The sequence below is a fragment of the Euprymna scolopes genome, chromosome 25 (genome assembly GCF_053919585.1).
Source record: "Euprymna scolopes isolate OS-2025 chromosome 25, ASM5391958v1, whole genome shotgun sequence".
NCBI classification, from domain to species: Eukaryota; Metazoa; Mollusca; class Cephalopoda; order Sepiida; family Sepiolidae; genus Euprymna; species Euprymna scolopes.
The window spans coordinates 92,031,706-92,175,133 of record NC_136506.1 but is presented as its reverse complement, the minus strand read 5'-3'; the positions used below and the strand labels follow the sequence as shown (position 1 = coordinate 92,175,133).

At 35.3% G+C, this 143,428-nt stretch overlaps 1 protein-coding gene across 2 annotated transcripts; it reads left to right on the top strand.

Annotated features, from left to right (window-relative positions):
• The first annotated feature begins 22,184 nt into the window (after positions 1–22,184).
• LOC145247507 (uncharacterized protein YbdG-like) lies at positions 22,185–100,037 on the top strand. Of its 2 annotated transcripts, XM_080109321.1 has the most exons (14): positions 22,607–22,843; positions 44,913–44,999; positions 53,195–53,339; positions 58,264–58,332; positions 63,209–63,285; positions 67,211–67,261; positions 71,738–71,811; positions 75,367–75,486; positions 80,941–81,021; positions 85,542–85,680; positions 87,610–87,692; positions 88,578–88,674; positions 93,044–93,380; positions 99,832–100,037. In XM_080109321.1, exons 1-13 carry the CDS (start codon positions 22,742–22,744, stop codon positions 93,206–93,208), a joined length of 1,290 nt encoding a protein of 429 aa, XP_079965447.1. In that variant the 5' UTR covers positions 22,607–22,741; the 3' UTR covers positions 93,209–93,380; positions 99,832–100,037. The 2 variants fall into 2 exon arrangements, with proteins under 2 accessions (XP_079965448.1, XP_079965447.1); XM_080109322.1 differs by lacking the exon at positions 44,913–44,999 and having other exon boundaries at positions 22,185–22,843; positions 99,832–99,976.
• The last annotated feature ends 43,391 nt before the right edge of the window (positions 100,038–143,428 follow it).

Below are 143,428 nucleotides of genomic sequence, written 5' to 3'. Positions count from 1 at the left end.
TAAATATAGCCCGTCTTCCGCGCAGCAGCCTTGCAATTGCCTCAATATAAGGACAAATATATATTGCACTGCCCTTCCCTCATCCCAAAGTAAGAAATAATGCTTGGGAGGATGTTATGTCAATAGAGCAGATACTTCACTGTACTCTCCACCACCCACTGGATGGAACGTCAAAAGATCGCACAATGATATAATTAATAGATAAGGAAAGAAAAAAAAAAAGCTATAATAATTCCTAACACTATTTAATATCCATCACAGCTCGTATTCTGGAAATTGTGATAAATACTATGCACAGTTTTATATGTTAACTAACATGCTTTTCAAGATTGCTTCACAAAACAAAACAAATTAGTTCAGTCTACGACATATTTTATTGGTTTGAAAATATAGGTTCTTTTTCGAAATTCGAAAAATTATTTTTGCTTTAATTTAATTGTTTTTATTGTGCAACAATTTATATCAGTTTGAAATATGTTAAACTTAAAAAAAAAAACAACAGTTTTAATGATTGTTTTAGTAATAATGTAAGAAATTCTGCAGAAATAAGCAAGCTTTTTATTGGACGGTTCCTCCGCCCACGGATTTATTCTAACCAATCAAATTGCATGTTATAACTAACTGCCGAGAATGTTCTGGGTGCCAATATTCCCTTTTTCAGACCAGAATCCAAAAAGACGCAGAGTTGGACACACGTGGATTTCTCACTCGAATTGAGGCAGCAAAAAATACATTGTTGCTTTGAAACGTTTTAATGCCCTAAACGTGGAGTGAAACATTATCATTGCAATTACCAATACCCTTAAGTAGGACAAATTATATTTGCACGCTTGTGCTACAATTTGATGTCTGTCAAGATGTAATTAAGGCCTACGGTTTGACTTAATTGTCCGCCATTGGACTGACTCGAATGACACCTCGTGGATGCCCAGCTAGCAGTATCCCTCTTGAAAGTCACCTCAACACTCCAACCTGTGCATTCTTCGTCAGCAGGAATTCTACCCAGCCTTTATCGAAGACGAACTATTATTCCCTTCGGGGATGTTACCCACCCACAGTGGCAGATAGCTGAAAATGACACATCTTTTGCAACTTGGACCATTTTTACTTTAATAAAATTTACGTTGAAGTCTTAAGGTGAGCTTGTTGTAATTTCTGTTTGGTTTTCTTCCATTCTGCCCAGGGCAAAAACCTTGTAAGAGAAATCTCACAATAAACAAAAACAAAAAACAAGTCCACTGGTGTCGGCCTGCTGCTATCGGAATAGGAGCACGTGAGCGAGAAAAGTGAAAGTAAAAACTAGGGACACATCTGCTACAGGATATATATATATATATATATATATATATATATATATATATATATATATATATATATATATATATATATATATATATATATATACTAGTAGGGAGACCCGGCTTTGAATTATGAGTACTCCATTATTTTTATTGTCATCGGAATAGTGAAATTGCCCATATTTCAATCAAATCGATTGGTTGCCTGCTCTAGTTGGGGACCCATCATGGTGCACAGGGAGGAAGCTTCACAGTGACTTAGTTTACATTGCAATGCAGAGCTACTACTGTTGATTTTATAAAATTATTTTTATATATAATGGCTTGAATTAAAGTTTAAACTGCAAAAGTCAAGTATCATGGTTCAATTGTGTTCTAAACAGAAACATTCATTTCGAATGCACCCTTGTCATATCAAAGAATCGACTGTTGATTTTATATGACTGCTCCTACTGCTTGTGCGGTTGCTGTTGTTGAGCATCATTTATTTGAAATGAATCAGATGATTATTTTTGTCATTCATTTCTTAATTCTATCTAGAAAGGCACCTATTACTTATGGGAAGGACTACATGAAGGTTGCCAACATCTATAGGTGAAAGTATTTCTGTAGAACAAACTGGATTCGAACTTAGCACACCTAAGTCATCAGTCCATGTCGTTAACCACTAGGCGACAGTCATTTCCCTGAATTTGCTGTTGTTAGGTTTTATGACATGCCAATATAAAAGTTTTGACATATGTTGCATATTTTATGCCACAATCTTGATTATCGTAGGTTGAATAGAAGACATGGCCACTGCTTGCTGCCGTCACTTGGAAACTTTAAATTGCGAAATTCGGATATATGAAACGAAATATATTTTAATAGTTTAAAAAATATTATTATTATTATTATTATTATTATTATTATTATTATTATTATTATTTTATTATAATAATAATAATAATAATAATAATAATAATAATAATAATAATAATAATGATAATAAATAAATAAATAAATAAATAAAATAAAATAAAATAAATGAATAAAACCGACTTTTTTTTGTGTGTCTTCTCATTTTCAGACAATTTTTTACCGAAATCTTTTTAAAGGGATTCATTCATTTAATTTTTTTTTTTTTTTCTAGAAAGCGATTCTTTCATTTAAATATTTTTAATATTAAGTTATTTTTAATACAGTTCATTTATTTCATGTATTATGAAATACGAAAATGAGCAGACACGAATCTCATGATGAACCCATTCAATAAAAAACATGGAGTCACAACTTTCTTTTCTTTTGCTATGTTTTCTTTGTTTTATTAAAATTCTCATTAAATGCAAAAGATTTCGGTAAAATAAAAATAAAAAAATGTCTGAAAAAGAGAAGACGCAAAAAAAAAAAAAAATCAGGTTTATTTATTACCAAGATTGCCATTTATGGTATTACTGAAAAGCACAAATAAATCCTGTTATATTTTCATAAGATTTTCAATTCCTTTTTTATTGATTTTTCAGATTTTTAAACATAGACACATATAACATGTAAATTGATGAACAAAATTTGCTTCTAACTAGTCAATTTTCTTTTGTTATTTTTGTGCCATGTTATTGGCAATATAATAGCGTATTTTGATACAATTTAATCTTTAAAAATTACTTAACCTAACCCAAATAAGAAACCTTTTTTAAATAATCACCTAAAATTAAAAATCAGCAGGAGGGGGGGGGGCTAACTCATATATTAGATTAAAGAAAAGAATTGCCATTTACCTTATGTGCAAACAAATAAAAATTAAAAACTAAAATGATTTCACTGTATCCCGGGCAACGTCGAGTAGGTACAGTTTGGATGTAATACTTTTAGTTTTTTTTTTTTTTTTTTTTTTTTTTTGTGCCATATGAATAACAATCCCCTCCTCCAAAATTATCTGAGTTGAAATGATTCTAATTTTTACCCCCCAAAGATAATATGTCATATCCATAAAGTTAACTGTCACTATCAATATGCATGCATATTATATTGGAAATTGTCAATTCAGATCGGAAATAGAATATCACCAACAAAGAGAAAGAGAGACAGGCAGGCAAACAGACAGACTGATAGGCTATCGCTCTCTGTTTTTCTTTTTCTCTTTATCTGTCAATAAGTCTACCTTTCCTTGTTTTTTCTCTTTCACTATTTTCTTTTTTTTTTTTTTTTCTACAGATTTTTATTCCCTTTTTGATTATGCATTCTGTATTTATTTATTTTTTTTTTTTACCATTTTAATTTTTGTAAGTTTGTGTGAGATCTGGAACTAGTAGGACAACGCGGAGTTGCCCGGGTGCAGTGTCAGTGATGACAAAATACTGCTCCCTCCCGCTCTCTCTCTCTCTCTCTCTCTCTCTCTTTCTCTCTCTCTCTCTAACTGGTTCAATACAACAATAGAAAGAAATAATTCAAGTCGGCAATAGGATATCACCAACAGAGAGAGAGAGAGAGAGAGAGAGAGAGAGAGACAGACAGACAGACAGACAGACAGACAGACAGACAGACAGACAGACAGACAGAAGGAGAGAGGGAGAGAGGGAGAAGGAGATGGGAAGATTTTTTGTCATAAATGCATCCGGGAAATATTGGATAATTCTGCTAGTTTAAGATATAACACACACACACAAAAAAAAAAGAAATATAAAAATAAAAATGGTACAATAAATTTAAAGGACGGATAGAAGGGATAGACAATAAAAGGAATGAAAATATGTAACAAAAATGAAAAGAAAGAAAAGAAAGAAATAAGTAAAGGTAGACAATTGACGGAAAAAGGAGAAAGAAAAGGAGGAGAGAGATAACCTGTATTATCTCTCTCTTTCTCTCTCTCTCTCTCTCTCTCTCTCTCTCTCTGTTAATCGGTTTAATACAACAGCAGAAAGAAAGAAAAAAGAAAGTAAGAAAAAGAAAGTTGATTGACTGACCTAGTTTCAGTGTTGTTTTTTAATCAAATGTAAGAAAATTTTTAAACACCTCCACCATTTTGAATTTTCTATTTGTTTAAAAAAAAACAACAAAAAGAAAACATTATTTTTATTGGATAATCACCTGTGTTGTGTTAAACAGAGTTGAGAGGGAAACGATAGCGAAATACCAAAGTCATATGTACGACATGAAAAGAAACTGGAATCTTAGGAAGATCTCCATTATTCCAGTAATTATAAGAGTAATTATAAGAGCAACCAGACTCATGAAAAAGAATTTCAAACACTACCTGGCAAATACACCTGGTGAAGTGATTAGAATTTTAAGAAGATCTCTCGGTTAGAATATATGAGAGCAGGTGAATGTCTCCGTCCTCAGCTAGATCAAAATGATAAGAAAATTGAAAAAAAAACAAAAAAACAATAAACTGATTCTGTTTTTTTTTTTTTTTTTTACATGGAGGTCACCACTTATCAAGGCCCGGAAGCCCCTCGGGGATAAGGGTTATTGCGTGTACAGTAATCAATGGGATAATATCGTAGTAATTGTTAGTAATGGAGATTTGATAAAGTGTCTTACTTAAGAGGCCGGTTTATCAGGAATTTGTTTATGTTGGACTTGAAGACATCCAGGTTGTAGTCAGGTGGGAAACAGGCAAACGGAAGAGAGTTCCACAGGCGTCTTTGTTCAATCTTTGTTCATGGAATCTACGTTTGTTCATGGAATCTACGATTAAAGAGTGGGGAAAATTATTGACAGTGGTTTCAACTAGACGGGTGTTTATCATGAAAGATTGCCGAGGAGGGACCAGAGATTGGAGCTCAACGAGCACTTGCTATGGAAATAACGTTCTTAAATAATGTTCTTATCTTAATCTGAAAAAAATACATAAAAGGAACTTTGTCTGTGTGTGTGAGTTCGTTCCCTATGGGTTCAAAAACGGCTGGACCGATTTTTATGAAACTAGAGGGTGGGGTTGAGAGGAGCTTTGCCCAGTCCTATAATACGCTTAAATATGATATTTTAATTTGCCCAGATTTCGTATATATTATTATAGAATCGTGATTTCAAAAGTTAAAAAAAAAGTCTTTGGGTGCCATCAGCTAGAATCGAAACCAAAAGCAAAACTGTAGCATTCAAATCTGTTGACGTTACCACTGTACCAACATAACATGCATATGAACTGATTAAAAATAAACTAAGATGAATGCACAAAATGTATAACGATGTTTTTCAATTTTGACTCCTTAAAAACTATTTTAACTGCCTAAGACCCATAAAAAATCCAATCATTTGAGGCCTCTAGCGTCGCTCTGTGACTTTTAGTTTCGGGGGAGATGGAGTTTGAAAATATGGAGACAGACAGACATAGTGAGTTTTATAAATTAGATTTCACATGAAGGTACTTTATGCGCCTGGCAGTGTTCTTAGATAGGTTTTCTATCGGAATGTCTTCAATAAGTATCAGTAATTGATAATTGAAATAATCTGATGTAAGAAGGAATAGGCGATTTTAACCTTATATTGATTAACATCACAAGTGTATTTGAGAAGCTTGATCACGGCACAAGCAGAAGGGCCCAACATATAAAATCAACAGTAGGTTCTTTAATATCACAGGAGTGCATTTGAAATGAATGTTTCAGTTTAAAACACAATTGCATCATGATAGTTGATTTTTTCATTTTAAACTTAAATTAAAGCCATTAGATATAAAAATTCATTTTATAAAATCAACAGTAGATTCTCTACAGTGCAATGTAGACTTCAATGTATTGTGGACTAAGTCGCTGCAAGATGCACTACGATGGATCCCCAACTAGAGGGTCCTGGATATGACCTTGAACTATATCCAGTGGTGAGGCCTCAGCTTGCGGGCTTTGGGGAGTGTGGAGCCACCCTTTAATTGCCATTGCTCCAAGGTTCACTCTGACGCGGAGTGGTAGTACCTGTTAGGGTTCCAACTATGGGTTAAATAGAAACTGACGTGAAAACAACAAATATATTCTATTAAAAAAATTTTCTTCAAAATCTTTGGATTCGGCATTAAATAACCTGAAAAGGGTTGATATGCCGTAAAACAAAAACAACCAACTAACACAACTAGAGCAGGCAATCAATTAATATGATTAAAAAATTAGCAATTTCACCGATTTTGATGACAATAAAAATATGAGAGATTAGAGACAAGATATAAAGGGGGCAGCTTAAATGGGGAGTTGTGCAGCAAGATGTTTGTTTACATTGCATTTCGATTTTAACATTTTAATACAGCTGGGGAAACAATGAGCATGAATTTAATTCCAAACACAAGCAACTTGAAGGTTATTATTGGAGTACAAAATGTTCTGGCATCAAGGTACCTCTACAGTGAACAGATAGGGTTTTGTTGTTAGTTGAGTTAGTTGTGGATATCTTTTGCTGAGGAGCTATGAGTGGAGGAAGTTCATCAAAGCATGGAAGCACAGGGATGTGACAGAGGCAGGAGCTTGGCAGACAGTGTCCAAGAAAGAGAAGCTAATGGTTGATGCATCAGCCCAGATGTTGCAACAATACATGGGTGACTGATGGCTTTATCGAGATACTAGCAGGGTGACCTGACGTTGCCCGGGATTTAATAAGGATCAATGAATGTTCCACACTTCCCATACTTTAGTCGAGGAACCAACACGGTGCACCGGGACAAAACTTCACGTCTCCCAGCAGTGACTTAGTCCACAATATATTGTAGTCTACATTGCACTGTAGAGAACCTACTGTTGATTTTATAAAATTATTTTTATATATAATGGCTTGAGTTAAAGTTTAAAATGCAAAAGTCAAGTATCATGGTTCAAATGTGCTCTAAACAGAAACATTCGTTTCAAACGCACCTCTGTCTTATCAAAGAATCCTACTGTCGATTTTATACACTGGGCCCTTTTGCTTGTATGATGATAAAACTTCTCAAATGCACTTGCGATGTTAGGCTATATAAGGGTGTTAACTTTTGTCAAAATCGGACTGTTCCTTCTTTAATAAAATTTTTTCAATTATCGATTTTCAATACTTGTCGGAGGCATTCTGAGAGAAAACCTATCTAAAAACACTTCCAGACGTAGAAAGCACATTTGTGTGAAATTTAAAAAAAAAAATCAACCCAGCCATTTCAGAGTCTATAGGGAACTCACATACACACTTACACACAAAATACCTTTTATATATAAGTAGAGATAAGATATTGGCAGGTGTGAGAAATTTTCTAGTCCAGTAGAGGAAGCTTACCTTCTTTGCAGTAGGCTTGGCAACATCTTTGATGTTCTTATTTCAACTGATGTTGCCTGAGAATGTTAGGAGAATATAAGTACAGTAAATTCATAATATAATGAGCAGGGGTACATCCGGGTTCTTCCTCACAAGCATCTGATTGGCTGGTTAAGCCATAAATACCAACTGGTAGAACAGCTTGGGAGAGACCTCAAAAGATGCACTGAAAGACCCATGCTTAAGAATATTACCAAATCTGACCACAAACACCCATTCAGTAAGACAACTGACTAGATTATTACGCAAATACTGCTCATGCTGCAAAGGTCGACGTCGAGCTCAACAAGGCCTGCAGAAAACGTAGATTTGTTGCGGGGGCCGGCCGTCCGGAGACAATCGACCCAGCAACTAACAAAATAAACACAGGCAAAAGGTGAACAGCATGCTAGGCAAAGAAGAATGACAAAACTCGGGAGGTTTAGTTAAAAACGACGATTCGCCTTTTATTTAAGCAAACGAAAGGGTGGCAAAAATGCGAATTTTCTCACTGGGCGACGTTGGTCCGGGATCCGTTGCTGGTGTACTCTGACAGGGGGATGCTTGTTGGTTCGCCGTAGGCTGGAACGCTGAGATGACGTCGGAGAAGTCGGCGTGATAACTGGTGCGGGTGATTGGTCGACCTGGGTCCGACTGGGATAGTACTGGTGCGTTAGCCTCGGGTTTAAGAGAGGAATGGACGGCGAATTGGCAACACTGAGGGTTCAGTGTTCATCAGGTACGGACAGGCGCTCAGATCGGACGGTCACTGAGTAAGGTGTCAGTGTATGAGAGGTACGGACGGCGAATTGGCAACACTGAGGGTTCAGTGTTCATCAGGTACGGACAGGCGCTCAGATCGGACGGTCACTGAGTAAGGTGTCAGTGTATGAGAGGTACGGACGGCGAATTGGCAACACTGAGGGTTCAGTGTTCATCAGGTACGGACAGAGTCGTGGTGATGAGGTGGACTTCTACGGCGTGGAGACCGTAGCCACGGTAGTGGTGGTGGACTTCTACGGTGTGGAGACCGGAGCCACGGTAGTGGTGGTGGACTTCTACGGTGTGGAGACCGGAGCCACGGTAGTGGTGGTGGACTTCTACGGTGTGGAGACCGGAGCCACGGTAGTGGTGGTGGACTTCTACGGTGTGGAGACCGGAGCCACGGTAGTGGTGGTGGACTGGACTGCTACAGTGTAAGGACTGGAGTCACAGTAGTTGCGCGAGCGTCGAACGGTAGGGGAACCATGAGCAAGTGCGGAGCTTTGCATGGGAACCAAGCTGGCGAACGGTGGAAATATCGCCGAAATGTTCAGGAGGCTGCCAGTCACCGGGGACGGGCAGGCAGCTGTTTCTATTTCTAAACAACAGTTAATATTAATTCTCGGATATGTTCTTAACAAACAGTCGATGCTGGAGGAGTTCGTTGTGTGTATTTCACGAAGTTTCTCCAGGAAATTAAAGTTAGTTGTTTTTGTTATGTTGTAGAAAAGATGTCTTTTTTAAATTTCTTTCCTACAACGGGGCGCTGGAGTCACGTGACGGCCGCCGACATTACTGCTACTGCTGATTTCGGCGGAGGCTATTAAAGGCTGGTCGTTTGTTGTGCTGTCGTTGTTGTTGTTGTTGTTGTTAGCGGCCTCGCCGCGACAAGGCCCTCTCCCTGGATAATTGATCATACTCAATTACAAATATGATGTTTTTTTTTTTTTTTTTTTTTTTTTTTGATGGTCATGCCCTCTCTCTGGATACTTGGGTATAATCCGCTAATGGTAGATGTACGTCTTATATCTACTTGGAAAGGTAACCTTTCTTCCACGCCTGGTGTGTTTGGTGGGGGGGCTGGACGCTTCTGGCGTTTGGTCTGTCTCTTGGCGAGCTGGCTGTGATTGTGTTGTTGTTGGGGCTGATTCGGCGTCTGGGTGAGTTAAGACAGGTTCTGCCCCTTGCGATGTCTTTTCCAGGAAAGCTGGTTTAACTCTGTCGATCGAAATGGTGTCGTTCCGATTTCCTCGGTTGATGGTCAAATGTTTTTCAGTACGCTGCAGGACTTTAAATGGACCTTGGTACGTTGGTGTTAGTGGTCTCTTTACTGCGTCGTTTCGTACGAAGACATATTCGCAATCCTGCAGCTGGTGAGGGATGTGGACGGTTGGTGATGATGGTTGCCTGGGTGGTGAGTACTGGAGTTGGGACATTTTATGGCGTAGCTCTTGAGTGAAGGGACTTGCCGAAGTAGGTTTGGGCGTGGTATCCTCGAAGTATTGGCCAGGTAGAGAGAGTGTCGTGCCGAAGACTACTTCTGCTGGGGAACTACCTAGGTCCTCTTTCAGTGAGTTTCGAATTGACAAGAGGATAAGAGGTAGCTCGTCCACCCAGTTGTTGGTGGGGTGTCTTGTGGTCATAGAAGCTTTCAGGGTCCGATGAAATCTTTCCACGAGGCCGTTGGCGCAAGGGTGATAGGCTGTGGTCTTGATGTGCTTGACGCCAAGTAGTTGGGTAAACTCCTGGAAGAGTAGGGACTGAAACTGTGCACCGCGGTCTGTGGTGATGATGCCGGGCACACGAAATACTGCAATCCACTCCTGCAGGACGGCCTTTGCTACCGTGTTAGCCGAGGTGTCTCTGATGGGAACTGCCACTGGCCACCTGGAGAAACGGTCCACAACAGTGAGGAGGTGCTGGTAATTCTGGCACATTGGAAGGGGCCCGACTATGTCGATATGAATGTGACTGAAACGAGCATCGGGATTGCTGAATGTGCCTGGTGGGGATCTTGTGTGTCTGTGTACCTTGCATTTTTGGCACTCAAGACACGTTGACACCCAGTTCCGGATGTCCGAGTTCATATTTGGCCAAACAAAACGGTCGGTGATAAGTTTTCCTGTGGCCCGTTTGCTGGGGTGTGACATCCCGTGGAGATGGTTGAAGATCTGCCTTCGGAGTGCTGGAGGTATGTAAGGTCTGGGATGGCTCAGTTTGGTGTCACAGTAAATGGTTCTGCTACTGAAGGGAGCCGGGAATTCCTTTAACTGCAGGGATGTGTTTGCCAACACATCTGGGAGGGTTGTATCGGAGTCCTGTGCCTCTGCTATCCGGTCCTGGCTGAGCGGGCTGTCTTCCAAGGCGTTGATGTTGGACCTGGACAAGGCATCAGCAACAGTGTTGTTTTCGCCTTTGACATATTGAATGTCGGAGGTAAACTGGGAGATGTAGTCCAGGTGCCTGATCTCACGGGCAGAATATTTGTCCGAGTTGTTGGACAGAGAGGTTGTCAGAGGTTTATGGTCTGTTAAAACAGTAAAACTGCGGCCCTCGAGTAGGTGGCGAAAGTGCTTGATAGCGAGGTAGATTGCTAGCAGCTCTTTGGAGAAAGTGCTATATCTCGACTGAGCTGGTGAAAGTTTAGCGGAGAAGAAGGCTATAGGTTTGCGTTGGTCTTCACTCTCCTGTTCCACGACAGCTCCTACTCCAGTATCTGAGGCGTCTGTAGTGAGATAGATGTGCGTCCGGGTGTCCTCGTTCAGGTGTGCCAACTTTGTGAAGTTTGCTAAAGCGGCTTTTGCTGCGTGAAAGGCTTTTACTTGTTCCCCTTCCAGAGTGATGGATTTGTTTTTTCTCTGGAGGACGTTTGTCAGGGGTGTGAGGAGATCTGAGCATTTGGGGATGAAACGTCGGTAAAAGTTTACCATGCCCAAGAAACGTCATAATTGTTTTATGGATGTTGGCATGGGAAAATCCCGTATCGCTTCTATTTTCGCCGGAAGTGGAGTGATCCCATGAGCATCGGTGTGGTGTCCTAGGAAGTTTATATGCTGTGCTCCGAATTCGCACTTGTCTGAGTTGATTCGGAGTCCATAGTGTTTCAGACGGCGAAACACTTCTTCCAGGTGTTTTGCATGGGTCTCCACATCTCTGCTGGCCACCAAGATGTCGTCTATGTAGGCGTAGACGTATGGCAGGCCACGCAGAACCTCGTCCATGAGTCTTTGAAAAGTCTGGGCTGCATTACGTAGTCCAAAGGGCATTTTTAAGAATTCAAACAGCCCGAAAGGGGTTGTAACGGCTGTCTTCTGTATGTCTTCTGGAGCAACTGGTACCTGGTAGTATGCCTTGGTCAGGTCGATCTTCGAAAAGATACGAGCCCCCTGTAGGCCTGATGCGAAATCGTGGATGTGTGGAACTGGATACCGGTCGGGCACTGTGGATGCGTTTAGTTTTCGGTAGTCCACGCAGACTCTGAACTCCCCATCAGGCTTGGGTACCAAATGTAGTGGCGATGTGTATGGACTGTCTGAGGGACGGATGGTGTTGTCCGCCAACATCTCTTCAAAAACCTTTTTGGCATATGCCAGCTTGTGTGGGGGGAGTCGTCGTGGCCGTGCGAATGCGGGTTGTCCAGTGGTCTTTATGTGGTGCTGGGTTTGATGTTCTCCTGTGTCGGTAGGCTTGATAGGTTGAGTAATGTCCTGGTACCGGCGCAGGATTTCCGCGTAGCGTGGGTCGTGTTGAGTTGTTACGCTAATCCCGGTTGTGTTGCAACTTGATGGGGTCCCTATAACCTTGAGCGATGTGGTGTTGTCGGATAGGGTCCTTGTCTTCATGTGGACGGTCAAGTTGTAGTGTGCCAGGAAATCAGCACCGAGCAAGGGGGTTTTGACATTTGCCACCGTGAATGACCACTTGAAGTCACGCCTAAGCTTAATATTCAGAGTTAGTTCTCGGTTCCCGTAGGTTTCTATAATGGAACCGTTTGCTGCCCGAAGTTGAAATGGGGCGGGTCTTAGGTTTGACTTGTTGGTGGGTGGTATGACGCTGATGGCTGCACCGGTGTCGACTAAAAATCTTAGGCCATTGTTCTGGTCCCACACATAAAAAAGACGACTATGCATGTGTGTACCAGCAGGGGTTGTCGCCACTGCCTGCTGGTTTATTCGTTTCCCTATGTCCTTTGGCGTGTACAGGGAGGTTGACACTTGCGAGCTTGGTCACCGAAATGTTGATGGTACCAGCATTCGTTGGGGTTATAGCTCCGTCTCTGGCTCGAACTGCGGGTACGGCTTCTATAACGCGTGCGTGGGGCTGGGCTTCGACCGCGAGTGTGGGTGTCTGGGTTTCGTTGCCTCTGGAGTAAGGTGAGTTTCAGCTCTTGGAGTTCGGCTCTCATCTGGGCCATCTCCTCTTCGAAGCGTCGTGCAAGGCTTTGAGGGCTGTTATCGCCTTGGTGGTCTCTTTGGTGAGTCCTTTCCACTTGGTGGACTCTTTCGTGGGTGTCGTCCACTTGGTGGACTCTTTCATGGCCCCGAGAATAGACCTTGTCTGCTGAATCGGCCAGCACTTCCAGGGGAGTTTCTATAGGAACCAGGGCCAAAACCTGAGTGATGTTCGAGGGCAACCGATCCATCCATAGGCCTCGGAGAATAGGCTCGGCCATGGTGTTATTTCCGAGGCGACTCTTCATAAGGCGCAAGAGCTGGGATGGGGTTCTGTCGCCGAGAGACACGTGAGAGAACAGGTCTCTGATAAGATCTTCGTCCGAGCGGCCTGTGCGCTTAAGGATGGCATCTTTGAGGTGGGTGTACGGAAGGTGTTCGGGTGTATTCATCAGGATGTCCTCCACTTCTTCCACAACGGCTGCAGGTAGGGCCTGTACCACTGCGGCATATTTGGTGTCCTGGCGTGTGACTCTCCTGGATGCAAAAATCGCCTCCAGTTGAATAAACCAACTCCTGGTGTTCACGGGGTTATATGGCGGTAGTTGAATGAAGGGAGTTGATGCGTTAATTTCGTGTTCTTCGGTGCCTTCCGCCATCTTCTGTGTCAGTTGTTTGCCCGTATCGAAAGTCGCGTCGGGTCCGTCTGTATTTTTAGCCCTCTTCTCTGCCAGCTGTTTTGCCTATGTTAAGTATCACGTCGAGGTCACCACTTGTTGCGGGGGCCGGCCGTCCGGAGACAATCGACCCAGCAACTAACAAAATAAACACAGGCAAAAGGTGAACAGCATGCTAGGCAAAGAAGAATGACAAAACTCGGGAGGTTTAGTTAAAAACGACGATTCGCCTTTTATTTAAGCAAACGAAAGGGTGGCAAAAATGCGAATTTTCTCACTGGGCGACGTTGGTCCGGGATCCGTTGCTGGTGTACTCTGACAGGGGGATGCTTGTTGGTTCGCCGTAGGCTGGAACGCTGAGATGACGTCGGAGAAGTCGGCGTGATAACTGGTGCGGGTGATTGGTCGACCTGGGTTCGACTGGGATAGTACTGGTGCGTTAGCCTCGGGTTTAAGAGAGGAATGGACGGCGAATTGGCAACACTGAGGGTTCAGTGTTCATCAGGTACGGACAGGCGCTCAGATCGGACGGTCACTGAGTAAGGTGTCAGTGTATGAGAGGTACGGACGGCGAATTGGCAACACTGAGGGTTCAGTGTTCATCAGGTACGGACAGGCGCTCAGATCGGACGGCCACTGAGTAAGGTGTCAGTGTATGAGAGGTACGGACGGCGAATTGGCAACACTGAGGGTTCAGTGTTCATCAGGTACGGACAGAGTCGTGGTGATGAGGTGGACTTCTACGGCGTGGAGACCGTAGCCACGGTAGTGGTGGTGGACTTCTACGGTGTGGAGACCGGAGCCACGGTAGTGGTGGTGGACTTCTACGGTGTGGAGACCGGAGCCACGGTAGTGGTGGTGGACTTCTACGGTGTGGAGACCGGAGCCACGGTAGTGGTGGTGGACTTCTACGGTGTGGAGACCGGAGCCACGGTAGTGGTGGTGGACTGGACTGCTACAGTGTAAGGACTGGAGTCACAGTAGTTGCGCGAGCGTCGAACGGTAGGGGAACCATGAGCAAGTGCGGAGCTTTGCATGGGAACCAAGCTGGCGAACGGTGGAAATATCGCCGAAATGTTCAGGAGGCTGCCAGTCACCGGGGACGGGCAGGCAGCTGTTTCTATTTCTAAACAACAGTTAATATTAATTCTCGGATATGTTCTTAACAAACAGTCGATGCTGGAGGAGTTCGTTGTGTGTATTTCACGAAGTTTCTCCAGGAAATTAAAGTTAGTTGTTTTTGTTATGTTGTAGAAAAGATGTCTTTTTTAAATTTCTTTCCTACAACGGGGCGCTGGAGTCACGTGACGGCCGCCGACATTACTGCTACTGCTGATTTCGGCGGAGGCTGTTAAAGGCTGGTCGTTTGTTGTGCTGTCGTTGTTGTTGTTGTTGTTGTTGTTAGCGGCCTCGCCGCGACAGATTCCATGAGCAAAGCTTCTTTCTTAGAAGTGCACGCCTGTGGAACTCTCTTCTGTTTGCCTGTTTCCCACCTGACTACAACTTGGATGTCTTCAAGTCCAACATAAACAAATTCCTGATGAACCGCCCCTTAAGTAAGACACTTTATCAAATCTCCAATACTAACGATTACTACAATATTATCCCATTGATTACTGTACACATAATAACCCTTATCCCCGAGTGGCTTCCAGGCCTTGATAAGTGATGGCCACCATGTAAAAAAAAAGAAAAAAAAAAGAACAATTACTGGCAACCTGAAATCAACCAACCTGACATCTGTCTACAAAATGTCAGATCTGTTGAGAGGCGATAGCGAAGACCGAGTATGACAACAACAATCGCCATCCCTCCAAAAGGAGCCACAGTGATTATCATCCCGTAAGAGCTTTGCCACTATTATGGGGCTCAGACGAACAGCACTAGCATCCTTCTGCCTGTGTTAGTGGAATGAATCAGTTCACAACAAATTTCTTCCAACAATGAAAAAAGACCTCCTACTAGACTCTAAACACCCCCCCCCCCCGAAAGAGTGGGTAACACCCAACTGGGCCTGAGTGAAGGTTGCAATACAAGGAGTAATCTGCACAAGTGTTGCCATGTACAGGATGTTCAGTGTCCCTGCAGCGCCGACGTGCAGACTATCGCACACATCTTCACAGATTTTTCCAATGTGAACCGAGAATGGATCTCAAGATGGAGTAAAACGCTATGATGATGATGATGATGATAATGATGATGATGATGATTGTAGCCAAAACCATTATCATGAGTTGCATCTTCCAATTTTTTGCCATTCCTTCCGATCCAGGGCAAGTTGGTTGATGGACGCCCAACTGTTGAGAGATGTCCAATCAAAAACATTTTCTCTTCACATCCTTGGCTTTCTTCCGCCTCTTTTGCCCTCTAACATATCTTCAAGGCATAACTTTGACAGGCCATTGGTTGATCGTTTGACATGGGCAAAATGTTTAAGGGTTTTACTTTTGATTTTATCAAATGGGGGGAGGGTGAGTTTGACGGAGGATGGATATTTTAGCTTTTTTGAGCGGGCAATGTCCTGTAATGAAATAAATTATGTGATTTTGAAACACCTCAATGTGATTGGTTAATTGTTTAGCTCATGTGATACAATCAAGGTCATATTAAACTACTAATGAGGATGACTGTGGCCACGACCACTCAGCTGCTTTCAAACAAATATATCTCTTTCACAGAAGATATCAGTTCGTTAGAGCACATTTCATGGAATTATTTGCAAAAGAAACACAGCAGTACAACACTTGGCGATATGACAGAGGTTAAAGCTTGCCAGACAATGCAAGACCTATTAGGAACCTTTTAATAAAAAGACAAAAAAGTTTGGTGCAGGATGAGAGAACCTTTGATCTGACTGTTGATTGGAAGAGTTCCAGCAATAAAATCTCTTGAAAGGATTTTGAATCTCATATCTAAACAAAGTTCAATCATAAAAGAAAACACAAGAAAAAGAAAAAAAAATTCACTTTCATTTTGGCTGAAAAAAAAAAAAAATAATGGGGGAAAATGCATCAAACATTTCATCTTAACCTTGCTGTCAAAAATTAAGTAACAATAGTATGGATGGCTCTAATAACCCATAAGTTTTCTCGGCACTTCTACAAAATTGGAACGAGATTTTTGGAAATTGTAAAACTGAATTTCACATGAAAACAATCGTATCGACGTATTCCTCATATTTTTGAGATGATTATGTAAAAAAAATTACAAAAATTGATGAGGTAGAAAATTATTTATTAAAGAAAAAAAAAAATAGAATTTGATGAAAACGATCGTAAAACACAGGAGAGTTCAATAGGGAGGTAATTTTCTGTTTGAATTAAACAAAAATGGCGGCAATTTTTTACCTGCTAACACGATTAAAGTTCAGGTAATTTTGACTGTATAATTTGGGAGCTACCATTGTAACTTTTTAGAATTGACAAAAAATCAGTTGAAACCATTGTTTTTTTAATCTGAAGACTTCATTTAAATCTCGTCCCAATAATGTAGAAGCACCGTTTTCTCTATCTCTCACAGACAATAACCCAGTCTAATAATATACCTTTAAGACTTTTTTTTAATCTATTGATGGCCATAATCTAGGGAATTTGGTGAAAGAGTACTTTATGGATGTATGTGTATATGTATATATTATATATGTAAATGTGTGTATGCCAAAGAGTCTGATGGATTTGAAAATCGATATTCGATATGCTTATATGTGAATAAAATGAACAGGCAACAGCAAGTTCAAAATAGACTTCGTAGTCTCGTAGGGAATGATCTTTTCTCTTCCTTGCAACCTCTTTCTCACAGAAGAAACGTTGCAAGCCTGTTTCTGCTCTATCATTTTTTTTGTGGCAAGCACTCGTCTGAGCTCCAATCTATGATCCCCCTTGCCAAACTTTCATGATAAATACTTCTGGATATTTTTTCCATTTGCTGAGCAGTCTTTTTAATTTCAGCTGGCATGTTATATAAAATGGTGCCCAAAAGTTGTTATTCGGCCATATTCTTCTCAAGCGCTTTCTACCGGTGCATCCGATTATCATCAGGAGCGATTGTTGTTCTTTTTTTCTTTTTTTTTTTCCTTTGAGGTTTGTTGTATATACATATCTATCTATCTATCTATCTATCTATCTATATATATATATATATATACATACATATATATATATATATATATATATATATATATATATATATATATATATATATATATATACCATCATCATATCTTATCGCAATAGAAATGAACCCATCGCATGGTGGTGCTGTTTGCCTCCTTAAGGTCATGGTTTGAGCAATGAGGACCCAAGCGGCAGTTTTCCCTAAGGTGGTGCATCGTTTGTACCTCTTCACATGGACATTAAGGTGAGGTGTCTAGGCCTCACTTGTGGAGATTGTCTTTTGTTTTAAATAAATATATATATTATTTAGAGAGAGAGAGAGAGAGAGAGAGAGAGAGGGGCTATTTGATTAATTATGTAATTTTTGGAATATGACATTTTCGTTTCGTAACAATAACATTTTTTCTGTATATTTTTATTTAGATTGAATTCTGGACTTGCATTTGGAATTCTATAACTCTAACCCTGAAATTGAACTGAAATTGTGTCGGTGTTTATTTACATTGATGATCTTTTAAACCAACTCATTTCAGGTGAAAACATTATTACATACTTGCATGTCATGTTGAAATTAGTATAAATTAAAAAAATTATGAAAAATTATCTAGTAAAAGATTTGCAAGATGTATTTTTAACAAATAAATCATCCGCTATGACGCATTGTTGAAAAATGGCAGACCCTCAATTTAAGTCAATATAAGTCAGGGGCGATAACTCAGTTTGTCATAATGAATTGCTTGCACAGCTCTTCCACATAAATTTCATGATAAAATTCGTTAATTCGACAAATCCTATATAACTTGTAATTATTTTTCTACTGGTGCAGTTTTCATAATTTTAAAAATTTATAGTCATTGTGGTCTGATAGACAAACACAGAACCTGCCTTAAAAACTTGTTTTTGACGGGTTTTCAGGTATGCTGAAAACGAATATCGCATTTAAAATTGGGGTCGGCAACTAGTTTTCACGATACTGAAGAAATTTTTCCACGTGTTTCATGCAGTAATGTAACGCAGCAGTAGGTGTATCAGAATTTTGGGGTGAATTTTTGACACCCCTAACATGAAACTGCGACTAAAATATAAAAAAACTCGTAATTTCTCCTTTAAAAGTGGGTTGTTTATTTTCTTTATGGATTATACTTCCAAAATAAACTATTAAAGTTGTATAAAAAGTAATAGAAATATTATTTTTTATTTTTTAAAAAACATTTTTTTACGTAATGAAATCAATTGAATTTTATGAGTTAAATATTTTTCAATTTTTAAATTTAAAAATCTATCAAAATTTTTCTATTGATTCAATTTTTACGATATTTTCAGGATCAATGTGAAATTTTATGCTCTTTCCAATAAACTGAATATAATATTTTAGACAAACGTTTTTTTTTACTCCCCCCCATTTTGAAATGTCTGTTAAAAAGTAAATAATTAATTTACTCACCAAAGTTTTATATATCACAAATTGAAGATAAAAGATCAATAAATAATGTATTCAAATTTAAAACAAAAAAAAAGAAGTGTTTTTTAAAAATTTACCAGTAAAGTCCGAAGTTTAAAACCTTTTTTTTTTAACCAATTTTTTTTTTTTTTTTAATGAAACCTTGGTCCTTGCTCCTTTAATTGAAAAAAAAATTAGGGTTTGAATTACATTTTTCGAGCAGTTATAAGCTTGGAAAGACAGGGGGTTGAATTATTCAATATTTTTTTCACACATTCGTAAGGTCAGTTTCTGACACACCTCACGCAGCACTCAGCAGCCATATTTGTTCAAAACAGAAACAACGTAATGGATTTTTAAAATAGTGAAGAGTTAATCTTTTTTTTTTATAAAAAATATATGCGCGTACAACAATGGCCACTATCTATAACATACAATATTGCATTTAAATTTTCTGTAAATAAGTAGTTTTCCGGATATTAAGCAATGTAATTCCTTATGTTATAAGTGGTGGCCATTGTTTCACGCGCAAGCGCGTGCAGCAAAAAAAAAAAAAAAATATGTACGCACAACAATGGCCACCATTTATAACAAAGAATTACATTGCTTAATATCCGGAAAACTATTTATTTGCGGAAAATTTAAATGCAATGTTTTCAACATACCCGAAAACCTTTAAAAGTTGTCATTTTTAAGGTGGAAACAAAGTAAAGTTTTACAAATATGGACAAATACGGCTGCCGCGTTATATTACTACATGAAATATGTTAGAAATTTCAAAATTGCAAGGGCAATAACTGCTAGATTGTTCCAATCACGCAGAATTGTTGTCATATGGGAGCAAACTCAATGCTTAGCAAGGTGAGGCTATCGGGTTTTTGGATCCCCCAAGGGAGACAGGCGGTGAAGTCGGTTCTCCGTGACTGTGTTATATGTAAGAGAATTAATTCTCTACCGTACAAAGCACCCTCTGAGTCTCAACTGCCTTCTGATAGAGTAAATTTTGTCCGGCCCTTCAAATGTGTAGGGGTGGATTTTACTGGACATTTTTTTGTCAAAAACAATAATGAGGATGTCAAAATGTACATCCTACTGTTTACTTGCATGAGTTTATGTGCCATACACTTGGAATTGGTACCGGATATGAGCGCAAGATCTTTCTTGTTAGCGTTCGTTAGGTTCACCAACTTATTTGGTGTACCAACTCATATGTATTCCGACAACGCTAAATCTTTCATAGCGTCGGGTATTATATTATCAGACATATTTGTGTCTGATGAATTTAGAGAACATTTCAAATCCACTACTATTGTTCATTATACAATTCCCCTGTACTCTGCATGGCATGGTGGAGTATGGGAGAGATTAATTAAAACTGTGAAACAGTGTCTTTCCAAGTTGTTGGGTAGGAGGAGGGTCGGTTATTTCGAGTTCCTAAACGCCCTTTCAGATGTTCAAAAGGCCATAAATGATAGGCCACTAACATTTATTTCAGCTTCTGATAGAGGCCTTGATGGGTTGACTCCCAACCATTTTTTGCAGACAGGATATCATCCCCGCCTGCTTATCAATCTTAGCGGTTCAGAGGACCCTTGTCCAGAACCTCCAAATAGAAATTCGCTCTTACATTCCCTTGAAATGAGGGATGAATTTGTCAGTAAATTCAAACGTATTTGGCATAATGACTACTTGCTCTCAATTAGAGAAGTAGACGCCCACATTACAGAAAATGAAACCTCTAAAATATCAGAGGGTGAAATTGTTCTTATCAAAGCTCCTAATAAGTCCCGGCCCTTCTGGGGGTTGGGTAAGGTAGTAAAATTATTGGTCGGAAAGGACAACAAGGTTTGTTCAGCCTCAGTGCTGAAAGACGGGTGTGTCCAAATTCATTCCTTAAAAAATATTTATCCTTTAGAGATAAAACATAACCCTGAACCTGCATTAGCAGAATTTGCGGAAGAAGGAGGCCCCTTCTTTTGCCCTACATGTTCAGTCGCTAACGACGGAACAACACCTATGGTGTGTTGCGACTCGTGCAATGAGTGGTACCATTTTGGTTGTGTCGGGGTCGACCAACAAGTTACCGTTGAAGATTGGGTGTGTCCGGATTGTGCGGACCAAACACCAAGTTAATAATTGTATATTCCTTTTATAGACTCATCAGTAGAGTCATACCTTTTATTACTAATAAATTCTCTGTTTGCCATAGAGAGATCGTTATAAGTTCAGATTGACAACAGACACACATTGAATTTAATTGCTATTATTGTGTTAATATTAAGTCCTTTGGGACAGAATTTCATTGTAATAACTTGTCCAAATAGGCAACAATCATTAATTTCCTGATAAAAAAAGAAAGAAATGAGTAATCCATTTCTTTCTCTTCCTTCCTTTGGCAGTGTGTTAGAAATTTCAGAATGCAAGGGCGATAATTGCTAGATTGTTCCAATCACGCGATTATTTTGACCAATGAAATTGCATTGTTTCAGTTGCTGCGGAGGATTCAGGAATTGGCGGGAATATTGTGTTTCTTCAAACAGATTTCCATTCCGTGTTGAGCAAAACAGACGCGTGGTGTCTCGCTCCGTGCCAAATGAACTATAAGGCAGGGTTCTATTCTATTTGTTATCTCCGCTCACTTAAATGCGGATACAAGCCTGAGGCAACAAATGTTTTATGAACTAATTACATTCATCATCATTGCCCGCAGGAGGGCATCCTTTATTATGGAACATCAATCGCAATGTGCGTTGTTCTTATTTGACCAGTCTGGAAGGATTTCAAAGAACCCTCAACCACTTCTACGAGCGGCTGAATTCAACCAGCATCTTCACAGAAGAAAACTACCTACACCTTTCGAGGCATAAACTACCCGCCATTTGGCTGAAGCTAAAGAGGTGCACTCTTTTGCAAATATGGACTCATTTTACCTTTCTTGTAAATAAAATATTCTTGGAATTTAAGGTGAGCCTTTGTTGCTTTTCTGAGTGTCTCTTTCATTCTGCCAAAGGCAAAAACGAGTAAGAGAAATTCTTACAAATATGCTGAAAAGTATCTTTTCAGTATCGTGAAAACTATTTGTCGGTCCCAATTTTAAATGCGATATTCGTTTTTAGCACACCCGAAAACCTATTTAAACAAGTTTTTAAAGGTAGGTTTTGTGTTGGTCTACCAGGACACAATTATCAAATTTATAGTGATTTCGCCATGACACGTAAGTACGTAATAGTGTTTTCACCTATGCGTTGGTTTAAAAAATCACTAATGTAAACCTTGTGTTTTTTCGCCACAGATCTCAAACGAATGGCCCAGGACTATTCACTGTTGTGTAGTTGAAGATTGGTAGCCGATTCATTCCATTAGAGCCTGGGTGTTGCACTGTTGCATAGTGCAAAATAATTGCAACAAAAGGTGTTTATTGGCAAAATAACTGAAGTAAACCGAGAACTTTGCTCGAAACGTCACCGACACAAGATCGATCTCAGGTTACCGACATTTGAGTAAACCGCATCTTCTCCATCAACAACAGCAGCAGGTTCTGCTGAATCAAAACTGCGTGCGTTCTACATAATAGCCGAAACAAACCATGGTTTTAATATAAGTATTTGTTCGTTTGGGGTAGGTAAAAGTCCGAAACAGAGCAGAAAAAAGGGATCCGAGGTTTAAGCAAGTTTCTTGATTAACTATACCGCGGATAACAAGTTTAGTTGTAAAGTACGAACGGGGTTTATCTTCAGTATTCTGTTTACTGGTAGGGAAGTAAATGATTATAACCAGTGACACCGCCTCGTAAGTGTCGCGTCACCGTAAACAGACGGGAGATAGAAAAAAAAAAATGCGGCGGCGAGGGACGAACGGGACTCAACCGGCTGTAGAATCGACGTCAACAGAAAATGTTAACGAAAGTAAAGAAACAAAGACAAAAACCAGATCTAATGTAAGTTAATTTCGTCTAAATTTCACAGCAACAAATCATACGTGTTTTTTTGTTTTAATGTTTAATTTCCTTTCCAGGCCGTTTGTTCAATCTAGCGAGTAAAAAAAAAAAAATAATCAAATTAACCTTAAAAAAAAAAAAAAAAAAAGCATTAATTTATTTCCAACTGACGTTTAAAATAAGTTAAAATTTTAATTAAATCAAAATATATTATCTGCTATTGCTAATTATTACTTTTTAAAAGGAATAAAAATAAATGTAACTCTAAAAAAACAAAAACAAAAAAAAAAAACGGACACATTTTTTCCTAAAAAAAAAACTTAATAAACTGATTATTTTTAAAAACTACGGATGGTCATACGTGGCTAAATTAACATATTTTCTTAAGCTCATAATCAGCTTTGATTTAGTAATTGTGTTATTTATAGAAATCAGTCCTCATGGTAGAAGATATCGGTTCGGTAAAATCCGGTAACGAGTTACGACAGAGAGCGAAAGAGAACTACACTTATTGAAACTCGGGTTTATCAAAAAGAAAACAAAACGATACTTCTTGTACCGTACAGAAATAATAAGGTTACGATTTAGAAAGCCATTCGCTCGGTTCACGTGAACTTTTCGCGCTCCCCTTACAATTTTTTTCCACTTCGTCTTTTTTCAACTATTTCTGCCGATTATTATCGATTGGGCACTAAAGCTATATTTAAAAAAAAAAAAATCAATATTTAAAGATTCAGAAGGGGGGGATCAATTTCACATACAACATTCTAGTAAATCGATCCCCCATTTCTTGAACTAATTTACGATAGCCTCGTTTAGACGATGCCCCCCCCGGACATTATTATTATTATTATTATTTTGTGATTTTTTTTTTTACTTTGGGAAAAGTTTGGGCTGCCCCTCCCCACCGTCATGGTTATTATTTTTTATTTATTTACAATTTTTAGCCCCACTCCCACTGCTATTATTATCATGGTATTATTATTTATTAAAAAAAACTTTTTCAAAGATTCACCTGTACAAGCCAAAGAATTAATTGCCCAAAACAAGTTTTGTTCATGTGGGCATCCTATATCCATGCAGAACAAATAAATGTTATCAAACGCAAGATAAGTTACTTTTCTACCTAACTGGATACTTTTTAATGTTTTTATATAATGTAACATGTTTATTCAGCTCGAAAAACATACTGTATTTACCAATGCATTGGAAAATTCAAAATTGCACCAGATTCTCTGTTAAACACGTTAAGTTTGGGAAAATGAGATAAAAATAAAAAAACTATACAAAATACTGTTAGAAACTACCGCAATATGTTACTGTGACATAGGTTGACATATATTTGGTGGGTTTTTTTTTCCCAGTATTTTGTATAGTTTCTTATTTTTAACTCCTTTTCCCAAACTTACCGTGTTGAAGAGAGAGTCGGGCGCCATTTTGAATTTTCCAATACATCGATAAACACTACATGTTTTTCTAGCTGAATAAACATGTTACATTAAATAAAAACTCTAAAAACTTATCCAGTTAGGTAGAAATGTTTGATAACATTTATTTGTTATATATTTGTTTTTTTGACAACTTTTTCGGATCTATGTGTACAGTAATGCAAACCCCAAAAGCGAAATCGGATAAAGTTTGCTGTAGATGTTGGAGTTAAAAAAATAAAAAAATATGCAAAATACTGTTAAAAACCCACCGAATATATGTCAGCCTATGTCACGTTAACATATATTGAGCGAGTTTCTAACAGTATTGTGCATGGTTTTTGATTTTTAACTCCTTTTCCCAAACTTACCGTGTCGAAGAGAGAGTCGGGCGCCATTTTAAATTTTCCAATACATCAGTAAACACTGTATGTTTTTCGAGTTGAATAAACATGTTACATTAAATAAAAACATTAGAAAATTATCCAGTTAAGTAGAAAAGTAACTTATCTTGCCTTTGATAACATTTATTTGTTATATATTTGTTTTTTGACAACTTTTTCGAATCTATGTGTACAGTAATACAAACCCCAAAAGCGAAATTAGATAAAGTTTGCTGTAGATGTTGTAAGTATAAAAAAACAACTTTCAATAAAGAGTGGGACCTTTTTTGACGGGTCACACTTTAGTTTATAAGTATTATAATTAACTTTTTATTTTGTTTATCAACTACCTGTGACATGTTCAGCAACTTGAACTTTGGGATTTCATGTAAACCTGCCATTCAGGGGTACGACTGGTACGTACGAATATTGCGGAAATATATATACTAGCAAAATGGCTAAAGACAGGAATATGATGGATGGCCCTGGATATATAGTACAAATTGACAAAAGTCTATTATTAAAAAGAAAAAAAAAACATGTTGGTAGAGTCCTAAGTGTTATTTATATACTCCAATGTTCCAAAATTCATTGGTCCTGGATATGACCTTGAACTATATCCAGTGGTGAGGCCCCAGTTTACGGGCTTTGGAGAGTGTGGAGCCACCCTTTAATTACCATTGCTCCCAGGTCCACTCTGACTCGGAGTGGTAGTACCTGTTAGGGTCCCAACTATGGGTTAAATAGAAACCGACTTGAAAACAACAAATATATTCTATTAAAAAATTTTTCTTCAAAATCTTTGGATTCGGCATTAAATAACCCGAAAAGGGTTGATATGCCGTAAAACAACCAACCAACCAAAATTCATGATGTTCTCTTGTTTGGAATCTAGATAATCTCTAAAAAAAAGTCATAAATAAATAAAAAAAATAAAAATAAAAAAAATGATGCGGGGTGGGGGAGAAGCTTTTCCCAAAGGAAAAAAAAAATCAAAATAATAATGATATTAATAATGGGGGTGGGGTGGGGCTAAAGGACCCAACATCAAAACGAGGCTATCGTAAATTATTGCAAGAAATGGGGGATCATTGTATGTAAACTTGAACCCTCTTCCAAATCTTTAAATATTGATTTTTTTTTTTTTTTTTTAATAAGCTTAGTGTCCAATCAATAATAATCCACAGAAATAGTTGAAAAAAGACGAAAAGAAAAAAAATTTGTAAGGGGGCACGGAAACCTTGATTCCAGTAAAACAACTGGCCCTGACGGCATTCCAATTATAGTGCTGAAAAAGCTTCAACCAGAACTAGCTCCCATACTTACAAAGCTGTTTAAGCATTGTATTAAGGAGAATTGCTTCCCAATACGCTGGAAAACCTTATCAGTATGCCCTGTATTTAAGAATTCAGGTGATTGGTCATCTCCCTCCCAGTACAGACCAATAAGTCTCCTGTGCGTCATGAGCAAGTTGCTGGAATCTGTATTAAATAGAGAAGTAGTCAACCATCTCAGCAGAAATAACATTCTTAGTGACATGCAATATGGTTTCCGTTCTGCTAGATCAACAGCAGATGTGTTTACAGTTAGGATTAGCGAATCTTTTGACAGAGGCTTCGTTTCTAGGGCAATTAATTGCTCTAGACATATCTAAGGCATTTGATAGGGTATGGCATAAAGGTCTACTTCACAAGATCTTTGGTATAGCTGAAAATGTCTCCTCAATTATTAAACCATTTCTCTCTGATAGGTTCATAAGAGTAGTGGTTGATGGGCAAAGATCAGAAGCTCATAGTATTAATGCTGGAGTCCCTTAGGGGTCCATCCTGGGCCCAACTCTCTTCCAAATCACATCCTTAGATCATTCATAGTCATTTATGCTGACGACAATACCATCTATGGCAGCACATCAAAGGCTGTAAACGACCAAGTTCTCTCTGATTCTCTCTCCTCTGATCTTAGCATGTGGTACAATGGGGAAAAATGTGGCTAGTTACTTTTAATGCAGCTAAAACCTCCCCATGTTAAGAATGGCTTTCAAAATAACATTATTTCAGCACGGTGGCAAAAGTACACAAGTACCAATATTTTTTTTTTTTTTTTTTACATTAATTTTTTCATACATATTCAGAGAATGTTTTTGGCTTTTTTTTTGGGGGGGGGGGCTCAAATAATACTTAAAAAAAAGTTTTTTCTGATTAAGTAAACCAATGAAAACCTTTTGTGCACGCACTTTCAGGGAGCAGCCATTTAAAAAAAAAATACGTTTACGCAGGGTCCACATTCCTCGTGAAGTACCTAATCAAATCTTGCCCAATCACCACCATCATTGCTAATCATCATGATGTTGTCTCACCATCCAGCTGACACTCATAAAACACCTATTCCCGAGTGGCCTTTAGGCCTTGATAAGTAGTGACACTATTAAAAAAAAAAAAAAACAAGGTACTTGTTTAGTTTAATCAAGGCATTAAAAAATGAAAATATTGAAAAAAAAAAAAAAAATATGTTGTACCCCTTATGGAATTCAGGATTCCTTTAAATGAAAAAGGGATTAAAAAAAGGACAAAGAAACTCTTTAAAATAAGTGAAAAAAATTAAAATATTTATATAGATATTTTTTCTGACCCCTCCCCTACCATCACCACCACACACACGGTCATGCAATTTTTTGGTACTGACTCTTGTCCTTTTCTATCTAAATCCAACTATCTTTGTGATGCTCTCGTGATGTGGCTGTCTGCTACATTTGGTCAGGATTTCTCCAGCTTCATGTCTCTTGTCAAGACGAATTTCTTCCAACACTAGCAATTCTGCAGTGTTTTTAAGCATTGCCTCACAAGAATTTCACTAACTATCTTAGTGATTTCATGTCGAATGTTATCAGAGATGCCCCATGGGAAAATATTTTTTCTCTTCCTGCTGAACAGTGTGCAAATGAGACCACTGAATGGTTCAAAACTGCAATTGAAGCACATGTCCCCATGCGGAAATTTTATAGCTAGCCCCACTCTCTCCAATGGTTTATTTTGACTTGCGCAACTGCCATTGCTTAACGGCAGCATGCATACCGCAGATTTAACCGACATAAGTCCAGTTCAAACAGACAGAAGTATATAGAAGCTAGAAGTAACGTTAAGAAAGAAATAGCGACAGCTAAGAGAGAATTTACTGAAACCACTAAAAAACGCATCGAACCACAAAAATTAGGAACTCGTGACTTCTGGAAAATCTACAACAGTGTAGTAAATAATGGGCAATCAACAATTCCCCCACTAACCAACAATCATGAGGTTGTTTACTCAGCAACCGAGAAGGCTAACATGCTTGCCAGTCGGTTTGCCTCAAACTCCACACTGGACCCTCTCAACCACCTCCTACCTGACTTTCCTATGCGGGTAGACACCATGCTAGATGATCTGAAAATCACCCCTGCTCAGGTGCATGCCATCATAAAAAACCTTGACACTTCAAAAGCATGTGGACCCGATCTCATCCCAGCTGAGCTATTAAAAAAGTGCTCAGCCGAAGTAGCTCCAGTTCTCTCCAAATTTTACAACAAATGCCTTAATGAATCTTGCTTTCTGGGCTGTTGGAAAACTGCTTCTGTGGTACCAGTATTCAAGAATTCTGGTGAAAGAACTGACCCATTAAATTATCGCCCCATTAGCCTCCTCCCACTTTTTGCCAAAATATTTGAGACCTTAATTAACCATGCTCTAGTCCATCACCTTACAGATGCTAAACTTCTGACTGACCAACAATATGGATTTAGACAAGCCCGTTCCACAGCAGACATCCTAACTGTAATCTCTGAACGCATATACCATTCACTGGACAAAGCCGGGGAGGGCAGAGTGGTAGCTCTAGATATATCTAAGGCTTTTGACAGGATATGGCATGAGGGTCTCCTCGGGAAAATTAGATCATACGGTATCACTGGTAGAATACTAAACATAATTAAATCCTTCTTAGATAGGAGAAAAATCCAGGTTGTCCTCGACGGTCGTACATCTAAACAATATGATATAAATGCGGGAGTGCCCCAAGGGTCTATCCTTGGACCTCTGTTGTTCCTAATATTCATGAATGACCTCCACAACAAAATTGCCTTTGAGATGGGTATATATGCTGATGACACTACACTCTATGGCAGGCATGACAGGAAAACAAATGAACGCATATCTAAAATGGCAGAAACACTAGCAGATGACCTCCAATCTGTAGTGGAATGTGGATAAAAATGAATGGTTACGTTCAATGCCGCCAAGACTAAACTAGTTTCCTTCAATAATTACAAGAAACCTTCTCTACCACCAATAGAAATGGCCAACGACTCTTTATCTGAGAGTACATCTTTCAAACTGCTTGGCCTAACGTTCACAGGAAACATGAGCTGGAACAATTACATTGAAAGCATTGTCAGGGCCGCTGCAAAGAAGGTAGGCTCTCTCTACCGCGCTAGATAACTACTAACACCTGAAAGTATCCTGTACCTCTATAAGGCCACCATTCTCCCATATATGGAGTATTGCTGTCATATTTGGGCTGGTGCATCTGCTACTAGTCTCTCGCTCCTAGACAAGGTTCAAAAGAGAGCCGTCAATCTGATAGGCCCTGAACTGGCATCTAAGTTTCAGCTTCTGTCCCATCGACGAAATGTTGCATCCCTCTGCCTGTTCTACAAGTATTTTAATGGAGAATGCTCTGACAAACTGCAAGCACTTGTGCCCCCACCACGTAAACACCCTCGACAAACCCGACAGGCAGCTAAATCCCACCCCCACACAGTAGAGATATCTAGATATAAAAGATCTTTTTACTCCAGTAGTTTCTTCCCCAGAACCGCTATACTTTGGAATTCCATTCCAGGTCCCTGCTTCCCCAACTGTACTGACGTGCAGAAGTTCAAGTGTAACATGAACCGATATCTTGCTGCCCAAATCCCTACATAGTACTGCAAGGAACATAGGACAAGTAATAACTTAACTGCTTTTTTTTTTTTTTTTTAAAACAACGATATTTGTTTTCGGGTACTTTCCAAAGTAAATCGTGATTCTGAATGTGTTTGTTTTCTCAAATGTTATCATCTTCTCTAACATGCTCTCTCTCTCCTTTTTTATTGCCTTATTCCTTACCGTGACGTCATTTCTCACATGACTAGGTATTTGTATATAGTTGGCGGCATATGCGATCTGTTATGTTACACCTAGTTGCGATGTTGGATAACCACCGCTAAACACATGTTGAATCTATGATCAAACGTAATGCCGACACCTGCCATCAAAGAGCTAGACTTATGCTTCTGCTGCATCGAACTCAGCCAAATTAGTATGCTTTGCTTCCTAGAACTCCCCGTCTTTGTAACACAATACCATGGCGCTGCTTCCCAACTGACTATAACGTGGCCGTTTTCAAGTATAATGTAAGAAGTTCTTGTTAAGCCATCCGTTTGAATAAACAAGCACTACCCAATTTCCACCATTACCGATCATCATGGTGTTGTCTCAACAATCACCTGACACTCAATCCTTATCCTTGAGTGGCTTTGGGCCTTGATAAGTAATGTCGCTCCTCACCCCAGTTATAAAAAAAAAAAAAATATCCAGCTAGGTGCAACAAACAAGCATTGTCTATATACGGCATGATCATGTTGACATGCTGGTTCTCGCAAGGTTGAGACTGGTTGATACCAAGTGGGTGACCATTTGAGAATATCAGGCGCTGTATGTAGGAGGATGTCGACATCTCCCTGCAAGAACTACAATAAACTTACTTTGTCATTTCGCTTGACCGGGATGTACATGTGACTGGGGACCGCTTGTGAACTTGATATTCCCTAGAAATTTCCTCTTGTTCCAGATTCGCTTCACGCACTCTTGTTAACAGCTGTTAGTGTTGAGAGAGGGAGAAGCATCCTTAACTTGGTTATCCGATCTTTTGATTACTGTGCTTCCTTGTCCTTTCATTAACGAGATCTGCCACATATAGGGAAGTGACTCCTGATTTTCCCATACAGGAATGATAGACCGACAAAGCCTAGATAGGAAATCGAGCTGGAAACGTAGATCACCAAACCAAGAAAAAGAAGTTAAAAACTAAATAGGTTGAACGATAACAAAACGATGGAAGAATAGAAGTGTGACTCGTCATGAAAAAAAGCTAAATAAGAAACATGAACTAAAACAAAAGATAGCAATAAAAGAAGGAAGATTGATACAAATTGGAACAGTACAAAGAAAATAAGACTTTTGGAAACAATGAAAGCCAGTTTTAGCAAAACGTAAACACAAGTACAAGAACAGAATAACTGGATCTGACAGAAACAAAACACTTTTGGAGCAAGATATGGGGAAAAACCAAAACAGTATTTTTGAATCATGAAAGAACTTGAATTGTGAATACTGGTAGCAAGACAACAGACCCTTCTTTTCTGCAACTGACCATGTCTAGGCTTTTAATTCTTTAACTAGCAGGACCTGTGGAAATTCCACAGGGGACTTATTCATATGTAATATATTGATGTTGGCATTCTGTGGATGTTCAGCGTAAATGGAGATGCACTGATACTATTGTAGCTCTTTTGTTAAAACTACAAATGTATTTATCTAAGCTAGCAGTGACGCCCGGCGTAGCCCGGTCATAAACTATGCTTAAATATGATATTTTAATTCATGCAGATTTTGTATATATTATTATAGAGCCAATTTTCTATCCACTCTTATATATTATACAGTTGTGATTAAAAAAGAAAAAAAATATATATATATATCTTATTATTCAAAAAAGCACTCTGATTTAAAGAAAATTGCTGGACAGCCGCATCTGCATTGCCCAATAGGGGTGGCTCAGGTGATTATCAATAAACTAACCTCTTCTCAGAGGGTGAGAAGACAAAACTTGAGAGAATGAACCTCCTAGAATTGCACAATTGCACCTCAGCCAACAGGGAAAAAGTCATCTCAACAGTGGCCTAGATGCTGTTGGTTTTATGCAGAGCAAAAAAAACTTTGGGCTGTTGACTTGGGCCGTCGAATTGTTGTTGTCTCTAACGGACCCAAATGTTGTATGTGTAACAGAGTGTGGTGGCTGTATGCAAATGCTAAGTCATGTGCTAGGTGACGTCACCGTAGGGAAAAAAACTATAAAAAGAACGTGTATGTGCAGATTGGATGATGTTTGAGAGAATGGAGGTCAGAGAGAAGAAGCACGATCACGTTTTATTTGGGAAAGTACCCGGAAATAAATGTTGTTGTTACCAAAAAGATAAAGGAGTTGAGTTATTACTTGTCCTATGTTCCTTGTGACGTACTCTGCTACAACGTGTTGGGTTCCAGGTGTCTACATGTAAACGTGTGCTATGTTATATATGTAGAGAGAGAGTCGCAAAGAAAGTTAGAACTTTGACACAAACTTTCTCGGTGCAAGAAAAGTTAGTTATTTTGTTCGTTTACCACAGAAGTTGCCGATATGTGTTTGAGACCAATATGTTCTCTTGTTCTGACCGCCACGTTTGCTGGCTGTCAATACATGGCACCAGACATAGCTTCCCGCGCACCATGTGGCCCCTTTTTCCTCTCTTCCTTCTCCTCTTCTTTCCTTCCGATCTCTATGCATTCCACTCCATAACGTCACTGCTTAAAATGCTGACTTAGAACGCGAATCATCATTTAATCCTTTATGGCCTGGTTGAACTAATTCGTTCAGTTGTAAATAAATGAATATAACAGCATAAATAAAGTGGGAATTGATTCAAACACGCCTTGTACGTATTAGTTTTGCATCTGGATAGATGTCAGATGCATCCAGATTGCAACTGACCATTACTTACATCTAGTATGCCGTCATCTGTCTGAGAGTGAAGGATTTTGTATGTTGTCATAAACACTTTTTCTCAAGCATTATGGATAATAATCGAGGTAAGTTTATGAAATGCAAAAAATTTTCAGTGGTAGTTTCACTATTGAACTTCATAATTTTTCCAGTTTAAAGACAATCATAGTATCATTACCTTTTAAACTAATTAAAATTAACGATAAATATTTTTTAATCATCTGCATCATAATTCAGTTCATAAAGGGTTAATGGCGAAACCAGACCTCTTAACAACTAGCCTGGGTGCCTGGCGTTGCTCAGGTGTTTGTAGGTGTGTGGTGAGCAAAAAAAAACAAAAAAGTTGTAGGAGGCAGGCAGGCATGCCGCTGAGGAAGAAAAGAGAGTTAAAAACAAATGTTACGTGTTAGCTGCTGTGCCCATCGTCAAATTGGAAGTGACGTAGGTTCAAATTAAGACTAGACAATTGAAAAGAGACAATGAAAATATCGGCGAAAAAAGCCCCCCCCCTCTCTCTGTAGAAAAGTATCCAGTTGAGGGTGAAGGAATTAATGCTTTTTAGCCAATTTTTCAATATTTGTCATCCGAAGGATTGAGCTTCAAAACAATACCGATCTTGTAAAAATTTGTTTTCTTTGTCAAAAGTTTTTGCAAGACATGCAAACGTACATACATACATTTAAACAGACAAGTGACATTTATATTATAGAAGATGTTCTCATTGACAAAGTGCACATCACCTGATGCGCTTATGTGTAAGACTGTGCTTCCAGATTGTGCCGATCTCAATCAAAATATTTTATGCGTATTTCATTAATGTGCCAATGTTAGCAAGATTAACATAATGTTACCTCTTGTCTTAATGTTCTGCACATGCAACCCTCACTGATTTACATCCCTGCAAGAAGTGGGGGACCATTATCATTCTGCTACAAACTTGAGTCAATTTTCTAGTTAAAAATCTCTATATACTCACTTCCCCACGATTGGTTTTTAATGTGGAGAAGATTTAGCTCCTCCATAAAAAAATGGGCATTATGGATTGGGACAAAAATTGAAATTGCCTCAGTCTAGAAGGATTTTTCCTTCACTGACAGAACAGATGAAGTGTCATTACAGAACAGATACTACACTTTTAAATATTTATTTGTATAAAATATAAAATAATTACATTTAAAACAAATTAGGCACAACAAATATTTATTTGTATAAAATATAAAATAATTACATTTAAAACAAATTAGGTACAACGCCATAAAAAATGCGGGGAAAATGGGTGTCTTTGTTCATCCTTGATCTAAAATGCTAAAAATGTCTATCAGTCTTGACGAGAATCATCTCAGTCACCACAATACCACATTCACCTTGGGGGGGGGGGAGCATTCCTACTTAAGATATCCCCAAATTTGTTGGCAACTTTTCAAAATTATATTTATATACATTGGAATCACACCAGGAACGGGAAAAAACAGCAACAACAAAAAATATTTTGTTAGTAAGATCCTCCGACTCTTTCTAAATATAATAGACTGCCCACTGTTTTCCGGGTTATTCAGAATCGAAAACAAGCAGTTCAACCTCTAAATGTGAGTGGAATTTAAGTGGGGAGAAAAGAAAACAAAAACAAAGTATACTACACTTTTTGGTCAAAAGATCCTTTTAACTAGAAAATTATAAACTTTAGTTATAGTACCTGGACTTATAAAGATGGCGACTATATTTTTCTGACATAGTGTTTATTTCGGCGTTTCCCATGTACAATAAGTTGCTATATATATATATATATATATATATATATATTAGTTTCTCTCTGTTTCATTTTTCTTAACATTTTGTTTAAGCCAGGGATGGGGCATCCTACCAGATGCCAAACATACACCTGCTATTTTAGACACTCCAACCGAGAGATCTTTTTAAGATTCTAACCGTCCCTTTAAGTGCAATTGTTTGAATCTCCTTTGCACTTGGTTTACCTGGTATATTTGTAAGATAGTTTGTAAAATTCTTTTTCTTTTTCATAAGTCCGGTTGCTCCTATAATTACTGGAATGATAGAGATTGTGTGTGCGTGTGTGAATCATCAAACGATAATTTTTTTCTTTAACTTTTTTCTTTATTTATGCTCCAGACGACGCTGAGAAGCTCTGTTAATAGAAAAGAAAAAGAAAATCAATAACTATTATTCAGTAAAAGTTACATAGAAGCTAGTAACACACACACACACACACACACACACACACACACACACACACACACACACACGTGATCTTGTTTTATAGTTTTACTAGCAGGGATACCCGGCATTGCCTGGGTGTATGTAGATGGTGTAATAAGGAATCCCGAAAAAGAAAAAGGGGTAGTGGGCGGGGGGGGGGGGATCAAAACAACTGTAGTTTGGGTGGAGAGAGGTGTTATAAAAAGAAAAAAAAGTGGTAGTAAGTAGGCAGGCTCGAACCGTAATGCGAAAGAGGAAAAGATGACAAAAAACGTGACTTTGCTGATGCGTGATGCGTCCATGGCAAAACTGGAAGTCGTGAACGTCGAAATTAAGCGTAGTCAATCCAACAAAAGCAACCCTTCCCTGTACAAAATTGCTCAGTTGAGGGTGAAGGAATGAAATTTTTTTGGACAATTTTTCGATATTTGTTGCCCGAGGTTTAAAACGATATTGGTTTTGTCACGTTTCGATGCGTCTGTCGGAAGTTTTTGCGAGACACACGCACAAATTTTTCCATCTCTCTCTATATATATATATATATAGATAGAAGATTAATAAAGTACTGTAAAAAAAAAAAAAAAAAAAAAAAAAAATTAATGTTGCTATATATTAATGTTTTCATCAAACGATAATTCCGCCTCCCCCTCTTTCTTTTCTTTATGCTCCAGACAATGCTGGGCTCTGTTAATAGAAAAAAAAGAAAAGAAAATCAATAACTATTATTCAGCGAAGTTATGTAGAAGCGAGAGAGAGAGACACACACGCGCGCGATCTTGTTTTTATTAAGAGTTTTATGTAATTAAAATAAAAAAAAAATTTAAATTGTTGACCATCCGTAGGATGAAAATGATCCCATTTAGTAAATGTCATTTATATGTATTGTTCCTTTCCCTTCGTTTTGTAAAATTCTAAAAATATTTCTTTCAATTTGAAGTATTTTTAATTAAAAAAAAAAAAAATCTGATACTTGTACAGTTTAATCAAAACATTAAAAAAATGAAAATATCGAAAAAAAAAAAAAAAAAAAGGTTATATTGTACGTATCCGTTATGGAACGAAGTTCTCCGAAAAAAAATTTCACTTAATTTCATCAAGTAGTTTTTATTTTAAAGCGAAAAAAAAAACAATTTGTTGGGATACCGAGCAAAAAGTTTGATGTTTAGGAAGAAAAAAGCTAGTATTAAAGATGGGGAGAGAGTGTCGGCGCTTTAACTGGAGTTATCTCCCCGTGGCGTGTTCAACAAATTTCATTATGGCTGACTTCAATGCGCTCTCATAAAAACGTGTTTTTCTGTTGTAAAATAAAAACTACTCGATCAAATGAAATGAAATTTTTTTCGGAGATCTTGTCCAAAACGGATATGTACAATATAACCTTTTTTCGATATTTTCATTTTTTAATGTCTTGATTAAACTGTAGAAGTTTTGTTTTTTTTGTAATATTTGTTAAAATCTTATTTACATAACACTTGCCAACAAAAAAAAAAAAAAATACGGAGGGGGCTAGTGTAATTATCGCCAGTTTATAAGAAACATAAACGAAACATGGTTTTTCGCTGGATGGATATATAATAGAATTTTAAAATTATTACGGTTATCGTAAACCAAAAATGACTCCAAATTTTTAAATGCTTCCAAAAGAGTCACGAAGTAATTAATTTTTGGCAATACGGCATATTGACTACTTTTAAAGCATCGCTAAGTACCAGAAGTAGGCATTTACAAGCAATTTCGTGTCTCGATAAAAAAAATAGTTTGTTTCTTGGTTCTCATGCATTTGTTGTCTCTCTATTTCTACTTTCGTTTTTTTCTTGCTCACATTTCCCCTATTCGTAGCGGTGGGCCTTTAGGTGTATCAGAATTTTGGGGAAATTTTTGACACCCCTAACACGAAACTGCGAATAAAATATAAAAAAACTCATAATTTCTCTTTTAAAAGTGAGTTGTTTATTTTCTTTATGGAATATACTTCCAAAATAAACTATTAAAGTTGTTTAAAAAAATAATAGAAACATTATTTTTTAAAAAACAGTGTTTACAAAGTGCCGGCGGGCCTTCATACAGCCATTTTTTTTATGTAATGAAATCAATTGAATTTTACAAGTTAAATATTTTTCAATTTTTAAACTTTAAAAATCTATCAAAATGTTTTTGTTGGTTAAATTTTTACGATATTTTCAGGGTCAATGTGAAATTTTATGCTCTTTCCAATAAACAATATAATAAAACGTTTTTTTTTAAATTCACCCTCCCCCCATTTTGAAATGTCTATTAAAACTTTAATAATTAATTCATGTACCAAAGTTTTATATATCACAAATGTAAGATAAAAGACAATAAATAATATATTCAAATTGAAAACAAAAAAGAAGTGTTTTTTAGAAATTTACCTGTAAAGTCCGAAGTTTAAAACCTTTTTTTTTTTTTTAAATGAAACCTTATAATCTTATATTGTACAGAAAGTTTTGTTTTATTATGAAAATTATTTCTATTTCATTCAATGTTTTTTAGATATTAAAAAAGAAAATTCACTCCATAAAGTGGAAATTAAATATATTAAAGAAAAAAAAAATTTCTTGAACTGTTTTTTTTTAAGGCAAAAAATTATAAATAAAAGTGTGATTAGTTTTCAGGTATGGAGGCACAAATTTCTTTACGTACAAAGGTAGACGGCTAACGCGTACGTGTGGTTTTTACTTCCTTCTATCCACCCATAATTCAAAACAATAAAAATAAAAACTACTTCCAGTTTTAAATAAAAACGTAAAATGTTTGCATCATGGCGGGTTTTTCAAATAGCCATTTAAAAAATTCTTTTATTTAAAAGATAAATGGATTTTAAAATATAAATATGGATAAATTCTTAACAATGAAGAATGCAACTACACATTGATTAGTAATTTTTATAGGTAAGTGTTTTTTTTTTTTGGGAATTTATATCGATTTTTTATAATCGATCTAAGTTAAATATTGTTGATTTTCTTCAAATCTTAAAAAAAAAAAACGATTTAAAAAAACAAATATTGCATAATTTGCTATTAAAACTGTTACTTTTTTAAATTTGGTCTTTGCTCCTTTAATTGAAAAAAAAATTAGGGTTTGAATTACATTTTTCGAGTAGTTATAAGCTTGGAAAGACAGGGGGTCGAATTATTCAATACTTTTTCACGCATTCGTAAGGTCAGTTTCTGACACACCTAGTGGGCCTTGGACCGGTATCAACGAACTTTTTTTTTTTTTTTTTTTTTTTTTACCAAAACTGTCATTCACAATATTTTATTTTATTTAAGTTTAATCTATTTCAAACTGATATAAATTATTGCACAAAAAAATAATGGTAAATTTTTACCTGGTTTCCACCTTAACATTTTCCTTTAAAATGACGACTCTATAGTTTTTCGGGTATGCTGAAAACGAATATCGCATTTAAATTTTAGACAAATAAACAGTTTTCCAGATATTAAGCAATGCCATTTCTTATGTTATTGCTAGTGGCCATCTTGGTATGTGCGTGTGTGTGCTCGTTCGTGTAAACGCAACCCTGAGAAACTATGCAGAAGCGCATTTACCAATATGGCCACCAGCAATAACATAAGCTAGAAGTGTAAGTAATGTTTAGTTTCGGAAAAGTTTCCGATGGTTCGTTGTTCTAAACAAGTCCTGAGATGTGACTGGTTTGCAGTAGACAGAACAGTTTCCGATGGTTCGTTGTTCTAAACAAGTCCTGAGATGTGACTGGTTTGCAGTAGACAGAACAGTTTCCGATGGTTCGTTGTTCTAAACAAGTCTTGAGATGTGACTGGTTTGCAGTAGACAGAACAGTTTCCGATGGTTCGTTGTTCTAAACAAGTCTTGAGATGTGACTGGTTTGCAGTAGACAGAACAGTTTCCGATGGTTCGTTGTTCTAAACAAGTCTTGAGATGTGACTGGTTTGCAGTAGACAGAAGTTTCCGATGGTTCGTTGTTCTAAACAAGTCTTGAGATGTGACTGGTTTGCAGTAGACAGAACAGTTTCCGATGGTTCGTTGTTCTAAACAAGTCTTGAGATGTGACTGGTTTGCAGTAGACAGAACAGTTTCCGATGGTTCGTTGTTCTAAACAAGTCTTGAGATGTGACTGGTTTGCAGTAGACAGAACAGTTTCCGATGGTTCGTTGTTCTAAACAAGTCTTGAGATGTGACTGGTTTGCAGTAGACAGAACAGTTTCCGATGGTTCGTTGTTCTAAACAAGTCTTGAGATGTGACTGGTTTGCAGTAGACAGAACAGTTTCCGATGGTTCGTTGTTCTAAACAAGTCTTGAGATGTGACTGGTTTGCAGTAGACAGAACAGTTTCCGATGGTTCGTTGTTCTAAACAAGTCTTGAGATGTGACTGGTTTGCAGTAGACAGAACAGTTTCCGATGGTTCGTTGTTCTAAACAAGTCTTGAGATGTGACTGGTTTGCAGTAGACAGAACAGTTTCCGATGGTTCGTTGTTCTAAACAAGTCTTGAGATGTGACTGGTTTGCAGTAGACAGAACAGTTTCCGATGGTTCGTTGTTCTAAACAAGTCTTGAGATGTGACTGGTTTGCAGTAGACAGAACAGTTTCCGATGGTTCGTTGTTCTAAACAAGTCCTGAGATGTGAGTGGTTTGCAGTAGACAGAACAGTTTCCGATGGTTCGTTGTTCTAAACAAGTCCTGAGATGTGACTGGTTTGCAGTAGACAGAACAGTTTCCGATGGTTCGTTGTTCTAAACAAGTCTTGAGATGTGACTGGTTTGCAGTAGACAGAACAGTTTCCGATGGTTCGTTGTTCTAAACAAGTCTTGAGATGTGACTGGTTTGCAGTAGACAGAACAGTTTCCGATGGTTCGTTGTTCTAAACAAGTCCTGAGATGTGACTGGTTTGCAGTAGACAGAACAGTTTCCGATGGTTCGTTGTTCTAAACAAGTCCTGAGATGTGACTGGTTTGCAGTAGACAGAACAGTTTCCGATGGTTCGTTGTTCTAAACAAGTCCTGAGATGTGACTGGTTTGCAGTAGACAGAACAGTTTCCGATGGTTCGTTGTTCTAAACAAGTCCTGAGATGTGACTGGTTTGCAGTAGACAGAACAGTTTCCGATGGTTCGTTGTTCTAAACAAGTCCTGAGATGAGACTGGTTTGCAGTAGACAGAACAGTTTCCGATGGTTCGTTGTTCTAAACAAGTCTTGAGATGTGACTGGTTTGCAGTAGACAGAACAGTTTCCGATGGTTCCTTGTTCTAAACAAGTCTTGAGATGTGACTGGTTTGCAGTAGACAGAACAGTTTCCGATGGTTCGTTGTTCTAAACAAGTCTTGAGATGTGACTGGTTTGCAGTAGACAGAACAGTTTCCGATGGTTCGTTGTTCTAAACAAGTCTTGAGATGTGACTGGTTTGCAGTAGACAGAACAGTTTCCGATGGTTCGTTGTTCTAAACAAGTCCTGAGATGTGACTGGTTTGCAGTAGACAGAACAGTTTCCGATGGTTCGTTGTTCTAAACAAGTCCTGAGATGTGACTGGTTTGCAGTAGACAGAACAGTTTCCGATGGTTCGTTGTTCTAAACAAGTCTTGAGATGTGACTGGTTTGCAGTAGACAGAACAGTTTCCGATGGTTCGTTGTTCTAAACAAGTCTTGAGATGTGACTGGTTTGCAGTAGACAGAACAGTTTCCGATGGTTCGTTGTTCTAAACAAGTCCTGAGATGTGACTGGTTTGCAGTAGATAGAACAGTTTCCGATGGTTCGTTGTTCTAAATAAGTCCTGAGATGTGACTGGTTTGCAGTAGACAGAACAGTTTCCGATGGTTCGTTGTTCTAAACAAGTCCTGAGATGTGACTGGTTTGCAGTAGACAGAACAGTTTCCGATGGTTCGTTGTTCTAAACAAGTCCTGAGATGTGACTGGTTTGCAGTAGACAGAACAGTTTCCGATGGTTCGTTGTTCTAAACAAGTCCTGAGATGTGACTGGTTTGCAGTAGACAGAACAGTTTCCGATGGTTCGTTGTTCTAAACAAGTCTTGAGATGTGACTGGTTTGCAGTAGACAGAACAGTTTCCGATGGTTCGTTGTTCTAAACAAGTCTTGAGATGTGACTGGTTTGCAGTAGACAGAACAGTTTCCGATGGTTCGTTGTTCTAAACAAGTCTTGAGATGTGACTGGTTTGCAGTAGACAGAACAGTTTCCGATGGTTCGTTGTTCTAAACAAGTCTTGAGATGTGACTGGTTTGCAGTAGACAGAACAGTTTCCGATGGTTCGTTGTTCTAAACAAGTCTTGAGATGTGACTGGTTTGCAGTAGACAGAACAGTTTCCGATGGTTCGTTGTTCTAAACAAGTCTTGAGATGTGACTGGTTTGCAGTAGACAGAACAGTTTCCGATGGTTCGTTGTTCTAAACAAGTCTTGAGATGTGACTGGTTTGCAGTAGACAGAACAGTTTCCGATGGTTCGTTGTTCTAAACAAGTCTTGAGATGTGACTGGTTTGCAGTAGACAGAACAGTTTCCGATGGTTCGTTGTTCTAAACAAGTCTTGAGATGTGACTGGTTTGCAGTAGACAGAACAGTTTCCGATGGTTCGTTGTTCTAAACAAGTCCTGAGATGTGAGTGGTTTGCAGTAGACAGAACAGTTTCCGATGGTTCGTTGTTCTAAACAAGTCCTGAGATGTGACTGGTTTGCAGTAGACAGAACAGTTTCTGATGGTTCGTTGTTCTAAACAAGTCTGTAGATGTGACTGGTTTGCAGTAGACAGAACAGTTTCCGATGGTTCGTTGTTCTAAACAAGTCCTGAGATGTGACTGGTTTGCAGTAGACAGAACAGTTTCCGATGGTTCGTTGTTCTAAACAAGTCCTGAGATGTGACTGGTTTGCAGTAGACAGAACAGTTTCCGATGGTTCGTTGTTCTAAACAAGTCCTGAGATGTGACTGGTTTGCAGTAGACAGAACAGTTTCCGATGGTTCGTTGTTCTAAACAAGTCCTGAGATGTGACTGGTTTGCAGTAGACAGAACAGTTTCCGATGGTTCGTTGTTCTAAACAAGTCCTGAGATGAGACTGGTTTGCAGTAGACAGAACAGTTTCCGATGGTTCGTTGTTCTAAACAAGTCTTGAGATGTGACTGGTTTGCAGTAGACAGAACAGTTTCCGATGGTTCCTTGTTCTAAACAAGTCTTGAGATGTGACTGGTTTGCAGTAGACAGAACAGTTTCCGATGGTTCGTTGTTCTAAACAAGTCTTGAGATGTGACTGGTTTGCAGTAGACAGAACAGTTTCCGATGGTTCGTTGTTCTAAACAAGTCTTGAGATGTGACTGGTTTGCAGTAGACAGAACAGTTTCCGATGGTTCGTTGTTCTAAACAAGTCCTGAGATGTGACTGGTTTGCAGTAGACAGAACAGTTTCCGATGGTTCGTTGTTCTAAACAAGTCCTGAGATGTGACTGGTTTGCAGTAGACAGAACAGTTTCCGATGGTTCGTTGTTCTAAACAAGTCTTGAGATGTGACTGGTTTGCAGTAGACAGAACAGTTTCCGATGGTTCGTTGTTCTAAACAAGTCCTGAGATGTGACTGGTTTGCAGTAGACAGAACAGTTTCCGATGGTTCGTTGTTCTAAACAAGTCCTGAGATGTGACTGGTTTGCAGTAGACAGAACAGTTTCCGATGGTTCGTTGTTCTAAACAAGTCTTGAGATGTGACTGGTTTGCAGTAGACAGAACAGTTTCCGATGGTTCGTTGTTCTAAACAAGTCTTGAGATGTGACTGGTTTGCAGTAGACAGAACAGTTTCTGATGGTTCGTTGTTCTAAACAAGTCTTGAGATGTGACTGGTTTGCAGTAGACAGAACAGTTTCCGATGGTTCGTTGTTCTAAACAAGTCCTGAGATGTGACTGGTTTGCAGTAGACAGAACAGTTTCCGATGGTTCGTTGTTCTAAACAAGTCTTGAGATGTGGCTGGTTTGCAGTAGACAGAACAGTTTCCGATGGTTCGTTGTTCTAAACAAGTCCTGAGATGTGACTGGTTTGCAGTAGACAGAACAGTTTCCGATGGTTCGTTGTTCTAAACAAGTCTTGAGATGTGACTGGTTTGCAGTAGACAGAACAGTTTCCGATGGTTCGTTGTTCTAAACAAGTCTTGAGATGTGACTGGTTTGCAGTAGACAGAACAGTTTCCGATGGTTCGTTGTTCTAAACAAGTCCTGAGATGTGACTGGTTTGCAGTAGACAGTTCCAAAGAGCAAAATAATCTACCATGTCGAGACGGAAAAAACATGCGAAATTGCTACAGAAAAGGTTTAATATTTATTGAGCAATTCTGGTTTCTGATTGGTTGGTAGCAGAACGTGAATTAATTTGATTCGTCAGTTCCTAGCAGCATCGTTTATAAATAGAATCCCCCGACTGTGTGGGATCATACCCCATTATACTTCCAAAATATTGCAACACATAAGAAATGGCATTGCTTAATATTTGGGAAACTACTTATTTGTGGAAAATTTAAATGCTATGTTCATTTTCAGCATATCCGAAAACCTAGAAAAGTCGTCATTTTAAAGGAAAATCTTAAGGTGGAAATCAGGTAAAAAATTTACCAAAATAATTAAAACAAAAATCATACTTCTTATTGCGATTTATTTAATCAAGTAAAAATTCCATGCAAAGATCCTGAAGAACCTTCAAATTTGCTAGAATAATTTTTTAAATTTAGTAATAAAAAAAAAAAAAATGGAATTGATTAAATAATTTGGAAAAAGAAAAAAAAATGAGTTCTGTCTTAATTTAATTATTTTTACTGTACAATAATTTATATTCGATTGAAAAAAAAAAAAAAAATCATTGTGACCGTTTTGGTAATAAAAAAAATAATATGAGCGAGTAGAAGCAGGGAGACAACAACTACATGAGAACCTGTTTCTTTTCAGTATTCATTTAAATATAATAAATAAGAATATCCATAAACTTTTTTTTTATAAATATGGTTATTTAGTGTTATAAATGTGTTGCATATCGTTTTATATATATATATATATATATATATATATATATATTGAGATATTTAAAAAAAATATATTTCATTAATTTCTGTGGCAATTGATCTTGTAAATAAATATATTTTTCAAAAATATTTACAAATCATGTAAATCTTTATTTATTTTTCTTTTTCAGTTTATCTTTCACTTACTGCTAACAGAATGCAATATTGTGGAATATATTTTGATATTTCAAGAGAAACTCTCTCCTCAAAAGCAACAGCACTTGCTGTTTACAAAAAAGGAATGTCCAAAATGCCAGGTTTACAGATATTATGTTTGCCAGAATATTGACAATATTTTATTCAGTTATGTTTTGTCTTTTTTGTGGAAATTGCTTCAGACAAGGCATGAAGCCACTTGATGTAAGGAGCTAACAAGAACGAAAGAACAGAGACGGGAGATGCCTATTCATCTCAGTTTTGAAAAGATCAAGATTATAGATAGGAGAAAAACAGTCAGCAGGAAGAGAGTTCCACAGGCTTTCGGTTCTTAGAAAGAAGTTACTGGAATAGGAAGCTGTATTACAATGAGGTATCAAAATGGTGAATTGGTGAAGACCACTAGACCAACAAGTCAAACGAGCTGAAATAAAAGAAGCAGGGAATAGATCAGACAATTTTAAAGAGCATATACTATGATAATATTTTTGAAGAGACTGAGACTAGCAACATCACATCTGTGGGAGAGAGGTTGCAGTGAAGAAAAAAGGGCAGACCCAATTAGATTTCTGCGCCTTATCAAGATAATTCTTCTTATTTATGATTTTTCTTATTACCTTGTAAGAATATACTCTTTCTTTTTTATTTTAATTCGTATATTAATCATTTGGTGCTTATGTACATTTCCATGATGTTACCATGATGTACCTGGCAGATGACAGGAATAATCGGAAATGGTCGGACGAGCCTTATTACAAAAAGCACAAATTGTTACAACTCCCCCCTCCCCATGTTAAGAATGGCGAAAACCACTGAAATAATCATAAAGTAAAAAAAATGTCTTAATATCCAGAAAACTACTTGTCGACCGTTTCTGCTTTTTTTCCGTTAGCCACCATGCACACCCGAGTAACTTTGCGGAAATCGCGGGTTCGAAAATGCAAAAGTACCAATTATTATTTATTTCATTTTTGTATTGCCCCACAATTAAAACGTTCACTGATTTAACTACCAGGAATCTGGACATTTAATCTCGAGAATGTTCAAAAACCTGCCTGCTGAGGAATCGTCCGATTCAGAAGACGAACCAGTTCCAGTCAAGGTCAATTTTATTCATCTGACATGTTTTGATTTAACTTTTTTTTTTTTTTTTTTTTGCTTAGCACTAGCAACCCACTCACACAAAAAAACCTTTTGATGACATGCCCAGTCTGTTATGCCCCCTCCTCTCATTATAACTGCCAGTTTTGAAGTTCTGTGTTCTCTAACAAAGTATTTTGAATGTTTGCTTTCATTCTTAGATACCCTGCGACTTATGGGTTAACGAATCAACAGACCTAGCAAAGGGTCCTATTCGCACCTGAGTGACCACTTTGTTAATGGATAATAGTCCCCTAATTTTTGCTCAATTGACTCCCGATGATTACGCGATTCCCTGGCGTTTTCCGAATTTCGAATGTTTGGTCTTTCCTCCTTAAAGTGGCCCTGTCGGGGGGGAATTAGAATACGCCGACCACCCCCCTGCAGAGGGTAAAAGTCCCTCAATGGGGGTCCTGGATATGACCTTAAACTATATCCAGTGGTGAGGCCCCAGCTTGTGGGGTTTGGGGAGTGTGGAGTCACCCTTTAATTACCATTGCTCCCAGGTTCACTCTGACCCGGAGTGGTAGTACCTGTTAGGGTCCCAACTATGGGTTGAATAGAAACCGACATGAAAACAACAAATATATTCTATTAAAAAAATTTTTCTTCAAAATCTTTGGATTCAGCATTAAATAACCCGAAAAGGGTTGATATGCCGTAAAACAAAAACAACCAACCAACCAAATCCTCCTTAAAGTCTTTTTTTATTATTATTATGGAAATCACTCCAGACAAGGCATGAAGCCACTTGTTATAAGCTTAAAGAGAAAAAAATACTGCTTCATGGTTTAAAACTAGCCAATGATAAGTGTTAGATGGATATATTCCGATCCAGAAAACAGCAATTCTTCTCCCTTTGTCAGAAACATTGCTCATGAAATGTGAGAACTAAAGGACAAAATAAAGGAAAGCGAGAATTTAATTAGATTAAAACATTTATTTTTTACTCACATTCACCCTAATTATCGCCACTTGGATATAAGGGGCTACTATTTGGGACCATGCTTAGGAGAGATGAGCAAGATGTTTGTTCACATTATATTTAAACTTCTTCAGTACAGTCAGTGAAGCAGGAAGAGAATTCCAAATTCTACCTGTCCGAGGGAAGAAATTATTAAAGTAGAAGGCTTTCCGGCATTGAGGGACTTCTACAGTGAAGGGGTGTGATTTTGTTGATAAACAGGTTTATCAGGGGCACATGTTTATCAGAATAGATTCCATTAAAATACTTGTAAAACAGGCACAGGAATGCAACACTGCAGTGAGGGGACAGGGGTTGGAGCATAGTTGACAGTGCAGGCCCTATTAGATTGGAGACAACAATACTCCATGCATGGGTGAATAGTGGCTTTGTAGAGGTACAAGATACTCTTAGGTGTAAGTAGTCTTCTAGCATGATAGAGGGAACCCACCTTCTTTGCAGCAGCCTTTACAATGTCCTCAATATATTTGTTCCAGTTCATGTTACCTGTGAATGTTAAGCTGAGGAGTTTGAAAGAGGGCTGGGAAGATTTCTTGTAATTGTTAAAGGAAAGCAGCTTAATCTTAGTATCATTAAATGTTACCATTCATTTACGGTCGCATTTCACTATGGTCTGGAGGTGGTTTTCTAAGGATTCTGGCATTCTTAGATTTGTGTACATCCGTTTATGCCTATTATAGAGCCTTGTGTTATCGGCAAATACACAATGTTATCAGAGAGATTGTTAATGAATATCAGGAATAATAGTGATCCAAGGATCAACCCCAGAGACACTCCCGCATTAATGTTATGCTTTTGGATGTATATCAAGGACAACCTGAATAGTCTAAGAATATTTAGTATTCGTCCAGTTATACCATATAATTTAATTTTAATTAGGAGCCCTTCATGCCAGACTTCAGTGTATAGTATATGCGTTCAGAGATGACTGTTAAAATATCTGCAGTAGAACGACATTGCCTAAATCCATACTGTCGGGCAAAGAGAAGATTAGCTTTTGCGAAGGGGCAGACTCGTTTGATTGATTAATATCTCAAAGATTTTATCGAAGAGGGGTACGAGACTGATAAGGTGGTAGCAGGTTAGCTATTTGAACGAGCATAGGAAAATGTGAAACTGTTCACTTTGAAATATCAATTTACTTTATTTTTTTTACAAGACCCGGAAGCCACTAGGGGATAAGGGTTATTGCGTGTACAATGTAGTAATCATTAGTATTAGAGTTTTGATAAAATGTCTTAAGGGGGAGGTTCGTCAGGAATTTGTTTGTTGGATTTGAAGACATCCAAGTTGTAGTCAGGTGGGAAACAGGCAAACGGAAGAGAGTTCCACAGGCGTGCACTTCTAAGAAAGAAGCTTTGTTCATGGAATCTATGTTTTGATTTTGGCACAGATAAAGAGTGGGGAAAATTATTGACAGTGATTTCAGCTAGACGGGTGTTTCTCGTGAAAGATTGGCGAGGGGGGACCAGAGATTGGAGCTCAGACGAGCACTTGCCATGGAAATAATGATAAAACAAAGACAGGCTCGCAACGTCTCTTCTGTGAGAGAGAGGTTGCAGGAAGAGAAAAGGGCATCCTCTACTAAGCCACAAAGTCTATTTTGTACTCTATCATAGGATAGGCTGTTTTTAGCAACTCCTGCCCAGATGTGGCAGCAGTACTCCATCGTTGGACATACTTGGCTTTTATATAGAGACTTGCATCAGTAGTGAGATATCTTCTGGAGCGGTAGAAGGACCCCACCATTTTCCCAGCGACCTTGGCAACAGACTTGATGTACGTGTTCCACTTCAGATCAGGAGTAAAGGTCAAACCCAGAAGCTTGTGAAAACATGGAGCCTCCCCAAGACAGGTTGTTTCTTCATGCTGGGACACAGGTTCTATGAGTAAAAAATAAAAACACAGTATAGTATAAAAGAATAAGGTCGAAGAAAGAATTTAAATTTCAGGTAACATTGGATATGTACATTTAATATTTTTTTTAAAATGTCATAATTTATTTGGTAGAAACTTTTTGGGACCCTTCTTTTGCTGTTATTTAATCAAAAGTAAATTATATTTAATAAGGTAATGGAGTTTGCTTGAAACATTGTGTGTATAATATATACATGGATATGTGAAATATTTGGAATCAAGTCTCCCCTTGCTGTTATTTCATATCATTTGAAACATTTAGCAGCTAGTTTTAGTCTCCACTTCGTCCAAGCCAGAGGTTTTGTAGAAATATCAGATATTTTGTAATTCATGTGCAAAACTAGAAGAAAAAAAAAAAGACTATGATTGAAACATTTTATAGCTGCAAAAAAGTGCCAATAATAGGCTTTGGATGATGGATGACCTCCTTAATGTGTGACCTTAAGGGCAAATGTCATATAGCCCACAACACTATTCAGGTTATTACCTTTCCAACAAGCCTTCATTCGTTAAATTCTGATCAATAGTCACTGAGATTTGGAACTTATATAATTGCCAAAAAAGGTAGTATATCTCTACTATTATATAAAAGTCACTTGTGTGTGTGTGTGTGTGCGTGAGAGAGAAAGAGAATTCCTTCCTCTTAGGTTCCAACACGGTTGAGACGATCTTTTGTAAATTTCACACAAAGCTAATTTATATTTCTGCAAGTGTTAAATCTTTTGTACGGAAATTCATTCGAAGAAAATCTGATCTTAAAAATAGTCTTTTTTTTTACAAGGGAATGTTTTACTTTACACCGGTGTAACATAAAGTATTCCCTGATAAAAATTCTTCTTTTTTATCTATAAGAGAACGGCTATTTTTAAGATTGTCAAGGTCAAATATCAGCTGACATGATATTGTAAACAAACACAGATGGAATTTGATGAATGACTTCATTTTTTTTTTTTTCACTTTATTTTTTCGAATTAGTCCACAAGGCAGACTATTCCTCATAATATATAATATTCAAGAGAGGGTTGATTCTATAATTGTTCTGGGGAACCACCCTCCAAATGGACTAATCCATCGTCCATATAAACTTTACACATGACGATCCCTGGGGGGATCTAATTCCAGAGCGACTCTTGCATGCTCGGTGAATTACTTACGCTGTTCGTTTGTAAACTTTCCTTTGTAACCTTTCCGTTTTTCATGTAATACATGTTTAAGCTGTTCTCCATTGTTTTGTTCTTGTTTGTGGCTACTTGCGAGCCATAACAATAATACATATGCAGTCTGCATAAATTAAGATATCATGTTTAAGGGTATTGTACGACTGGGTAACACCAGGCGTCCAACTAATATATATATATATATATATATATATATATATATATATTTTACACGGTGATCACTACTTATCAAGGCCCAGAAGCCACTCAGGGATAAGGGTTATTGCAAGTACAGTACGTTAGTGTGGAGATTTAATGAAGTGTTTACTTAAGGGGGTGGTTCATTAGGAATTTGTTAACGTTGGACTTGACATCCAGGTTGTAGTCAGGTGGGAAGCAGGCAGACGGAACAGAGTTACACAGGCGTGCAGTTCTAAGAAAGGAGCTTTGTTCATGGAATCTACGTTTTGATTTAGGCACAGATAAAGATATATATATATATATATATATATATATATAAGAGAGAGAGTTGTAGAAGGTAATCACAACGTGGAAATATATTGGTGTTGAAGAACAAAAACGAAGTTATTTACAAAAAAAATAATTATAATAAATTTTACTTGTTTAGTCAAAATTTCTGCACAGTGGTGTGGCCGTGTTCCATTATATATTTGAAGGTAAAACCTCTTTATCAAATGATGGGTGTTTCAAATTTCCCGAAACTAAAATGTATATATGGAAACTATATAACATATGTTGTACATGATAGGATTTGGGAGTAAGATATGTGGAAAAAATCGTTGAAATAGTCACACAGTATACAAGCCACCATTTTCCAGGGAAATGGACATAAACGGTAGCTGAAGAGAGTTTGGCATAGGAAGCCAACTATAGATCTCCTTTGTTTGGATTTGAAACTAATGGCACCAATGTTCTGTTATTCTGTAATTCATATATAATTAGGTGATATAGTTTGCTTGAAGCATTGTGTGTAATATGTACATAGAAAAGTCACAGAAGACTGTCACAATGCTAAAAATGTCAGTGTAAAGGAGAAAAACAAATGATCTTTTTATTTATTTATTTAATTTAGACCATACAAGTTTCAGGAGATTTAAAACGCCTACCAATTTGATAAAGAGGTTTTACCTCAAAATGTATAAAACCTAGTTACATATATTAGATCACTTTAGTAGTTGTGACTAAATACAGTAAGATTTACTAAAAGGAAAAAAAAACAAAAAAAACTTTGTATTTGTCTGCCTTTTTCAACATCGGCATATTCCCACTTTTGGCATTGCGATAGCCATTTGCAACTCCTTTTTGTCTTCCTGTCTTCCTCTTGTATGTTGATGCTGAAATTTATTCCAGATGACAATAATTATGGTGATGTAATAGTTTCCATAAGGTCATCTAAGTTGAGAAAGAAACCACAAAATCAAAAGAAAACCAAATTAAGGCCGCAAATCTTTGATAAAGAGCTCTGTATCCTATTATTGGATAAAGTTATATCAGTTATAAATGATAATAAAATGCTCTTTGGTAAACTCCATTCTGCAGTTTTACAGCATTACAGAACATCAGAGACATACAACTCTAACCAAGCAATGTTGAGCCTGGCCAATATTAAATTAAGACAGTAGATTTTCGATAAAGAGCTCAATATCCTATCCAATAATTAATGATAATCGGTAAACCCTCTTCTGCAGTTTTGTTTCATTACCGAACATCAGAGATATAGTTATAATCACATTCGTACATTGATTCCCAAGCAATGTTGAGTGTGACTAATACTAAATGGGCGACCATTTGAGAAGACTAAATGCTGTATGCAACCACACCTCAATTATATAGAAAACGTATGATTTTCTCCATCAAGTGGTAAAAAGTTAAGCAACATTGAGCCTGGACAGTATTAAATGGGTGACCATTTGGGACGAACATATGTTCTATGTAATTACAAATCTCTTTAAGCTGATTTACGAATGAATTGTATACAAAACTTGCATGATTTAGGTATAAAATGACCCCCCTTTCCTAATGGTTGGCGTGACTTAACAGCCTAACAAACAACCATTTTTTTTTTTTTTTTTTTTTAACAATTGTTTAATGTGCACTTAGTAACACGCGGAATAATTTCTCCAATTTCCTGTTATTTTTATGCATTTCCAATTATTCACTTCATTAGTTGCTGCCACTGAAACTATTCCTGCTTTATTAGTATAAGAAAATATAGAAACAAAAAGCTTTCCATTTTTGTTGGTTTTTTAATGGTGCTTATACATTATAGGGCACAGATGAAAATCGCATTGCAAGTAAAAATTCTTCAATGTACCTGCATATCAGGCAAAAATAAGTATCCTCACCAAAAATTAGGAAAAATTATCGAGTAGAATTTTTATTAAAAATAAAAAATCAGGTTTCATATTTTACTCATCTGCCGTTAATTACTACGTTGTTAAATGACAGACTGACTTATCTTCCCCTGCTTTACGAGTATTTCTGCTCTTATCTATGGCAGCTTTGCAAAATACAAAAACTGGCTTTTATTCTTAAGTAAACTTTTATTTGCTAATTTTTCCTAATTTTGGATAAAAATACATACTTTCGCTAAATTTTTGCTTGGAATGCGATTTTCATGTGTATTCAATACCGTATAAGTGTCATTTTTTTTCTTCTTTTCTGTTTTTGTAGAGTTAGTTACAAATATTTGATCATTCTTGAAATGATTTTTTTTTTTTTAATTCATTTTTTTGTTTATAAGTGTGTTTCATTTGTTTATTTTTTTTCTACTCAACTATTTAGTTGTGCCTTAAGTAGTAAAAATACATTTCTTATTTACGGCACATTTTAAATCATTACTCTGTATTAATAATTCATACTTTTGAAATCAACTGCGTTTTCATCTGTTTCTTTTTATTGGAAATTTCTTTTTATCTCTATAATAAAGTAAAGTCGTTTTATCCCCTACTACTTTGGTTATTATTGACTTCAAACCAAAATCTTCATATGCCAATCTTTTCTACCTACAACACTTCTTAATGTGTGTTTTTGGAAAATATGCTTACATTTTGTCTCCTTACAAACAAATGTTATTACATTTATTCAGCTCTAGCTGTTTCTTCTAGATACACTTTCAATATATATATGAATATTTTTTTCTATATTCATCAACGTTTTGTTTTTATTTCATGACTTTGTCAAGATAACTGATTTAAAGAAAAACATACTCTCCAATTATTTTATTTTGTGTATTTTACTTGTGCTAGAATTTTATTTTGTATTTTACTATTTTAATTATTTTATTTTGTGTTTTATTTTTCCAATAATATTGTGTTTTACCCTTGCAAGAATTATATTTTGTCTTTTACCGTTCCAAGAATATTATTTTGTCTTTTACCGTTCCAAGAATATTATTTTGTCTTTTATCGTTCCAAGAATATTATTTTGTGTTTTACCGTTTCAAGAATATTATTTTGTTTTACTGCTTCAAGAATATTTTTTTGTGTTTTACTGTTTCAAGAATATTTTGTTGTGTTTTACTGTTTCAAGAATATTTTTTTGTGTTTTACTGTTTCAAGAATATTTTGTTGTGTTTTACTGTTTCAAGAATATTTTTTTGTGTTTTATTGTTGCAAGAATATTATTTTGTCTTTTACCGTTTCAAGAATATTATTTTGTCTTTTACCGTTTCAAGAATATTATTTTGTCTTTTACCGTTTCAAGAATATTATTTTGTCTTTTACCGTTTCAAGAATATTATTTTGTCTTTTACCGTTTCAAGAATATTATTTTGTCTTTTACCGTTTCAAGAATATTATTTTGTCTTTTACCGTTTCAAGAATATTATTTTGTCTTTTACCGTTTCAAGAATATTATTTTGTCTTTTATCGTTCCAAGAATATTATTTTGGCTTTTACCGTTCCAAGAATATTTTTTTGTGTTTTACTGCTTCAAGAATATTTTTTTGTGTTTTACTGTTTCAAGAATATTTTTTTGTGTGTTTTGTCATTCTAAAAATTTATTTTTGTGTTTTATTGTTTAAAAAATGTCTGCGTTTTACCATATCATAAACTTTGATCATGTTTTTATCTCCAGAAAGCAAAGGTAAAACAACCTGCACCAGGTTTGTGTTCCCAGATATTTTCCTGGTTATGGAAGCTCCTCCTTTTGGTTATTATTGCCCCGCCTTTTCTAAATTACGCATCACTGAAGAATGAAGAAACCCACTTTCAACCAGACGGTAAAATATAAAATAGTTTGTTTTTTCTCTTTAATTTCTTGTCTTTGAATCCATTGATTTTTTAAAAAAATTTTTTTATTTATTTATTATTTTTTTTGGTAAAGAACCAGGCGTTACTGAAGGGAAAGAATTTGATGAATTGCGCAAGACTAATCAAATATTTTTCATTTACATGCATATCAGATCGTTTTTATACTTCTTGATGCAATTTTCATAAAGTTTTTGGTTCGTGTACTCCCCAACCTTTTTTCGGGTAACCGTTATCATAGTTGGTAACATTCTGGGAAAGCTGTGTTTCCTTTTTATGGATCTCTGGCAGGAACCCAGAATCTCCACAACAGTATTGTACCTCCAGCCCAATGAAAATGAAAACACTCTAACAAAAAGTATGGATTTAGGCAATGTTATTCTACTGCAGATATTTTAAGTCCTCTCTGGACGCATATACCATGCGCTGGATAAGGCCGGTGAAGCCAGGACTGTAATCCTTGATATTTCCAAAGCCTTTGACAAAGTCTTGCAGGAAGACTCCTAATGAAAATTAAATCATACTGTATAATTGGACATATACTAAATATAATTAGATATTTCTTAAACAATAAGACCTTCCAGGTTTTCTATGATGCATGTATATCCAAACAGCATAACATAAATGTGGGGGTGTCTCAAGGGTCGATCCTTGGACCACTATTATTTCTGATATGCATAAACGACCTCCCTGAGAATATTGTGTCCGAGATGGGTATATTTGCTGATGATACAATTCTCTATAACATACATGAGGAAAGAATGGATGTACGTAAATTTAAGTCAATTGCAGAATTGTTGGATAATGACCTCCAGACAGTAGTGGAATGGGATCGCAAATGGATAGTAACATTTAATGCTACTAAGACTAAGCTGCTTTCCTTTAACAATTACAAGATGCTTTCCTCCAACCATCGACATTCATGACAAATAACACCCTACCTGAGAGTTCTTCCTTCAAACTCCTTGGCTTAACATTCATGGACAATATGAACTGGAGCAAACACATTAAGGACATTGCAAAAGCTGCTGCAAAGAAGGTGGCTTCCCTCTATCGAACTAGAAAACTACTCACACCTGAGAGTATCCTGTACCTCTACAAGGCCACTATTCGCCTATGCATGGAGTATTTTTGCCACATCTGGGCTGGTGTATCTACCACTAGTCTTTCCCTCTTGGATAGGGTCCAGAAAAGAGTTGTCAATCTAATATATCCCACTTTATCAACTAAGCTTCAGCCCCTGTCCCATCACTGCAATGTTTCATCTCTGTGTCTGTTTTACAAATATTTTAATGGAATGTGCTCTGATGAATTTGTTGCACTTGTGTCTCCTCTATGTACATATCCCCGACAAACTTTCTTAGCAACAAACAAAATCTCACCCCTTCACTGTTGGGATCCCTAAATGCTAGAAAGCTTTCTACTTTAATAGTTTTATCCATTGGACAGCTAGACTTTAGAATTCCCTTCCTGCTTCCCTGGCTGTACTGATATGCAGAAATTTAAATGTAACATTAACCAACATTTTGTTAATCTTTTCTATGCATGGTCCCAAATAGTAGTCCCTTACGTTCAAGTGGTGATATGTCTTGTTAGGGGTGAACATGAGGAACAAAGCCCTCAGCAATCATGTACATATGAATGTACAAACATACACACTTAACGTATATATATTTTTGTATATATATATATATATATATATATATGTATATGTTAAGTGTTTAATCAGAATTGGAAAAATTGGAACTTTTTGGGGTATTGGAATTAGAAAAATTTATGCCTATTTTCCGATGCCAAAAAGGAATCCTTTGTCGTTTTTTTTTCTTCATCTGATTTTGTTTAAAACAAAATCTTCCATTGCTGGTAATAATGATAAAATAATAAATATTTATTGATTTTAAGCTAATAGTAAAAGTACAATCTATAGACCCCCCCCCCTACAAGCGTGCTTTTACGTTTAAGAAAAAAATATCTGCACATTTTACATGTGTTTTTATGGTAACCGGAAAAAAAATAACAACTATATCGTTAGATATTTAGAGATTTTATAAGAATTGGAAGCGATAATTGTATCAGTATTGGACATTTAGTACAGAATTAGGAAAAATATTGAAATCGTCCGATCACTAATGCATAAGTTCAGTCATTATAACAATGCAATTTGCAATCACCTCTGATCCATTCAGGCAGAATAAAAAATAGGATGCATTACTTTTAGAACGCATCTCGTAGCACACTACCCTGCCTTGACTAACTTACAAACTGACTTCATAATCTAGTAGGTGATGCCTTTTTCTCTTCTCTGCAAACTCTTTAGTTGTGAGCTGGTCTTTGCTTTATCGTTATCTTCATCGCAAGTGTTCGACCAAGCTTTAATCTATGGTCTCTCCTTGCCAATCTTTCACAAAAAACACTCGTCTATCCAAAATCACTAAAAAAATTTCTCCCACTCTCTATCAGTGTCTAAACCTTAATGTGGATTCCATGAACAAAGCCTCTTTCCGAGAACTGCCCGCACGTGGAACTCTGTTCCACTTGTCTGCTTTCTAGCTGACTACAATATTGTCATCTTCAAGTTTAATGTAAACAAGTTCTTATTGAACTGTCCTCTTAAATAATCTATTTATATCAAATCTCTGTTACTAACGATCACTATGCTATTGTCCTAATGACTACTGTACACACATTAACCCTTACCCTTGAGTGGCTTCCGGGCCTTTATATGTGGTGGCCCCGTTGTAAAAAACAAAAGAAGCCCATGGGTTAAAGCATTAAGAATTAATAAATGTTGTAATTGACTCAATTTTTATTTTCATCATTCATTTTTTTTGTTTATACACAGACAGACAGACAGCTAGATAGATAAGTAATAGTTTATATATTAATACAATAAGCGTGTGTCTTACTTTGTGTGTCACACTAACATCTTTTTTCTTCCAAGTGACTGTCGTTTAATTGTTATGATTTTTCATTTCTTGTAATAAATAATTTTATCAAGAATTCCTCATAAGTTTTGGTTTCGGTTTCAATTATAGCTGAAGGAACTCAAGTTATGTAGATATATACATATATTTTATCTTTTTAAGTTTTGGTTTTGATTCAAGCTAATGCACCCAAGTTATATGGATATATTTTTTATTTTTGAAATCACAATTTTATAATATTAATATATAAGAATCGGTAGGAAATTGACTATAATAATATTAGGTTGGTGCCAAAATAATGTCGTTTTTTGATGTTCAACTTCAAAAGATCATAACTCCTTTCATAATAAACTTTATTAATCAAAATAAGAACCATTAGAATCGACACATTTTTGCCAACGAGAAACAAGTTTATTTATCCCGTTAGCATAGAAATCCAGAGTTCTGGAACCAATAAAGTTATTGAAGGCCAATTTGTTATTATCGTGGGTTTTGAAGCATTTTTCACGCAGGAATTGTTGAGATGCTTGAAAAGTGATAATCGGTGGGCGAGAGGGTCAGTGAATATGGCAGATGAGGCAGTCTCGTAGCCCAATTTGTTCAGTTTCTGCAGGGTCAGTTGAGCAACATGCGAGTGAGCATTGTAATGGGGGAGAATTGGTCCCTTCATGTTGACCAATCTTGGGCACATACATTGGAACTTTGTTGAATTTCATCAATTTGTCGCCAGTACTTGTTCGCTGCAATTGTTTCACCCAAATTCAAGAAGCTGTGATGGATGAAACTGGCCGCAGACCACCAAACAGTCACGATAACCTTTTTTTGGTGCAATTTCTGCTTCGTGAATTGTTGTGGAGCTTCTCCAGCATCCAACCACTGTGCCGAACATTGCCGGTTGTAGAGGATCCACTTCTCATCACACGTTACAATCCACTTGAGAGATGGGTCGTTTTTGTTGCGGAGAACGAATGTAGAAGACACCTCAAAACAACAATTTTTTTTGATTATTATTCAATTTATGTGACCCCCATTTATCCAACTTGTTTGACTTCCCTATTTGCTTTAAATGGTGAACAATCTCGAGTTCAACAGCAACTTCTCGTGTGGTTTTCCAAGGATTTTCTTCAATTAAGGCTTTCAAATGTTCGTTATCAACCACAGTCGGTCGGCCACAGCTGCCTTCGTCTCCGAAGCTCTCGTCACCATTGTAAAATTACTTGAACCACCATTGTGCTACACGTTCATGAGTGGTTCTTGGGCCAAACGCATCCTTGATATCCTGAGCTGTCTCAGTAGCTTTTCGGCCCAGTTTGAACTGGAACAAGAAAATCGTACGGATTTGAATTTTGTCCATGCTGTCAAAAAGCCTGCAAAAAAATGGATGAAGAGACTGAGAACGGTAATGAATAACACGATTCGATAAAGCGAAAGACGCGCTTCAAAATGATATATAACATGGCTATATATATCTCAATGAATTAATTCGGATATAATATATAAAGCTAACATATGTGAGAAAATGATATTGTTTTTGCACCAACCTAATATATATGAAATTTATATAAATTGAAATATATTTAAGCGTATTTTATGACCGGGCTATGCTAGGCTCCCTGCTAGCTTACTTTTGCAGTTTTAACAAAAGAGCTACAATAATATCAGGGTGTCTCCATTTACGCTGAACATCCACAGAGTGTCAACATCAATATATTACATATGAATGAGTCCTCTATGGAATTTCCACAGGTCTCGCTAGTAAATAGTAATGATACATTTCTAAACAAAATCAGGTTTGAAAATTACGTTACTTAAAGAAAATATTCATTCTTACAAATCAAAAAAGAAATATTTCATATGTTTACTATTAAAACATATATTTGATCAATTTAAGGTTGGCATGAAATAGATTTTACTGTCATTTTTTTTTTCTTTTTTTTTTTTTCTTCACTGCTTTTCATCTTTTTCATTTCAGGTCAAATGTATGACATTGGATGGGGTCAAAGGTTATTTATGATGTGCAGAGGTGAAGGTCCTCCAACTGGTGAGTAGCTTTTTTTTTTTTTTTTTTAACGTAAGCAAAGTGATCAGTCATTGTCAAGGGTCACCCAAAGGCTTCATTTTCATCGGTTACTACACTGAAATGTAGGGGAGGGCACAACTCCATACTCAAGATTACTCTACTTGCCTTTCTGAGTGTTTTTTAGCGTTGGTAAGATTTTTTACAATTTTTATTAATCACCCTAAACAAGGCATATTGCCATTTGAACATAAGTGGCTACCATTTGAGATCATGTCTATAGGGTACTATGTGAGGAATGTAGTAGCAAGATGTTTGTTTACATTACATTTAAACACCTGCATGTTAGTACAGTCAAGAAAAAAAGGAACAAAATTCCAAAGTTTAACAGTACAAGGGAAGAAGCTATTAGGGTAGAAGATTTTCTGGCATCTAGAGACCTCTAGAGTGAAGAGGTGGGATTTTGTTGCTTGTTGGGTTTATGTACATCATCAGAGCACATTCCACTAAAATACTTATAAAGCAGGTACAGGGCTGCAACCTTGTGGTGATGGGACAGGGGTTGGAGTTTAAATGATAGTACGGGACCTATTAGATTAAAGATTCAGCCAAGGATTGAACCCCGGTCTCCCAGCTCATTAGCAAACACTAATCATTATGTCGAGTGGGTCAGTGTATATTAGAAAATGTGAATTCTTTGCTTTTTTGATGGAATTCTACTCTAAAATGGTCCAGACTGAACTGGTTGTGTTTTTGGTCAAAAATAGCTTTTCTATTTTTTTAATAATTTTTTTTTTTAATAATTATTTTGTGGCCATTTATAGTGATACTGCTCCGAGTATTTACTTCCTTTGCAGCACGATGTGACACAAGAGCAGATACAGATTGAAAAACCAGTGTACAAGAGATGTATGCATTATGACCCACAAAAATGCCTGAGCCACCCTGTCAGCATTTACCTATAGAGACAAATTAGTAATAAGCTATCCCCATTTCAAAAAGAGAAATAGAGGGTAGACCTCCTAGAACTACGCACAATGCATAGAACCAAACTGCAGTCTGACAAAAAAAAAAAAAAAAGGCCACCAACTCTAAAATGACTTGATTTTGCAAGACTGGTTGTGTTTTTTTGGTCAAAATTGGCTTTTCTATCTTTATTTCATAAGAAAAAGTACCCTTAATTTCTCATTTTTTCATTGTTATTTGGCTGGTTTTTATTTCTCTTTCTCATTTTCTCTTTCTCTTTTCCTGTTTATTTTTTATCTTCCTCTTTCTTTCTCCATCTTTCTCATAATAAACTCTTCCACTTATTATAAAGACCGGAAGAATATGTATCCCAACGTTAGCACCCTAGTCATGCATAGTTGGCATTTAGACTGATTTTCCCCTCTCAGAGTTGTGTCTTTCTTTCGGACCCTTACGAGACCAGAACAATCACAAAGTAGCAATACACATGGCTGTTAAAACGCTTTGGATAATCACAGATTTCAAGGGGTTTCTGCTAAAATAGTCATTTTTTAAAAACCAAAGCACTTTAAGTCTTCAAAATACCACCGTTTTGTTCGAAAATGAAAATACTTTCAAATGGATCAGTAAATAATAACATACATTATATATTTTTAGAGTTTTAAGCAAATAAAGTGATAAAAATGTGAACATCATAAAACGGCATTTTCGGTAAAATTTTGTAACGACTCCCTCGGATTTCTAAACATTCGTACCGTGTTTCTGTTAAGAATTTTTTAATGAAATTTGGAAATTAGCCATATAATTTATTTAATAATTTCGAGTGTCCGAAATTCATTTGACCACTCGTTTTTTTGTTTTGTTAAAAAAAGATTTCAAAATGGCGAGTATGGAAAGTTTTGAAAATAATTTTCTTCATACACTCACTATTAAATAAAACAATCTTTTTACTATGTTTATTCGTTAAAAAGATGATTGGACAGTGTTTTCTCTAGTGGTACGTAGCAATTGAAAAACATAATATCCGAAAAAATCGTTATGAATTTGAATCAAGACTTCTGTAGTGATAGTAGTAGCAGCAGCGATAACATGGCGTAAACAGTCATTTTTTTTTTTTGTTGTTTATTTTTATTCCAAATTGATTTTTTTTTTAATTGAAAATCTGGTTATAAAAAAAAATTCTTACGTGTTTAGTTAGAGCTATTTTGTTATCAACCATACAAATATTTTTTAAAATTGGGTTGTAGTAAATTTTAAAATATTTTAACAAGCGAAAATGTGAAATATGACGTTTTGGTTCACGTGTACGAACGGTACACACACTTCTAATTTTCATCCCTTCAAAAATGTTTTCAGTGAATTATTATTGAATGGAAACTAATCTACCCGATTATTAAAAAAAAATAAAATAAAAATAATCAATATTTAAATATTTGTAGGAGGTGCTCAGTTAAAAAATAACAACGGTAGGAAAAAACATGAAATGTAATTAAAAATCAAAATAACATTAATTCAAAATTTTTAACAATTTGTCAGCTTTAGCAAAAACTTGTTTCTTTTTTTATATTTAAATAGAATCTAAATACTTGATATTTTTCCGAGCATCATGTTTTCTGTTAGAGGGATGTCACTTTTTTAAACAACATTTATTTTTGTCTGTTTGTAATAATTCTTGTAAAGTTTCACAATGAGTATCAAACACTCTCTTTAAAAAAAAAAACTTGCTTAATTCTATGTCTAATCCTAGGTATGTGTGGCAAGCCTCCATTTAAAACCTTTAGCCTTAACAATAACGCTAAGTACAAGTGGCAGAGCTCCCCACTAAACAAACTTCCTCTGTGAGCTCATATAAACGTTAAAAAAAAAAAAAAGGCATAAAAAACGTTTAAAGAAAAGTGCACATGATTAATCCCCCACAAAAAAAAATAAATTGGTCAACTTTCCTAAAACGCTAGGATCGTCTTGAAATGGTGAATTATTTTACATTTATGTGAAACTAACCCTCACTCTAAATTCTAAAATTGTTTTTGTTTTGTTTCTCTCAAGTCTTCAGGATGTTCACACATAATTTTCCTTAGCCCTATCATTAACCCAAAGTCAGAGTGGCAACCTCCCTACCTTCTCATAATTGCACAAAGACCCTCTTAAAACCACGCATAATCACCTTTTAGAAAACAAACAAACAAACAAAAAAAAACACCCAGGATTTATCTATCATAGGAAAAGGGGAGGGGGTAACTGCCCTAAAACTCTCGAACGATTCAAAATGGGAAATCATTTTACATTAAATTCTAAAATAATTTTTGTTTATCTTTTATTAAAGTTTTTCAAGTTGTTCACATGCAATTGTCTATAAAGGTAGAATCACATATTTTGGAGAGGTGGTCAGATGGGGAGGGGTAACAGAAGGTATTAATCTACAATAATACCAAAGAAATATTGCAATATATTCATTTTTAACCAATCCTAGATTTCGATTTCAGTTTTTGGCACATAAAATGCATTACAACTAAACTTTGAGTTATCTAACTTCTTTTCTTTTAATGAATACATGGCATTTTTAAGCAATCGCAGAATGTTTGTGTGAATTTACTGCAGATTATTTGGAAACCATTAATTTCTGGTGATTCTCAATAGCATACTCAAATTCCTTGCACAAAAATACACTTATATGGCAAATTTCATTGCTTAGTCTTGTGTTTTAACAAAGATATAGCATTTTTACTGAAAAAGTAGTGCAAAAAATGTGACAAAACGCATATGGTCTTAAAGAGGGGAAAATATCCAAACATGCAGGGCATAAAAATAGTCATAACTTCCTTGATTTTAATTGGATTTTAAAAATTTAAAAAGATTCTTTCTTAGCTTATCAAGCTCTTTCTATATTGAAATATTTTAAGCCATTTAAATTTTTTCATGTGTATTGCTACACAAAGAGAAAATAGCAATTATTTTAAAATAACACGGTTACCTGACATTGCTTGGGACAAAAATGTAACATATTTCGGTACTTGTACAGTTTAGTCAAAACATAAAAAAATGAAAATATCGAAAAAGGTTATATTGTACATATCTGTTTTGGACTGAAGATCTCAGGAAAAAAATTTCATTTAATTTGATCAAGTAGTTTTTTTTTTTTTTTTTTTTTTTTTACAGCAGAAAAACACGTTTTTATGAGAGCGCGTTGAAGTCAGCCATTGTGAAATTTGCTGAACACGCCATGGGGAGATAACTCCATGTAAACGCCGACACTCCCTCCCCATCTTTAATTCTAGCTTTTCTTCCTAAAAATCAAACTTTTTGCTCGGTATCATAACAATTGTTTTTTTTTTTTACTGTAAAAAAAAAACTACTTAATAAAATTAAGTGAAATTTTTTCGGGGGAGAACTTCGTTCCATTACAGATACGTACAATATAACCCTTTTTCGATATTTTCATTTTTTAATGTCTTGACTAAACTGTACAAGTATCCATATTTCTTTTAAAACTTTTATCCATCGCCCCCCACCTTTGTTTCCTTCCTCCTCCCTCTTCACGTCTTTCTGGACACATATGCATACACGTTTATAGATTGTTCAAGGAATAAGTCTGCATAAAAGAAGTAAACCCTTGATTAAAAAATAATTTATTTCCCTTTAATTAGTACAATCTGTGCCAATTTAGGATCAGAGAATGAATAGTTTTCCTTTTTTTTTTTTTAATTAAATTTATTTGGGACAACATCGATTAAGAAAATACCAACTTTATGGGTATTTGTTTTGTCATTTTTTAGTTTTAGCCATGCACACATATACACAGACAACTTTATATTATAAACTAAAATACTCTGCATTAGATGCTTAACAGAGCAAGTAATTATTCTTTTAAGCTACGTCTTTGTTGTTGCTTTTTATTGGAAACAAAAACATTATTTGATCTCTTTTTAAATTTCAGTGATATTAGATGCCCCGACTGGGATGTCATCTGATGTTTGGACGCTGGTGTGGCCCAAAATATCAAATGTGACACGAGTAAGTTTTTCGAATTTTTCTTTTTTGTTTTAAAAAATTTTTTTTTTTTTTTTTTAATCAATATAATTTTTTTATTTTAATTCTAAAAAGTTTAACCTAAATTTGAAAAATGCTAAAAAAATCATAAATTATTTTTTCCAAAACTGACCTATTTTTTTTTTTTTTAATCAATATAATTTTTTTATTTTAATTCTAAAAAGTTTAACCTAAATTTGAAAAATGCTAAAAAAATCATAAATTATTTTTTCCAAAACTGACCTTTTTTAAAAAAAATTTTTTTTTTTTTTAATCAATATAATTTTTTTATTTTAATTCTAAAAAGTTTAACCTAAATTTGAAAAATGCTAAAAAAATCATAAATTATTTTTTCCAAAACTGACCTTTTTTTTTTAAATTTTTTTATGTTGTTTTCCCAAATCAACCCTATATTTTATTATTGTTTACTTTCCATTTGCTCCAACTATTTAATCTCCAGTTATTTGTTTAAAATATTTAATTTGTTTTGATTATTATTCACTGTCTCTCAAATATTTCATTTGTATCTATTTGGCTTAGCTATTAGTTTAGTTATTTAGCTATTAGTTTAGCTATTTGTGTAGTTATTAGTTTAGCTATACAATGTCTAGTACATTAGCTAGTTTAGCTACGGAGTTTGCATAGCTAAACTAGCTAATGTTCTCGATTCTTTGCCACCACACGGTTTCAATCTTTTTTTTTTTTTTTTACGTTACTGTTACAGATTTTCAAACGAGTAACACATTGATAAAATATGATCAGATTAGGCGTAGATAGTGGCATTCTTTGTCATTGGTAGGGAAGAGATAGTGAGAAAAATTATAGATTCAAAAACATTAAGATCGGATTATCATTGTAGAAAGATGTGTCATCAGCCGTTTCACACCAATTTAGTGCCCATATTTTAGTGTGATTCCGGGCATGAAATTGCACCAAGTTTTCATTCCAGTTAAAGATCATATTCCATTCTCAATGCACTTTTGCCAGCGATTAGGTGGTGGCTGTGCATGGGCATCTGGAGCGCACTTTGTCCTATCTCTTTCGACACTTTGAAAGTGATGAACCCGTCTCCTAACTGTACTGACATCAACTGCATCGGCTTCACAAGTGTTCAATAAGTGCTGGTGAATTCAGTGATGGATTTCTGCTTCTGACACATGTCCATGACAGGAGTTGCTTTCTTTATGTCATTTGTGTCAATATCTGCAACAGTAGGGATAATTTTTCAGGTCATGAATGCATGAGTTCAGTCATCATAACAATGCAATTTGCAGTCTGCTCTAATTCATTTGGGCAGAATAAAAAAAAAATAGGAAGCATTACTTTTTGAACACCCTTCGTAGTTAAAATTAGGACAGGCATTTTTTATCATTTTTGACCAAGGATGACCAATGATTTCCATTTTCCCCACATTTTTGATAGCCGTGTACCTAATTTGTTCTGAATGTAATTTTTGTTTTGTAGAAATGAATAGTAAAAGTGTAGTATCTGTTCTGTTACTGCATTTCATCTTTTCTGACCTTGCTCTGTGAAAGAGAAATCCTTCTAGACTGAGGCAATTATTATTTATATCCCAATCCAGAGTATCTCTTTTATGTAGCTGAATTTTCCCCTCATTAAAAAGATCTTGCACCAAATTCTGCCCTCCTGGGGAAGCAATTAAATTACCCCCCCCCCCCCCCCCAATGGCGAATAGTGGTGGAACCAGGTTTATAGGAGCATAAAAACAGTGTTAAAATCGGTATTTTTTTACATAAAGTTAGTGAGCAAAAAAGTAGAAAATTCCATTAGCTTAAAATAGAAGCTTAAAATTAGGGTCATGACGTACAAACACGAAGTCATGACAAACACATAGCTGATCTTATTGTTGCATTGCTTCCACGTTGTATTTTTCACCCCAGGTTCGATATCGCATCGTCGATGCGAACTGGTCAACAGACACCAAATGAGTGTTTGTTATATATTGGTTGAAATTGGAATGGAGATGATATATTAAAACGTGTCTATTTATAAAGTATTGAGTGTTTGATTATCTTATCAGAGTTAATGTCGTTGTGTGTGTGTATGTCTAGTGGTCTTTCTATTACATATGTTCATATGCTGTTAAGTGTGAATATGTGTGTGATATGTCATGTATTTTCAGACATACCTTCTGCCATTTCGTTGGTCCATCTGGAAATTCTCGTCTGGGAGGGAGACTTGATACCTGTTTTTTGGGGACGAAGATTTATTTCACTCAAAGACAAGAAATTGGTTCTATAGTTTTTTTTATTCACCTTCCAGTTTGTTCACAGACGATTGGAAAGTGAATTTGGCCTGTGTTGTTTTTTTCTTCTAGGTCTTATTTCTACCACGTCAGCGTTCGCCCCCCCCCCTCCCCCAACGAAGGGGAGGAGACAACGGCGAAGCCGTCCGCTCTCTTCCAAGTCCCAAGCAAATCTCCTCGATTCAGCTAACCTGATCACATAACTCACACGCAATCAAATCAGCTGATCTTGACTTCCGGTCAACGTGTCTACTCTATAATTCACACATCTCTCTCTCCCCCTCTCTCTCTCTCTCCCCCTCTCTCTCTCTCCCCCTCTCTCTCTCTCCCCCTCTCTACCTTTCTCCCTCTCTCCCCCTCTCTACCTTTCTCCCCCTCTCTCTCTCCATTCTCTAGCATGATAAAATCTTTCTCTTATTTTTTCTGATCCACAAGAGAGAGAGAGAGAGAGAGCAATCAGATTTGACAGGGTTTTCCTCATAAGGGAAAACCCTGTCAAATCTGATTGCTCTCTCTCTCTCTCTCTCTCTCTTGTGGATCAGAAAAAATAAGAGAAAGATTTTATCATGTTAAAGAATGGATATATATATATATATATGAGCATGCATGGGTACCCGGGTGTTTGGAGGTGTGTGTTGAGCAAAAAAAATGAAAAAAGTGGTAGGAGGAAGGCAAGCTTGAACTCGTACTGCAAAGTGACATCTTTGCTGTTACGACCACTGTCAAACCGGAAATGACGTAGGTTTAAATTAAGGCTAGCCAATCGAAAAGAGGGGATAACTTTCGAAAATATCGGCAAAAAAAGCAACCCCTCCCTGTAGAAAAGTGTCCAGTTGAGGGTGAAGAAATTAATGTTTTTAGCCAATTTTTCGATATTTGTCGTCTGAAGGATCGAGCTTCAAAACGATACTGATCTCGTGAAAATCCGTCGCCTCTGTCGAAAGTTTTAGGCAAACATGCAAACATACATACATTTATATATTGGTAGCTCAAATTTTCGACCCAAACCGATTAAAAAGCTTGCCCTATCTCTGAATACCCTTTATGTAAGATTTCAAATGTTTAGACCAGAAATTGTCTGAGTAATTTGGTAGAGACTGCAGAGGTCAAATTTTTTTAAACTTTGACCCCTATTATGACCCCTTAACATTTATTGTTTTGGACTCAAATCAAGTTATTAAGTTAGATCCATGAAACTTTAACCCCTTAACAGCCAAATTTCTGGCCGAAAACAGATTACAAAGATTTTCCCAAATCTCCATTGCCTGTATATCAAATTTCGAGTCTATAAACTGAAAATCGACAGTTATTGTGTAGGGAAATGTACACACACACACACACACTTTCACTTTATATATATATATGAATCTCCTCACCCCCAAAACATTTTTAAACCCCAGATGAACAAGTGCTGTTAATTACTTTTAAAACTATTGATATTAAGATGACAGAAATGAAAAAGATGAACTCCTGCTATGTGTTAGCTATGCATCTCTTCACATAATCTGTTGGGATCATGGAATTGGTTCATCATAGTGCTACATGATAAATTTGCACTATTAGTTATTGAAGTTGTTTCGAGAATTTTTTACATGTTTTGCCGTTTGAAAAATAAAACTTTTTTTTTCTATTATTTCTTTTCAGGTTTGTATCTATGATCGAGCAGGGTTAGGATACAGTGATCGTCCAAAGGAGGTAGGTTCATGCTTTTCGCATGTCTTAATTGATAAATATATAAAATTATTTGAGGGCATTTAGATTAGAGTGTGTGTGTGTGTGTATATATATATATATATATATATATATATATATATATATATATATATATTAGTGTTGTGCCGATGAATCGGAATCGGAATCGGGAATCGGTTAAATCGGTAATTTTCGGGGAATCGGAATCGGCATCGGAATCGGAAAAATTTGTGTATAATTTCCGATTCCAAAATCGATTCTTTGAATATTTTTCAAAAGTTAATTTTCAATTGCTTGTACCGATTATAAATATTTATTTCTTTTAAACTATTAGTAAAACTAAACTCTATAGATCTACGTACTCGTTATAGAATGAAGTTCTCATAACAAAATCACGTAATTTCATTAAATAGTTTTTGTTTTATGCTCCCTTGACTAATTATCGCAGTTTTTTTAGGAAGATTCCGAATTTCCCAAATCGTTTTTACGGCATAAAATAAAAACTATTTGATGAAATTACGTGATTTTTTATGAGAACTTCATTCCATAACGAGTACGTAGAATATATATATTTTTTTATTTTTCGTTTTTTAACATAGTGTAAACTGCACAAGCACCCTTTTTTAATACGTGAAGACAGTTTAGAGCTTCATCCTAGATCTAAAAATAATTTGGTTTTTAGTGGGTTTACAAATATCGTCCAAAAGTAGAATTTCAATGAGGGGGGACTTTTAAATGTAAATATAATTTCTTTTTCAATCTGAAAAATTTCTAAATGTTTTCTCTATCTATTTTACCAGACTTTGATAAATTCATTGTGATATGTGTGAAAAAGTATTGTTGTCGAAACCAACGGCATCGAAGGTGTTAATTACCCCATAATACTTTCAACTCAACTTTTGAGTGAGATTGGCGGGCTTCAGCGAGGCCTCCGTGATATATATATATATATATATATATATCTCACGGAGGCCTCGGCTTCAGACGGGATTGACGCCGTCGTAGCAATCCTTAAGTATAAACATAAACAATACCGGCAGAATCAAAGAAAATCACACTGGAAGCATATTTCAAATTAAATCAAAGGCCAAGCCTTTTCACAATTTTGCCCATTCCTTGTTGGTCCCCCCGATTTATCGGAGAGGGACTATAGTTTTCAGTGGCGTTCGTCCGTTCGTTCGTCCGTTCGTCCGGATGATTCCCGGATAACCGTCCATTACTTTTTTCTGAAATTTTGCCACAAGTTGTACTCCAATACGTAGATGTGCACAACATCGAGTTTTTTTTTTAAGAAAACTCTCGTTGCTCCCCCAGGGGCTGAAAAAGGTGTCAAAAATGCCCAAAATGGCAAAAATGACACTTTTGGCCCCATAACTTTTTTCCCGTCGATTAGATTTTACTGAAACTTGTCCAAAATGTGAAGGCAATTGTTGCAAATGTAAATTCAGTATCGCTGACCCTTGCAAAACTCTGGTTTGCGCCCCCCGGGAACTTTTAGGGCTAAAAACCACCCCTTTTTTAGGCTCTTTTTTTCATATTTGTCTAAAATGTGATTATGTATCTCTATTTAGTGTTTTTTTATGGTGCTGAACTCAAATTTACATGTCTTAAGGCCTGAAACATAGCCGTTTGTCCATTTTTACAAGTAATCAGCTCCCCCATGGGGGCAAAAGAGGTAAAAAAAATACCTCAAAATGACTCTAAATAGACAAAATTGACATATTTTTCAGAATAACTTTTCATCCATTCATTAGATTTTTCTGAAACTTGGCAAAACCATGGGCATACCTGATATACACCTGATGGAAGTATCACTGACCCTGGGAAAAATCAGAGTCACAAGCCCTGGAAGTTTTAGGGCTAATATTGGGTGTGGAGCACAAGTTGAACTTAGTCATTTTTCTGAAAACTTTTGAAAATTTTTTTTCACTCAAAATTGTTTTTTTATCAGTTATGTATCACTTTTTTTATCACTTTATTCGATCCCCCCTCCTCACATAGAGGGGGACCATGCATGCACGGCTTGTTATATTTGTCAATACCGATTGCCGAGTGAGGGAGCAGCAAACATACCGACAAAACCCAACACTTTTATATTCTACTTTTCATTTAATTAGCAATAATGTTTGATATTATTTTTCTGGGCAAAATATTTCTTTAATTTTAGACAATTCTTTCGCTACTTTGAAAATAAACTGCATTCTTCTAAAGGTTACCTAGCGAATTTTCGCAAAGTTTCAATTTTTGTTTTTTTTATTTTACGCATATAAAATAAGTTTAGATCTTCTTTAGTTTTACTAATAGTTTAAAAGAAAGAAATATTTATAATCGGTACAAACAATTGAAAATGAACTTTTTAAAAATATTAAAAGAATCGATTTGGGAATCGGAAATTAGGCACAAATTTTTCCGATTCCAATACTGATTCCGATACCCCCAAAATTACCGATTTATCCGATTCCCGATTCCGATTAATCGACACAACACTAATATAAAACGATTAGGAATTTAAAATAGACGGTCAGTTTCACAAATAAATATAACGTAACATGAGCTGTAGTGTGTTACCAATTTTAAATTATGTGCGCTTATTGGGGATAGGGTGTCTACTTTTTAAGCGATTACACATGGTTTTACAACGTTGCAAACCGAACTTAATTTAGTGGGAAACACTTTAGTTAACATCCATAAAGAATTAGGATGGCCAGAAATGATGATCATTTTACGTTAAATTTATATTCGAAACTGATCTTACACTCTAAATTCTAAATGATCGCTTTTCTTTCCGCCAATTAAAAAAATGTTCTAACACGTAATCTATAAAAGTAATATTTCATTTTGGAATAGGGATTTAGCTGCGAGAGAAAGCACAGAAAGCTCACGCAATCTCACGTTAAAAATGGTTTTCATAATAGTAATATTATTATTTAGAAATTCGTTCGTAACAATGAGATGTGGCTTTGCTAAGTGACGTTGTTAAATATATTGTTCTTACATCGTTTTCTTATTTTGCCTACCAATCTTCGAATATTTTCCACTATTCATGTAAGTAGCATGTTATACAGTAAATACGAACTGGTACAATATAGCTTAGTTTTAAAATCAAAATAAATGTTTTGTTGTGTTACAATTTTTAATCAATTACAAGGCAAACATTTGAGATAAAATATACGCGGACATTAACCAGGGGTTTATGTAATAATTTGAAAATTTACGAAAAAACAAACAAAAAAAATCTCTAATTAAATATGTATAAATTTTACAAGAATCGGAATCGGGAATCGGATCGGAATCGGAAATTTTGAACGGAATCGGAATCGGGAAAAATTTTGGCATCGTCCCATCACTAATATATATATATATGACAGAAAGAAAGACAAGATAGGATGTTCATCTTTAGTAACTATGACATGCAATTATATTCATGCAGACATTCTACATGATTTATACTTGCGTAATATTTGCGTAAAAAGCTTATAGTAAATACAAATCTATTTCTATATATATTTATTTAAAAAATTTTGCCTACCAAACTCCTCCATCAGTTTTTGGTCTACAGACATGAAACGTAATATATAGGGCATTCAAAACCATGCAAAACTTTATATTTGGGTTTTAGCCGGGGAAAATTGGTGCAAAAGTGTGAAAATTTAAAAAAAAATTAAATTTGCCAAGTGAAGGTCGAAGGACGGCATCACAAATATGCACGTGTAATGTAATAGCTATTGGTTCATGTTTTAATTTTTAGCTTTGTAGCAAACATGTCTTCATAGTACAGTCATTAACGTCAAACGAAAAAGTAAATTGTAAGCTAAACGTTTTGGTTTTGATTCTCGATAGTAGCGCACAAGTCATTTTTTTTTTTTTTTTTTTTTTTTTTTAACTTTTTAAATCATTACTATATATTGGGTCCAATATAATATAATAATAAGTACAAAATCTAAATTAATCAAAATATCATATCTAAGCGTATTTTACAACTGGGCAATGTCGGGCAGCCTGCTGGTAAATTGATAAAATTATTTTGAGAGTTCTCAATAAGGTGCAGAAACGTCTCTAATTTGATTAACTCCATTCTTTCTTCGTCTCTGCACCCTCTCTCTCAGAGAAGTGATGTTGCTAGTCTCAGTCTTTTTTACAAATACTATTATGGCATGTGTTACTCTGAATTGTCTTCTTTTGTTCCAGCTCGTTTGACTCGTGGTCTTCATCAATTCTGCTGTTTTGATACCTTTTTGTAATACAACTTCCTATTTAGTAGCTTCTTGCCCAGAACTGCAAACGTGTAGAATTCTCTTCCTACTGATATCTCAAAACTAAAGTCAATAGGCATTTCCTGTCTTTGCAATAATCAGCTTTCATTGTTATTAGCTCCTTACATCAAGTGGCTTTACGCTTTGACTGGAGCGATTTCCATAATTTTTTTTTTTTTTTTTAGTAAATTATGAACAATGTTTTTTTTTATTTTAAATGTTTCAGAATTTTACCGTAAAAGATGGTGAAGAAAGTAAATCGAATTACCGTAACCGTTGGCAACCGTTCACAGTAGAAAGGTGAGTTTTGTCTCTGATGGTCATAAGTGAATGCTGCGATAGGCTGACGTATATGAGAAGAAATTACTCTGAGAAGAGAATAAAATTAAAGGACAAACTAAATCTATAAGAAAAATTCAATTTATAATTTCTGCAAAAGGGATTTAGTAGACAAACATTTGATAAGAGAAAGACAAACCATTAAAAGAAAAATGTATAGAACGCGAGGAATTACAAATAGTTTTATTTATTTATTTTTTTTTTTTTGTATATGTATTAGTGTTGGGACGATTAATTGGAACATGGAATCTGAAAAATTGGAACTTTTGGGGTATCAGCATTGGTATCGGAATAAAAAAAAATATGATGTATTTTCCGATGCCGAAAAACTATTCTTTTAATTGTCTTTTATATTTGATTTTGTTTTAAGGAAAATCTTTTACTGCTTGTAATATTGATAAAATAATAAATATTTATTGATTTTTAAACGACCAGTAAAACTTTTGAGAAAATATATGGTTAAATACTTAGAGATTTGTAAAGAATTGGAATCGGTAATTGTATCAGAATTGGGAAAGATATTGGAATCGTCCCATCAGTAATATATATATATATATATATATATATGTATATATGTGTATGTATGTATGTATGTATGTATGTATAAATGTATGTCAGGTCATGTCATGTGCTACTAGTACCATGTAGCCCAGTACTACCTGCCTCATGGTCGGGTCACCGGCGACTAAACTGGTTCCCCCACCAGACTAGTTTGGTGAGGAGGGCGGCTAGTCTCCCTGAAGGATTAAAAACAAGACCTTCCAAAGGGTGAATGAACTCTTTTTCTGGGTCAACGGCCAACTAGCACCGTGTATATTTGTGTGTGTTTATATGTGTATTGGAGTGGAGAGGGCTCCCGTAAGCCGTGGTGAAGGCAACCTTTCTAGGAGAAGCAAATCTCTGAATTAAAAAACCATAAAGCGGAAGACCATTACCCGCATTAAGCTGGTCTGCAGTTTAATTTGTTGCTGGCTATCTTGCTCTTGCTTGTTGCTGGATCTCAACATTTTGAACCGAGAGAGAGACTTAGCTGTCATACGAAGCTAAGACTGTAACATCATATTTGTATAGATACTCCCTCAGACATTTGGGCTCATGGATTTTAAATGTCTGAGGGAGTGGCACTCGTCTGACAAGACGTTGCAATCATCATATATATATAGAGAGAGAGAGTGAGAAAGAATTGATATGTAGTTTGCTTGAAGCATTGTGTGGGATAGGTATGTAGTAGACACAACAACAAGTAAGACATTTACACTTAACACAATTGAATAAATATATATATATATATATATCTTTATTCCTGATCTGTAATGGAACACGTACATCAAATTGATTAAAAAAGAAAAAAAAAAAAATATATATATATATATATAGACATATATGTGTGTACTTATTGATTTGTAAATTGCCACTTGTTTTCGTCTTCTCTCATCAACACTGACTGTATCTCATTCCTCGCATTGTGATAGCCTTCTAAATCTTTACTACATATATATATATATATATATATATATATATATATATAGTAATTTATAAAATATATATGGCAATTAAGCTACACTGAATATTCCGCGTTTCATCCATGCAATTTACACAGGTTCCACTAGTTGTTAATAAATAATTCTGGTTATTGCGGCCTAGAGGACGAAATGAAGACTTACCTTTAAAAAATTGATCTTTTTAGAAATATTCAGGTACGGTATGAACAAATATCGCAGTTAAATTTGTCGCCGCCAAATAATTTCTATGATATTAAGACTTTCATCTTCCTATGTTTTATCTAATAATTTAAAGTGCCCACCTTTTTTTTGTTTCCTTGTTACGTAAGATACTTGACGCATGCTCCAAACAATACAAAACACATCTTTCTCTTATGTTAAAAATGGCCACCAGTGAAAACAGTAAGGAATAACATTGGATAATAAAAGTCTTAATATCATAAGAACTACTTACCGGCGACAAATTTAACTGTGATATTCGTTCATGCCAAACCCGAACCCCTAGAAATCGACATTTTTAATCTAGAGTTTTCATTTGGTCATCTAGGTCACGTTAACTATATTATTGGATATCATTTCGAGTTAAAATTAGTTTCCGTTTTAGATGAACACCATATCCGGTCAGATTCAGGGGCCATTTTGTTTTGCTTTGGCTACTTAACATTACATTGACACTTTTCAAGTGTGCTTTTCTCAATTGTAGATGCATAATACTACGTTGATTTTTCAGTGGAAATGATTTCCCATCTAGTAATATATAACAAAAACAACATAAAACTATGTACATCATATGGATTTCTCTTTATTTTTGTTTTTTAATAGTGTGTGAATTTTGAACGAGGATAAAAATTATTTATGGAAATCCTGTAGAAGAATTTGTGATTAAACTACATCAGTATATTTACTGGTACAATTTATTGATTATTTGTCATTAGATGGTTGGTTGTTTTTGTTTTACGGCATATCAACCCTTTTCAGGTTATTTAATGCCGAATTCAAAGATTTTGAAGAAAAATTTTTTAATAGAATATATTTTCTGTTTTTAAGTTAATTTCTATTTAACCCATAGTTGGGACCCTAACAGGTACTACCACTCCGGGTCAGAGTGGACCTGGGAGCAATGGTAATTAAAGGGTGGCTCCACACTCCCCAAAGCCCACAAGCTGGGGCCTCACCACTGGATATAGTTTAAGGTCATATCTAGGACCTGTTTGTCATTAGAAATGTTTTCACAAGAATATTATAAACAATGTTTCGTTGACAAAAAAAGTTTGTTTTAGCCGTCCAAATTATGCCAGACATAAACCAAACCTATCTTGCTTTTTCTTCTCTTTTTCTGCTTTTCATTTTAGTTTCTTTTCTGATTTTAATAGAATGTTCATTTTAATGCAGTATCGGTAATTGATATACCACTTAAAAAAAAACAAACAAAAAAACACTATAATCACCTTTTTATAATAAAAAATACATTAACCTGTTCTCTGTCTCTATTACTCTTTCTCTCTCTTTCTCATTCGTTCTTTCTCTCTCTCTCTCTCTTGCCCTTTCTTGAAATAAAAAAAAATGCATTAACTCTTGTGCTTTCTCTTGCCCTCTTTCAACCCCCTCTCTCTCTCTCATTCTTTCACTCTCTCGTTCTTTCACATTTCTCTCTCGTAGTCTCTCTTCCCTCCCTCTTCCTCTCTTTCCACTCTCTTACCACCTCTCTCTGCCTCTTCCCTTTGTTTCACTCTCTTTCCCATTTTCACTATCACTTACTTTCATCTTACTTCATTCACTCTCATGCTTTCTCTTCCATACTCTGTCTCCCCCCCACTATTCCACTTGTTTTCTCTCTCTCTCTCTCTCTCTCTCCCATACATACATTATTAAAAATACCCCCCCTCCTCTTCAGTCAATATGCCCTTCAAAGATCTCAATATCGTTTTGCCATATTTTCGATTTCTGAAAAGATCTTCCTCTTAATGCTGTTAAAAACATTTGCTCTTTTTCTTTTTTTTTTTTTTTTTACCAGAATGGCTGACGACATGAGACATTTACTGACGCTAAGCAGTCAGCAACCGAAACCGTTCATCTTGGTCGGTTCAGAACTGAGCGCATTAGCTGCTTATTTTTACGCGCAGATGCATGAGCAGTGAGTAACGATTAAATTTTTTTTTTTTTTTTTTTTTTTTTCACAAAGTGACGCCATGGGCAGTTAACCATTAACAGACGGGGAAGATAGTGGGGGGAGGAGGGTCGAGATAGGGAATTTGGAAAAATGTGTTTTTTTTTTTTTTTTTTTTTTTTTACATAGGCATCACCACATTATCGGGGCCAAGAGGCCACTCAAGGATAAGGGTTAAAGATTGTACATTAGAAATTGGACAATATAGTAATCATTAGTAATGAAAATTTGGAAAATTTGATAACTTATATGGAACGGCTCATCAAGAACTTATTTACGTTAGACTTGAAGACAACCATATTGTAGGTAGCCGGAAAGCAGGAAAACGGAAGACAATTCCACAGGCGTGCAGTTCTAAGAAAGAAGTTTAGTTCTGGATGAATGTAAGTATATTTGTGAGATGTTGACTGTTAGGGAGCCCAAGAGTAAACAAACATAATGGGAGACAGAGCCTGAGAGTGCACAATCATATTGGTGGGGGGGGGGGGGGCAACAGAGCACAAGAGTACACAATCATAATGTGGGTAGGGGAGGAGGGGGAGCAACACAGGCCAAGAATGCACAATCATAATGTGGGGGGGGGGACAAGAATACGTAATCATAATGGGAGGGGTGGCAAGAGAGGTCAAGAGTGCACAGTCATAATGGAAGGGTGGGGGACAGCAACAAAGCTCAAGAGTGCACAATAATAATTGCAGGGGGGGGACAGAGCCTAAGGGTGCACATCATAATGGGGAGGGGGTGACAGAGGCCAAGAGTACACAATCATAATGGGGGTAGACGACAGAGGCCAAGAGTACACGATCATAATAGGAGAGGGGTGGGGGTCAACAGAGGCCAAGAGTGCAGTCATAATCGGGGGGGGGGGGCTTGTCAGTGACAGAGCCCAACAGTAAACAATGATGAAGGAGAATAATCGTATGATTTTTTAATCACAGTGCATTAATTTTCCTTCTTTGATATTTACTCGAACGAATGTGAAGGAAAGCTGTCTCAGTAGATTAATGTAATTTTATCATTTTTTTGTTTTTACCATTTTTAATTTTCCCAAAGCAGAAAAATGTTACATGTTCTTATTCCTTGCATTATTTTATATATATATATATATATATATATATATATATATATATATATATATATATACAGTGATGATCATATTTATTGGCACGGTAAAATAAAAGTTAAATTTTGTCTAATAAATTCTAAAAAAGGGATTAAATTAAAGAAAATAACAAAGTATATTATGTATTTTTAACTGGCCTTTCCGATGCAGCAATCAGATTTTAGAAAAAATAAATAACAAAGGAACAACAAACATAATTGCAAAAAACCCTTGTTCAAAATTATTGGCACGGCTTTGTTTTTCTTTTAGTATCAGTATAATATCAATCAATTTCCGGTTTACGTGCTTTCTGAACTTTTTTATAGCCATATTATGCTTGTTTAACGCTAATTCAGTGAATAATTCCAATGTGTCCCCCTCCTCCATCATAAATAATGATTGTCCCCTCCTGTGTTAAAAGAACTGATCACCCTCTCTCCTCGCTAGTATATGTTATAAGAATCCACAGATCTGTAATATGTATGTCTTCTCTCTCTCCCCCTCTGATGTAAAAGAACAGTAATATGCAATAATGAATGTCTCCCTCATCGTTATCTCTGTATTACATGTCCCTGTCTCTCTTTAAAATGGACCCGATATATGATCTCCAATATGAACTTAGCTATACAACACATAATTTTGTAGTTCGCTCATTGGTGAACGTATGCCATTAAGTTGCATATGTACTGTCGCTACAAAAGAAAATAATGAAACAAATGGAAAGAAGGAAACAAAACTCAATTGCTGGATAAAATAAACATGTTGTTTATTTTCTGTCAAAAATAAAGGGGTTTAGGTGGAGCAAGTGTTCATTCAGTCGTTGACGGCTACGTGCGTGGAAAAGAAAGGAATGAAGTAGAGGACGAGAAATGGCAGTCCTGCATGTAGAAAGAGAGAGAGTGTGTTCGTCTCAGCAAAGCCGCGCGTTCATGATAGCAGTTGTCCATGTGGAAAAGTCTTCAAGCCAAGAGCTGTGGACGCGAACTTGCCTGGTTGACGAACCAAGGCAAAAAGGGAAGAAAAGAGGAAGTTGAATGTTTGTTGTTGACTTTTATATCGAGATGAGTGTTCTGACTGCGCATGTCTGGAATTCCTTTCAGGGGAAGTGACGTTTCCCATGTGTGCGTACATGTGTGTATGTTAGCGTGTGTGTGTATGCACATGAATGTGAGTGTATATACGTGAACGTGAATATATGTACGTGTCTGTGCATATGTGCGTGCGTACATGTGTGTATGTGAGGAAAAAAACATGTTCGAACAGTACACAATTGGTAACTGTTAAATGGGATGAAGTCTAAAGCAGGGTGTTGAGTGGAGTTTTTTGTTGGACAGCTTAGAATGAGAGCAAACGGTGGGAAATAATGTTGAATACATAAGGATTTGCTGTGAGTTAAGAGAAGAAAGGAAAAAAGACTTTCGTGCGTTATATCGACAAGACAACAGTTTCACTCTGCCAGTTTTTTTTGGGGGGGGTTGTTCTTTTTCCATTTTATAGTCGTGGAGGAGAATTGGGTTTTTTCTGTTGACTAATGCTGTGTGTTGTTGTCGAAGTTTCTGATACATTTTATCGATTTGTTAACAGTACTTCTCCACTGTAATGGTTTCGCCTGCATTCAAAAAACTGTAATGGTTTCGCCTGCATTCAAAAAACTGTAATGGTTTCGCCTGCATTCAAAAAACTGTAATGGTTTCGCCTGCATTCAAAAAACTGTAATGGTTTCGCCTGCATTCAAAAAACTGTAATGGTTTCGCCTGCATTCAAAAAACTGTAATGGTTTCGCCTGCATTCAAAAAACTGTAATGGTTTCGCCTGCATTCAAAAAACTGTAATGGTTTCGCCTGCATTCAAAAAACTGTAATGGTTTCGCCTGCATTCAAAAAACTGTAATGGTTTCGCCTGCATTCAAAAAACTGTAATGGTTTCGCCTGCATTCAAAAAACTGTAATGGTTTCGCCTGCATTCAAAAAACTGTAATGGTTTCGCCTGCATTCAAAAAACTGTAATGGTTTCGCCTGCATTCAAAAAACTGTAATGGTTTCGCCTGCATTCAAAAAACTGTAATGGTTTCGCCTGCATTCAAAAAACTGTAATGGTTTCGCCTGCATTCAAAAAACTGTAATGGTTTCGCCTGCATTCAAAAAACTGTAATGGTTTCGCCTGCATTCAAAAAACTGTAATGGTTTCGCCTGCATTCAAAAAACTGTAATGGTTTCGCCTGCATTCAAAAAACTGTAATGGTTTCGCCTGCATTCAAAAAACTGTAATGGTTTCGCCTGCATTCAAAAAACTGTAATGGTTTCGCCTGCATTCAAAAAACTGTAATGGTTTCGCCTGCATTCAAAAAACTGTAATGGTTTCGCCTGCATTCAAAAAACTGTAATGGTTTCGCCTGCATTCAAAAAACTGTAATGGTTTCGCCTGCATTCAAAAAACTGTAATGGTTTCGCCTGCATTCAAAAAACTGTAATGGTTTCGCCTGCATTCAAAAAACTGTAATGGTTTCGCCTGCATTCAAAAAACTGTAATGGTTTCGCCTGCATTCAAAAAACTGTAATGGTTTCGCCTGCATTCAAAAAACTGTAATGGTTTCGCCTGCATTCAAAAAACTGTAATGGTTTCGCCTGCATTCAAAAAACTGTGATGAATGAGACTGGTTGCAAACCACCAAAAAGTCAGCATTGATCTTCTTTTTGTGCAACTCTAGCTTCAGGAAGTGTGGTGGAGTTTTGTCGGCATCTAACCACTGAGCTGAGCATCGCCAGTTGTTGTAAAGAGTCCACTTTTCATCACAAGTCATAACCTGGTTGAGAAACAGGTCATTCTTGTTGCGTAAAAGAGGGAAAGATGACACTTCATAACGGTGTTTCTTTTGGTTGGCGTTCAATTCGTAAGGCACCCATTTATCAAGTTTTTTTTTTTGTCTTTCCAATTTCCCTCCAGTGGTTAGAAATCAGTGTATACATTACATCTAATTCAGAAGCAAGTTGTGCTTGCATTGGCTTTGACTAAGACTCCTAATTAATTGTTGTCAACATCCAATGGCTGACCACTAAGCTCATCATCTTAAAGACTCTTGTCGCCGCCACAAAATTTCTTAAACCACCATTGTGCTGTGCATTCAGTTGTGGTTCCTGGGTTAAATGCTTTGTTGATATCGCAAGCTGTTTCAGCAGTTTTTTGGCCTAGCTTGAATTGAAATAAGAAATTTGTGCGAGTTTGCTTTATTTCATCTTGCATTCAACGTTCTGAAAAGAAAACATAATTGATTTAAAACGATTGTAATTTAAACGATTAAATAGAGTGAACAACACTCTTTAAAATGATAAATAAAGTAAAGGTATTATAATGAAAACTTATTTGAAAATACATCATTTAGAATCAAAATTTTTAAAAATTTTGCTGCAAAGAAAGTGGGCTCTCTCTACCATGCGAGAAAGTTACTTGTGTCTGAGAGTATCCTTTATCTCTACAAGGCCACCATTCACCAATGAATGGAGTACTGTTGTCACATTTGGGCTGGTGCATCTGCTACTAGTCTCTCCCTCTTAGAATTCAAAAGAGAGTTGCCAACCTAATAGGCTCTGCACTATCAGCTAGGCTTCAGCCACTGTCCCATCGATGAAATGTTGCATCCCTCTGCCTGTTTTACAAGTATTTTAATGGTGGATCCTCTGACGAACTACAATCCCTTGTGCCCCCTCGGCGTAAATACCCCCCGACAAGCAGCAAAATCCCACCTCTTCACAGTAGAGATCCCCAGATGCCAGAAAGTCTTCTACTCTAATAGTTTCTTCCCTAGGACTGGTAGACTTTGGAATTCCTTTCCTGCTACCTACTTCCCTGACTGTACTGACATGCAAAAGTTTCTGTGTTATGTAAACAGACATCTTGCTGCTCAACTCCCTACATAGTACCCCTGAAAATTATGCTCCAGATAGTAGCCCCCTAGATCAAAGTGGCACTGCCATTTTTTGGGTGAAAATGCAATGAAAAAATAAAAATAAAAAAATTTCTGCAAGAACTTTCTTCTCAACCTAATATATTTCGTACCTTTTTGATGGTTGTTTTTAATTTTAATGCTTTCTCGTAATCTGCATCTGAGAAGGGATATTTATTGTTTTTTTTGTGATTTATTTACAAGCAAACCAAAAAAAACACACGGCAAGGTTTTTAATTTTTTATGTTTTTACTTTTCTTCAACCCCAACTGAACTGAAATAACGTTTTGATAATAAACACAGCTTTGATTGGATGTTTCTTATTGTAACATTTGCTTTTTACTTTATAATCTCTGAACATCCATTCTTAATCTTGCAGGGACATTGCTGGCCTGGTGTTGCTTAATCCAATATCAGATGACCTTTTTGAGAGTGAAGATGGACTTTGGTCTCAGTATTGGTAAGTGTTGCTTTCAAAAAACTCATGTGACACCAATTTTCTAAGCTTAGGAAGCTTTTAAAATGATGAGGAAAATCTGTATGGTGTGCAGAAAGCTTCATTGACAATACTTCAGTTTGTACTGCAGAATTCTAACTATAAAGATATCGAGGCAATGAATGCCAACAATAATCATATTATTCATACAAAATGAATGAATAAATGATGCTCAACAACAACTGTTGCAGGATTTTTCAAGTCTAATGCAAACAAATAAAGTCCTCTTAAGTAATCTTCTGGGAATGCTGAAAATGAATATCACATTTAAATTTTACATAAATAAATAGTTTTCCAGATATTAAGCAATGTCATTTCTTATATTATTGCTGGTGGTCATCTTGGTACGTGCGAGTCCACACATAGTTTCATGGGGTTTCGTGTACTAACGTGGCCATCAGCAATAATATAAGAGATGACATTGCTTAATATCGGGGAAAACTACTTATTTGCGAAAAGCTTAAATGCGATATTCGTTTTCAGCATACTCAAACTTTTAAAAGTCGTCTTTTTAAAGTAAGGTGTTAAGATGGAAACCAGGTAAAACTTTACCATTTTTTTTTTCTAATTTTTGTGAGGATACTTATTTCAACATGACACATCAAATTGTATAATAGAAGATATTACTTACACAAGCGGCAGCACCTCTGTTTAGTCTGTCAGCTGACAGGATCAGGGAAGAAAAAAAACATCTTAAGTTTGTAGATTGAGGGAAATATATAAACAAAATAGAGGTTTACAAATTCAACAGCTTCCCAACTTCAACAATGTAGAAGATTCTTGAGTTTAAGATGATGCACCCGAAGTTTCTCAGAGATTACTTTGAATAAAATGCTGTAAATATAACAAACAATATGAGAATATCAGTTTATAATAATTTAAAGAATACGAATAGTTTTGAGAAGCTGATGAATATTTTATATTCCACCTTTTTACAATTTAAAAAATTTTTTTCACGAAAAGGAGGAATTGTGCTTGGTCATTCCATCCCGTTCGCCTTGGATTTTTAAAAAAACTTTCGAGATAATTCTGCCCCCCCCCCCTTCCTCAGTTGGTGGGCATTATAGGGGTAAAATTGCCCCAAAATCGTTCATTTGTTTTTATGTTTCTCAATAACCACACCTTGGATTTGTTTAAATTTTGCACAAACATTAGTCATGGTGAAAGTAAATTTTTTATTTAGAACCTTTCAAATCCAATTTTTCACATCAATCACAGGCATAACTTTGTTTACTGCAGTCAACACTCCCAACATACAACTTCATCATGATCAACATACCCAATGTCAAAGTCATCATTTCCTTCAATGTATGTGGCAAGTTTTCCTTTTGTCGATTCATCACAATCATAACATGAAATGCTTTTCGCAATCTTCTGCATATCCTGGTAATGCGTACCAAGGAAAACAAAGTCTCTTTGCATAACATGCATTGCACAAGGTATGTTTTGCCTTTACAGCATTCACCTTCATTGACATAGCAGTCCTCTTCTATTTATTTTTTGAATCGGCACTGTTTGAGTCTAGTGGCAAGGAGAAATCCAGGACAACTGGAAACAATGCCTAGATAAATGGAGAGCACATACAGCACCTGGAATTTTAAAATGGTCACCCATTTCAATACTGACCAGGCTCAAAAACGGATGTTGAACTAAATAATATGATGATGATGATTAATAACTTTCATAAAACTTATAATTACCTTTGGACAATTCATTAGGCATCCACTTTCTAAGTTTAGCTTTCCGGTATTTATTTTTACCCCACTGCGAAAGGAAGTGACACGAGGTCAAAAATCTGATTAAAAAGCACTTTGATCCTGCAAAAATAAGTCTGAGTAGCCTTGTTGGCATTCCCCAGTGTGGGCACCTCAGACAACAAACAATAAACTTACTCCCCCCCTCCTTGAAAGCCGGGAGGGTAAAACTTAGGATGGTGAGCCTCCTAGGGTTAGCCAGAACATTTGCCCTAGTCCAACAGCTAAAAGATCACTATAATGACCCAGTTTCTGTTGGGTTGATTGTCGCGGTCGGAATCCTAACCCTAATCCGACGGCATGCTATTCACTTGTGGTTTTCCAACTTTTTGAAGATGGTAAAAATCTGTATGGTTTAGGGAAAGCTTCACTGTCAATTCTTCAACTGTGAAAGATTTTCTTTAACCAATATCGCAGTGAGCTCTTCATCAAATTCAAGTAGACATCCTGATCGGTTTTCTGAATTTTATTAACCAAAAGCTCACAAATCGTCTAGATCAGTGATCGCCAATCTTTTGAACTTTATAGACCACTAAATTTATAATTAAAACAACATTAACTGAAACAAAATTCATTATAGTTTTAAGATTTAGTTCAAATCATGATCCTACATCCATCCAGAGTGTTCCACTTTTTGGGGGAATTGGATTCCCACTGTAGCGAAGCGATATCTTGGCTGCGAGATTTCAATTCCGCTGGCGAGAAACAAGAGTTCTTGCCTACAAAAAGAGACACAACTCACTAAAGACTCGCAAACATGCTCTCAATGCTACAGCCCGCAAGCACACAGTTGACACGACACGCTCAACTTGATGTCTCACAAAAAGACACAATGAACAACTACAAACTTATTACAACACGTTAAACTAGGGTTGCAGAGTCGGAATTGGAGGAAATCAGAAGTTTGGGAAGGAGTCGGAGTCAGATTCGTAAGACTACTAGGAATCAGAATCAAATATTTTAATCTTCAAAGAATCAATAGACAGTCTGAATATTGGAAGAATTTAAAATAAGGAGTCAGTTGAAGTCAGATGTTTTCGAATTCTAGAAGTCAAAGTTGGAATTTTCCAAATCCTAAGAGTCTGAGTTAAAATCGGTCCTTACGCATTCTGATTCTGCTTTAAGCTTAACCTTGTGCCAGATTTTGCATTAGCAAGGATGCTGGTTTCTCCCCAGAACTGTGTAGCACGTCTAGTTGCTTAAAACTTACGCTATCTAATGGGCTGAGGGTAACTATTGCTTGCCCAGTCTAAAGAGGCCATTCTTCCAGGCAGCATCTCTTCCTTCAGAGGCGGCAATGAGTTTATCCCCCATCGTGCAGATCTTAATTCATAATTTGTATTTGCTTTCAGGCAATTTCTGAGATATCCATTTTCTAAGTTTAGGTAGCTTTTGAAGTTGTTGAAGATGATAAAAATCTGTATATATCTGCCATATTTTTATTTATTTATTTATTTTTTTTTAATGGAAATCGCTCCAGACAAGGCATGAAGCCACTTGATGTAAGGTGCTGAAAAAAAATACTACTTCAATGTCAAAAACTTGTCAACGATAAGTGTTAGATGGAATAGATTCTGGCCTATAAAACAGCAATTCTTTCCTCTTTGTCTTTCTTCAACTGACCCTGCAAACTCAACTGGATGTTTTGAGTGGACTCATGCGTGAATTTTCCATTTCTGAATTTTATGAACCAAAGGGTTACAGATCGCTTAGGTCAGTAGTCAACACACTTTTGAATTTCATCGATCACTAAATTTATAATTCTGAATTTAGTTGACAACTACGAATTTAGAAAAGGAAATGTAAATCTTCTATAGAAGTGTTTCTAAATCTCTAGGAGAGCATAACTCCCTTTAAACTTCAAGTATATTCTACTTTTATGAAATTTAAATCATATATATACACAATTTTCTGAGGAAGACGATGGAAGTGGTCCCTAATCTCATAGTGCTCTTCTAGGTTAGCAGTTGCTGATGTTTCGAAGTTCATGGACCACTAAATGTAATTTGACAAACCAAAGGCATGAAGACGCATTTAATTTAAACATGATATGAGTAAAAAAGTAACAGAACGGATTTTTCAGGAAAACTCCGGTTGCCCCTCCAGGAGTGCCTTTCGGGTTAAAATGGCTAAATGCTGAACTTAGTCATTTTTAGTCGTGTGCAAGCGACTCTATAAGTCACTCTGTCGTTCGGTCTGTTCGTAACAGTTTTGTGCTTGGCCTTTTTGGTTAAGATCAAAGGTCTGTTCTTAATATATGCTGTTCTTAGCTTTTTAAGCTTTTCTTGGCCTTTTGACCAAGATCAAAGTGTAGTGTCCGTTCTTACTACATGCTGTACTTATTGTGATATAAAGTGGGAGATCACTTTTCTGTATTAATTTTATGTAAAACCACTCAGTCTACAACTCCTCATCATTCAAGTTGTTTTTGAAAGATCCCAGTTATTTTTTAAGCATTCAAGTCATTCTTAAGGTCATTCAATTCATCCTTAAGTTCATTAAAGTCATTCTAAGTCATTTACTTTTTATTTATTTAAGTCATTTCAGCCCATTTTTCGGTTATTTTAGTTTATCTTTAAGAATTTCATGTCAATCCTACATTCACGCATTCATTCATTACACGAGAGCACGCGACTAATGGCTATCGGCCTTGTTTTTATGTGCACTCATGAGGGACCATGCATACTTCGCTTGTTTTTTTATTTATTTTATTTTTTTTTATTGTTTTAGGTTTCAAAAAATTGTTCCTGATTTGCAGCGTCTTCAATTTGGTGCCTCCCTTGGGATCTCCAGGATTGCCATCCACTTTGGTCTTCTTGAACAACCCTTAAGAGTGGAGGAAATCTCCGAAGTTGTTAAAAATAGACAAGTAAGATCCGTGCTTATGTTATATCAGGTTTCCTCATAACCTGATCATTGTACATATTCCAACTAAGGTTTGTTCTTATTAATGTATAGAGCGTACAAAGCGTTTTTTTGGGGTTTTTTTTTGGTCTGCATGAAGTCCTCCTCATTGTTTGCAGCTATCTGGCAATTCCAGAACCGACTTGAACCATCACTCATTTTTTTGTTGGAATGAGGAATGATTCAGTTCAGTCCTAGGATGGCGTATCTTCCCAGGCCTTATCTTCTCTTTCAGACTAGACTGCCAGTTGTCTTAGAAGTCTTAGTTGAGTTTAATGGCAGGTTTTTACCCCTCACGGCAACAGGAGAAGATTTAGCAAAGTACACATGTAAACATGCGCTGCATGTTTTGGTGATGCATATGAATGCCGGACGTGTAACACTACAAATTCTACAGATTGTTGTCCACAGTCACCGTGGTTACAAGTTAAATGCGATCCCTAACCACAGGGATAACAAATGTAACATTGTCTACTCTTGGACTCCTTAAATGTACTCAGAGCCTTGCTGGAACCGCACATATGTCAGTTTTAGCTCTGAGGTGCACAAAGTGGCAACAAGTTTCACACTAGACCATGACATCTTCAAGGTTTGTCGTTCAGTTGTTGGTTGTCGCTAGTGGGTTCTTCCTCACAAAAAGGTCATCGTTTGAAAACCCTCGTCACCGGAAAGTCTGGTTTGTTGATTATGCCACTTTTCTACCGTTGCTGATTCACAAGCTCGATCATCTGGTACAAGTTATCGGAATGATATCTGTGAAAAACTGAATCACTTTCAAACACAAAAAAGCAAAAAATAATTAACAATTAAATATTCCATTATATATATATACTAGCGAGACGTGTGGAAATTCCACAGCGGCATCTTGCATATGTAATATATTGCTGCTGGGCATTCTATGGACGTTCAGCGTGAATGGAGATCCCACGATATAATTGTAGCCCTTTTGTTAAACCTGTAAAAGTTAATTTAATCTCAATTCTTATATATTATAAAGTTGTGATTTTAAAAATAAAAAAAAAATATCCATGACTTGTGTACATCAGCTTGAATTGAAACCGAAACCAAAACTTATGAAGAATTCTTGTTAAAATTATTTGTTATAATAAATGGTCGGTCATAACAATCAAATGACAGTCAATCAGAAGAAAAAAGATGTAAGCGTGACGCACAAAATAACACGCACGCTATCGTATTAATATATAGATTGTTCATTGCTAATAGAGTCAAAGGAAATGGATGGTTATAGTTTTCTGACTTGAGAAAAGCGTTTCTAGATCGGCTTGGATTTTTGTTTTTAACTTAACATTTCTTTCTAAGTTTTCTGAGCGAAATTTGTTTAGTAATATCTATCCCAAAATCCAAATAATTTAAGACTGACATTGGCACAGTTTCATCAGGAAAATGCAAAGGAATCCCTTAATCATTCTGGAACTCCTGCTTTTATTGACGCATCACCTACTCCTCTCTCTCTCTCTCTGTGATTACCGTATCTACCTCAGTGACTTCTCTATTATTTTCCTTTTTCCTTCTAATAATCATACGTTATCTTCCTCTCTCCTTCCAAAATCATTCTATTCTACTCCTCTTCTTTTTCCATGTAGAGTGTTGGTTTTTTTTTTTTCTTTCTTAAGTTAATAATCCTTTTCTCTCTCTTCTTTTTTTCCTTTTTTTCTTTTCTTTACCTAAATTCCTTCCACATCAAAGTGTGCCTTTGTGGCCAGATGAGAAAAGCATGCTCTTCTGGCTGGCTGAATAAATCGTGCCTTTCTGGCCGGCTGAATAAAGCATACTCTTGTGCTCAGATTAGTAAAACGTCAATCATTTGCATGACTTTTTTTTTTAATTAGTTTTGTTGACTTTTCAGTTTTCCTTTTTTTTCTCTTCCTGCTAGAAATTTCTTCTCTGTCATCCGAAGCATTTAAGTACAGCTGTTGACGAGCACCATTTTATAAACGAGTCGATTGCACAAATACGGTGAGTCGTTTTACTTTCCTGTTTCTCTTTAATGAAATCACCAAAATCCTAAATAGAATCGATGATATTTCCAAAAATAGAAACTTTTTTTTTTTTTTTTTTTGATACCCAATCATACCAACATGAAGGGTAACGATAGAGCTGACAAAGCAGAAAAAGCAGCATTAAGATTGACCCCAACCAAAAAACAAGATCCCCTGATTTAAAACAAACTATTGATAAATATATTAAAAACATATGGCAAGAGTCGTAGAGCTCCTGTACTTAAACTGTACCAAATCAAGGAAACCATAGGAAAACAAAAACCAAACCAAAAAAATGACCAGAAAAAAGGAATTTATAATAACAAGACTCCGAATAGGTCATACCTCTATCACACATTCCTACCTACTCAAAAAAAGATCTCCACTTTGCATACTCTGCCAGGAGCCAAACACAGTCAATCATATACTGACAAGATATGAAAACCTGAAAATAAGCTGCCTAAATCTTTATAATTAAAAAATTTTAAAGGACATATTCACTCATGTAGACCCAACCACCCTCCTCAAATATCTGAATATAACAGGGTTACTCAACAAAATTAAAAAAAAAAAAAAATTACCTTATTTAACTATATAAACATAGACACCGAACACCAGACACTAGATACATAAAACTTATAATATATGAAAAAAAAAACAAAAAAAACTTCAGCATCAAATGACCAATAAGGTTGATATGGCGTAAAACCAATCAACCAATTTATTTATTCATTAATATTTTTTTAAATCTTATTTATCTTTTTATTCATTTATATCTTATTTTCATATGTAATTTATTTTTTTTTAATTATTATTTTATTACTAATTATTTTTTCTAATTATTTATTTTTGCTTATCTCAGATTGGCTCGAATAATGAAAAATTTACCTAAAAATATGACTCTGACTGTAATTTCTGGAAAGAATTATGATAAAACTTTATCAAGGCAGCTAAACGAGGTTTGTAATGCTTTTTTTTCACTTCAAAAATTTTATGATTAAAAAAAAAAATGCTTTTTTGCTATGTAAGTAGATAAATTGGCAATTGTCCAAAATAATGTTGTAAACTATTATTTTTTAGATTGGCACTTGTGGCGATAAACAAAAATGAAAAAAAAACTTCTATCGTGTACTTACTTGTCATGGAATAAAGATGGTATACACCAAAAATCACAAAAATTTATCAATTTTAATTTAAAAAAAAAAAAAAATTTTTTTAGGTCCTTTGATATAACAGGGGCGCCTTCAAAATGAATATTTCTGTTTAGAGCACAATTGAAGCATGATACTTGACTTTTATATTTTAACCTTTAATGCAAGCCATTAGACATAAAAATAATTTTATAAAATCGACAGGTTTTCTACAGTGCAATGTAGACTACAATATATTGTGAACTTAGTCACTGCGAAAAGCATTTGAAACTTCCTCCAGGTGCCTCACGATGGGTCCCCAATTAGAGCAGGCAATCAATTGATTTGATCGAAAAATAGGCTATATCATCTATTTTGATGACAATAAAAATATGTGTGAAACATTTGTTGATCATCATTCGATTCTGGGCAATATTGGCTCACCCTGCTAGTTTGAATATAATATGTAATGCAGTGCCTTTATCCATTGCACCATTAATAACTGCATTGATTAACATAATTATTTAACACTTCGGTTAAAGGCAGCTAACATATTTCCTAATTTTCTGCAGAGCTCTAACGAATGTGGTGACAAGGCAAATCAGTTCCTTCATTTTTTATTATGCATTGAATGCATATTTTTTTTTTATGATGTTTGAAAATTTTATGATATGGATTTCAATAATTTTATTTTCATACTTTGATAAACATATTTATTATATAAAATGGTGTCATGAGATAATTGTTCCTCGGTTAGCCATAAAATTTGATGTTATTGTTTAAAAATAAAACTACTTGATCAATTTACTTGATTTTTGGTGTATGATATTTTCTTTCCATAATGGATATACGCATCATACAGATTATTCTTTAATTTTGTTTTGTTTTCTTTTTGTTTAATATAATGGGAATTCTGAACAAACACAAAAAAAAATACACCTGAAACTGAAAAATTAAAAAATACAATTAATTTAAATGTAATATGGACAAACATTTTTTGTGGAAATCACTCGAGACAATGCATAAAGCCACTTAATGTAATGGTTGTTTTTGTTTTACGGCGTATCAACTCTTTTAAGGTTATTTAATGTCGAATCCAGTGATTTTTGAAGAAAAAGTTTTTAATAGAATATATTTTTTTTTAAGTCGGTTTCTATTTAACCATAATTGGGACCCTAACAGGTACTACCACTCCGGGTCAGAGTGAACCTGGGAGCAATGGCAATTAAGGGGTGGCTCCACACTCCCCAAAGCCTACAAGCTGGGACCTCACCATCGGATATAAGTTTAAGGTCATATCCAGCACCACCACTTGATGTAAGGAGCTAACAAGAACGAAAGATGATTATCACAAAGACAGGCGATGCCTATTGACCTTAGTATTAAAAAAAAAAAACAAGGTTGTAGGTAGAAGGAAAACTGAACAGGAACAGAGTTCCACAACCTTACAGTCCTTAGGAGAAAAAGCCAATTGAATAGGAAGCTACAATAAAGTATTAAAACCGTGAATTGATGGAGACTTCTAGACCAAGGAGTCAAACAAGCTAGAACAAAAGTGGCTAGGAATAGATCAGACTGTTCTGAGGAACACATGACATAATAGTATTTGTAGAAAAGACTGGTACTAGCAACATCACGTCTTTGAGAGAGGGGTTATAGTGAAGAAAAAAGTGCTGGTCCAATAAAATCATAGACACGTTTCTGCAATTTATCAGGAACCTTCAAATGGGACACAGATTCACAAACCCAAACATGACAGCAGTACTCCATACATGGTCGGATACTAGATTTGTAAGCTAGAGAATAACCTCAGGTGCGAGAAAGTGTTTAGAGCAATAGAGAGAAGCGATTTTTACGAGAAGCAGAAAGAGCAATGGATTTTATATATGGACTTCAAGAAAGATTTGATGAGTAAGAAAAACCAAGAAGTTTTAGAGTTGATTTCTCACAGCTTAAATCGCTCAAAACAAGGTAGGAAGCCACTTGATGTAAGGAGCTAACAAGAACAAATTCTGATTAGTACAGAGACAGGAGATGCCTATTGACTTTAATATTGAAAAGACCAATGCTATAACTAGAAGGAAACAGTGAGCAGTAAGAGAGTTTCACAACCCTACAGTCCTTGCAAAGATGCTACTGGAATAAGGTGTATTACAATGAGGTATTAAAACGGTGAATTAATGGAGACCACTAGACCAACGAGTCAACCGAGCTGGAACAAAGGAAGCCGGGAATAAATCACACAATGCTGAGGAACACATGTCATAATAGTATTTGTAGAAAAGACTGAGACTAGCAACATCACGTCTGTGAGAGAGAGAGGTTGCAGTGAAGAAGAAAATTACAGATACGTTTCTGCAGTTTATCAAGAACCTTCAAATTGGACAGAGATTCACCAGCCCAAATATGACAACAGTATTCCATACATGGTTTGATAGTCGATTTGTAGAGATAGAAAATAGCTTCAGGTTTGAGAAAATGTCTGGATTGATAGAGAGAACAGATGTTATGAGAAGCAGAAAGATAAATGGATTAAGAAAAATCCCTATAAATTTTTGTGTTCAGAATTCCCATTATATTAAACAAAAAGAAAAAACAAAATTAAAGAATAATCTGTATGATGTGTGTATCTATTATGGGAAGAAAATATACGCCAAAAATCATGTAAATTGATCAAGTAGTTTTATTTTTAAACAATAACATCAAATTTTATGGCTTACCGAGGAACAATTATCTCATGACACCATTTTGAAAACAGTCTCAAGAAACAAGTCAACATAATTAAAACTTGCGAGATTTATTTATGTTGTAATGCCTATGAATTCCCAGTAATTGTTTACAAATGATTTTCTTTATAAAAATAAAAATGCTTAATCAAATTACATGATGCTCCTGTAGATATAGGTCTCTAATAAGTTACTTTGCATATTAATCAGTTGTAATTTAAAAGAAAGTTTTTATTTTGAATTATCTTCCCCTGAAAAATTACCTCCCCTGAAAATTAATGAACATAATTTAAGAAAGATTTTAGTAAATCGGTAGGTTTTTTTTTTTTTTTCTTTTTTTTTTAAACGTGAATTACTGTAAAGAGAGAACTTGGTCATTTACGGTCTTAAAGTTGCAAATTGACCTGCCCTTATGTGGCAACAGTACTCCTTCCTTGGACGTACCTGGCTCTTATATATATAGAGAATTGCATCAGCAGTGAGATATCAACTGGATCGATAGAAGGATACCACCGTATTCGCAGCGACCTTGGCAACAGATTTGATGTACGTGTTCCATTTCATATCAGGAGTAATGGTCAAGCCCAGGAGCTTGTCATAACATGGAGCCTCCCCAAGACGAGAACTGTTCATTTCGATTGATGTCAGACTGGTATCAGAATGTTGATGATAAAAAACTAAAACGTGGGTTTTAGATGCATTAAAATTAACCAGCCACTCTTTTCCCCATTGTGCCACATGATCAAGATCAAAGGAGAGAGAATCAGAGAGAACTTGGTCATTTACGGTCTTTGAAGTGTTGCTATAAATGGTAGTGTTGTCTGCAGAAATGTCTGCAAATGATCTTAGGATATGATTGGGAGATCATTTATGTAGATCAGGGTGGGCCCAAGATGAAATCCCTAAGGGACTCCAGCGTAAATCCTGTGTATAATATATATATAGGAATTTAAAAAGTCCATTCTCTTAACATTCGTACTACTTTCTAAAGTCTGACCGACTCAGTGTGGTTACAAGAACTGCCATTTTGACTTCAGGCTTTTTTATAACATCTTTTTGGAGATGACCCCTATATATATAATATATATATATATATATATATATAAATTTGATGTTATTTTCAAATATAAGCATGATTGCCTGAAGAGGTCTCTAGTTACTAAATATTAGAAAATTGAAACATGTTTATGACTGTGTAGCAACACATTACTGCTCATGTAAAAGCAAATTAAAAGAGTGTATGTATATATATATATATATATATATATATATATATATATATATATATATATATATATATATATATATAAACTCCCCACTTAAAATGCCCCTATAGTTATAGCCCCTAATTTGCAGTAATCTTATGTTTCAGTGGTAATTTGCCTTGCTTGTGGAAAATGAAAATTTTTAACAGATGTAAACTTGGAACTGGAAATTAAAAAATATAATAATTTCTTTTTCTTTTTTATAAGGCTTGGATACGAGGAGAACGGATGCTGATCCAGAAATACTTCAGCGGTGCCAACCACATCATTGTCAACGGTGCCGATCATCACATGATGTACAAGCAGCCAGCCGCTGTAATTAAACCAATTCTCGAGGTTGTACAGAATTGGAGAGACCAACCAACGGCGTGACTAGAATCGGGCTATGCTATGAAACTAAACCTGTATAATTACTGAGAGGTTCGGATCGATTTTGCGTAAAAGATGTGTATACTAGCAGATTAACCCAGCTATGCTTGGGTATCAAATCTATTGAACACAACTAATAGTATTCAAGAAACGTACACGGTCATCTCTATAAAAGGTGATCATAACACTGTTTTTCTTTCTTTTTTTTTCTTTTTTTTCTTTTTTTTTCTTTTTTTCTTTTCTTTTTTTTTTTTTTTTCTTTTTTTCTTTTTTTTTCTTTTTTTTTTCTTTTTTTCTTTTTTTTCTTTTTTTTCTTTCTTTTTTTTTTCTTTTTCTTTTTCTTTTTTCTTTTTCTTTTTTTTCTTTTTTTTCTTTTTTCTTTTTTTCTTTTTTTTCTTTTTTTCTTTTTTTTCTTTTTTTCTTTTTTTTCTTTTTTTCTTTTTCTTTTTTCTTTTTTCTTTTTTTCTTTTCTTTTTTTTTTTTTTCTTTTTACTGAAGAAATAATTAATATAAGTATTCTTTACATGACCTATCTTTAATATTATTCTGCACAAGCACTAAAGAATATACACTTGAAAATTAGAAAATACAATTAATTTAAATGTAATGTGAACAAACATCTCTCTGCACAACTCCCCACTTCAAGGGTCCTAATAACTTACTTTACATATCTTTAATATTAATCTGTTGTAATTTTGTAGGGAAACGCGTGACTTACTTGACTAACGTGTGCATGATTCAAAGGGTCGGTCGTGGAACGAAATGAAAAAGAAAGAAAGGAAAAATTAACATGGCGAGACAGTTTGTTTTATGGTGAATAATCACGCGACTGAATTTTTATGCAAATGAGACTGGTCTATAAAAACGAACGTGAAGTGAGCATCAGGCGAGTTGAGAGAAGGCGTGTTGCTTACTCGGACGTGTGGAAGGTCAGCTTGAAAAATCGTTGCGTTAGGAAGTCGGAAGTTTTGACAACAATGTCAGCCGAGAAATTGGTGATTTAAAGTGCAGAATAAATAACACTAGAGTTATTGAATTATAGGAAAGGTTTCATTTTAAATTACCTCCCCTGAAAAATTACCTCCCCTGAAAAGTTACCTCCCCCTGAAATTAATGACCATAGTTTAAGAAACATTATGTTTACACAGCATTTATGTGTATACATGATGAATGCAGAAAATAATATGTACGTCTTTCCCCATTTTTATCACTGTATATCTATTTTTGCATAATCCTGTGCCCGTATGTGCGTATAACATGTACGTATGAAGAAGTGAGCGATGCGTTTGGAGTTGAATAACAAATTTTTACTCATCAAATCAATAAGGAAGACAGAAAAAAAAAAAAAATAAATAAAAGAACATCTTTAGGCCATGGCATTTCAAAGCTGAATGCTTCTCATCAGAAGAGGAGAAAGAGCCTGAATTATAAATCTAGAAATATAGCTTGCTTAACAACATTAGCTCAAAAATGAGAAAGAATATATGCGTCGGGTAAGAAAATACGATGGAAGAAAAAGTGACGTATATGGGAGAGTAGGGAATGCAGCAGAAATACAAAAAAAAAACAATACAAAAAAATACATAAAGAAAAGCAGCAGAGAAAAAATATATAAAGAAATATAAAATTATATAAAAAAATATAAACATAAAAAAGGAAAAATAAAGTAGAAACCCGGGATACCGTGGCCCTAGAATACAGTGTTTTCAGGCTACGATGCGGAATACAATGTCTTTTCAGACCCTGGTTACAGGATTTGCCCCGTCTTGCGATGTTCTATATAATGTTATTTGATTATCTACACGTGTATTTTGTTACAATTTTTTAATCCCGGTGTTCTTCTGTAGTCCAAACTTTAGACTGTTGGTCAAACAATGTCTGTGGGAAAAACATCTGACCTTCTACCTTATTTCTACCTACATCTCATCTCTCACTTCTTACATTAATTGCTCCACTTAACTGCGTAGAGCTTCTATCTTAATAGGTTTATTTGCTAAAGTAATTGTATCCTTATCAACTTTAATACTATACTTTACACACATATATATATATATATATATATATATATAAAGATGACGCAAAATTAGTTATACAGTGATATAAAAAAGAGAAAACTCGTATGTACAAACGGTACTTGTACAGTTTAATCAAGACATTAAAAAATGAAAATATCGAAAATGGTTATATTGTACGTATCCGTTCTGGAATGAAGTCCTCTGAAAAAAAAATTCACTTAATTTCATCAAGTAGTTTCTTTTTTACAGCAAAAAAACTATTTGTTATGATACTGAGCAAAAGGTTCGATTTTTAGGAAGAAAAGCTAGTAATAAAGATGGGGAGGGAGTGTCGGCGCTTTAACTGGAGTTATCTCCCCGTGGCATGTTCAAAAGATTCCAAGATAGCTGACTTCAACGCGCTCTCATAAAAACGTTTTTTTTTTGCTGTAAAAAAAACAAACTATTCAATCAAATTAAGTGAATTTTTTTTTTTTTTTTCGGAGATCTTCAGTCCAAAACGGATATGTACAATATAACCTTTTTCGATATTTTCATTTTTTTAATGTAGTGATTAAACTGTACAAGTACCGTATAAACATATAAGAAGCCTTAATCCCTCAGGTACTCCAGTTGCTTGCCAGCTTCACTGAAAAAATAAAATTACTAATTTTTCTCCATGTGACCTGCTCAGAATCAGTTGTGCTTTTTAAAGTTCCATCAAACTAACAACACAATTTTTTTTTAATTTCATTTAAAAAAAATGCAATTAAAAAGATCTTCATTTTGTACAGTGCTTTTAACGCATTTTTAATGCATTTCGGAACGAATGCCTCCAAAAGTCGACACGTACACACAACTTCCCCGAGTCGATAAGTTTGCCCAAATTAATTTAAAATTGACACGTCATTTTGAACTAGGGAACCTTCTAGTCGAACTTGCAAACTTTTACAGAATTTCACACTGAACGTTTTAATTTACTGATTCGTAGATTGTTTTCATTCTGTTATCCATGACATGTTAATTTGCGTGATTTTTACTTATTACTTTTATATAGACATTGGACCAATGACCTCATGGCATGGTTGAGGATGTTAGGCCTATGTCTGTATACTTGTATGTCTGGTTAAAACCAAAACACAGCTAAACAAACACCTACATAGTTGGTATCTTCTTGATCGGCATTGCCGCAGATGAATAATAGCTAAAATTTAGAGAAAAAAATACTCATGCTTGTATCCTAAATTGGTACAGATTTAGCTAAGAGGGGGCAGAGTGGGCAGCTTACCAGCCAGCTTATGTACTAACCAAGAGGAAGTAATTCCAAGTTTTTAATCAAGGCACGAACTTCATTCTGCCGACTCATTCTTTGAGGGATCTATGAAAACGAGTTGATATATATGTGTGTGTTCAAAGAGAGAGGAATGGGCTGGGTGAAAAAAAAAAAAGAAGGGAAGTGGGAGAGATGAAAACAGGGGAAGGAGGAAAGGGTTAAAGATAGAGATCGAGAAATACAAGTTTTATTCGAAATATGTTACATCTTCCCCCCCCCCCCCCTGGACAATGCCGGGTAGCCCTGATAATGAGTTCTGAAAGTGATAGTCTTCTGCAGGTTGAATTTATAAAAACAAGTTGGCATGTGTGCGTGTTCAGAGAGAGGAATAGGGGGTGCAGAGAAAAAGAAAAAGAGGGATGAAAACAGGGAAGGAGGTAGCCCCGGCCAATGCCAGGTAACCCTGCTAGTCAGTTCTAAAAGCAAGTCTTCTGCAGGTTGAAAGTTCAATCCTTATTACAAGCAGTTATAACTAAACATGCTGGTCATGCCAGGTAGAATGGGAACAATCTACCCTGTGTATTAAAACATTCAGTTCAAAATTATGCATGGCTTCCTCATTTTGACATAAAGATCCCATGTTTGAGTTGAAGATTCCCAAGTTTAAAAAAAAAAAACATCTGTAGAAGGCCAGGCATTACATCAGCCGGACTTTTGTGAAATGAACAACTAAACTGAGAATTACACATCATTTTCTGATAATGAATGACCTCATCAAGTTTATTTGTGCCAATATCTGATATTTTTGTATTTATACAAATTATGAAAATTGCATTCTGAGTAAACATTCTTCAACGTATTATGTATTAAACAATTATGTATCCTGACCCAAATTAGGAAAGTTATTACTAGGGCTATGACAACAGCATATTCTTTTCATTGTTTTGACTCTCGAGTATATATCCGATACAATCAGACAGTTAATCGACCAAGAACCACATCAGTCTATATAAAAACCTATAAGATATCAACGGATACACACTCAAGAGTCAAAACAATAATTATTATTAGGGATAGGACAACAGCATATTCTTTTCCTTGTTTTGATTCTCAGGTATATATCCATTGATATCTTATATGTTTTTATGTAGAGTAATGTGGTTCTCGGTTGATTGTGTCTAACTGTCGGATATACACTCATATAGGCTATGCGTAATCAGACTCTTTAATGATGCTGGCTTAAACAAATCAGAGAAATGATAACGAAATACTAATATCTTATGTACAACATGAAAAGAAACTGGAATCTTGGGAAGATCTCCATCATTCTAGTAATTATAGGAGCAACTGGACTTGTAAAAAAAAAAAAAAAAATTCAAAAACTACTTAGCAAATATACCTGGTGAACCAAGTGCAAGACAGATACAAACACTTGCACTTGATGGGATAGAATTTTAACCACCGATCCGATGATAATCTCAAAAATTATTTGGCGGATATACCCGATCAATTGAATGCAAAAGAGATGCAAATTTACTTAAAATTCGGCATGAGCCAGTATAGTATACCAAGTATACCAAGTATACCACTGTTTTTAATCTGTAGCCAGATCTACAGCAATCTTCCAGTTTTTTTGTTTTTTTTTTCGTTGCAATCCAATTTCTCTTGATTTTCTGCACTCTTTTCATTTTTAGTTTTCATCTTTTTTCAATTAAAGGTCATTTGGAGCACTTGATTAGCAATCTTCTCTCAAGTTAAACTAGGGATATATCCAAATCAGCCTAGACATCGTTTGTAGATTATTGGTGATACTACTTATTGGTTAGTGTGGTCTCTTACTTTTTCGATACAGAAATTGCACTTAAAAGGACAGTTAGAACCTTAAAAAGCCCTCTTGGTTGGAGTTTTGTTTCTGAATATTGTAAATGAGGATTGATTATCTGTATTATTTGGATTCCCTCCAGTTAGATACCCTATATCCTTCTAGAAGGAATTCTTAATAGAAAGATATTGCAGAAACAAATGCCAACAAAAATCATAATGAACTAACGAGACCTGTGGAAATTCCACGGGGGACTCATTCATATATAATATATTGATGTTGGCTTTCTGTAGATGTTCAGTGTAAATGGAGACGCTCTGATATATTGTAGCAAGATTATTAACGATACTATTTGTTGGTTAGTACAGTTTCTTCTTGAAGACATAAAATTGTGCTTAAAAAGACAGTTAGAATCTTAAAAAGATCTCTTGGATGGAGTCTCTAAAATAGCAGGTGGATGGACTTGTGTTCAACTAATCGTATATGATTAATCTTTGACGACAGCATTAAATGACAATAGTCTGCTTCTGGTTCATTTTTTTTTTTTTGTCTTTCTCTTTATTTTTCGTCAAGGGTCTATTGAGGCACTTGATTGGTAATTCTTTCTGGAGCCCACCTTAGAGTATATTTAAACCAGTCTTGACGTTGTTTGCAGATTATTAACGATAGTACCTGTTGGTTAATGCGATCTTTGACTTCCTGGTTGGTAATTCGATCGCTATATTGGATCCGTAGAATCCTTCTAAGGAACTTGGAACCACACGCATCAAATTTCTTCTTTTGCCTGATTTTGAGATGCCAAGTTTAACTTTGATATAACAGTGTGGACAAGATGTTAAACAGTTGGCGTATGCCAAAAATCATTGCATATAATTTTAAATACAAAAATCAGTTTTTGTATTTTGCCAATCTGCCAATGCTAAGAGCAGAAATCCCACAAAACGTGGAGAGATAAGTCAATCTGTTTATTTAACCAAATAATAACAAATAGCGGACCGGCAAAATAGAAAAAAATTATTTTTCTCGTTAGTTAAATTGTAACGTCTGGGAACCAACACATTGTAGCCTCAGTCGCAGACACAGAATAGAAAAAAACTTCAACTCGCTTTTTTGTTGTACAATGATGTTTATTTCCTCATTCTCTTGTTACCGCTGTGATGTCCTTCACATGATCGTCTACTCGAGCATGCTCTCAAACGTCATCCACATCTCTAACGTGATCATCTTTTCTAACTTGCTCTTTCTCCTTTTTATAGTCTTTCTCTTTACCAGTGACGTCATTTCGCATACATTTGCATACGTGTGTCCGTGCTATGTTGCAAAACTTTTACTCAATAATTTTTCTGAACTTTTAGTGAGGATATTTATTTTTTGCATGTGTAAAAATATTGAATAATTATGTCTTTACTTGGAATGCAATTTTCATATGTGCCCCCTACTGTATAAGCGCGGACAGTTTTTATTTTTTATTTTTTTTATTTTTTATTTTATTTTTTATTTTTTTAATTTTTTATTTTATTTTTTATTTTTTTTGTAGATAAGTTTTCTCACTTTTCTCATGATCTCCAGAAGATAAAAAAGGTGTTCAGTTTTATAGCATGGCCCATTCAAAAACCATCATCACCATCATCATCATCAATATTATTGTAAAAAAATAAAAGATGATTATCAAAAAAAAAAAATTTTTTTTAAATAACTGAAATTGAATAGACATGAATGAAAAAAAAAAAAAAAAAAGAAAAATTTTTTTTTGTGCTTGCTGACCTTAGTGATTTTTACCAACTCATTTCAGGTGAAAACATTATTATATACTTGCATGTTATGTTGAAATTAGTATAAATTCCAAAAATTATGAAAAATGATCCAGTAGTTGTGCTAGGTATATTTTTAACAAAAAAATTATCCACAATGATATTCAGGTTTAAAATGGCTGACCCTTGATTTAAGTCAAGGGTTATCTCCCTTGCTTGCCATACTGAAGTGATCATACAGTTCTTCCACATTAAAACATTTGATAAAACTTGATAATTCGAGAAATTCTATTTTTTCTTGTAATTATTTTTTCTTGTAAATCAATTATTGTTAGAATTTTTTGAATTTATATTAATTTTCCCATGACACGTAAGTATTTATTTTATTTTATTTAATTTTTTTTTCACCCCAAACAAGTTACAGTGCCACTTTGATGTAGTGGGCTACTATCTGGGACATAAATTGCAGGGATACTATGTAGGGAGTTGAGCAGCAAGATGACTGTTTACATTACACTTGAACTTCTGCATATCCATACAGTCAGGGAAGCAGAAATCCGAAAGGGAATTCCAAAGTTTAGCAGTTCTGAGGAAGAAACCATTAGAGTAGAAGGCTTTCTGACATCTGGGGATCTCTACTGTGAAGGGGTTGGACTTTGCTGCTTGTCAGGTTTGTCAGAGGTATTTCCGTTGAGGGTTACAAGTTATAGTTTGTTGGAGCATCTACCATTAAAATACTGTTGATGGGACAGAGGTTGAAGCTTGGCTGACAGTTCAGGACCTATTAGGTTGGCGACTCTCTTTTGAACCCTGTCCAGAAGCGAAAGACTAGTAGCAGATGCACCAGTCCAAATGTGACAACAATGCTCCATACATACGGGATACTTTTAGGTGTAAGTAACTTTCTAGCACAGTAGAGAGAACCCACCATCCCCGCAGCAGTTTTAACAATGCCCTCGATGTATCTGTTCCAGCTTGTTCCCTGTGAACGTTAAGCCGAGGAGTTTGAATGAAGTACTTTCAGGTAATGTATCATTAGCCATAGCTATTGGTGGTTGAGAAGGTTTCTTGTAATTATTAAAGGAAACAAACTTAGTCTGGGCAGCATTGAACGATACCATCTATTTTTATCCCCATTCCACTATAAGCTGGAGGTCTTCTTTTTCTAGGGTTTCCGCCAGTGCCTTGGATATGTGCTCATTTGTTTTTCCCCTCGTGCCTGTTATAGAGCATGATGTTGTCTGCAAATATGCCCATCTCAGAGACAATTTTATCACGGAGGTCATTTCTGAATATCAGGAATGTTTTCACCTGAAATGCGTTGGTTTTAAAAAATAACCGATGTAAACAAGCAGTTTTATTCTTTCTTTTTTTTTTTATAAAAACTAAATAAAAATTGTTGTTCAATATTTTTTTTGCTTATATTTCAATCATTATTTTACTTATTGTTATATCGTGGGATGAATTAGGATCATCAATATAGGATAAAATATCTTACCGCATGGTGTCTAGCCTTCACGTGGGCATGTTTGCAGCACATGGTGAAATAATGGGATAATTATGAACAAATCAGAAAATCACTCGCTGTTACATAACGATATACATTTCTTATGAAGACACACATACACGCACGTAACGACAATTCAAACATAATACATGAAAGGTTAGAAGTCCAAGTATGATAACTGTAACAAACGGGAATTATGCTTATTTTTTCATTTTGGAAGTCAACTCTCTTTTCCTTCCCCTCACTACTTCCGGTCGTTGATCTCACGAGAATTTAAAGTCTAGAACTGTGGACAAGGGGAGGCAACCTTGCCCAAAGAAGTAAAAGAATTACTCCCCCTGCATTATACTTTTGTATTGTCCTAACACTTATCTTTTAATTTTTGTATTAATCACTAAGGAGGCTGTCCTATCAGCAGGTGCAAAGTACTTGAGCTGCTGTATTGCCATCTAGTGAATGGATTCTGGACTATGCAGTATCTTCTGGTGGGGCTTCTCGATGCCATATTAGTGGGTAATTGCTACGGCTTTACCTTATGTGCTACAAAAAAAAAAATACATTTCATTTCTTTTTCTCTCTTACTTTCCCTCTCCGTCCTGCTCTAAGCAAGTCTGCCTTCTTTTCAGCTGACTACAATATGGTTGTCTTCAAGTCCAACGTAAACAAGTTCTTGATGAGCCATTCCACTTAAGTTAACAAATTTACAAAATTTCCATTCCTAACGATTACTATATTGTCCAATTGATTACTGTACACTCTTTAACCCTTATCCTCGAGTGGTCTCTGGGCCTTGATAAGTGGTGATGCCTATGTAAAAAAAAAAAAATTGATAATAAAACTAATCCTGCGTGTGTGACATTGACTCTTTACATGCAAAGGTCTGCATCTACATCTACTGCTGAGACTGTATTCATCAGTGGTTGATCAATTTATTTCTGCATCACTTCCCCATGTCATCAACCAAACACCATCCTTAACTATTGCAAATCCAAGAATGCCCATAAATCGGTCAGAATTTGCAAAATTCATAGCCTCATCTAAAACTGCCTATAAACTGGTTCTCAATACAAGGTGACTCTCTTAAAAGTAGCCCGATCTCTAATATTTCTCTTAATGACCAACTGACACCACAAGACAAAACAATTCTTTTTCCAACAAGATGGCACTACATGCCACACGTCTCACAGATCACTCACACGAGTTCATGACAGAAGAGAGGACAATAAGCAAAGTTCCCTGGACTTGTCATCATGTGATTTTTATGATTAGGAGACTTTAAAACAAAAAGTTTCTGCAAATAAATTATCACAATCTAGACCAATTAAAGGAGGACATTATCAACACTATCTGGAGAATCACCAGAGAAGATCTACAGCTAGTATCTGCAAACATTGTCAAACGTGCCCAGAAATGCATAGATATCAACGGGGAGAACTTCCAGCATATTTTATAACAGTATAGGTAATGTTAACAATGCTACAGGTAATCTATATATAAATCTCACCTGTCTGTTTAAATGTATGTATGTTTGTATGTCTGCCTTAAACTTTTGACAGAGGCAATGGATTTTCACGAGATTGGTATCATTTTGAAGCCCGGCAGCAAATATAAAAACAATTGGCTAAAAACATTAATTCCTTCTCTTTCAACCGGACACTTTTCTACAGAGAGGGGTCACTTTTTTCACCAATATTTTCGAAATTCATCTCCGCTTTTTGATTGACTAGACTTAATTTAAACCTTCACCACTCCGGTTTGGCGATGGACGCAACAGCAAAGACGTCACGTTTTTTTTTTTTTTCCATGTTCTTTTCCTCCTTTTGTGGTATGGGTTCGAGCCTGGTTGCCTACTATCATTTTTTTTTTTTTTTTTTTTTTTTTTTTGCTCAACACACATCTCCAAACACCAGGGCACCAGGCTAGTTTAAAAAATAAAAAAAATGTTCCTCCTCTCTACTACTTTCTGGGCTACTTTCAAGTGGGCAACCCCGTATGAACGTTTAGCTTTTTTTATTACGAGCATTTCAGTCCGGCGTTGCCCGGGTGTTTTTGGAGGTGAATGAGCAATAAAAAAAAAAAAAAAAATAGCGGTCAATTTTTTTAACTTTGACCCCTACTATAACCCCTTAACATTTATTGTTTGGGACTCAAATCAAGTTATTAAGTTAGATCCATGTCCAAGGAACCTATATCTAAAATTTCAAGTGTTTAGACCCTAAATTGTGGAAGGAGTTGGGTAGAGTTCTCAAAGGTTAAATCATTGAACTTTGACCCCCTTAACAGCCAAATTTCTTGCCGAAAACGGATTACAAAGATTTTCCCAAATCTCACTACCCTGTATATCAAATTTCGAGTCTGTAGACTTACAGTTGACAGAGTTATTGCAGTGGAAAATGTACACAGACACACAGACACGTTCACTTTTATATATATAGTAGCAGTTCCGCCCGGCATTGCTCGGTCCCTATGTACTGTTCATAACTTTATGTGCATATGTATATATAAAAAAGTGTGACTATAGAAGGTAGGCAAGTGTACACAGACAGACAGACATTTTCACTTTTATATATAGATATTGAACGCAATATATAATAATGATTTAAAAAGTTAAAAAAAAAAAAAAAAGACTTGTGCGCCATCACCGAGAATTGAAACCAAAACCTCAGCTCACGATTTATTTTTGCCTCTGCCGTCAATGAATGGGCTACGAAGACATGTTTACAGTGAGGCTAAAAATTAAAGCATGGACCAATAGCTACTACGTTATGTGTTTGTAATGCCGGCGTTCGACTTTCACCTGGCAAATTTCATTTTTCTTAATTTTCAGACTTTTGCACCAATTTTTCCGGGCTAAAACCAAAATATGAAGTTTCGCATGGATTCAAATACCTTATATATGAAGTTTCATGTCTGTAGACTAAAAACTCTAAGAGGAGTTTGATAGGAAAAATTTGTTAAACAAAAATATATACATATACATAAATATATATGGAAACAGTTTTTTGTTTACTATAAACTTTTTTCGCAAATATTATGCAAGTATAAATCATGTAGAATATCTGCATGAATATAATTACAGGTAATAGTTAACTAAAAATGATTATCCCATTAGAAAACCGAAACAACTAATAGGGAATTAATTAAAATGAATGTTTAAAAGAATATGTAAATTAGCTAGATCTTTTGCTAGTGAATGCAATTCCATGACCAAGATATAAGAAAATTGTATTTTCTTTTTAAATAAATAGAGAAAGGTTTTTGTTATGAATATCAGTACACAAAAAAAAAAAAATTAGACGAATTTATAGTATAGATAGATATAGATTTTACTTTTGTAAACGGATTTGTATTTAACATCCTTTTGTTTTGAAATATTGAAAGTTTTTCTTTAACATATATTTTTTTTTAAATGTCATGGTAAAGAAATAATCTTGATTGAATTTCAAAAATAACAATTTTGGTACTTATGTGAAAAAACCACGTGGTCCTCCACTCGACAACCTTGCCAACTTCAACATTGTATGGCGTGATTTTCTTTGTTACGATGTAAACAGAGTTATATGTAAAAGAGCCACACATACAACTAGAGGAACATTTTAACCACTAGCCGTTCATACACTATATCATACGTTTATGTACAACCACTCCCGCTATATAAAACGTTCCACAAAGAACTACCTAATGAACAAAATGATAAATTTTTTTTTTTTTTTTTTTTTTTTTTTTTACTTCTGGTTAAATACACACCCAAGTATGCCATATATTTCCATGAATTTAATTATTTATTTATTTTTTAAATTAATTTATATATATATATATATATATATATAAGTGACTTTGTGTGTATGTGTGTGCGGAATAGTCTCTACCAAACAACTTTATCAACTTTTGGTGTGCATTCTTGAAACTTGTTGTATAAGAGAGTCATATCTGCAGAACAAATTTGATTTTGTTTTTAGCCGGTAAAAATAGCTGCTAAGAAGTCAAAATTTAAAAAAATCGAGAAGTGCTATATGCTTTGGTTTCGATTCTGACTGATGGCATCTAAATCATATTTATTTTTTTAACTTTTGAAATCACTACTATATATTAGGTACAATATAATAACCAATAGAGGATTGGCTCTATAACAATAGATACGAACTCTGCATGAATTAAAATATCATATTTAAGCGTATTTTACGACTGGGCAATGCCAGGTGGCCTGCTAGTATTGTATAAAGTTTAGGTTCAGTATAAATCAGATTGTCTTCCGTTCTTTTCTTTTCTTTTATTTTCGTAATTTTTAACGTTTTTCTAAAACTTTTTACAAAAAACTACCATTCATTATCTACAGCTTGACTTTTCGGCCTGTCTCGTTTGTACCAAAATGTATGACATCACGTTCTATTGCATAGGCCTTCTTACTTTACAAAGGTCACGTCTAGGTACTTCGAGCACGGCTATCACCACTTGATAATACACAGCAGAAAGACACATAACAACTCCTTTTAACAAAACGGCAAATTCACAGTTCTTACTTCTGGCCACATATACAACGGGGTATCACAAAAAGATTTGCTTAAAAAATTTTTGAGTTTAAGACCAAACGTTATGGCTCGCTTGCGCTTCTGAATCAAAGAAATGCAGAACTTTTCCTCGTACGCTTCTCTTGTAAGCAGAAAACTTGAAAGTAAAGAAAGAATGTATTCGTTTTATCAGAAAAAAAAAAAAAAAAAAATTTTTTCAAAATTTCTGGTTAAAGGGAAGTAATTTATACAGATCGTTGTACAACAGTTATCTCCCATGCACTGTTATATTTTTATTCTCCCAAATATTCGGAGGTTGTTAAATATTTATTGACATCTCCCATCTGTCTGTTTCATGTTTTTTTTTTAAGAACTAGTGGGCCAATCTGACTGAAATGTTGTGTGGACCTTTTTATGATAAGCTGTAGCAAACTGATTATTATAATATCCTTTTGATGAGTTTAGGCTTAACATGGATTAATATTTACTGCAAAAATGAGCACAAATTTAATTTTATATTCAGCTATAAATTTAGCATAGCGCACTCATTCTCAGTGGACGGATTATATATATATATATTAGGCACCGCCAAAACTGGGGGGGCAGGTCAGTACTTTTTGACGGACCGTCTTTTTAAAAATCTACCAAAAATCAGGTAATTATCCGATCAATACGAAATTTTCAGCGATTATTAGGAGAAGAATGAACTTTATAACAGTGTACTTATTTTTCATAAACGATATTTATATATATATTTTTTTTTGCTTACAAAACCCCCCCTTGTTTTGAAGTGGGAACAAATATGCTTAAAATAATCATCTGAAACTGAAATCAACATATTGTGTTGTTGTAAGGGACAGAATTATAGATTCAAAAAAAAAAAAAAAAAAAAATTGTTTGCATACCTTATTTTGACGTCTGAATATCAGAACTTCGATTGTGTTTAATTATCCCGCTTTTGAGTTTTGAAGTGTGAAATTCGGTGAATATGTTAAGTAAAATAATTAATTTAAGTTAAGCAAAACAAAAAAAAATTTTTTTTAATATTTATACGAAAAAAGCTATTTTAAAATTTTTGATAAATAAATTAACAATTTTTTTTTAGCGAGCCGAATAATGCATGACCATTATTAAACAGGGCATGCTTTGAATAATCGATACCAAAAAAAAAAATTCGATAAATATTGTGCCCTTTGTGTTAAAAATAGCATCATTTTTTTCGATCCCGTTTGAAAACGTTTGCCGCCTTTCGACTACGGTGGACCAAACGCGCTGAAATAATTTTTTTTTATTCAGCTTTAAATTGCCCCCCCCCCATTTTGGGGAGCCTGCCCCCCACACACATACACATTAAAAACCAAACGCATACAAATGGTCACCCATCTGGTACTGGCCAGCCTCAGCTTAATAATACATTGAAATTTTCGTCACTGAAAAATAAGTTTTTTTTGGCCTGTTTGGTCTTCCATAGTTTTCTCATCATCAAAAGAAAACGTAAACAGAGTCGATCTGAACTCTACGTAAACGCGAAATATTTGGTTACCTATATGAATAAGTGGAATTATTTGAAATTCAGGTACTTATATTATAATATTTTTGCATATTCTCTTAGAAAATCATCCTAAATCTTAGTTAGACAATAAATAAATTAATTAATTATTTCAAAAACCCTTTTTTTTAAATATTTAAGTACGTTTTTTGTGCAAGACAAAAAAATGTCAATTGTTAACTTTTTGGGAAAATTTAACATTTAAAATTGAATTAAAAATAGTAGAAAAAGTTTTACATTATTCTGTTTTCTATATGATAAAATTCAGGGTTTTATCTTTCTGGAAAAAAAAAGTTACTCAGAAATAATGGATTTTAATAAATGTAATTTCGTTTTAAAAAACAACAACAACTTGATTTTGCGGCCATTTTTGGCGGTGCCTAAAGTAAAACGATTTATAATTGTGAATTAAAACTCAGTTTCAAAAAGAAAAACAAAGTCAACTCGATTGTATGATCGTTTCGAAAACGATGTTCATTTTATTGAAATTGACAATTGTAGAAAAGTACCCAGTTGAGGGTGAAGAAATTAATGTTTCTAGACAATTTTTCGGTACTTGTTGTCTGAAGGGTAGTGCTTCAAAATGATACTGATCTTGTGAAAATCCATAGCCTCTGTCGAAAGTTTTAGGCAGACATGCAAACATACATACATACATACATTTATATATTGGTAGCTCAAATTCTCAACCCAAACCGATTAAAAAGCTTGCCCTATCTCTGAATACCCTTTATGTAAAATTTCAAATGCTTAGACCAGAAAGTGTTTGAGTAATTTGGTAGAGACCGCAGAGGTCAAATTTTTAAAAAAACTTTGACCCTTATTATGACCCCTTAACATTTATTGTTTGGGGCTCAAATCAAGTTATTAAGTTAGATCCATGTCCAAGGAACCTATATCTAAAATTTAAAGTGTTTAGACCCTAAATTGTCGGAGGAGTTTTGTAGAGTTCCCAAAGGTCAAATCGTTGAACTTTGACCCCTTAACAGCCAAATTTCTGGCCGAAAACCGGTTACAAAGATTTTCCCAAATCTCACTACCCTGTATATCAAATTTCGAGTCTGTAGACTGAAAATTGACAGAGTTATTGCATAGGGAAATGTACACGGACACAGACACAGACACTTTTATAGATATACTAGCATGGGTGCCCGGCGTTGCTCGGATGTTTGGAGGTGTATGCTAAGCAAAAAAAAAAATCAAAAAGAAAACGGTCAATTTTTTAAACTTTGACCCCTATTATGACCCCCTTAAAATTTATTGTTTTGGCCACAAATCAAGTTATTAACTTAGATCCATGTCCAAGGAACATATATCTAAAATTTCAAGTGTTTATACCCAAAATTGTCGGAGGAGTTTGGTAGAGTTCTCAATCGTTGAATTTTGACTCCTTAACAACCAAATTTCTGGCTGAAAACCGATCACATCGATTTTTCCAAATCTCAGTACCCTGTATATAAAAGTTCGAGTCTGTAGCCTAAAAATTGACAAAGTCATTGCGTAGAGAAATGTACACAGACACGTTCAGTTTTATATATATGCATATATATATATATATATATATACATATATATATATATATATATATATAGATAGATAGATAAATTTCCAAATTTTTTTTAAGTGACTTAATTTATGTAAAAAAAACAAACAAACTCATCTCTTGATTCATCTCCTCTTGTATTTAAATGGTGTTCTTCAAAAATTAAAACAAAAAAATTGTCCAAAATTGTCCCCCAAATTAACCAATTATAGCTTCAACCAGAACTAGCTCCCATACTTACAAAGCTGTTTAAGCTTAAGTTGTCTTAAGGAGAATTGCTTCCCAACATCCTGGAAAACCTCATCAGTATGCCCCATATTTAAAAATTCAGGTCATCGGTCATCTCCCTCTCAGTCCAGACTTGTGGAACTCTCTTCTATTTGACTGCTTACCAACTGACTACAATTTGTCCGTCTTCAAGTCCAAGATAAACAAATTCCTGATGAGCCGACCCTTAAATAATCCAATTTACCAAATTTCCACGAACGATTACTACAATATTGTCCCATTGACTACTGTACACTCATTAACCCTTATCCTTGAGTGGCCTCTAGGCCTTAATAAGCAGTGATTCTTATATAAAAAAACAAAAACAAAAAAAACGCACACAAGTGTCCCTTCCCCTACAATACATACTTTAAGGTATTAACATCCTAGGTATTGAAACTTCTAAAAATATTTTTTTTGCTTTTTCGAAATATCAAAATTAGATTTTGTTCATATCTCTATTTTGAAAAGCAAAAAAAAAAAAAAAAAAAAATGGTAGCTTACCGGTAGGGCTTCATTCCTAAAAGAATAATAAATAAAATGACTTATCCTACCACTATCTCTAAGTCAGAACATAGGGTAAAGGTTAGGGTAAGTAATATTTTTTTTTTTTTTTTAGAAATGAAGTCTTCCCCCTCCCCCAAACGATAGAAAATTAAATTGCAAACAACTCAAGCATTTTAAAAATGGCGGTAAATGTTTATATAAAAGATTTGATTTACGAGCACCGATCCCATGGTTCAGGCGTAGAACTGCTGATTATCGATTAAATATTTGAAGGTTCGCTTTCTAGCTGCACTGAAGAGTTGTGATACAGTGAAACATTTTGTCTGTGGATAACGTATATATATATATATATATATATATATATATATATATATATATAATTTCCACAGACAGATAACATCGCAGCTCACAAGAGCCATGAAACCCAACAAACCGGAAGTCCAAGACTCAAGTTTCGCCTTCATTTGGGCTCATCAGTTAGATACATCTGAATTCAGGATTTGAAACCCAAGTTTCTTGTATACTTGGGTATATATATATCGGGTTTCGAATCCTGAGCTCGGATGTGTCTAACTGATGAGCCCAAATGAAGGTGAAACTCGAATCTTGGACTTCCGGTTTGTTGGGTTTCATGGCGCTTGTGAGCTGTGATGTTGTCTAGCTGTGGAAATAATTATATATTCTCTCTCACATTCTGAAAATTATATATATATATATATATATATATAAGAGCAAATAGTTAATAAAACATGTTAAAAAACACTTTGAAAAAGAGTTAAAAACATATTTAATCTGAAAAGGAAACACTTAATAAGTGGATAGTCCTTAATCCGCGGAGTTTCGAAGAAATACTTTCCTTCTCATCAGAGGGTAGGAATTAGCAAAATGCGGGATCGGATTTTATATACAAAAGTATTTGATGAAACTGCAAGTAAGTCAAAAATCTTACTTGATAACAAAAAGTGAAGCAGAGGGAATATGGTGAAGAAAAAGGTGAGCTATAAAAAACTTATTTCTAAAAACATATAAATGTTTATATTTTTTCTATTTCCTATTTGTTGATGTGTGGGAATACAAAATGTCTTGTGGAAAAAAAACAAACTTTTTTCTTATATATATAGATATATTAGAAAAAAAATTTTTTTTTTACTTGGGAGTCGTCACTTATCAAGACCCGAAGGCTACTCGAGGATAATTTTCATGAATGTAAGTTGATAGTGTAGTAATCTTTAATGATAGAATTAGGTAGAATTTGATTATTTTATCAACAGAACTTGTTTACATTGGATTTGATGACTAACATGTTGCATTCAAACGGGAAGCAAGCCAGTAGAACAGTGTTCCAAAGGTGGTCAATTCTGGGAAAGAAACTTTGTTCATGTAATCTGTGTTTAGATTTAGGCACAGATAGAGAGTAGGGGAAGTGGTATATAGTGGTTGTAACTAGTCGGGTCTGAAACATACAATGGTTTCCTGATCGAATTTCACGTCTGGGAGCCAAGTGGCTCTCTCTTGAGAACCACTAATTTATAACAAAGAAATTATCTCATGTCTTCCAAGAAACGATCCGATCCACGTGGAAAAATGGCAGTAGAATCTGGCTTGGATCGATGTCCGACTGCCATAGTAACATTTCCCTGGTTCAGATGACACGGCTGGAGACAAAGACGGAGACAAGATGGTGACTCAAGAGACATCGTTTTTCTCACCCGCTTAACACACGTAACACAAAACACATCAGCTGGAAAAAGATGTCACACTCACACAATGGATGCCGCTTGCCGGCAGCTGTACAGAACACTCCTTCAAACTGTGCTTTTCATACTTTTTTTTTTTTACTCTTTTTCGCCCCAAACACACAGGGAAGCAGGAAACAGGAAGGGAACTCCAAAGCTTAGCAGTCCGAGGGAAAACTCTATTAGAGTAGAAGGATTTTTTATGCTTTTTCACCCCAAATACGGTGAAGGGGTAAGATTTTGCTGCTTGAGACTTATTAACATTACATTTAAACTTCATTAGAAGAATTTTTTACGCTTTTTTACCCCAAACACGGTGAAGGGGTGAGATTTTGCTGCTTGAGACTTATTAACATTACATTTAAACTTCATCAGAAGAATCTTTTACGCTTTTTTACCCCAAACACGGTGAAGGGGTGAGATTTTGCTGTTTGAGGCTTATTAACATTACATTTAAACTTCGTCAGAAGAATTTTTTTTATGCTTTTTCACCCCAAGCAAGAATTGCATTTTAAACTTTAATTCAAGCCATTATATATAAAAATAATTTTATAAAATCAACAGTAGGTTCTCTACAGTGCAATGTTGATTACAATATATTGTGAACTTAGTCCCTTCATAAAATTATGTGAAGTATCCTCCCGGTGCACAGCGATGGGTCCTCAGCTAGAGCAGGCAACAAATCGATTTGATTGAAAAATGGTCGATTTTGCTGATTTCGATGACAAAAATATTGGATTGATATTTATTGACATTACATTTAAACTTCATCAGATTAATACAGTCAGGGAAGAAGGAAACAGGAAGAGAACTCCAAAGCCTAACAGTCCGAGGGAAAAAAACTATTAGAGTAGAAGGATTTTCGGTATCTAGGGATGTCAACAGTGAAGGGGTGGGATTTTGCTGCTTGGCGGGTTAGTTGGGAGTTTGTACGTTCGAGAGGGCATAGATACAATGAGTACAATAAAGCACATTCCATAAAAAAAATTTTTGCAAAACAGACACAGGGATGCAATAGTGTGGAGATGGGACAGAGTTTAGATCTTGGCTGAGTGCTGCTGTTTTAGAGCAGGGTTATCTCCCATTTAATAAGACAAAAAAAAAAAAAACTATTATTGAAACAAACAATTTGGGATGCTAGTTATGTACCTATTTACTATGCCTCCCCACGGGACAGAGTTAGACACCAGGGTCGTTTTTTAACGTGGAGAAAAGGTACAAAAATAAAAAAAATTGTCTCAGTCGTGAAGGATTTCTCCTCCACCGAAAGAGAACAAGAAATAGAAGTGCAGCATCTGGAGAACAGATGGTATTTATTTGCTCCCCCACCGAGCAAATTAGGCACAAGGTCGATTTTTAATGTGAGGAGTGAAGGGGAAATGGGGACCAACTCCCCGGGGAGATAGTGACAATTGGTATGAAGGGTTGCCCCTACATTGACCAAGGTCTTATATGTGGGGTTGACCTCTCAACAGCCCCCTTTTCTTTTCTTTTTTTTGGATGAAAATTGATTAAAAAGTCTTTCACATGTCTGAATGTTCTGTACACAAAATTCAAGTCTGTAGATGAAAATCCGTTGAGTATATAGGTTGAGAAGTATCCTCATACACACACACACTTATTCTCACTTTTATATATATACTAGACTACCCATGACCCATTGGGTCAGTATGTTATATTAGCTATGGTATTAATGTACAAGCATGGCACTTGTGGCGTAAAGGAAGTAGTCTTTTGTGACATAACAGAAACATTTCTATGAAAGTATATTAAAATGAAAAAAGAATATAGATAGATTTCTATGAGTCGTTCTGTTTATTATAATTATTTATTTTTGAAAAAAAACAAAAAAAAACTCACAGCAATTGAATTATAAGTCGTTAGCCATACTTATAGGTAAATGTGCACTGAACAGATACCATAATACTTAAAGTTAAATTCAAATTTTGGTATATCGTTTAATTTAAACGTGAAAAAAACAAACACAAAAAAAAAACAATTGGGACACTGAAAACGTACACAGTAAAACAATACGTTTTATTGCCGCGTTGATTATTTATTTGTAACGCAAATTTAAAAAAACATCTTTTCGGGGTTATTTATTTGTGTTGTAGTGTAGAAGAAAATATATGAATATTTTTAAGAAAAGGGGATTAAAAAATGGAGAATAAATTAAAAAAAAAATGAAGGCGGTGAGTAAATTGCCCTTGTAAAATGCTCTTATGGTAGTCAACGGGTTCAAATAGATTTATTTGCAAGAAAATTGCGTTAAAATAACTTAAACATAATACGGAAATGAACGATGTAAAAAAAACGTAGAAAGTATTAACACTTGTTTATTTGGATAATTTAAACATGAAAAAAAAACCCTAAAAAACAATTGGGACGCTGAAAATGTACACAGTAAAACAATACGTTTTATTGTCGCGTTGATTATTAGTTTATGTACGCCTGCGCAACCGGAAGTCGTAAACCGGATGTTGGGTTACAACACCCGTTACAAGATCATTTGAGTTTTATAATTATATATATATATATATATATATATATATATATATGAACAAATGATTAATAAAACATGTTAAAAGACATCTTGAAAAAGACATTACACTTAATCTTAATACTGAAACTTACAGCCCCTATCATAAACCAAACCTTACGCTTTTATACGTCCATAAATCTTCTAACCACCCCAATTCAATTATAAAATCTATAGTACCATCCGTCTCTAGAAGAATTTCTACGCTCTCAGCCGATAAAAAAACCTTTAATCAAAATGCTACTTTCTTCAATAATGCCTTAAGAAATTCGGGATACAATGAAAAGATTCAATATAACCATTATGCTCCACCTGTATGCCGTCTTAAATCTGTAATCACACACAATATGACTCGCAAGAAACCAGTTCAAATAACAAGATCTGCTGCTATCAATAGCAATGGTCCACTCCACAAATATAATCCGAACCAACATGCTAATCGTAATACTTCTAACCCACCCTGTCGCACTAGGAGAAAGAAAAATATTTGGTTTAATCCTCCATTTAGCGTAAATGTTAAAACTAATATACCTAAAGAATTCTTCAATATTGTAGAAAACTCTTTCAAATACCCACACAGATATAGTTCAATTTTTAATAAAAACTCAATAAGAATTTCTTATTCTACTATGCCTAATTTAGCACAAAGAATCTTAGTATCTAATAACAAAAAAATTAAATCAGCCCAAAAAATCCCTTTCCCAATCCAACCAAAAAGAAACTGCAACTGTATTAACAAACAGCTTTGCCCACTCAATAATGATTGCATCCATAAAGATGTAATATATTCATGCACAATTACAGAGCTCCCACGCAATTCTCCCATAATAGACAATAACATTTTGCCACCAAATTATCCTTCCTCCGACCCTCCCTCTGATATAATTATTAATCCAACAAACGAATCAACCAGCCCCTCTATTTTCAATCATACAACCAGCTATAATAATAATAATATTTTTCATAGCAGCCATTCTAACACTGATAACACTAATTATCCCCTCCAAACCAATCCTGCTACATTTACTGTCCTACCCTCTGTTCATCAAAATGAAAAAAATTTAAATTCTCTTCCCAGTATAAATCAACAAATTAATATTAATTCTCGACCCCAAGCTATTAATAAAACATATGCATATATAGGTGCTACTTCAACTTTAATAAAGAAAAGAATTTCAAACAACACTTCTTCTTTCAATAACCAAAATTCAAATAATAACCAGGGAACTTCTCTAACTACACTGATTAAAAAGCTTAACTCTGCCAATACCCACTTTTCAATTAAATGGACCATCCTAAAAAAAGTTAAGTCTTACACTCCAGGATCTAAGTCTTGTCACCTCTGTACATCTGAAGCTATAACTATTATAACCTCCCCTCAAAGTAGTAATATAATAAACTCTAAAAACGAATTGATCTCCTATTGCAAACATATGTCCAAGTTTAAATATGGTAAATTTGAAATCATATAGCTATTAATTTAACCCTTCAAATATATATCTTTTCCCATAATTTTTTTAATTTTTATTTACTTTTTTTATAATCTTACCTTCTAAGCTTTTTATATTTTTAATTTTATTTGTTTTTTCTTTATTTCTTTTGCCGGTTTTCCATCTGCTGTCTCCGTTTTATGGTATAAGTATACCTATTAATTAAATATATACATCAACCTACTCATTTTTATTCTATGTATTTGTTTACTTATATTTCACTATATGCATTTACATACACATTTATTTGCCTTATTCCGGAGTTTGTAGATACCGGCCTCTCCCTTCCCTTATTTTGTATGTAAGTATGTATGTTTTTGTTTAATTTGTATATGTTTTTGGATATGTGTATATATTTATGCATGCGTGTGTGTTTGTATATATATGTATATATTTGTGTGTGTGTGTTATTGTATATGTATACATATATGTATATATATTTATATGCATGTGTGTATGTATATACATGTATGTGTGCATTTGTGTGTCTGTATGTAGTATATGTATACATATATATATATATATATATATGTATGTGTGTGTATATATATAATTTTTTATTTTTTTTTATATATATATAACAGACGCCCCACTTCATAAACTTAGCCATTTATTTGTTCTTATGATCAGTTTTCTTAATTTAATTCTGGGACTTTCACGTGCATATCTAAGTTGACCTAATTATTAACGCTAATTTTCGCGCTTTTTGTCTGGGTCTGTTTGACCTTGCTTTTCAAATTTAAACGTTCACCGCTTTTCGTTTTTTTTTTTCTTTTTTTTTTTTAAACCTTAATTTTTTTGATTCAGACGTGTTTTAATTATTCTCTCTAGTGCTTTTCTTTTAATGATTTGGAATTCATTCCATTTGCGCTTTTCTCCAAGGAACTCTGCCTTTTGGATTATTTTGGACCATTTGGAATTTACCCATTGGATTGAAATTTTAAATTCGACCGTTTTGGATTTTACCATTCTTGGATTTTTTCCATTCACCGGACTATCCATTCATGTGAAATCTTTTTATCATTTTTCTTTTGCCTCCTGTTCCCCTTACCTCACCCTTTTTTTTAACCAAGTAAGATCTGTGACACTTGTAGTTTCATTAAATACTTTTATATGCAAAATCCGATCCTGCATTTTGCTAATTCCTGCCCTCTGATGAGAAGGAGAGTATTTCTTCGAAACTCCGCGGATTAAGGACTATCCACTTATCTTGTGTTTCCTTTTTTAAAATTAAATATGTTTTTAACTCTTTTTCAAGATGTCTTTTAACATGTTTTATTAATCATTTCCTTTTCGGTTTTATTGAGCTTTTACATCTGGCTGAGTTTATTTTACTTGTAAATATTAACTCTTTAATATTTATAATATATTTTAAGTTTACCATGTTGATTACCTTGGTAAACTTATTGTAATTTTTATTTTTATTATATATATATATATGTTTGTGTGTATGTGTGTAATCACTCTCACACATATATACATACATTTAGTATAATCTATAATATAAATCTCACTTGTCCGTTTAAATGCATGTATGTATGTTTTTATGTCTGCCTAAGACTTTCGACACGGACGGCAAATATCGAAAAATTGGCCAAAAACATTGACTCCTTTACTCTCAACTGGGCAGTTTTCTACAAGGAGGGTCGGTTTTTTTTTTTTTTTTTTTTTTTTTTTTTTTGCGTCGCCATTTTTGCAAGTCATCATATCTGCTAGAATAAGTTTACTAATTTCAACGTTCCGAACTTCCGGTCGCGTCATGGAGTAGGGGCAAGATGACAGGTTTTCTTTCACTTTCTTTTCCGCCTTCGCGTCACGGGTTCAAGCTTGCCTGCCTACTACCACTTTTTTTTTCTTTTTTCTCAACACACACCTCCAAACACCCGAGCAACGCTGGGCACCCAGGCTAATCTATAATATAAATAAATGAGAGAGAGAGAGAGTGAGTGAGTGTGTGTGTGTGTGTGTGTGTGTGTGTGTGCGCGCGCTTTTTGCAGTATATGCTTATTCAAGATCCCTTGCAGCCGAGCAGTGTGAGCAGGCGATAAAGCGGGAATCACCTCGTTCACGGTTGCTACCTTGAATATTAGTACGGAAGGTACATCATCGCACTTTCCTACCTGGAAACAAGCAACGCAGTTTTCAAATATTCAAGGCTCGATTCTCGAAACGTGTAAGACAGCACACACACACACACAGACACAAAGCTGGCGAAAACACTTGGACGAAAGATTGGGAACGAGGGGGAGGTCGGAGGTTGAAGGAGGAAAAATTGGTCTAACATCCCCCCCCCCCCGCCTCATCATTTTAAAGGATTATTGATTTTGTTGATGGAACAAAACGAGTGAAGCAAGCGCTTTGTGTTCTTCAAACTGTTGCTTTCCCTCATTCAGAGCCCGACCCCCCCCCCCATCGTTTTTATCTAGATGCGGAAAAGGCACAGTTGCGGACAAAGGTTCCTTGCTAGACATTTTTGGAAGGAAGGAAGCACTGAGGCATTCCCGCTGTGCTTGGGTTTATATTTGCATATCTTTGTCGAACCCTAGCAACAAGTATAGCATCATCAACATCCAGTATCATCATATTTGAATAGAGCCTTATGTGAACATTCGTTGAATGGTCAATAATATATATATATATATATATATATATATATATATATATATATATATATATATATATATATAGAGAGAGAGAGAGAGAGAGAGAGAGAGAGAGAGAGAGAGAGAGAGAGAAATAAAAAGGAACAAACCGTATTATGTGTTCATCAACGTTTCGTCTTTATTTCGAGACTTCCTCTGGATGAATGAGATTAAGAAACAAAAAATACCAGTACAAAATATTTGAAAATGTTTCACGTGCACAGTGTGATGCAATTCTATTTCAGAAGAACGGAAAAAGACGTTGGAAATTCAAAAAGGAGGGGGGAGGGTTGGTGCTGTTAAAGAGAAGGAAATTTCAGTGACGTCATATAGTCGTTAATGTAACTTTAAAAATATGAACGCAGTTAATATTCTTACTGGAAAAAAGATATATCTGTTGAAATTCAAATATAGCTTTGTAACAGAAATGAAATGAGTGTTTTTTATGTAATTTATTGATTGATATTATGTGTTAATTATTACAGAGACTTCTTGAATCTGCGCTTATCGCAATTTCAAGCACAATTAAACAACGTGCAGGTTTCTATAACATAGCGCCATTAATAAAAGTTTACTTATTAAAAGAACATTATTTAACTGTAGATATAGGTTAACCTTCTCACACCATTTAAACAACCCCTGTAATAATTAACACATAATCTCAATCAATAAATTACATAAAAAACACTCATTTCATTTCTGGTTAAAAAAAAAAAAAGGTTTTAAACTTCGAACTTTACAGGTAAATTTCTAAAAAATACTACTTTTTAAAAAAAAAAATTCTAATATATTATTTATTTACCTTTTCTCTTCAATTTGTGATATATAAAACTTTGGTGAGTAAATTGATTATTTACTTTTTAATAGACACTTGAAAATGGGGGGGGGGGCGTGAATTTAAAAAAAAAAAACGTTTGTCTAAAATATTATATTCGGTTTATTGGAAAGAGCATAAAATTTCACATTGACCCTGAAAATATCGTAAAAATAGAATCAATAGAAAAATTTTGATAGACTTTTAAAGTTTAAAAATTGAAAAATATTGAGTTCGTAAAATTCATTACTGTTTAAAAAATAAAGAAGATATTTCTATTACTTTTAAAACAACTTTAAAAGTTTATTTTGGAAGTATAATCCATAAAGAAAATAAACGACCCACTTTTAAAAGATAAATTACGAGTTTTTTTATATTTTATTCGCAGTTTCGTGTTAGGGGTGACAAAAATTCCTACAAAAATTCTGATACACCTATATATATATATATATATATATATATATATATATATATATATATATATATATATATATATATATATATATATATATATATGGGAAAATTATTCCCAACAAGCATTTAGGTAAAAATGCACTTTCGTATAAATACTTGAATTCATTCAAGAAAGTATCGCTAACAAAAACAAATAAAAACATATATATATATATAAACTACTTAATTTACTAACATAAATTAATATACGAAAGTATAAATTTATGCGTAAACTTTAAGTATTTACTTCAAAAGTGCTCAATATGTAGCTAGTTAGTAAGTTATAAAATATATATGGCGATTAAGCTACACTTATGTAGTTTAATCGCCATACATATTTTATAACTTACTATATATATATATATATATATATATATATATATATATATATATATATATATATATATAAGAACAAGTAGTTAATAAAACAAAACATGTTAAAAAAACACTTTGAAAAAGGGTTAAAACATATTTAATTTAAAAAAAAAAAAAAAAGCACAAAATAGGTAGATAGTCCTAAATCCACGGAGTTTCGAAAAAAATACTTTCCTTCTCATCAGAGGGTAGAATTTAGCAAAATGCGGGATCGGATTTTACATACAAACGTATTTACTGAAACTCAAGTAAGTCATAGATCTTACTTGGTAACAAATAGGGAATATGGTGAAGAAAAAGGTGATTTCACTTTTTTTTTTCTTTTTTTTTCTTCCTTTGAAGATTGTAATGCTGGGTATGGGGCAGCCAAACCAGCTGCCAACATTGCCTCGCTTTTTTATTGAAACCAACCGAGAGCTCTTTTTAGTATCCTCACTGTTCCCTTAAGTGTAATTGCACTTGGTTCACCAGGAATATTAGTTAGGTAGGACTTCAGGTTCTTTTTCATAAGCCTTGTGGTACCTATAATAACTGGTATGATTGATATCTCCCTAAGATTCCAGTTTCTTTTCCAGTGGCGGCTCGTGCCTGAAATTAGTGGGGGTGCTGCACTGCTGCTTCAAAAATTTTACGTATTTTTTTAATATCGTGTAAAGGAATTCGAATATATAAATAAATATTTAATCAAATAATAAACAAACATTCAAATAAATATTCAATTATATAACAAAGACAAATAATCAATCAGAAATGGATAATACGCAACAACTTTTTTATTAAAAAGATTTTTTAAAATTATTTACACTTTACAGAATAAAAATAATATATATTTATTCCTTTTAAACTTTTCAGATTAAATAAAAGTTTGCGTTTTTTTTTTTTTTTTTTTTGCAAACAAACGAAAAACATTTTTAAAAAATAACTTATTTTTTATAAAAACAAAAAAGAAAAACTTTGAAATTTACCTGCCTCCCTACGAGGGTTAATTTAGGAGTTTACTATTTGAAAATAGCGTTTTATTTAATAGTTTTATTTACAAAATTTATTTTTAAAGATGTATTTATAACAAAACGTATTTGTAAATAAAAGGCAAAATAAAAAGTTTACATTTTTATATAGTGAGCAAACAAACAAAAATATTTAAAGATACAAAATTTTATTTACAAATCTTTTAACAACTTGCTTTTTATATAAAAGAACAAATTTGGCTATTTACTGACCTTCCCATGCCGGTAAAGATCGACATAAAGTGGAGATTTATTATAAGAAAATAGGATGTCATATATAAGCATTATAAAACATCGAATTTTAATGTAGCTTTCTTCCCCAAAAAACAAAAAAATTAAAATTGTCTCAGTCCAGAAGGATTTCTAATTACTTTTTTTAATGCGTATTATCTGACCCATCTACTAACAAATTCAATGTAAAGTTTAAAAATGCATAATTATAAAAAACTGTGTTTTTTTTTTACTTGCAAACACATTTTAATTAAAAAATCTTGTGTAAAAAATCCATTTTTCAAAGTGTAAAACTTCTAACATTGTCCTTGTCGGAGGCAAATAAATGCTAGTTTTTTTTATATCTAAAACATACACGTTAAAAAGATTTCTAACTAAAATGTATTTTCAACATAAACTGTTTCTTCGGTTTTTTGCTTCTAGAAAAAAATGTAAACAGTTTTTTTTGTAAAGTTTAGTTGTTGCAAAATAAATAGCATTTAAAGAAACAAACAAAAAGGCAGGTAGATGGAAAAGTAACTTTATTTTTATGGTAAGATTTATTTATTGTATATTTGGTTTTTACCCTTGGCCGCGTGTTAGCTTCACTGCTAAATTCCCGAATACTTTTAATAAATAAAAATAAACAGTTTCTGCATATTATATATTTCCGTCTGCTACCGACTTAAATCGCAACGCTAAAAGTGTGCGTATTTAAAAAAAAATAGCACAATATTTTGATGTACAAGAACACGTTATGTGCAGATTTTAATAATAATTTTTAAAAATATTAGTAAACCTACTTTTTTTTTCAATAACAATGTTATCATATCTATACAGGCGCACACTCTAAGCAAACAACGAATTTCACGACACGGAACTGCACCAATCGACAGTTCTTCAAGAGGCTTTCATCGGCTGCCTAAAGCGTCTAATCCGCGCATGCGTACAAGAGAATTTCATTAAGAAAATGTAACTGTGAATTTCACAGCTCCAAGCAAGTTTTATTTTTGTTATTATATGCATTTGGAGATACCGACATTAAAGTTAATGATTTTATAATGTACGCATAGAAAAAATAAAATAATAATAATAATAATAATAATAATAATAATAATAATAATAATAATAATATTAATAATAATAATAATAATAATAATAATAATAAAAATAATAAACAAACGTATTATTTTTAATTTTATCATTAATATTGTGTAGAAATAACTTGGGGGTGCTGCAGTCCCACAGCTCCATGCACGAGCCGCCACTGTTCTTTTCATATCATACATGGGACCTTGATATTTGGTCTGTTTCTCCCTTTTGAGCTCTGTTCACACCCCCATCATTAGGGACATTCATTTCAACCAAGGTTGTCACTCTCTCTGACTTATTCCATATAACTATGTCAGGTTTCACAACAGCATTTTCAAGGTAGGTGGCTGTAGGGATTATATGGTCGTAATATATGGTATATAAGTCATTTCCAATTGTTCTTTCAGGTTGATGTTCCCAGGACTTGCTGCTACACTAGATGTTTAATTTTTTACAGATGTGAATGGATGATCTGGTGAAGGGCAAACTATCCAATAACGGTTAAATCCAACAAAGTTGATTAAATTTCCATTTCCACAAGTAAAATCCAAGGGAATCGCGTAATTGGAAGATGGTCCAAAGTAATCCAAAAGGCAGAAATCTGTGGAATAATTCACAAAATTCACAAGGAATATATATATATATATATATATATATATATATATATATATATATATATATATACTTCATTTACGCACATAAAATTAATATACAAAAGTATAAATTTATGCGTAAACTCTAAGTATTTACTTCAAAAGTGCCCAATACGTAGGTAGAGCTAGTTAGTAAGTTATAAAATATATATGGCGATTAAGCTACACTGAATATTCCGCGTTTCATCCACTCTAGGACTCTTCAGGCTTATGCACGAATTTTTATAAAGATTGCTATTTTGTCCCGATTACCGTAGAAACACGGTAATCGGGACAAAATAACATTTTGGTATATGATATTGATACGTTCAATAATACTTTTAACATCTCTGTATATAAAAACTAATGAGCATAAACTCTTGAAATTTAAGAGTGAATACCCACAAAGGTACAAAATAGCCATAATTAAAAACTTATTAAATCACGCTAAAATGATATCATCCACAAAAAAGCACTACTCGCTGAAATAAAAAAAAACATTAACAAGTACTCATCAATAATCATTTTCCGAATTACATTATTTGTTCATACAAATAAAACGAATTTTACAATCCCTTGAAAACAGTAATAATAATATTAACCAACACCGCAATGCAAACTCCATTAATATATTTTACCAAAATCAAATGACACCTAACTTCAGAATCCAAGAAAATGCAATTAAAAATATCAGATACTTGACGTCTTTTGACAGTAATTCTAAAATTAAATTTATTATTTACTACAAGAAGTTTGGAACACAAAACCTTGTGGTTAGAAACAACTCCTCACCGGCTATAAAAGCGTTGGAACAAACTAATGTAGTGTATAAATTCAAATGCTCTCTGGGGAAATGTAACTCTGAAAATAAATTAATGAATACTACATACATTTGGCATACAACGACAACGTTGTCCCAGCGAATCACCATGCATTTAAACAATACTAGCGCTATTTATCTACATTTGATAAAAGAACACAACTGTCCCCCTCCTCCAATCTTAGAAAGGTCCTCATCCACAACACAAAAATTATACAACGTGAAAATAGTATAAAAAAAATTGAAAATTCGGGTTTGTATTACTGTACACATAGATTCGAAAAAGTTGTCAAAAAAGCAAATATATAACAAATAAATGTTATCAAAGGCAAGATAAGTTACTTTTCTACCAAACTGGATATAATTTTCATGTTTTAATTCAATGTAACATGTTTATTCAGCTCGAAAAGCATACAGTGTGTACCGATGTATTGGAAAATTCAAAATGGCGCCCGACTCTCTCTTTAAATACTGTTAGAAATTCGCTCAATATATGTTACCGTGACATAACTTGACATATATTCAGTAGTTGTATTTTGTCTAGTTTATTATTTATAACACCTTTTCCCAAATATACCGTGTTAAAGAGAGAGTCGGGTGCCATTTTGAATTTTCCAATACATCGGTAAACACTGCATGTTACAATAATAACCATGTTACATTGAATAAAAACACAAAAAATATATCCAGTTTGGTAGAAAAGTAACTTATCTTGCCTTTGATAACATTTATTTGTTATATATTTGTTTTTTTTTGACAATTTTTTCGAATCTATGTGTACAGTAATACAAACCCGAAAATTCTTGAAGCTTCGTACATTCAAACTCACCACTCTACTATAAATAATATTACATTCGAGAAAAGCAGCAATGTGTTAAAATGTCTTGCGTAGCGCGTAATCGACCGACTTTGCCAACAGTGCCTACAAACTTTCTGATTTTAATACTCGAATTTTTAATCAACCAATATTTTAATTGACTTCCCATGGCCTTTATATATTTTAACTTATAATTTATATATTTTAACTTATAATTTATATATTTTAACTTATAATTTGTATATTTTAACTTATAATTTATATATTTTAATTTATAATTTATATATTTTAATTTATAATTTATATATTTTAACTTATAATTTATATATTTCAACTTATAATTTATATATTTCAACTTATAATTTATATATTTCAACTTATAATTTATATATTTTAACTTATAATTTATATATTTCAACTTATAATTTATATATTTCAACTTATAATTTATATATTTCAACTTATAATTTATATAGTTTAACTTATAATTTATATATTTTAATTTATAATCACTTAATGTGGTTTAATGGATATTCTACTTTTCACTTTTAAATTTCCATTTTCGCTCCTTCGCACTTTTATTTTCTCAACACTTGAAGATGACTCGTGGACGAACCGAAAGCGCTCGTGACAGTGACAACTATAGAACCTTTATTAATATTTTCGATTTTGATATAAAAAAAAATTATAAAAAAAAGAATAAAGCCAAGTGTCTCCGTTGCATTCAATAATGTTTGCTTGAATGAAAAAAAATGCTGCATATATATATATATATATATATATATATATATATATATATATATATATATATATATATAATTATTTTTTTATTTTTTATTTTTTTTAATTCAATTTTCACCCCAAACAAGGCACAGTGCCACTTTGAAGCAGGGGGGCTACTATCAGGGACTTAATTAGCGGGGTCATTATGAAGGGAGATGAGTAGAAAGATGTTTGTTAACATTACACTTGAACTTCTGCATATCAGTGCAGTTGGGAAAGCAGAATCCCGGAAGGGAGTTCCAAAGACCCGCAGTTCTGGGGAAGAAACTATTGGAGTAAAAGGCTTTCTTGCACCTAGGGATCTCTACTGTAAAGGGATGAGACTTAGTAGCTTGTCGGGTTTATCGGGGGTAGTTACGTCGGGGAGGTACAAGTGTTTGCAGTTCGTCAGAGCATTCACCATTAAAGTATTTGTAGAACAGGCAGAGGGATGCAACATCTCGTCGATGGGACAGAGGTTGAAGCCTAGATGACAGTTCAGGACCTATCAGGTTGGCGACTCTCTTTTGAACCCTGTCCAGGAGCGAGAGACAAGCAGCAGATGCTCCAGCCCAGATGTGACAACAGTACTCCATACATGGGCGAATGGTTGCCTTATAGAGGTATAGGATACTGTTAGGCGTAAGTAGTTTTCTAGCACGGTAGAGGGAGCCAACCTTCCTTGCAGCAGCCTTGGCAATGCTCTCAATGTATCTATTCCAGTTCATATTCCCTGTAAACGTTAGGCCGAGGAGTTTAAAAGAAGTACTTTCAGGCAATGTGTTCTTGGCCATTGCTATTGGTGGTAGAGAAGGTTTCTTGTAGTTATTGAAGGAAACAAGCTTAGTCTTAGCAGCATTGAATGTGACCAACCATTTTTGTCCCCATTCCACTACAGATTGGAGGTCATCCTCTAGTGTTTCTGCCATTTCCTTGGATATGTGTTCATTTGTTTTCCCCTCATATCTGTTATAGAGAGTGGTATCATCGGCAAATATACCCATCTCCGAAACAATTTTATCAGGGAGGTCGTTTATGAATATCAGGAATAATAGAGGTCCAAGGATAGACCCCTGAGGTACTCCCGCATTTATGTCATATTGTTTGGATGTACGACCGTCGAGGACAACTTTGATTTTTCTATTACTTAAGAAGGATTTAATTACATTATGAATTCTTCCAGTGATTCCATATGATCTAATTTTCCTTAGAAGACCATCGTGCCATACCCTGTCAAAAGCCTTAGATATATCGAGGGCCACCGCTCTACCCTCCCCTGTTTTATCCAATGAACGGTATATACGTTCAGAAACTACAGTTAAGATATCTGCTGTTGAACGGGCTTGCCTGAATCCATATTGTTTGTCAGTCAGGGTTTAGCAGCTGTTAGGTGCTGGACTAGGGCTTGATTAACTAAGGACTCAAATATTTTGGCGAAAAGCGGGAGGAGGCTAATGGGGCGATAATTTAGTGGGTCAGTTCTTTCACCAGAATTCTTGAAGACTGGTACCACAGAGGCGGTTTTCCAGCAGTCGGGAAAACAAGATTCGTTAAGGCATTTATTGTAAAGTTTGGACAGAACCGGAGCAACCTCGGCAGAGCATTTTTTTAATAGCACAGCCGGGATGAGATCTGGTCCACATGCTTTTGAGGTGTCTAGGTTTTTTATAATAGCATGTACCTGAGAAGGGGTGATTTTCAAATCGTCAAGTGTGGCGTCTGTTCGCAGAGGAAAATCAGGGAGTGAGTGGTGTACCGAGTTCAGTGTGGAGTTTGAGGCAAACCGACTGGCAAGCAGATTAGCCTTGTCAGTTGCCGTGCAAGCAACCTAAAAAATGATACATCAATTAGGGTTGTTGGATAAGTAAAACTCCTTATACCATCGTATTTCTAAGCCTAATGCTTCTCATCAGCAGAGGAGAGAAGATGCTAAGTAACAGAATAGGGATGTGACGTTTAGCAAAAACTACATTAAGAACGAAATAATTGTGCACTGAGAAATAAAATATTGAGACCGTTTGGGGAACGAATGAGAGAACTAAAGTGATCTCTGTGGTGCAGGAGTAATATAGCTTTTATTATATAATGAAGGTAGGTGTATAACATATTTGCCATGGTGGGTTTAATATATGCGTTTTTGATGAGAAGCATTCGGTTTCGAAATACCTTGGTATTAAGAGTTTTACTTATCCTATACCCTAATTTGATTATTCTTATTGAATAAACGAATAAATCTATATACATCAGTACATATTTTTATAATGTTGTTGTTTTATTTTATTGATAGTCTATATACATACATATATATATACATACATATATATACATATATACATACATATATACGCATACATATACATAAATATATACGCATACATATACATAAATATATATACATATATACGTACTTATATATACATACATATATATGCATATATATATAAGTACATATATATATATGGTGGCTTGTTTCAGTCTTAACAGGCTATTGATATCCACTGTAAGGGTGCTTGAGCGTGAAATTTTTGTGGCAACAGTTGCACAATCTCCAGCCACACCTCTCCTGAGTCGGCCTTCTTAAATACAAGGAGCAAATGGACGTTCAGGGCGTCTGGAAACAATGCCGAAATAAGCGGAGAACATATACATCGCCTAGAATTCTCAAATGGTCACCCGGTACTAGCCAGGATCAACGTTGCTTAACTTCGGTGATCTGACGGAAACCGATGTGTCAACGTGACTATGCCATATATATATATATATATATATATATATATATATATATATATATATATATATATATATGTGTGTGTGTGTGTGTGTGTGTGTGTGTGTGTGTAGCGATACAGACATATTTAAAAAATATAGTGATAATTAGGGCTATGACAACATGATATTCTTATCATTGTTTTGACTCGAGTATACGACACTATTAGATACAATTAATCAATCGAGAACTACGTCATTCTATATAAATGAATATAAGATATCAATGGATACACACTCGAGAGTCCAAATAATGAAAAGAATGTGCTGTTGTCTTAGTCCTAGTAATAAACGTATAAACGCCTTGAAATTATTGAACTTCGCGGCCATCTTAATCAAAATAAAGCTGTTTAAATTACATTAAATCAATATGTAAATACATTTTTAACGATTTGGGGAGGTGTTATGCCCCCTCTCCCAGACCGCCCATGAGTAGAGAGAGAGAGAGAGAGAGACACGCATTACACGCATTACAAAAGGGTGGAATCATTTTAGGCGGTGTGAGTTAGGGATCTTCCTACCTTCCATTTATAAGTAACCTTTCCAATTGAGAAGGGAGATTAATCTCATTCCCTCTCCTCCACCACCACCACCACCACCACCACCACCACCACCTCCTCCTCATCATCATCATCATCATCCACCTCCTCCACCTTTTCCTTTTTTGTATTGGCACGGTTCCTCTTGTCTGCACGACTTCACGTGAGAACAAGTCGATAATTAACCAGCATGGCAACCTGCTGCTGTCTGGGCCAAGCCGAAGCACCCATTCGTGCAAAAACAAAACAAAACAAAAAACAAAAACAACAACAACAAAAAAAAAACGTAAGTATCGTCTAATACAAGCAGCTAACTAATTTCTGTTCATGCCAGTCGGGGTGATACGTCCCCGACAATCAGTTCGACAGTGATTTTTTTCTGCTATCGGACTGAAGTACAATCTCTCAGGAGACCTACCATCCCAAGCCTCATCGTGTGAGGCACCGCTACCAGGAAACGCTGGCCGGACTGCTCAAGCATGTTTTGTAGACCAACGTGCACTAATTATAGTGTACTGACTTTTCCACTTCAACATTTGACCTTGTGTCTAACTTTCTCCAGAAGAAAACAAATTAAGCATTGTTTGTCTGTTGGTAACTTATTGGTTCCAAAGCTATTAGATAGATTAGCCTCGAAGTTTGCATGAAGCATCTGTTGCGATATTTCTGATATAGTGAGAAGGGTATGATTGGTGAAAAGTGGAAGGTTCTATTTATAGGCACTGGTGATAGGAACTGACGAATCAAATGGAGCCACGTTCTGCTAGCAACCAATCAAAAACTATAGTTGGTCCATAAAAATATTGAATCTTTAGCATTCCAGCACATAATCTTTTCGTGTGCAAAATTATTAAGTCCAGGACCTGTACAGAAAATGCTTAATCTTGTACAGAATATTATGAATCGGAAACTCTTCTGAAATTAAACATGGCTTATAATTCAAGAGGTTATGGGCCCAGCATCCTTCTCACACTACCGCATGATTTTAAGCTTGAGGTATCAGGGGTAGTGTAACCATTAACGCTAATTCTTCTTCTACTACTACGAATACTACGAATACTACGAATACTAGAAAGATTAAACACTAACAGGCCCTGAAACTATTTATCAAAACTGTAACAAATGCTGCGTGAAGAACCCTCAGGATGTTGAGGGTATCATAAAAGAATCACACACACACACACACACACACACACACACACACACACACACACAGAGCGAAAGAGAGAGTGTAGTTTTCTGTCACACACATGCAAATACACACACGCAAATACACACATATGCACACATACACGGACACACACATACACGCATGCATACACACGCATATATGCACACATAAGCACACATATACACAAACACACACACGCACACACACACATACACAGAAGCACACAGAAGCACACACACATACGTACAAACACACACACACACACACACACACACACACACACACACTCTCTCTCTCTCTTTCTCTCTCTCTCTCTACTCGTCTCTCTCTTTGTTATAAGCCATATTTTTATTTTAGTCACATTACATTATAATGAACATTCACAATGAGGAATAGAGAGAGAGAGAGAGAGAGGGGGGAGAGAGAAAGAGAGAGAGTAACATATCAATTTCATTCTATTCTCTTTCTTTCCTCGCTTTATTTTTATACTAACAGGGAGACCCGATGTTGCCCGGGATTAAATGATGGTCAACGTATGTTCCACACTTCCGATATGTTTATTATCATCCAATCAATTCGATTGATTGCCTGCTCTAGTCAAGGATCCACCGAGGTGAACTGAGAGAAAGCTCACATCGCCCCGCCCCCGCAGTAACTTAGTCCACAATAGATTGTAGTTTACATTGCACTGTAGAGATTGTAGTTTACATTGCACTGTTGCTTTGATCTATAATGACTTGAATTAAAGGTTAAAAAGCAAAAGTCAAGTATCATGGTTCAATTGTACTCTTAACAGAAACATTCATTTCGAACGTGCCTCTGTCTTATAAAAGATTCTACTGTTTATTTTATATACCGAAACATTCTGTTTGTGCGGTGATAAAACTTATCAAATGCATTCGTGATGTTAGGCTGTATAAAAGTGTTAACTTTGGTTAAAATCGAACTGCCCGTTCTTTTATGAGATCTTTTCGATTATCGATTTTCGATACTTATCAGAGGCATTCCGATAACAAAACCTATCTAAGAACACTCCCATACACATCAAGTACATTTGTGCGAAACTTCATAAAAAATCTTCCTGTTATTTAGCTAGTCAATAATTTCTGATATATATATATATATATATATATATATATATATATATATATATATATATAGAGAGAGAGAGAGAGAGAGAGAGAGACAATATAAAAAAATTCAATACGAAGCTGCCATCTAGTTTGATCTTTGATGTTTTGACCTTATTCTGCTTTCTTTTGCTGACATTTACAATGGTGACTTTTGTTGGTTCTTCGATTGAATTCTTGAAGCAAGGAACTTGCTTTCGTTTTCTTGTAAGGCAGCTCTTCCAATATCGAAATGTCTTCAATTGCAAAAAAAAAAAAAAAAAAAAAAAAAAGGAGGTACCCTTTGCGTTCGCTTTGAGCCTTCTGTCTCAATAAGAAATCCAGCCTCCACGATGTTCTGTGGCGAGAGTTGGCGGCGAGGAGGTTAACATGTCGACATCTGGCCATCAAAGTAAGGGCCAGGCCATATGCGAATAAAGCAAAGAGATGAAGGTGCCGAGTGTGATATGAGGAACTAACATTTCTGTCGTTCTTATTTATAAAAAAAAAATACCCCCCCCCCAAAAAAAACAAAACAAAACCCCACAAAACAAAAACAAACAAAAACAAAAAAAAAAAACGAAACAAAACAAAAATGAATGCGTATGTGGGAATGTGCTAGTGAGTGTAATATGTAATATTGCTGCGTGTGTTTGTGTGCAATGAAAATTGGAAGTAATTTTATGGTTATCAGTATGGGCTCTGGCCTCGCCGTTGGCTCCAGAATTATCTGGAGTATATCATAGTTATTTCCCTTTGATTATTATTGCCCTAAAAGAAAAATGCGCTCTCCTGTCCAGAAGTCAAACAACTCTTTTCCACCCACTTAGAAAATCGAGAACGAGGCTTTTCCTTCTTCTTGCCGGGTGTTTTTTCTTTTTTGTTTCTTATGGAAATCGCTCTAGACGAGACACGAAACCACTTAATGTAAAGAACTAACAAAAATGAAAGACGATTATGCCAAAGACAGGATATGGCTTTTAAAAACTAAGGAAACAGTTAACAGGAAGGGAGTTCCACAAGTTTTGTGCTGGGGAAGAAGCTACAGAAAGATGATTATAGAATCAAACGGCGTCACATTAATGTGGGGGGCATCCATGATTCCATGAACAAAGTTTCTTACATAGAGCTGCACGTTTTCCTGCTTTCCAACTGACTACAATATGGTTGTCTTCAAGTACAACGTAAACAAGTTCTTGATGAGCCGTCCCCTTAAGTAATCCAATGTAACCAATTCCCACTACTAACGATTACTACATGTTCCCTTTGACCACTGTACACTAATTAAACCTTATCCTCGAGTGGCCTCCAGACCTTGATAAGTGATGACTCCTTTGTAAAAAAAAAATATTTATATATATTTAAAATTTCTTTTCCGATTTTCTGATTTTGTAATTAGGTTCATATTCCTTCATTCTCTTTTAAAGTTGATGAGTTTCTTTTCTTCTGATGAGTTTTTTTTTTTACACAGGAATCACCACTTATCAAGGCCCGGAGGCCACTCGAGGCTAAGGGCTAATGGGTATGCGTTAGTCAATGTGATGATAGCGTAGTAAACATAAGTAGTGGAAAATTTGTAAATTGGATTACTTAGGGGGACGGTTCATCAAGAACTTGTTTACGTTGGACTTGAAGATAATCAGATTGTAATCAGTTGACAAGCAGGCAATCGGAAGAGAGTTCGACAGGCGTGTAGTTCTAAGAAAGAAGCTTTGTTTACAGAATCTACGTTTTGATTTAGGCACAGATAAAGAGTGTGGGAAATTATTGATAGTGATTTTGGCTAGATGAGTGTTTTTTGTGAAAGTTTGGCGAAGGCGGACCATAGATTGAAGCCCAGACGAGCACTTGCCATGGAAATAACGATAAAGCAGAGACAGGCTCGCAACGTTTCATCTGTGGGAAAGAGGTTGCAGGAAAAAGAAAAGGACCCTCCCCACTAAGCTATGAAGTCTATTTTGAACGTTTGTCAAAACAGGATAAACTGCTTCTAGCAGCTCCTGCCCTGATGTGGCAACAGTACTCCATCATTGGCCGTACCTGGCTTTTATATAGGGAGAGAATTGCATCACGATTGAGATATCTACTGGAGCGATAGAATGGACCCCACCATTTTTCCAGCGACCTTGGCAATGGATTTGATATATGTGTTTCATTTCAGATCGGGAGTAAAGGTCAAGCCCAGAAGTTTGTCAAAACATGAAGCCTCCTCAAGACGAGGGCCATTTTAAGCGGAAAATATTAAAAAAATTGACATAATATTTACATGAATGATTCTGCGCTATGAAACAGGTGCCGTCAAGAATTGAACACTTTAACATGCCGAAAGAAATAAATGGTAAGATGGATATTTTTGCAATTTGGGATACAGATTTTTGTCATATATATATATATATATATATATATATATATATATATATATATATATATATATATATATATATATATATACTAGCAATCGGTGCCCGGCGTTGCCCAGGTGTTTTGAAGTGTATGCTGAGGAAAAAAAAAGGTCAATTTTTTTAAATTTGACCCCTATTATGACCTCTTAACATTTATTGTTTAGGGATCAAGTAAAGTTAATAAGTTAGACCCATGTCCAAGGAATCTATATATAAAATATCACGTGTTCAGACCTTAAATTGTAGGAGAGGTTTGGTAGAGTTCTCAAAGGTCTAATTGTTGAATATTGACCACTTAATCGCCAAATTTCTGTCGAAAACCTATCACATCGATTTTCCCAAATCTCAGTACCCTGTATATCAAATTTCGAATCTGTAGGCTTTAAAGTGACAGAGTTTTAGCGTAGGGAAATGCACACAGACGCACAGACACACACAGACACTATCACGTATACATATATATATAAACATAAACATCATATATATAAGGATAATAGTACGCCATATATATAACAAAAGACCATTATTTACTGAAGTGAAAGGAAAACCCGGGGGAACTTTACCCAGAAATAAATCTATATTTTTTTGTGTGTAATGATAGTCTGGTACTTATACAGTTTAGTGACGACTTTAAAACATGGAAATATTGAAAAAAATTTTTTATTGCACGTAACTGTTATAGACTGAAGTTCTCCGAAAAAAAATTTCACTTCATTTGATCAAGTAGTTTTTTTATTACAGCGAAAAACAATGATTTATCACAGCTACGTCAACGTGGCCATTTTGGAAATGTTATTGCAGCCCAGGAATTCCCCAAGGGCAGGTAACTGCCGTACATAGCAGAATACCTCCATTTTAGGCCAATCTAGCCCCCCCCACCAGAATGAGATTTTTTTTTTTTGCGAAGACAGATGCCATTTTTGTTTTTTTTTTTTTTTTTTTTTTTAATTTGTAACAGAAGTAAATAAACGAAGTTTCGAAGTTATCCATGCGTGTCCAACTGAGCATGTTTCGAAAATAATCTTGTATAAAAATTCTTCAATTCTTTGCATTCTTCAATTTCTTTGCATAATCAATAGTATTCTTATTTAAAAAAAAAAAAAAACGCAAAAAAATTGCAGATTTAAAAAAAAAAAGAAAAAAAACGTAAAAAAATTGCAGATGTGTTGTGCCGCCGCATCTCAATATGGCGAGAAAAAAAGGCTAGATTGCGAAATTTGGCCTAAAATGGAGGTATCTGCTAGGTACATTTCCAAAATGGCCACGTTGACGTCGTCGTGATAAATAATTGTTTTTCGCTGTAAAAAAAAAAAAAAAAACTACTTGATCAAATGAAGTGAAATTTTTTTTCGGAGAACTTCAGTCTATAACAGTTACGTACAATAAATTTTTTTTTCAATATTTCCATTTTTTTATGTCGTCACTAAACTGTATAAGTATCGATAGTCTTATCAACACCCCTTTTTTCTATTTATTTAAAAAGAAAATACAACTTTATACAAATTCCCTAATAGTTTTTTTTTCGGTTCTCTTATACGATGATCATCTTTATTTAACTATTACGTGTAATTATATTCATACAGATATTCTATATGATTTATATTTGCGTAATATTTGCGTAGAAATGAAGAAAATCAAATTTACTGTGTATTTATCGTGTTGCCATAACAACGTGACGTACCCAAGGACGGTAGTGGACGTGAGTGTGTGTGCGTGTGTGCGCGTGTTTTCGTGCTGTATTGTTTCGTATCTTATCAACTTCTTCGAATCTATGTGTACAGTAATACAAACCCGTTTTTCGAGCTGAATAAATGTGTTACATTGAATAAAAACACGAAAAATATATCCAGTTTGGTAGAAAAGTAACTTATCTTGCCTTTGATAACATTTATTTGTTATATATTTGTTTTTTGACAACTTTTTCGAATCTATGTGTACAGTAATACAAACCCGAAATGAAAAGACCACGAGGGAACGCGCGTTTTACATAAAAATAAGTATTTTTAAATTTTATCTTTCTAGCTTTAAAAAAAGTTTAAAAATTTTATCAGCCGGCATAATTTATTTTTAAATATTGAAAAATTTCAGGAAAATTAATTTTTGCTAGATTTTCAAAACATTGTTTTCGTGTTGTGTACGTATCTGCGGCTAGCACCAGAATGGCGGCCGTGGATGTCGTAGGTTGGATTGTAAGATTGTGTAAGATTCGTATTTTTTTAATTTGTAAATAACAAGTTAGAAAAAAATTAAACCCTTCCAAGATGGACAATAAATAAAGCCATAATATTTTATGGTAAAGTTAAGAGCCTACGAACCATAGTTTTTTAGGAGATGTGATTATTGGATTAACCAATCAGAAATCGTCTGTGGTACACACATCTCTGTTTTTATAGATATATAGAAGATAGATATAGATATAGATATAGATAGATATAGATATAGATAGATATAGATATAGATATAGATATAGATAGATAGATAGATAGATATATATATATAATGAATGAATGACAAAAGTCTATATGCTAAAGTTCATGATGTTGACCATCTTACAATTTATTCTTTTAATTCAGTTGACTTTTACAATTTTTGACAGTATCTGTTTTGTAGCACCAAATCAATCACTTAATTATTATGATAATCAGTGAATCTATTTTGTTCTTAACTCATCGGAAGAAGAAATAGCATCAATCAATCCGTCAAAGGGAAATAAAGTGCGTTTTGACATGATTAAAAATCCGAAAATTGGAAGAGAAGCTGTAAATACCTTATAATATGTTTATATGACGCCATTTTGAATATAGATGTGTGTGTGTGTGTGTGTGTGTGTGTGCGCGCGCGTGTGAGTGGGTGTGTGGGTGGGTGTGTTTGCGTATGTGTGTGTATACAGGGTGGCGCAAAACACACGCATTGGTTTGTTTACGTGATAAAAACTTCAACAAATGAAGTGATTTACTACTGTTTAGTTATAAATAATACATTTACTTGGTATTTGTTTTTGCATGAGTTTTTTTTTTCTTAAATGATATCCTTTTAAATGGCCACCATTTTCGGCTTCACAAAGATGGACTCTAGTTATTGCATTTTTCATTACACTTCTTAAAATAACAGGCTCTAGTTCTCGGATTTCATGTCTGATGTTATTTTTAATTGCTTGAATTGTTCTTGGATTCTTCATATACACCCTTTCTTTAAGATAACTCCAAAGGAAAAAGTAAGGGACTATCAAATCCAGTCAACGTGAAAACCAGTTAAAATCAGAAAATCTGCTAATTAAACACTCGCCAAACAATCCCCGTAGGAGCGCCATACTTTGACAGGCATTGTTGGCATTAACGCCATCTTCTTTTCCTGAATAGCTGGCCTTAAATAATTTTCAATCATTTGTTGATAGCATGTGCAGTTATCATCACCGTAACACCACTTTCGTCCTCGAAGAAATAACGACCTATCACTCTTTCCGATGTAACACCACACCGCACGTCACATTTTATCTGATGCAATTCACGCTGATGAACCGTTCTTTGATTTTCAGTTGCCCATATTCGACAGTTTTCCTTATTCGCCAACCGTTCAGATGAAAATGGGGTTCGTCGTTCATTATCAGCTTATGAATGAACTCATTTTGTTCTCTGGCTAATTGCTGAATGTGAACTTATATGTAAACATGTGCAAATTCCTCAGAATTCTTTGAAGTGGCCTTCTGGCCATCCTAATCTGAGTGACCCGTTTTCGAGTTGAAGTGTCTGAGTTTTCAGCAATGCTGTTCTCTACGACAAGTGCTACATTTTCAGTGGTCTGTCTGTCCACAGAAGATCACTGACTGAGTCCTGCTGTCGAAACCATTTCACAAGACGAGCAATTGTGCTCTGATTGGGAGTTTGTCTGACATTATAATGCTGTCTATAGGCTCTTTGAGTCAAGATTACGGAACGAAGATCTTCGAAATAATTTTGGTTCGTTGCTCAGTGCTAATTTTTATTCATGATCAATCGTCAATGTTTTATTTGCAAAATTCTGGAAAAAAGAAAAGAAAAATTCATTAAATGTTAAAGTGATTACTGATTAAAAATAATTTTGCTCCACCTTATATATATATATATATATATATATATATATATATATATATATATATATATATATATATATATATATATATATATATAGTAAGTTATAAAATATATATGGCGATTAAGCTACACTGAATATTCCGCGTTTCATCCACTCTAGGACTCTTCAGGCTTATACGCGAATTTTGTGGTTATTTGTCGTTTTTATATATTTATATATGCGTATATAAATACGACAAACAACTACAAAATTCGCGCATAAGCCTGAAGAGTCCTAGAGTGGATGAAACGCGGAATATTCAGTGTAGCTTAATCGCCATATATATTTTATAACTTACTAACTAGCTCTACCTATGTATTGAGCACTTTTGAAGTAAATACTTAAAGTTTACGCATAAATTTATAGTTTCGTATATTAATTTATGTGAGTAAATTAAGTATATATATATATATATATATATATATATATATATATATATATATATATATATATATATATATATTGTATTTTAAAGGTGATATATATGCCGCTCCCCATCTGGGGGTGCCAGGTTGGTTAAAGGGAAAATTGTTCCCAACTCGCATTTGGGTAGAAATGCACTTTCGTGAATAATTGAGTTCATTCGGGACGTATCGCAAAAAAAAAAAAAAAAATAAATAAATAAAAATAAATAAATAAAAATAACATATACGTAAATCGCGATATATCCGAACAGTCAGCGAGGTGGACGAGGAGGGGTAAGGGTTTAGGCTTCTTACAATGGGGACCCGGTTTTGAATCTCGCTAGATTCAGCTGCTCTGATGAGTCGTAGACGAAACACGTGTCTGCGGATAATTGTATATTGAAGATGATATATATATATATATATATATATATATATATATATATATATATATATATATATATATATATATATATATATATATATATATATATATGCGTGTTTGTGCGTTAATTGTGGTACACCTGCAATTGATGCGTGAAACTGATATTAGAGGCGTGTAACTAAACTGGTCTTTATAATTAAATTGATACGCATCTTTTTCTCCTCCTCTATTTTTTCCTCCTCCTGTCTCTTTTCCTCTTTGTAACCTTTTCTATCACTCTATCTCTCTTTCTATAACCATGTGTGTGTGTGTGTGTGTGTGTGTGTGTGTGTGTGTGTGTGTGTGTGCGTGAGAGAGAGAGACAAAGAAAGAGAGAGAGAGGGAGGGAGAGAAGGAGATGGAGAGGAGTTGTTCGAAGTCTAATGGACATATATTATTTCCTGTTTTTACCCACCTGACAGGAAGGAAAGACACACACTGAAAGCACGAAGCGGTAAACACGCCCCACCCCAACTCTCCATCCCTAACCTTCCTCATGCTTATAAAGATGTCACGTTTTGCCCGCGATCAGTTTCCTTCTTCCTCAAAGCAATATCGTCTAACCCTAACCCTAACCCTAACACTGGGACACCCGTTCAACCCTGAATTACTCACTCCCTATCTGTACCGTTCATCGTCTTCATCCACCCTAAAAATTCGTGCGCCATCTTCCGAAGAAGACGTTGCCGCCTTTTCTCGCCCGAAGGCCAAAATCCAAAATCTGGCATCATTATTTTCTCCTTCTCCTTCCCCTTCCCCTGTCTTGAAAGAAAGAAAGAATAAAGAAGAAGGGAATAAAGAACGGTGTTGCGTGCGCTGTAGGACTATCTAACACCCTCCCCTTTTCAGGCCACAGGTTTGCAGACGAATGTCTAGTGTTTCTTTATGGTTAGAAGTCTAAGAAAATGACCCCCAACAGCCTCGGCATTACAACCTCCCTCTCCGCGTGGATGTCTCTGGTACTTTTATGCCCATTCTCACGTATGCTGTCATATTTAAATACGCAATGCTAAGTTCCGGCCTAACATGTTGTTGAACATTGCTTTTAGATTCGTCCGTTTTTATTTTTTTCGACATATTCCCTTCCTCCAACGTGCTTGGTTTATTTGCTACGGGGTTCTGTGAATTCAGACAAAAGTTAAAATTCTAATTTGGGTCTGTGAATTTCGAAGTATACACCATAAGGAAAATTATGAAACACATGTGTATGTGGAAAATAATGTTTTTACTACTACTACTACTACTACTACTACTACTACTACTACTACTACTACTACTACTACTACTAATAATAATAATAATACTAATACTAATACTACTACTAATAATAATTATAATAATAATCATCATAATAATAATAATAATGGAACCAAGAACCTGGAAGCTGCATACCTATAAGTTCTCTACTCCCCATCCCCGATTACCACATCACTGACCCCCCCCCCCAAAAAAAAAGAGAGCGAGACCGAATAGCCAAGTAGTCAAGGAGGAAGAAAAGACCGAGGAGTGAGCACTGATCAGACCTCCACTGTATAAGTGCGAAGAGAACTGAGACCTTGGGGAGGCTTATTGCCACTCAAATTCCAGTAAGGACCAATGGCCACTGCCAAAGGGAAATCAATGGCAAGCAGCTGTTGCGATAATGCAAATTTATTTGCAAATGGTATCGAAAGAGGTGGAGAGTACTGGGAAATCTGGGGAGACTTGTTGTCACTCAGCTTCCAGGGAACACCACAGGCTAAGCCCCACCCCTTCACAGTAGAGATCCCTAGGTGTAAGAAAGCCATTTACTCCAATAATTTCTTCCCCAGAACTGCTAGACTTTGGAACTCGCTTTCGTGATTCTGCTTTCCCAACTGTACTGACATGCAAAAGTTCAAATGTAATGTGAACAGACATCTTGCTACTCATCTCCCTTCACAATATCCCTGCAACTTATGTCCCCGATAGTAGCCCCCCTACTTCAAAGTGGCACTGTGCCTTGTTTGGGGTGAAAATTGATTGATTAATACAAAAAAGGCTGTATTCAATGAGATCTTTGATGACCTGTGTGAAAGGTCCTTGTGAACCAATAATAATAATAATGATGATGATGATGATGATGATAATCTGGAGGACAACACCTGAGAAAAGAAGAGAGTCATCTCCCAAGGAGACTCGCTATCACCCTACTATTTATCATAGCCATGACGTCACTCCACTACATACTTTGGAAATGTGATGTCGGATACAAGTTTACAGGCACAGAACAAAGAATAAACGACCTAATAAATATGGATGACCTGAAGCTATTTGCAAAAAACAAAAGGGAACCGGAAAAGCTCATAAACACACCCAGGATATTCAGCCACGACATTGAAAAGGAATTTAGAATGGAAAAGTGCACTACTGGAGTCGAAAAGAGGGAAACTAGAAAAATCTGAGGGCATAAAACTGATCAACAAAGAGAAGAGAACGCTTGGTGAACATGACATTTGGGTGTTCTGAAAGCAGATAACATCAAACATACAAGAATAAAAGAGGAAATTGGAAAAGAGCGCATGAAAAGAACAAGAGAACTCTTAGAAACAAAAGTATACAGTAGAAATATAATCAAAGGAATAAACACCTGGACAATAGCGCTAAGGCACTCTGGACCATTCGTAGGCTGGACCAAAGTTAAGCTTAGGCATCCTCATCAGAAGACAAGAACACTCATGACAATGAACAATTCATGCACCCAAAAGACGCTACTGGCTGACTGTGTGAAAAGGAACGAAGAAGGAAGAGGTCTGATGAATGTAGAAGACTGTGTATAACATCCAACATCAGGGGTCTACATTCTAACCTTCCAGAGGTTGAAACCCAATTACAGGAGACTAAACCAGACCTTTTATTTTCAAGTGAAACTTGCATTGGACAGGCTATTTCCCTAGAAGAGTTCGTAATTAAAGGATACTCTAACTTAACTTCTAAATCTGACCCCCAAGATCGCCATGGGCATGGAATATGTGCCTATATTAGGGATAGCTTTCCATGTGGTAGGGACATCTCCAGGGAAGATCCTAACTTACCCTATATGTGCTTCCGGGTTGCTTTAGCTCACACTACGGCATTTATATTTACTCTCTATCGCCCCCATAACAGCGGAGTTACTATCTTTCAAAGCATATCTGAGAAAATTGACCAAGTCTTATCTGCTTATCCTTCAGCGAACATTCACGTATGTGGAGACTTCAATGTTCACAACGTCGAATGGTTGACCCACTCTAACAAGACCGATGATGAGGGGAGGTTCTGTCATGATTTCTCCATTGCCTATGACCTCACTCAGATTGTTCAGGAACCCACCCGTGTGCCCGACAATGACGGCCAGTATGCGAGCCTACTAGACCTTTTTCTCACAACTTGCCCTGAACTATTCAGTTTCTGTTCTCTCGCCTCTTGGCTCTTCTGACCACTCTGTTGTATCAATTAAGATAAAAATGAAATGTAATAAGTCCCCAGACGTACCTCTCCATCGTACAGTATATCGATACACTAAGGCTGACTGGGATAGCTTCCGTACATTTATATCTGATCTACCTCTGCATTCCATGTTTAAAAAGGATGTGTCCTCTATAGTATTAGACCTGACAGAATTGTTAATTGTAGGTATTGACCGTTTCATACCCTCGAAAAAGTTTCAGCAAAAACCTAACAGCCAGCCATGGTTCTCTCCAGAATGTGCTGCTGCCATTGCGCACAGAAATCACTTTTTCCACTGTTTCCAACGTAATAGATGTATGGAAACTAAAGCCGCTTTCAGGACTGCCAGCAACCATTGTAAGAAAGTAATAAAGAATGCAAGAGAGTTGTATGCTCAATCTGTTAAGTCCAAAGTAGCTGAGCAGCGGCTTGGTTCCCACCAGTTTTGGCAAATAGCAAACAGAATCCTGAACAGAAGCGTGTGCTCCATCCCAACTATTATCAATGGACCTGAGGTAATCTCGTCAGCATCAGACAAAGCCAAACTCTTTGTCAAGAACTTTGCAGCTAATTCTACTCTTTGCGATCAAGGCCGCCAACCCCCAATATTTCCTCCTGTATCAGAAAACACGCTATGTGATATACGTATATCTGTACGTGATGTTGCCAAGCTAATCAAAAACCTTGATTCCAGTAAAGCAACTGGCCCTGACGGTATTCCAATTATAATACTCAAAAAACTTCAACCTGAACTAGCGCCCATACTTACAAAACTGTTTAAACGTTGTCTTAAAGAGAATAGTTTCCCATCTCCCTGGAAAATTTCATCAGTATGCTCTGTATTTAAGAATTCAGGTGATCGCTCATCCCCCTCTCAGTACAGACCAATAAGTCTCCTGTGCGTCATGAGTAAGTTGCTGGAATCTGTGTTAAATACAGAAGTAATCAACCATCTCAACAAAAATAACCTTCTTAGTGACACTCAATATGGTTTCCGTTCTGCTAGATCTACAGCTGATGTGCTTACAGTTATATCTCATAGGATTAGCAAATCTCTCGACGGAGGCAACCTTTCTAGGGCAATTGCTCTTGACATATCAAAAGGCCTTTGATAGGGTATGGCATAAAGGTTTACTTCATAAGATCTCTAGTTATGGTATTGCTGGAAATGTCTTCTCAATTATTAAATCGTTTCTTTCTGATAGGTTCATAAGAGTAGTAGTTGAGGGGCAAAAATCAGAAGCTCACAGTATTAATGCCGGTGTCCCTCAGGGGTCCATCCTGGGCCCAACTCTTTTCCTGATCTACATTAATGATCTTCCAAATCACATCCTTACATCATTTGTAGACATTTATGCTGACGACACTACCATTTATGGTAGCACATCTAAGACAGTAAACGACCAAGTTCTCTCCAATTCTCTCTCCTCTGATCTTGAGCACGTAGTACAATGGGGTAAGGAGTGGCTGGTTACTTTTAATGCATCTAAAACCAAGCTTCTCTCTTTACATCATCAACATTCTGATCTACATCTGGCATCAATTGAAATGAATGGCTCTCGTCTTCAGGAGGCCTCAAGTTTTGACAAGCTTCTTGGCTTGACCATTACTCCTGATCTTAAATGGAACACGTACATCAAATCTGTTGCCAAGGCCGCTGGAAAAATGGTGGGATCTTTCTATCGATCCGGTAGATATCTCACTGCTGATGCTATTCTCTATCTATATAAGAGCCAGGTAC

Coding starts and splice junctions, on each gene's coding strand:
- LOC145247507 (XM_080109321.1), top strand. CDS start 22,742: ATGCGGCGGCGAGGGACGAACGGGACTCAACCGGCTGTAGAATCGACG. Junction 71,812..75,366: donor CAACCGTTCACAGTAGAAAG/GTGAGTTTTGTC, acceptor TTTTTTTACCAG/AATGGCTGACGACATGAGAC. Junction 88,675..93,043: donor TATCAAGGCAGCTAAACGAG/GTTTGTAATGCT, acceptor CTTTTTTATAAG/GCTTGGATACGAGGAGAACG.